Source organism: Opisthocomus hoazin, chromosome 27 (assembly GCF_030867145.1).
Source record: "Opisthocomus hoazin isolate bOpiHoa1 chromosome 27, bOpiHoa1.hap1, whole genome shotgun sequence".
NCBI classification, from domain to species: Eukaryota; Metazoa; Chordata; class Aves; order Opisthocomiformes; family Opisthocomidae; genus Opisthocomus; species Opisthocomus hoazin.
In genome coordinates, this window is record NC_134440.1 from 8903910 (window position 1) to 9029309 (window position 125400).

Sequence of the window (125400 nt, forward strand, 5' to 3'; positions counted from 1 at the left end):
CGTGCCCTGTTTGAGGAGGATGGAGCTGGCCAAGCCGGGCACCCCTTTAATATTTAACCCAGGTTTCTGGCTTTGCCTCTAGGAAGGGCTTGCAAGGAGCAGCCGGATAAACTCTTCCTCCGTTTTGCGCTGCCGTAGCATCAGTTCGGTCCCGCCGGTGCAGCCAGCACGGCAGAGCGGGGCGAGGAAGAGCCGCGCTGGGCTGCGTGCCCCATGGGACGCAGCTCCTGAGCAGCTCCTGTTACCTTTGGATCGTGAAATTGCTCCTTCCTGCGTCGAAGGGCAAATTTTGGAGCGTGGGTGTGAGGCTGGCGTCCGCAGGAGCCAGCGGCAGAGCCCTGCGGTGGCTCCCAGCCCTTGCCGCCGCGCTCATCCCAGTTTGCAAAGCTGGGGAAAGCTCATAGCAGGCACCAGAGTGGGTCGGGGAGGGCGAGGTGGGAGCTGCAGGCACCTCGCTCTGCACGGCCTCGCAGCAGCTGGCACGTGCTTAGAACGAGTTCACTTTTGACGGCTGCTGGTTCTGCCCTGCCCCGGTGACCGTCGCTTTCCCCACCACGTGCCCCCGGCCATAAACACACCTTCCAGTTGTTGTCCTAAACTGGGAGAAGCCTGGAAGAACCCTTCTCCACCCACATTCCTCCTCCACGCGTCCCGGCGGCTTCCCCGGCTCCGGGGAGTGGGGCAGCTCTGCATGGTCCCCAGCGCTGCCACTGCCCGGCCGGTCGTGCCGAGGGGTGGGTTTGGGCTCCTCCGGCTGCCCCAAGCCGGGAGCGAATCCCTGGGGCAACGCCAGGCAGCTGGGACGTTTCTTTGATCGCAGCAAGTGCTTGGAGGTGGCCTTCGGATGCTTTCAGCCCGGCTTGTGTGAAAGCCAGAGGGTTTCCCCCTGGGGAGGGGGGGTCTCGGCGGGTCTCCTGCCTCCCCAGCTCCGTCTGCCTGTCCCCCTCGCCCCCGATTCCCTTCCAACCCACCCGTTGCCATACTGGGACCTTTGCAGGGAGCAGGGTGGGCACCCACAGAGCTGCCAGCCCCCGGTGGCAGCCCGGGGCAAGCAGCTTTCCAGGTTTTTTGGCGGACGTGTCCGGAGAGGCCGGTGCCGTCGCCCGTCGGCTCCGCGGATGCGGTGATCGGAGGGGTCGGTGCTGCCGCGGAGCCGGGCTGTGGCACCCAGCGCAGCTGCTGCTCCCTTCTTCTGGCAGTTTTTTTTTACTTCTTGTCGTTCGTGATGCTGAACGCCCTGGTGACCGCCCCGCGCCGGGTCTGCAGCGTCGGCCGCGTTGGGGCTCTGCTCTGCGGCTGCTGGCGAGCGCCCGTCGCTGTGCCTGGCCGGGACCGACCCGCCCGAACGTCCTGAGCCGCCCCAGCCCCGGCCGAGTCCCCCCAACCTTCCGGGGCTCTCCCGTCTGGACTGGCAGCGCTGCCCTTCCTCAGGGAGGAGGAGGAGGAGTGCCGGGCGCGAGCCCTTTGCCGCGCAGCCAGCCGGGCGCTTGTTTGGCTGCGCCTGCCAGGAGTCGAGCTCTCCCCGCCGGCGTGCGGCTCCTCGGCGACGTTTGCGGCGGGCAGGGACGGCGTCGGGGCTCTGACGGAGCAGCCTCCGTCCCGGCGGGCTCCCGGCCTTGCTCCGGGCGCCCAGCAGAGCTCGGGGAGCGCGTGGGACGTGGGAGATGGGGTCACTCGCCCTCGTGTGCCGGGAGCGGACGGCGGCCAAGCTCACGTGGGTTTGATGAAGCGCGTGCGCTGGAGCGGGGGCAATCAGCAGGGCTGGGGATGCGGGGAGCGATGCTGCGCTCGCGGCCGGAGGCGGCTTGGCGAGAGCTGCGGCGACCGTTCCCGGGGGGGAGCAGGAGCCTTGTGCTGGAGCCCAGCTTGCGCGGGGCCGGGAAGGGGCAGGGGCTCGCCCCGGGGTTGTGCGAGGCGAGGGCAGAGCTGGTGGCAAAGCCCCAGTCTCCTGCGTCCCAGCCTGCTGGATCGCAGCCCTCGGGTCGGGGCAGCGGGTGTTTGGGGAGCGGGGAGAGCGGGTGCCCCGCGAGCACCCCTGCCCCGGCTGGCGAGGGCTCAGCCTCCCTGCCCTGGGGTCTCCTCTAACGGGATCCTGGGGTGCATTCAGAGGAGTGTGGCCAGCAGGTCAGGGAGGGTCTCCTGCCCCTCTGCTCTGCCCTGGGGAGGCCCCATCTGCAGTGCTGTGTCCAGTGCTGGGCTCCCCAGTTCCAGAAAGATGAGGAGCTACTGGAGAGAGTCCAGTGGAGGGCTACGAGGATGAAGAGGGGACTGGAGCATCTTTCCTACGAGGAGAGGCTGAGGGAGCTGGGCTTGTTCAGCCTGGAGAAGAGAAGGCTGAGAGAGGACCTTAGAAATACCTCTAAATATCTGCAGGGTGGGGGTCAGGAGGACGGGGCCAGACTCTGTTCAGTGGTGCCCAGCGACAGGACAAGGGGCAACGGGCACAAACTGGAGCAGAGGAAGCTCCAGCTGAACCCGAGGAAGAACTTCTTCCCTCTGAGGGTGACGGAGCCCTGGCCCAGGCTGCCCAGGGAGGCTGTGGAGTCTCCTTCTCTGGAGATATTCCAGCCCCGCCTGGCCGCGGTGCTGTGCAGCCTGCTCTGGGTGACCCTGCTTGGGCAGGGGGTTGGGCTGGGTGACCCCAGAGGTCCCTGTCGACCCCCAGCATTCTGTGATTCTGTGGGAGGCGGGGGGTGCCCGTGCCACCCAGCTCCCCTGTGACCCGGGGCCATCGCTGCCGTTGTTGGGGTGCAGCCGGGGCTGTTTCTCGGGTTTAGAGAATCACGAAGGTTGGAAAGGAGCTCTCGGACCAACAAGTCCCGCGTTGAGCTGCTGCCTGCGAGGTGTCGACAAACCTGCCGGGTCCAGACGCGCCTTTTCCTCCCCTTCCATCTCCAGTGTCCTTTTTTTTCCTTGCCACCTCCTTAAGCACCTTTCGTTTAAACCCGGCTTCCCTTCCCCTCGTCGCCCCGGAAGGTGCCCCCGTGGGTGCTCGCCCAGCCCCTCTGCCTTGTCCCAGCGCTGGGGAGCCGGGCTGCAGGCTGCGTCCCGCGGGTCCTCGCGCCGGCGCTGGGACCCTGACGTGTCTGCGACGAGCGGGTGCAGCCCCCCAGCACCCGACTGGGAGCCCCTGGCTGCCTCTGGGGCGGGAGGGACCCCTCTCCCCACGGGTCTTTGTGCTGCAGACGCGGAACCAAAGGGACCTGCTGGTTCCTGCTGGTTCCTGCTGCTTCCTGCTGGTTCCTGCTGGTCCTGTATCTCCCCGTGCTGGGTGGGCAGAGGGTCCCCGCGAGGTCTCAGCTCTGACGTGTCATTTTATTCCTCTTCTCCTCACTCTGCAGGTTGCAAAATCAAAGCCCTACGCGCCAAGACCAACACGTACATCAAGACGCCGGTCCGGGGCGAGGAGCCCGTTTTCATCGTGACCGGGAGGAAGGAGGACGTGGAGATGGCGAAAAGGGAGATCCTCTCAGCCGCTGAGCACTTCTCCATGATCCGGGCGACGCGCAACAAAGTGAACGGGCTGACGGGAGCGATGCAGGGACCCCCCAACCTGCCAGGACAGACCACCATCCAGGTGAGGGTCCCGTACCGGGTGGTGGGGCTGGTGGTGGGGCCCAAGGGAGCAACCATCAAGCGGATCCAGCAGCAGACGCACACCTACATCGTGACGCCCAGCCGGGACAAGGAGCCCGTCTTCGAGGTGACGGGCATGCCCGAGAACGTCGACCGGGCGAGGGAGGAGATCGAGGCGCACATCACCATGCGGACAGGCTCCTTCGTCGACGTCAACGCCGACAACGACTTCCACTCCAACGGCACCGACGTCTGCCTCGACCTGCAGGGCAGCACGACCGGCCTGTGGGCCAAGGCCCCCCACCCCGCCCGCCGCCCCTCTGCCGCCCTCCGCAACGACAGCCTCAGCTCCCTGGGCAGCGCCTCCACCGAGTCCTACTACAGCGGGCGGGTGGCGGACGCCAGCCCCACCAGTCCCTACAGCACCAGCAGCGGCTTCACCTTCAGCGAGCCCCCGGCCCCGCTGGGCTCGGAGGAGTGCGACTTCGGCTTCGACTTCTTGGCCCTCGACCTCACGACGCCCACCACCATCTGGTCGCCCTTCGAGCGCTCGGGCAACCCCTTGCAGGCCTTCAGCAGCTGCTCCTCCGTCAACGGCTCGCAGAGACGCAACAGCGGCGCGGCCACGCCGCGCCACTCGCCCACCCTCCCCGAGAGCGGCGGCGCGGTGCTGGACCACCCCTTGGCACGCCGCATCCAGAGCGACCCCGTCAGCACCTTGTCCTGGTTGCCCACCCAAGGCTCACTCTCCTCCTTTTCCAACAGCACCGGCTACTCCTCCTCCTCCTCCCTGCCCGGCAGCATCTCGGCCGCCTCGGGCTCGCCCACCGACTCCAGCAGCTCCGACGGGCACCGCAAGAGCTCCCGCGAGTGCATGGTGTGCTTCGAGAGCGAGGTGATCGCCGCCTTGGTGCCCTGCGGCCACAACCTCTTCTGCATGGAGTGCGCCATGCGCATCTGCGGCACAGCCGAGCCCGAGTGCCCCGCCTGCCACGCGCCCGCCACGCAAGCCATCCACATCTTCTCCTAGCCGGGTCCGGCTCACCGCGGCGGCCGGCCCTCCCCTCCCCCCCGACACAGCTTTTTAAGGACTTTAAACTGTTGATATCAATTTTTTTATTTAATAACGGATCCGATGGGCGCAGGGGGAGGGGGGGGGAAGGAGAGGCTGCTGCTTGCTGGCGGGGCGGGAGGGTGGCGGAGCGCCGGGGGGCGGGAGGGGTGGGGGAGAAGGGGCTGATGAAGATAAGGAAGGAAAGAGGGGCGTGAAAAACTGCAGAGCGGAGGAGACTCCGATGTTTACAGAATAGCTTTAACTCCTCGCCCGGCTGGGGCGGCGGGGGGGCAGCCCCGCTGCAGTCCTGCCCAAGTACCAGTATTCAGTTTGCAAAGTTAAATAAACAGAAAGAAAAGGTCCGGTTGCACTTTTCGTTTTAGGACACGCAAGGGTTGTCTTTTATTTTTTTAAAATCATTCTATTATTATTATTATAATTTTTTTTGTTGTCATTCTTTTTGTATGTAGTTGTTTTTTTGGATGATTCTTGACGGTTCTATAAATATATATATATATATATTTTTTTTTTGTAACGCAGGTCTATCTTCTATTTTGCCAATGTGAAAATTGCCCAAAAATGTGTGATGGGAGGTTGGGGGTCGTGGCTGGAGGGGCCAGGCCGGGTGGGAGAGCTTTGGGACGGCGGGGGCACGGTTAACAGGCCATGTCGCAAAAAACCGACAGATTTCGATCTCCTTTTTATTTTTGTGGTTGGTTGTTTTGGGTTTTTTTTTTTAGTTTTATTTTTTTATTTTTTACCTCTTTATGTATATGTAGGGAATTTATAGGAAAATATGTACTTTATTGAATAAATTTTAAAAACTAAAATATATTTTATTTTAAAAAGAAAATAACGGACCTTTAACCTTACATGGCTAAAGTACTGATTATATATTTGCTGAGCTGACTTGACGGTTATGAAAATTGTATCAAGAGTTTTATTTTTTGACTTCAAAGCCTTCTTAATAAAGACTTTTTACTATATATGAATGGATGTGCTCCCTACGGCGTCTCCCTGCCCGCAGCCTCCCGGCACCCGTTCCAGCATCCTCGCCACCGGCCCCCCCTGCTCTGGTTTCGGTCGCTTTTCGGCAGCGTTCACCCACCGCGTCCCCTGCGCCGGGGGCACGGACCCTCCGGGGACCCCCGCGGCCGAGCCGGGGTGGGGGGCGATGGGGGCCTTGCTGCTTCACCGGGTGCCGGGGCTGCGCCGGGGCTTTCGAGGCGGCTGTCGGACGGTGCCGGCGGGCTCTTCGGGGAGCGGTGCCCGCGGGCACCGGTTCGCTCCCCGGCCGGAAGCTCGGCTGTGAGTGGAGCTCCAGTCTGTGCCCACGGGCTGCGCGTGGCGCAAACCCACTGACGGGGTTCGTTAACGAGCCACCGGCCGCCAGCGGCCCTTGGGCAATTAGGGATTCATTATTTTTCCATCCGAAAATGTCTTCGTGTGTTCCCCGTTGCAGGATGTGCTGGCTTTTGTTGGGGGCGGGGGGGACGGCCAACGTTTTCGTCGCCCCGCTCGCCGCGTCGCGCCCGTCTGCTGGAGCGTGCCGGGTCGCCGGAGCTGGCACCTTCTGGGAGGGCTTCGGCACCCCGGGGCTGCGGAGCCAGCTTGGGTGCTGGGGGCAGGAGCAGGAACCCACGGGGACATCTCCCTCCCCCCATCGGGGGATTCGTCCCTGTCCAGGCTGGGTGACCCTGCTGTGGGTCTGGCCTGCTCGTCCCCACGGGTGCTCCGGCTCCCGGCAAGGCGATGCTGGGCATCCCCTTGTCACCCTGTCCCCAGCTGCGCCCACCAGCACCCACCTCCTCACGGCAGCCAGTCGCCCAGGCTGCGTGCTGGCTCTGCGGGGCTGGCCGGGCCACCACAGGCGTGCAGGGACAGCGGGGACCCACGGGCAGCAGCACCCATGGGTGGTGGGGACCCATGGGTGGTGGGGACCCATGGGCAGCCGGGATCGACGGACCCATGGAGGGTGGCACCTACAGACTGTGGGGACCCACGGACAGTGGCACCCGTGGGCAGCGAGGATGCAGAGACGATGGCACCCAAGGACAGCAGCACCCATGGGCAGTAGGGACCCCCAGAGAGGGGCACCCCCGGGGTCCCAGGGCAGCAGCACCCACAGACAGCTGTCGGCACACCGCCGGTGCCACCGGTTCCCATCGTTACCGTAACGAGGGGAGCGGGGCCCTGTGCCGTGGGGCTGTGGTCGCATGTGGGTGCTTGGGGGGCCGGGGATGGGGCACCTGGGTGCGCGTGAGCAGGGCCCCGGGGGGCCCCGGGGATCCGGGGTGAGGAACAGTTTTGGGGTGTCCTAGATGGAAGCCATCTTTGAGTGCCCTCGATGGGCTTTCGGGGTGTCCCAGGGTGGGGGGGGGAGGGATTTTGGGTGTGTGTGTCCCAAATGAGGCTTCTGTGGATGGGGTGCCCCTCATGGAGATTCTCGGGGTGTCCTGAATGGGGGGGCTCGAGGTGCCCTGCACAGGGAGCCCTTGGGGTGTCTGAGCTGGGAAGGATCTTGGGGTGCCGCAGCGGGGGGGGGAGACCCGTCCCAGCACCCCCCGGAGCTCCCCTGGCCCGGGGAGGGGCTGCGGGGCGGAACGGGGGGCGGAGTGGGGCGGGACCCCTTACCCCCCCCTCCCCCTCCCCCTCCAATTAGCGGCAATTAGCTGCCAGAAAGGGGCTGCGGGCAGCGGGGGAGGGAGCGTTGGCAGCAGCGGGGGGCACCATGGCCGCGGGGGACCCGTACGTGCAGGTGAGGGCGTTGGGGGGGTCCCACCCTTTGGGGGGGGTCACACCTCGGGGTGCTGCAGGGGGAGCTGGAGGGGTCTCTCCCCCCGCAGCTGGGGGCGGGGGGGAGCAAATATCGGCTGGGGGAGCCCTGCCCGCGGGTCTGGGGTCCTTGTTGTAGACTTGGGGGGGGTGGGGGGTGGTCTTGTGCCTCCCCCGGGGGCTCAGCACCCCGGGTGGCTGCGGGTGCTGTGGTCTGGGTGTCCCCCTGCGTCCCCTCCCCACTGACCCCCGACTTGGTGGCACCCCGTGGGGTGCAGGGTGCCTGGTGGGCATCAGCCGTGGGCTGCCCGCCCTGCGTGGGTGCTGCCGTGGGCTCCCCGGCAGGCAGGGACCCACGGCTGGGTGGGCGCAGCTCCTCGCGGTGAGAGCGAGGGTTTGGCCCTGCCTGGGCACCCCTGTGTCCTGCTGCTTGCCCGGCTGCCCTGGCTGCTTTCCTCCCCCGGCTCCTGGCCCGCATCCTTGTCCCTCTGCTTTGGTCCAGCTCTGCCTTGCGGTCCTGCAGTTTTATGTTGGTGCCCTTGCTTTGTAGTCGTGCCACCTGCTTCTACAGAGTTGAACTCTTGATTTATTACTAAAAACAAAGATCAGTATTATCTATTGTCTTACATAAGGAAAGGTCCAATAGAAGTCTTTAAGAGCAGCAGGTCAGGGAGGTTCTCCTGCCCCTCTGCTCTGCCCTGGGGAGGCCCCATCTGCAGCGCTGTGTCCAGTGCTGGGCTCCCCAGTTCAAGAAAGATGAGGAGCTACTGGAGAGAGTCCAGCGCAGGGCTGCGAGGATGAGGAGGGGACTGGAGCATCTCTCCTACGAGGAGAGGCTGAGGGAGCTGGGCTTGTTCAGCCTGGAGAAGAGAAGGCTGAGAGGGGACCTTCGAAATGTCTCTAAATATCTGCAGGGTGGGGGTCAGGAGGACGGGGCCAGACTCTTTCCAGTGGTGCCCAGCGACAGGACAAGGGGCAACAGGCACAAACTGGAGCAGAGGAAGCTCCAGCTGAACCAGAGGAAGAACTTCTTCCCTCTGAGGGTGACGGAGCCCTGGCCCAGGCTGCCCAGGGAGGCTGTGGAGTCTCCTTCTCTGGAGATATTCCAGCCCCGCCTGGCCGCGGTGCTGTGCAGCTGCTCTGGGTGACCCTGCTTGGGCAGGGGGTTGGGCTGGGTGACCCACAGAGGGCCCTGCCAGCCCCTGCCATGCTGGGATTCTCACTTCTGCTGCTGTGTATCAAAAACGATTTCTGCAGCTGTGGGGCAGGCCCTAAGCGTGGCCCTGTGGGGCTGGAGGGTGCTGACATTGCTGCAGAGGTCCAGAATCCCTCAGCACGGCGTGGCTGAGGTGCCAACCTGGGCAAAGCAAGGAGGGTTTCTGTGCCTGAGGCGTTGTGGGTTGTCCCGTCCCACGTCAGTGGCCAGGCTGGGACGGCAGCAGCTGCCCGACTGACTTAATCAAGGGAGCCCGGTGGTTAACTGCTGGCCATTGCAGCTTGTCCCTGCCCGAGTGCCAGCCTGGTGCTCCCTTGGAGAGCTGGGGAGCAGCTCCGGGGTGAGCTGGGTGTACTGGCAGGGATGTTCTTCTGTCCAGCTGTGATTTCAGACCAAAACCCACTGGTGCCTTGCCGGGAAGCTGTACATCGTGCAATTTTCGCTCCCCCCAGCGGCTACTGCTCAGAAAAGACGATGGCTTCCATGCCGCTCTCCATGTCGGCTGCAAAGTCCGATCGACGGTCAGTCTGCTGCTGGCTCCCCGGACGTGAACCCAAAGTTCGGCCCCTTCCTTCCCCCTCCCCAGACTTTCAGCCTATTCAGCGCTTGTTTGATCAACTTCAATGATGCGTGAACACGTGTGCTTTGCACGCTGCAGCGTTTGCCGCAAGCCAAGTTCCTTGGATTCGCAAAATCGGCGAAACCAGGGTGATTTTTTTTCAGGCTCTGGTTTCTAGCGAGGGGCTGGCCCCAGCCCACTGGGCGTGGGAGCGTGACGTCTTCGAGCCCCGTCGCTGCTCTGCGATAGCTCCCAGAGTTGGTGGAAACGGATACACGCTCCCCTCTCTGCCTGAGAGCGACGCTGCAGCCATTAGATTCCGACCTGTCTGTTTTAAGCTCCAGTGTGGCCTCATCTCTGCCTGCTCGGAGCAGCAGGAGGTACCGGCCTGCTGGAAGCAGCCCATGTTCCCTGTGGTCCAGCAGAAGCTGCCGGGATGGTGTGGGACAGCTCGGCGCAGAGTGGGGTCCCAGGCACTGTGCCGGCAGCCGGAGCTGCGGTTCCCTGGCCCAAGAGCACGGCTCGCCCTGTGCCAGCTTGGGGCCGGGCGTTCACCCTCTTGCCAGCTGACGGGGTGCCTGCAGCAGAGTTTTGAGGGTTTTTGGCCCGTTTTTTACCACTCTACCCCTCTGGTGTGCTGCTTAGCGCTTGCTGAGCGTGGGATCCCGTTCCCTGCGAGGTGGCTCCAAAGAGGTTTTTTCCAGGCGTGAGGAAGGTGATAACGCTCGGGTCTGGGTGCGGAGGGAAGTCGGGGCTCACCGTGCTGCAGAACTCCCGCTGCATCAGCCTCCGCTGTCTGCAGAGGGGAAACTGAGGCTGGCAGCAGCCTCCAGCGGGCAGGGAGCCGGGGGCAGGGAGCACCGGTCCCGTGGGTGCCGACTGGTCCCTTGCACAAGGCTCCCCGTGCAGCTGCCCTCAGGGAGCTGCAAATGGGGGGGGGGGAATGAGAAGGGTACGGGGTATTTTTTCTTCTCGCTGTCCCTGTGCTCTGGCCTGGGGCTGGGGCTGCGGAGCTGGCGATGGTGTCTGGCTCAGCAGTTGGCCGGGATCTGTACTGCCCGCATCTGCTTTCGAGCCTGGGGCCTCTGCCCAGCCGAACCACGCGGCGGCATCCCCAGCACGCCGGGGTTTCAGCAACACCCGTGCTCAGCATCTTCTGCGTTTGCAGAAAGCTTCCCCGCAGCAGCAGGCGCGACCGCGTCCTCGGCGCGGGGCAGAGACAGCCCCCTGTGCCGGGGGCAGGAGAGGTGCTGGCCTTCCTGGGGTGGGTGGTGGAGCTGGGGAGGAGCAGGGCTCCAGTAAAGGCACCTTCCCACACATCTGGAGAGCAGCTGGGTAGGAGCCAAGGGGCTGTGGGGCACCTCGCAGGGTGCTGGGTCCCATGGCTTGCCCCGCTATGGTGATGCTGAGCATGGAGCTGACTGTCCTCAGCGAGAACCATGGGGAGGAATGCGATGTTTGGCTTGGAGGCTGGTAGCCAGATGCTTTCCCTGTCTCTTGGCCATGGCTCTCTGCAGGGATCCCCTCCCTCCCCTGTCCCTGCAGGGTGCCCGGGTGTGGATCCCCGACTGTGTCGAAGTCTGGAGGGTGGCGGAAATAACCAGAGACTACACGGAAGGAGATGCCCATCTCCATCTCCGCCTGGAAGATGGCTCGGTAAGGCTGGAGCTGTGCGGCTCAGCAGGTCCCTGCGGTGCTTGCCACGTCGTGGGGCATCCCCAGATGGGAGATGCTTCACCTCTGCACCCCCAAAGCAGCCTGAGCTCCTCAGCAGAGTGTGGAGAGGCTCAGACCTTGCCTGGATGAGTCCCAGCTGGGGTCTGAGCAGGAGCCCAGACCACTGGGGCTGTGTGTGGCTCACCACGCCCTGTGTCCCCTGCCTGCCCGGTGGGGTGGTCCTTGCTGCCTGCTCCTGCCTGACTTCCCAAAAGGCCTCCGGCTCAGCTCGGCGTGCTGGCTGGGCTGCGATTCCTGGTGACTAACAGCCCACGCGTGGCCTGCAGACGGCATCCCTCCTGCTGTGCTGCTCCCCACAGACCCACCTGCCTTTGTGGGGCTGGCTGACCCCACTTGGCACTTGTCCTGCTCCATCTCCATCCCCGCAGGCACTGGCCTACCCCGTTGAGCTCCAGCTGCCGCCTCTCTGCAACCCCGACTGCCTCTCAGGTGCCGATGACCTGGTGGCCCTGAGCTACCTGCATGAGCCGGCCGTGCTACACTCGCTCCGCCGGCGCTTCGTGGAGGCCAAGGCCATCTACACCTACTGTGGTGAGCCCCATGTGCCCCCTCCTTCTCCCCATCCCGTGCCCCTTCTCCGCAGCTCCCTGGGACAGGAGCCCCTCCTGCCCCTGCCCGTTGCACAGCCCTCTTCCTCCAGGTATCATCCTCGTCGCTATCAACCCCTACGAGCCATTGCCCATCTATGAGGAAGAGGTGATTTACGCCTACAGCGGCCGCGAGATGGGGGACATGGATCCTCACATCTTTGCTTTGGCAGAGGAGGCGTACAAGCAGATGGTGAGGTGAGAGCATCCCATGGGAGCATCCCTGGGGCTGCAGTGGGGAAGGGCTGAAGCCCCTTCTGGACTGTGGCTTGTTGGTGGAGAGGGGTCCTGTTGGGCCACAGGCTGTCCCCAGCTGATGTCCTTCTCCGGCAGGTTTGGGAAGAACCAATCCCTCATCATCAGTGGTGAGTCGGGCGCGGGCAAGACTGTGTCGGCCAAGTATGCCATGAGATACTTCACCACGGTCGGGGGCTGCCTAGGTGACTCCAGCATGGAGGAGAAGGTGCTGGCCTCCAGCCCTGTCATGGAGGTGGGTCCGCCTGGGGCCTCAGGTTCTGCATGGGGGTAGCTGGGGTGTCCCTGCAGCCTCTCCCCATGGGCCATATCCCTGATGTGATGCCGTGTCTGTTCCCTGCTGTAAAATGGGTGGCAGTGACTGAACTTCTCCAGAGCACCTGGAGATCTGGGGCCAGCTAAAACCTCCTGCTGTTCTTCCCTGTCAGGCCTTTGGGAATGCAAAGACAACCAGGAATGACAACAGTAGCCGCTTTGGGAAGTACATCGAGATCGGCTTCAGCCAAGCACATGTCACAGGGGCCACCATCAAAACCTACCTGCTGGAGAAGTCCCGTGTCACCTTCCAGGTGGGTCTCTGGGGTGGCATGGGGACAGGGCTGAGCGGGAGCCCCAATCCTCAGGGCAGGAGGGTGCTCCTTTTGGCCATCCCCCGGGGAAGCAACCTCAGCGCTACTGAGTTGAGCTGGGAGAGGGGAAGGTGTCCCTTGTCCCCAAATCTGGGGCTGCAGGGGAGCAGGGTAGCCCAAGGTGACCAGGCTTCTTGGTGTTTTTCTTGCTCCTCCACAGGCGAAAGCGGAGAGGAACTATCACATCTTCTACCAGCTCTGTGCCTCAGCCACCCTGCCTGAGCTCCAGGGCCTGGGTCTCTGTGAGTGCCCCCACGAGCCCCGCGGCACAGCTCGCTGCCTGCCCGTCCCGCGCTGGGCAGCACCAGCCCTTCCCACCCTGCCCGGCCACCAGCTGGGTGCTGGAGGAGGCTCTGCTGCTGCTGGGCACCCCGGGAGGGGGTGAGGGGGGTCGGGAGGCCGGTGGGGCAGGTTGTGCTGGTTCACAGCCTGCTGCATCTCCCTCGCAGGTGGGGCAGAGTCCTTCCACTACACCTGCCAGGGCCAGCGCGCCGCTGCCCAGAGCCCCGACGACGCAGCCGACTTCGACAGCACGCGGCACGCCTTCTCGCTCCTCGGTACTGTCCTGGCTGGGCACGGGCTGGAGGGCGGGCAGGGCTAGTCCTCAGGGCTGGCTGTCCCACCGCCCTCACCCCGACGCTGGTGCAGGAGTGCTGGTGCCACACATCCCAGTGCTGGGGAGCCGGGCTATCTGCTGGCCGTTCCCATCCCTCCAGCGTGTGGGATGCAGGGGGTCAGAGCAGCACGGGGTGGGGGAGCCAGGAGACCCCCTCATGCCTGTGCTGTGCCCGCAGGCGTCCCCGAGGCCGACCAGCTGGAGCTGTTCAGCATCCTGGCTGCCATCCTGCACCTGGGCAACGTCGTGGTCAGAGGGAGGGACCGCCGTGGGGACGGCTGCTTCGTGGAGGTGGGCAAGAGCTTGCTGCCCGCGTCCCGCATCCCAGAGCGGCCCTTGAGCTGTGCTGGCTGCAGGAGCCGCGTCTCGCCAGCACCGCGATGACAGGGTCTGTCCCTTTGCAGCCTGCCGATGAGGCCCTGGGGCTGTTCTGCGCGCTGCTGGGTGTCGAGGCATCACAGGTGATGCGCTGGCTCTGCCACCGCAAGCTGGTCACTGCTGGTGAGACCTACCTGAAGCCCCTTTCCAGGCAGCAGGCACTTGACTCCCGGGATGCCCTGGCCAAACATATGTACGGGCAGGTCTTCAGGTGGATGGTGAGCAGGGTCAACCGTGCCCTGCGGTCGCTGGAGAGCCACCGTACCTCCATTGGCATCCTGGACATTTATGGGTAAGAGCAGCTCCCCTCTCCTGGGCTGCCTGGAAGAGCGTGGTCCTGCATCAGCTGTGGCTGGGGGTCTACAGCCACCATCTGCTCCAGCTGGGACACGGGGCAGTACCCATCCCTGTGCCTGGAGCTCGTGGCTGGGTTGGCTCTGCCTGACAGCTGCCTCAGGCAGGTCTCTGCTGCCCACAGGTTTGAGATGTTTGAGCTCAACAGCTTTGAGCAGTTCTGTATCAACTATGCCAATGAGAAGCTGCAGCAGCTCTTCAACCTGGTGGGTGTCACACAGATGTGTCTCCTTGCTGGGAGCTAGCGAGGGTGGGCCCCGCACATCTCCGCTGCGTGGTTGCTTTTGGTGCTCACCGCTTTGATTGCGGCTGGTGCTTCAGTCCCTCCAAACCTGGGGCTCTGGGAGGCTACTGGAGCTGGGCATGGGTTCCCTCCTTTCTCCCAAAGTGCTCCTGCTCCAGGAGAAGGGCTGCCCAGGCATTTTACAGCTACCAAGCCACTGCCTGCAGCCTGCCTGGTGGCTGGCCACTTTTGTCACCTCCTGGCTTAGGCCTGCTCTGCTCTCCTTGCCCTCCAGCACGTCTTCAAGCTGGAGCAGGAGGAGTATGTGACCGAGGATATCCCTTGGGTCTTCATTGACTTCTGTGACAACCAGCCATGCATTGAGCTCATCGAGGGCCGGCTTGGCATCCTGGACCTGCTGAATGAGGAGTGCAAGGTGGGCAAGAGGTGCCAGGAGCAGGCTGCTGTGGCTACCCGCTGCCCCTTCTGACCCATATGCCTTTCAGATGCCCCAAGGCAACGATGGGAGCTGGACCCAGAAGCTTTACCAGACTCATCTCAGCAGCTCCCACTTCCAGAAACCCAAGAGGCCCACGGATGCTTTTGTTGTGTGCCACTTTGCTGGCAAGGTAGGGAAAGCTGCGGCAGTACAGCCCTGGGCAGAGAGGGCTCAGCAGTGGCTCTGCCCCAGTGGGCACCCAGCCTGCCCTGTCTCGAGCTGGTGGCATCTCCTGGAGCCTCTCATTGTCCCGAGTTCCTGTGGCCGCTGTCTGCACGCTCCAAGGCTGGGAAGTTGATCCTGCTGGCTCTGCTGCTGCTTAGTGCTGGGCTGCAACTCTAACTGAGAGTAAAAATATGGAAACTCTGGCTGTGATGGTTCCCACCAGCAGCCTTGCAGCAGGGTGGGAGCTAGGTAGTGTGGCCACCAGCAGCTCTGACCCTGCGAGGCCTTCTTCCAAAAGCCTTGAGCTGTGTCCGAGCAGAGCCCCGCACCAAAGCGATCTGGGAAGCTGCGGGCTGATGCTGGTACTTGGTCTGTCTTCTGCCAGGTGGAATACCAGTGTGATGGGTTTGTGGAGAAGAACAGGGATGCTGTCCCTGAGGAGCTGGTGGGGCTGCTGCGAGCCAGCAAGGTGAGAGCCACCCCGAGCAGGGGCTGTGGAGGGCAGAGCTTGGGGCTGGGAAGGGCTGATGGTGTAGGAGGTATAAGCTGCGCAGGGTAAACCCCTGTCTGCCTGCTGGCACAGCCCCATGCAGTGCTGGCAGTGGTCAGGGTGCCCTGAGATGTGGATGGTCCCCACTCTGTTCCTCTGCCTTGGGCTTCCCCATTCTGGGGGACACCTTGGCCGTGTCCCTGCTGGGAGGGCTGGAGGGTCCTGCGGCTTCCAGGTCTGTAATGCTGTCACTTCTCCCTTCCACCCTGCCTGGCCCTAGAAGAAGGTAAGGAATGTCTTGGAGGGCTCTCGAGCACACGTGGGAAGGTGCCTGTGGCTTGCATGTAGTTTTTCCTGGGGGAAGCAGCAGGCGGGGGCACAGCTGCATCTGGCACATCTGGGCTGTAGCAGGACAGAGGACCATGCATGGGGCTGGCTTCTGTGGAGCCTGTGGTCTGTTGGGACTTTATCTCCTGGTGGCGATGGCTCTCTGGGTACTGGGTGAGGCTCGCTGCAAGGTCTGCCTGGCGCTCACAGCTCTACTCCGTGCAGTCTGCCCTGCTCGCTGAGCTCTTCCTGGAGGAAGGGGATGGCCCCATCTCCCTGCAGTCCCGCAGGTCCGGCGGGCCCAGGATGGCTGGTCACCCCAGCCGCCGATCGCTGCCCAGCAGCCAAAAGAGCAAGAAGTCCATCTCCAGCCAGGTATGGGGCTGGGGGAGAAGAACCACGTCCTGGCCTCGGACAAGCGGGGCTGGGGTACTCCACAAGCCCTAGGATGCTCCTGCTGGCCCTGACCACGCTTGCCTTGTCCTCTGCAGTTCAAAGCCTCCCTGAAGCGACTGATGGAGATGCTGGGCAGCACCACACCGCACTATGTCCGCTGCCTCAAACCCAACGATAGCAAGCAGCCCTTTGTGTGAGTGCCTGGCTAGGGAGTCTGGCGGGGATGGGGCTGGGGACATTGGGACCACTGCTGTCCCTCTGATCCGTGTCCCTCTTGCCCTGGCCCTGCATAGCTTGGATCTCGCCAAGCTGGCTGGGAGCCATTCTAGATCAGCCCCTCTTTGCCCCAGGTTTGACTCCCGGCGAGCAGTGGAGCAGCTACGAGCCTGCGGAGTCCTGGAGACCATCCGGATCAGCGCCGCAGGCTACCCCTCCAGGTACCCCCTGCTTCAGCAGCACCCTGGGTGCTCCTCCCCACCTCCGGCCACAGCACCTCTGACCCCCTCTGTCCCCCACAGGTGGACATACCAGGAGTTCTTAGAGAGGTACAGGGCTCTGGTGAGCAGAGAGGAGCTGAGGGGCACCAGTGAGAAGCAAATCTGCAGCCTTGCCCTTGAGAGGCTGCTCCAGGTAAGGGTCTTGCTTAGGACGTGCTGCTGTGGTATCAGAGTATCCTTTGCAGATGCTTCTCTCCATGTGTGGGTGCTAAGTGGGGTACAGAAATGGATGAAATGGGGAGGAACACGGCCTTCAGGGAGGTTGGATGGGGAGATCAGTGGCATGAGGAGCATTGCTCGTGGGGGAACCTGGCTGGGGTGTACTTAGTTCCTGGGACTGACTTCCCCCTTGCACTCAGGACCCCAACAAGTACCAGTGTGGGAAGAGCAAGGTGTTTTTCCGGGCTGGCCAAGTGGCTTACCTGGAGGAGCTGCGGTACCGGCGGCTGAGGGCAGCCTGCACCCTGCTGCAGAGGCACCTGCGGGGCTGGCTGGCACGGAGGCACTTCGGACGGGCACGAGCCGCAGCAATCTGCCTGCAGCGCTGGGCCCGCGGCATGCTGGCCCGGAGGTGAGCGAGGGATGGGGCTCGGAGGGGGCTGCGATGAGCCAAGCCTTGGGAGTTGTCCTGGTTCAGGGCTGGGCTTTGAGCTGGATGTCCCTGTGGTATGCGCTGGGCTGCAGGCTTTGCCTCTATGGGCTTTGCCCCCCAGCTCTCTGCCCTCCCTGGGGGCTCTGCCCCCCACCTGCCCAGCTCTCTGCCCTCCCTGCAGACTTGTCAGGATGCTGCGAAGGACCAGGGCTGCTGTGATGCTGCAGAAGACCCTGAGGATGGTTCTGGCCCAGCGCTCCTACCTACACACGCGCCAGGCTGTCATCACCATCCAAGCCTTTGCCCGGGGCATGTTTGCCCGGCGTCTTTACCGACAGGTAGGAGCCTGGCAGGGTGGTGGGTGTCCCAGTCCCACCCAGGAGGGGCTGTGCCACACATGGTGCCCCATCTCTCCCTCCGCAGATGGTGTGGCACCAGAAAGCCGTGGTGATCCAGGCTGCTGTCCGGGGCTGGTTGGCCCGGACCCACTACGCCCGCCTGCGTGGGACCGTCATCTACCTGCAGTGCTGCTACCGCCGGGTGCGGGCGTGCCGGGAGCTGCGGCGGCTGCGTGCCGAGGCGCGCTCCGTCGAGCACTACAAGCAGCTGCACAAAGGCATGGAGATCAAGGTGATACAGCTGCAGTGCAGGCTGGATGAGCAGGTGGGTGCTGGCTTCAGCCCTTTTTGGGGTTCCAGGGTGTGGGGGGCAGCTGCTTATTGCTGACCACTTCTTACTGGTCTCTGTGCAGCCAAAACCATACCTGCCCTTGTCTCCAGCCATCTCCTGGCCCTGGGGTGGGAGGTGACCCTGCCTGACGTGTCTCCAGGCAAGAGTCATGCATCTGGGTCTTATTCCTGGGTTTTCAATGCTTCCTATGGATGTGGGGCTGGTGGCCCTGGGGGAGGGCTGGGCACCCTTCTGGGTGCTTGGTTGAGTGCAGCCTTGTAGCACAGTGTTGTGGGCTGGGAACAGTTCTGACCTGGTGTGTTGTCCCACCACAGATCTGCCATTGCCATCTTGAGTGAGTGTGTCTGCTTCGGCTGCCACCACTCCATTTCTCGGGGTGCCTGTGGAGGTTGGGGAAAGTAGGGCTGGAAAATCGTGCTGTTGGGGCTGGCCAGGAGATGGGCAATGGGCTGTTAAGCCATGGCAAAGCTCATGTGTGGCTCAGTGTAGAATGGTGTGTCCTGGAGAGCTGCTCTCCTAGGCCAGAACACTGTTTGATGTGATACCAGAGGCTCAGGGCTCCAAACAAATGGGTGGGAAACGGGGTATCCAGGCTCACTGCAGAAGGGCAGCCTGAGGCGTGGGCTCTTGTTGATGGGAGATGTGTGGGGACATGCTCCCGGCCACCTGCCTGATGTGCTCTGCCCGCTGGCCCAAGGCCCAGGAGAAGCAGCAGCTGGTGGAGCAGCTCTCGGGGCTGAACGCTGCCCACACCGAGGAGATGCAACGCCTGCGGGCTGAGATGCAGCGGCTGCAGGAGGATGTGGCCCGTGATGCCCAGGTCCAGCAGCTGCAGGAGCGGCTGGCCGAGCTGGAGAGGCACAGCATGAAGAGCTGCCTGGGCCAGGAGGTCGAGGAGCTCAGGCAGGTCAGTCTGTCTATATGGGGGATGCTCTTGCTCTGCTGGGGCTCCACGGGGCTCTCCAGGGACCTGGCATCATGCTGTGGTCCTTGGAGGAGACCTCCAGCAGCCGGGGCTGGCCTAGGGCAGGGCTCTGGCTGTACCTGTCCCTCTTCCTGCAGCGCTTGGCAGAGGTGGAAGCCACGAAGCTGCAGCTGGAGGAGGAGAGGGATGCTCTGATCCAGCGCACGTTGGAGCAGTCACAGGATCTGGATGGTAAAAAGGATCCTCCCATCCCCTCATCCAATTCCCCTGGTCCTGCAGGCCTGGTGGGTTCCTGCCTGTCCCCTCGCAGTGGGGTCCTGGCTTTGCCTGTCCCCACTCCCTGCTGTGTCTGTCCCCCCAGAGCAGCACCAGCGTGCGGCGCGGGAGAGCCGGGGGCTGCTGCAGGAGCTGGAGGAGGAGCGGGCACGCTACCAGAGCCTGGTGCAGGAGTACGCCCGCCTGGAGCAGGTCTATGAGAACCTGCGGGATGAGGTGGCCTTCCACAGGGTGAGGGGCTGGCAGTGACACAGGGGGGCTCAGGGCAACCCCTCCCTCGGATCCTCGTGGGGAGCAGGCAGCGCTGGCTGGTCCAGGGCACCCTTCCTGGGGAAGCTCATGTTCTGGGGGATTCCCAAGCCAAGGTATCCTCCTGAAGCTATCGCTGCTCTGCCCCAGCTGATGTTCAGTGGGCACTTGGGGTGCGGGGCAACGACTTTGTCCTTCTCTCCCCACTCAGCAAAGCACCTTGAGATGGTCCCCTTCGTCAGAGAGCTTCTTGGGCTCTGAGAGCAGCTACCTGTCCTCCATGTCCACAGCTCCTTCACGAGATGGCTCCGACCAGCAGGCTGAGGCTAGTGGTGAAACTGGTGGGGACTGTGGGGTGGGGGTGACAAATGGCCTGTCCCTTCCGCTGGCTATGGGGACAGCTGTGCCTTGGGGCTCCTGCCAGGGAGCTGATCTCATCGGGAAGGGGGGTCTGCAGGTGTTCCAGCACTGGTGCCCAGCACCGGCTGCTGTACCAAACCCAGTCTGTGCACCCAGGGGCTGGAGGAGTGCTGGCAGCCGGTGCCAGAGGGGCTGCAGCCCCAGCCCAGCGGCGAGGTGCTGCAGAATGGCAGTGTGGGCCAGGATCCCTTTGAGAAGGCGTACCTCCTCCTCCTGGGGCAGCTCAACACCGTCAACGAGGAGCTGGCCCGGACCCGGGAGGAGCTGTGGAGGTCCAAGGCCCCTGTGGAGCCAGAGGACAGGAAACTTCTGGACTTCCTTAAGCGCAGGGTGAGCCCCTGCCCAGCTGCCAGGAGTGGGGCCAGAGCTGGGTTGGTGGGGCTGGCCTCACCCTGCTCTCCTCTCCCTGCAGAACACAGCTGAGATGCTGGGGCTGGGCAGGAGTCCGGAGAAGGCAGCAGCGGATGATGACTTGAAGCACGCGTATGATGCGTTGCAGGTTGAAAATAGGTGAGTGTGGTGCCAGGGAGATGGTCCCCAGCTGGGCCGGGCTTCCCCACAATGGGCTGCTGGATCCGTGCTGCTCCTGGGGCTTTGGCTGGTCTTTTAGCCAGCCATGGCTTGGGCTGCAGCTGCCTGGCCTCTGTAAGGCTGCGGTGCTGGGCAGCTGCATATCCTGAAGCAGCCATCTCCTTACGTGCAGCTGGGCTGGGAGAGCAAGGGCAGCCTTCCCTTCGCAGCCCAACTGGGTAGGGGGTACCCCTGCCTCTCCTTCCCTCTGCTCCAGAGCACCCAGCTGTGTCTTCCTGCGTGTCCGGAGCATCCCACCTTGCTCTGAGCAGTGGGTGTGCCTGTGCATGAGCAGACTGGATGTCCTGGGTTCAGCAGCAGCTTCCTAAGAGGGCAGGGCTGGTGCAGCCTGCTCCTGGGCTGTGCTGTGATGCTCGAGGCGCAGTGCAGCCCGAGGGGAGATGCTCTGTTAGCACAGCTGGGTCTGTACTCTCCCCAAGGTGCCTGGGCAGGGGGAGAGTTCCCAGCTCTGAGGATTCAGGGTAGAAGTACCTCCCCAGCAGCCTCTCCAGGGGATGCCATGTGGCAGCTGGAGGAGGTTGGTGCCTCAGTTTCCCCGGGTGCTTGTGTGCAGGCTGTTGGCGAGTCAGCTGCGGGAGGAGAAGCGGCAGCACGAGGAGGAGGTAGAAGGACTGCACCTCGACATCTGCTCCCTCAACCAGCTGAGCCAGCAGCAGGCAGCCCTCATCCAGGACCTGCAGCGGCACCAGGGGCAGGAGGGGCTGCAGCACCATGTCCTGCGGCTCAAGGAGGAGAACTGGGTAAGGGGCAGGAGGGAGGCGGGCAGGACCGGGCTTGGAACTGGCTTTCACCCCCTTGCCACGGGGTGAGCTGCAGCAGCCCCTTAGGGAGTAATGTGGGGGACCCTGCTGCATCCCCCCAGCTTTGCTCCACTCGGTGGGTGCTGGTGGGGTGTCCAGCTGAGGAAGGCTGGCTGAGCCCTACCAGAGCTGTCCCTGCCCAGGAGCTGGCCCAGAAGCTGGAGAAACAGGAGAGGACCACACTGAAGCTCCAGAAGAAGCTGAGAGCCTACGCGAAGCAGATCCAGGAGCTCACAGGCAAGTGCTTGCACGAGAGGGAGGCATGGGCCTGGCTGGAGGGTCACCAGCCTGGTTTGAGGCTGGAGCATCACTCAACCTCAACATGAGGTGCAGGGTTCCGTGCAAACAGAGGTGCTGGGGAGCATCTGCTTGGACTGAGCTGAGGGGATCTGGCCTGGGTCCCCAGCCTAGGACACAGCAGGATGTGACCTGTGTTCCTCTTCCCCAGTGAACAGAGAGGCTACCAGGCCAGCGCAGGAGTTGGCAGCGTCCTCTGAGGTCCTGTCCCAGTCCCTTATGGTCCCATCTGTGGCCAGGCTGTCCCAGGCCATGCTAGCGTGGCGGATGGAGGATGAAGGGCGCATTATCAAGGCCATCATCACAGGTAGGGTTTGGAGAGATGGAGACTACTTACTCTAGCTTGATCCCTTCTAGGGTTTCTTGCCAACCTCTGTGTGAGCTCATCCTTTCAGTGTTGCTGGGGCAGTATCCTGCCTGGCTCAGGACCAGCTTCCTATAGCTGCCTGGATCCCAACAGTCCTGCTTTCCCCTGCAGACTACAAACCACAGAGCAGCCCTGGGGCTCTCCCAGACCTGCCAGCCTACGTCCTCTTCCTGTGCATCCGGCATGCGGACCACTGCTGCGACGAGCCGCGGGCCCTCTCGCTGCTGGATGCAGCCATCAATGCCATCAAAAGGGTCATGAAGGTGCTGGGCTTCGGGGTGTGGGTTGGGCTGAGGAGCAGGAGCTCCACTGGCCAAGGCGAGGTGGCCCTGGGGCAGCAGCCTGGCTCCCAGGGCACAGCGTGTGCCTGATTGCAGCGTCCAGAGCACCTCCTGGGGTGAGGGGTGCCCCTGAGTGCTGCAGGGTCTAACAGCTCTGTGCCCCTCACCAGGCTGCAGCTAGCTCCGTGGGGCTCACGGGGTGACCGAGGGGCATGAGGGCTTGCTGCTGTCACCAACCAGAACTCTGCTGACCCCAGGGCTCTCTGTCCCCACCTGCAGAAACACAGTGATGACTTTGGTGTGGTGGCACTCTGGCTTGCCAACGCCTGCCGGCTCCTGAACTGCCTGCGCCAGTACAGCCAGGACAAGGTAGGGCTGGGCTGCAGGGGGGCTGCCCCCTCCCTGGGATGGGTGGGAGCTTGGTGGGGACAGGGTTTGTCCCCACCTGGGGCTGCATCCTCTCTGCCCCTAGCCCTAGCTAGGGATGTGCTGGGCAGACACCGCTTTGCGCTTGCTTGGGGACCCAGCTGCGTCCCCTGGTACTGCTGGCTCTGACCCAGCCTGTGCCCGCAGAGCTACTGGCAGTGGAACACGGCGCGGCAGAACGAGCATTGCCTGCAGAATGTGGACCTGCAGAGCTCCTGCCGCAACCTGGATGCCCTGGCTGTCCAGCTCTACCAGCAGCTCATCCGCACTGCTGAGAAGCACCTCAAACCCATGATTGGTATGGCCTGGGTGTGGGGGCTCGCAGGACGCTCACGGGGCACTGGTTCAGGGAGGGAACGCTGCTCTTGGCTGTGTGAGCTACCTGCTCTGTCACAGAGGCTGTACCCAGAGTGAGGAAGGTAGGCTCTGAACTGGGGGACCATCTGCTCCTTGAGCCTCCTGGCTTGGAGGAGGTGGCTGGGGAGCTAAAGTGAGCTCAGCACCATGGGGACCTTGGGCTGCATCCATGGGGAGCTCTATTCCCCCCTGCCCTGCTTTGCAGCCTCATAGGGCAGGGAGGGCCAGCCCCGGGGCTAGCCTGGGCCAGCTGTCCTGGCGGTGTCATTGGCCCCTGTGTCCCCAAATGGGATGCAGAGCAAAGGACCAGTGTGCCGGCTGCTTGAGGCACAACACCATGTCTCTGCGTTGTTATGACGAGCCTTTTCTACCCTTCAGTTCCTGCAATGCTGGAGAGCGAGCCCATACAGGGCTTGTCCTCCTCCTGCCCTCCTGGCCACCGCCGGTCCTCGGCAGCCCCTGCCCACACCCTGCCTGAGCTGCTGCAGCAGCTGGGCTCCTTCCGCGCAGTGCTGGACCACCACGGGCTGGTCCCCAGTGTGGGGCACCAGGCACTGCGCCAGCTCTTCTTCCTCATCAGCGGCACCACCCTCAACTACCTGCTGCTGAGAAAGGACACGTGCTCCTGGAGCCGTGGCATCCAGCTCAGGTCAGTCCCTGTGCAGGAGCGGTGCATCTGGGGGGCTGGGACATGGCCCCTGTGTCCTCTGACCTGGGCTCCCTGGCAGGTACAACATCAGCCAGCTGGAGCAGTGGCTGCGGGCAGAGGGGCTGCAGCAGAGTGGAGCCCGCGAGGTGCTGGAGCCCCTGGTCCAGGCTGCCCAGCTCTTGCAGGTGAAGAAGGTGACAGAGGAGGATGCTGGAGCTCTCTGCAGCCTGTGCACGGTGCTGTCACCCCAGCAGGTACTGGGGGGGTTGGAGCTCGCTGCCTGCTGGGCACTCACCCTGTCCTGGGTCTCCTTGGCCTCCCTGGGAGCACTAGGGATGACCTGACACTGGGGCGGGGGAGGACCAAGCCATGCCCAGAAGTGTAAGGGCTGGGCACATCCAGACCTGTTCATGGTCCCCATCACCATCTCCTTCAGGTTGTGAAGATCCTCCGGGCTTACACCCCAGCTGTCGGACTGGAGGAGCGCATCAGCCCCAGCTTCATCAGCAGCGTTGAGGTAAGCAGGACTAGGGATCCAGTGCTGGGGTGGGGGCTGCTGTTCCACATGGGCCCCCACACTAGGGCAGCGCTGGATGCGAACGCTGTGTCCCCACAGAAACAGTTGCAGGACCAGTTCGGAGGGGAACCCAGCCAGCTCCTGGTGGACACCAGCCACCTCTTCCCCGTGCACCTGCCCTTCACCGCCTCCCCCCTGCCCTTGGAGGAGCTCCGCATTCCCGATGCCCTCGGCCTGGCCTTCCTTACCCACCTCTGAGCCCAGGTCTGGCCCTGGGCCACTGCCAGTGCCCCATTGCGGGTGTTTGAACCTCCTGAGGTGTGGGAAGGCCACGAAGGCTGGGGGTGCAGCACTTCTTATGTGAGCTGTTCTTCTGGGAGGTTGTTTGTTTGTTTATTGGAACTCGGGTACTGTGTTTGTGGCACAGCCAGGGCCCATGACAGTCCTGCACAGGGGGTTTTGGCCACTTTTTAATCCTTTGAAGTTAATAAAAGTTTTTGCAGAAAACTTCAGTCTGAGGCTATCTGGGGTGGGTGCACTGTGTGCAGGGTGGTGTGAGGGAGACCGAGGATCATCCCTGGGCCACTCCTGGGGCTTTTCATGAAGTAAGGAATGTTTTGCGTTGCAGAGGACTTCAAAAGACCATTTAGTTCCAAGCCCCCGTGATGGGAAGGCACATCTTCTGCTAGATAATGTTGCTGAAAGCCCCATCCAACCTGACTTTGACTGCTTCCAACGGTGGAAGTCAACAAGTTCTCTGGGCAACCTGTTCCAAGGTTACATACATTGACTGTAAGACGTTTCTTCCTGAAGTCCAATCTAAACCTATGCTCTTTCAGTTTGCCCCAGGAAAGCAGCTGGGCCCATACAGGGCCTGGGACTCTTAGGAGGATCGCAGGGTTGGGCACGGGCTCTGACATAGCACTGATTAGATGGAGTTGGTGGTAGGAGTCCCACGCCTGGAGTGCTGGGGTGGACGGTCCAGGCTGGTGAGGAGGGCTGGGCTGGGCAGGCAAGGTGCAGGGGTTGCACAGGACGTAAGGCAGAGGTTGGATGGTGCAGCCTTTCCAGTCAGCCATGGTGTGGCTGAGAGCCTGTGGGCGAGGATCAGGGCTGTGGAGAAGACAGCAGGAGTTGTGGTGGGTGTCTGCTAGGCATGGCCCAGCCGCAATGCCAGCTCTGAGGAGTTCTTCTCTAGGTGACAAGGAGGAATCTCTGGCTGCGTGGCCCTTGTCCTCAGGGCAGATTTGCACTTGCCAGGCCCCAGCTGGGAATTCCATCCTGCTGTGAGGAGCAGGTCGGGGAAGGGGCTGGAGCTGGTGGGAGAGGAGTTGATGTGCCAAATACTGAGGGAGCCAGCTAGGAAAGATGCTCTCCTAGACTTGCTCATTGGGAATGGAGTAGGACTGGTGGGAGATGGCATGGTCTTGGCCACAGTGCTCATGAAATCATTGACTTTAGGACTGTCAGTGTTGTGTCTGCTGGCAAGAAGGGGTTTTTAAGCATGTTCATAGCAAGTGGAGGTCTAAAGCAAGCAGTGGAGCAACACTTGTTAACAATGGTGGTGACCTGACAAAGGGAAATGAAGAAAAAGTGAGGGGTTCAATGGTTTTCTTTTTTTGCCTGAGTCCTTAATAATACCGACAGAGCATGGGCTGCCCGCTGCCCTGAGTCAGAGGACCCTGGAGAGAGTCCAGCACAGGGCTACAAGGATGATGAGGGGACTGGAACATCTCTCCTATGAGGAGAGGCTGAGGGAGCTGGGCTTGTTCAGCCTGAAGAAGAGAAGGCTGAGAGGGGACCTAATAAATGCTTATAAATATCTGAAGGGTGGGGGTCAGGAGGATGGGGCCAAGCTCTTTTCAGTGGTGCCCAGCGACAGGACAAGGGGCAATGGGCACAAACTGAAGCAGAGGAAGCTCCAGCTGAACCCGAGGAAGAACTTCTTCCCTCTGAGGGTGACGGAGCCCTGGCCCAGGCTGCCCAGGGAGGCTGTGGAGTCTCCTTCTCTGGAGATATTCAAGACCCGCCTGGACAAGGTCCTGTGCAACCTGCTGTAGGTGACCCTGCTTCGGTAGGAGGGTTGGACTGGGTGACCCACAGAGGTCCCTTCCAACCCCTACTATTCTGTGATTCTGTGACCGTGATGTAGTTCTGCATTTCGTAAGGCTTTGGATACTGTCCCTCTCAGCATCCCTCTGCAGCAGTTGTCCCGCTGGGAGATGAGCAGGCTGACGGTGCGCAGGGAGACGCAGTGGCTGGACGGCCGGGCTCAAAGGGCTGTAGTGACCGGGGCTGCGTCCGGCTGGCGACCGGTCACTGGCGGTGTTCCTCAGGGCTCAGTCCAGGGGCCAGCGCTGTTCCATATCTTGATCCATGACCTGGATGCAGCAGCTGAATGCCCCATTAGCAAGCTTGCGGATGAGCCCCACCTGGGAGGAGCTGCTGAGGGACGAGAGGCCTTGCAGAGGGGTCTCCATAGACCGGAGCGTTGGGCAGTCATCAGCGGTGTGAAGCTGAACGGGTGCAAATGCGGGATTCTGCAGCTGGGGAGGAGTAACGGCTGGCACAAGTGTAAATGGGGAGCGGGGTGTCTGGAGAGCAGCCCTGCAGAAAGGGCAAATACAATAAAAATAACAAAATAAAACAGAAGTTTGTATGAGGTTTCTGTCCACATCCGTCATGAGCATCACCTCCAGGCACTCCTGCTTGAACGGGGAAGCTGCGCTGATCTTCTCATCTGCAATGAGCTGACTGCTGTCTTCTGGAGATGATTGTCCAAACCAGTAAAAATTCAACCTCTTGCCTCTGATTTCTTCTGTCAGAGGCTACTAAGTGAGAAATAAAGTCTCAAAAGGAGAAAAAAAAAAACCGCTTTGTTTGTATCATAGTGGTTGCAGCACTGAATGGCGAAGATCTGCGGTTTTTTCTAGCATAATCATGTAAGTCTGGTAAATTTTTTGCAGTAGTTGGTGTTTGTATGGAACATTGTCAATTAAAAAACACCATACTGGGAGATCTGAAAAAGCAGCTGTTTTTAGTAGGTCCCATAGAGCCTGGTGTCACACTACCGATCCGTGGTTCAGCTAGCAGTTTTGCCTAAGATTCAAAAATATTTTACAGTATAGGCAGTAAACAAAAGAAAACCTGGACACACAACCCCTAGGAGGTGATCTGAATTCGCAGGGCGATACGGCAATAGTCCGAGGCAGGTCAACACCCAGAGAAGTGTGTGTGGGATCCCAGAACTCAGAGGAGGCCGGGCAGGACAGAAACCCTCTTGGAAGGCAGTAAGGTGAAGGCTGTTTTAGATGCACGTGTCCTCTGTTGGGGGAGAAAGAGGGCAAATGTTCTGCTGAGATGCACGGGAGTAGGAGTAGCAGGTACGTGCCTGGCAGTGATCTGCTGTTCCTGTAAGATGGCGAGCAATCGGTGAAGGTAACTATATTCCACAATTTTGTATTTATTCACTGAGACCTTCCTGGAGATTGCCCCATCCTGCGAGAAATCTGGCTTTGGCGAATCCGCTCTTTCGGCAGTTGAAGCAGGTGGTTCTGTTCGTGTCGTTGGCTTAGTCGCCAGAGTTTCGCGTTCATCGGTGTCTTTAGGGGCAGCACTTCTCAATGGGTGATGTGCCTTTCACTCAGGAACGTTCCTTCTTCCCTTTTCCTGTGCCATCTCCGGAGTGAGGTGTTTTATTTCTCATTATCCTACTCTGATTTGATTGGTGATAAATTAAACTTTTTGCTCCCCAAGTTCAGTCTGTTCTGCCCCTGCTGGTAACCGGTGAGTGATCTCTCCCTGCCCGTATTTCGACCCTGAGGCTTTCACAATCTTTCCTCTCCCCTGTCTGGGTGAGGAGGGAGAGTGATGAAGTAGCTTCGGTGGGCACCGGGCATTTACCCAGGCTAAACCAAGCCCGTGTGCATACAGGTATTGAAATGAATTTTTAGAGCAGTTTCAGGGCAGGTGCTCGGGCACGGAACGAGCAGATTCCTCGTATGGAGCGTTCGGAGACCAATGGAGGTCAAAGAAGAGGTTCCAGGGAAAAGACAAGGGGGAAGCGCGCCCGCCAGCCCTGGAGCGGGAGCGGGGCGGGGGCCGAGGGCCGTCTGTGCCACCCGGGGCAGATTCCCCGCCGGGAGCTCCGTCCGTGTTTCCCGTTGGCACCGGCCCCTTTCCCCTCGCACCGGGTAAGGAAGCCGGGCTTCCGCTGAGGCCCGCCGGGGGCCCCAGCAGCCGCCTGTCCGCCCACCGCCCCTCCGCGCCCGGCAGGCCGGGCTTCCCCCGCTGCCGGCCCCCTGGCCCGGGGTGCCCGTGCCCGCCCTGCCGAGCGGGGAGGGGCGGGGCCGAGCGGGGAGGGGCGGGGCCGAGCGGGGAGGGGCGGGGCCGAGCGGGGAGGGGCGGGGCCGAGCGGGGAGGGGCGGGGCCGAGCGGGGAGGGGCGGGGCCCGGCCCCGGGGAGCAGAGCGGCGCGGAGCAGCGCCCAGGCCGCCCCGCCCCGCGGCCGCCACCTCCTCCTGGCGGGGTCTGGGGCGCGCAGAGGCCGGCGGCGGAGCGGGGGGCTCGGCGGAGAGCGGGTGGGCGCCCGTGGGGCTGGCGGGGGGCCGGGGCCCGCCGGAGCGGGGGAGCAGGCGGGGCGCGGGGGCTGGTGGCGCCGGGACCGGGAGCTCTGCCGAGGGGCGCGGGGCGAGGGGGTTCGGGGCCCGGCGGAGCCGCCTCGGGCGGGCAGAGCTGCGAGCGGCCGGTTCCCGCCTGGCGAGGGGCAGGGCCCGGCGGCGCCCCCGGGGCCGCGGCAGCCGGGAGGAGCGGGGGGGGGGCGGCTCGGCGGGGTTTCCGCGGGCCTGCTCCGGCGCAGGCGGCTCGGGGGAGCTGGGGGGGGCGGAGCGGGGCTCCCCGAGCCGGGGGGGTCCGCGGGGCTCTGGGGCTCGGCCGGGAGGGGGCTGGAGCCGAGGGCAGGGTTTCTGCTGGCGATGAGAGCGGTTCCCAGGGGAAGGGGCGGCCAGGCTGGCCCCAGGGCTGGAGGAGTGCGTCTGTGGGGGTGGGTCTCGTCGAGAAGATTTGTGTCATGGTGAAAATTCCAGCAGGACAAGGACAGAAAAACCCCCTCCCCTTAGGTTAAAGTTGCCAAAAAACCCCAAGCCGGATGCTGGATGGTGAACCTGGAATCACTGGGAGCCCGACGCTGAGGTGCGGGAAGCCCTGGCCGTGGAGCCAGGCTGAAGTCGGGTGGGAGAGCGCGAGGTGAGCGCTGCTGGGGCGGGCGGTGCTGCCGGGCGGCGAGTCAGGCGTCGGGATTTTAGCCGGCCGGGTTTGAGAACGCTCGCTTATTGATCCGCATCATCTCTCGGCATCTGAAGGCCACTCCGTGGTTTGCAAGTGCGATGTGAAGCTTTCTGCGAGGGGGTTTTGCCGGAGCCGGGTGGGAGGTGTGGAGAGGACGGACGCGGGGAGGTTCGTCCTCCGAAGGAGCCGAGCTCTGCTGTGGCCGCAGGGACAACCGGTTGTGGGGTGCGAGGCCGAGCTGGTGACGGATGGAGCTGCGAGCTCGGGTTTCTCAAGATAGTCGGGAGACTTAGGGAGAGTTGAAAAGGAAGAGGAGCTTCCCCCCCCCCCCTTTTTTTCCCCCCTCCTAAAAAAAAGAAGGAAGCGGCTGCTGTGTGCTGGGAGCTCCCGGGCTCTGTGCGGTGGATGTGTTCAAGAGCAGTAAAGAAGCTGGCAGAGCTGAAAAGTGCATCTGACGTTAAGCCAAAAGTGCTTTTTACCTGCTGTAGGAGGAATACCTGTTAGCTGTTACAAGCTGGTGAAATTGCTATAAAATATTCATTTTCTTAGTCTAATTGCCTACTCAGAGTAAGGAGATGAGGCAGAAAGCAGAGGTTCCTCAGCTTGGTAGCAGCTTCCAGGCAGGGAGGAGAGCAAATACACCCGGTGAAGAGTGATCATTACGCTGTCCTTCTGGTATGCTCCACCTCAGTCTGCAGAAACTGGGTTTATTTTTGCAGGCTGTCACACAGGTAATTCAGAGAGACTCGTCCTCTCTGTTCACTTGTGGCAAGGATTAGATTCCTGCTGCCAAGTCTACCGGCTCAGCTTGAGGAGCTAATGCTGTGTTTCAGCTCTAATGAAAATAGAAATGTCTCTGAGCTGGTGGCTGGTGCCCTTTTCCCGTGTTCTTTGGCAGTGATTGGGGAGACCCTGCACGACCAAGACAGAGAGAGGAATGGTGGTGCTTGGGGATGTCTCGGCTCCCTGCTCTTCCCTTCCAAGCCCGCCTGGGGACACTGACCTGGCTGAACTCAGAAGCCCTGGAGCTGTGTACATGTGCAGACATAATGCCAGTCTTAAAAGCTACATTTTCTAGCATGCGCTTTTTTGGACAGAAACAGATCTGCTGAAGGCTGCTTGTTAACACTTCTCCACTTGATGGAGTTCCTTTTTTCCACTCGATGAGGTCACCAGCTTGATGGAGAGCATTTTTATGGTGGTTTTTGGAAGGCTCCTGAGGGTTTTCTGACATGCTTTGGAGTGCAGAACTGAAGTAGGGTCTGGGCTGAAGGAGAGCACAAGCTCTGAAGAGTCACTGTCGCAGCAAGAGCCAGTCTTTTCTAGAGTAAACACAAACCCAGCCATATCAGTCATTCCTGCAATGTGAATTTTTCTGTACAGCAGCCGATGGGGATCTTTGTTTCTGTTACTGAGCCCAAGAGGGCTCAAGAAGCAAAAAGGTGTGAGGGAAGTCTGATTGCTTTCTGTCCTTTGAGATCGATATCAAGAAAGTGAATACTGTTTTTCTAGGTTTTTATTCTGTGTTATAACACCAGCTTCTATAATATTCTGAAGTCTTTCTTGCAGAGGTTTTGGTGACAAAAAATTGCTTTCCATTTTGTAGATTTAGCCAAATATTTCTTTTCTGGCATGTTTACTGCAGCAAACAATCCTTGATAGGCTGGGGAAGGAACTGAAAACCTCTGTAGATCATTTGTTGTAGCATTCTGTGATTCTCGGGAGCAGCATATATGGGCTTGATGCACAAAAAACTGACTGCAAACCAGTGATTTCTACTTGTGAACAGTGGTGATGGTAAATGAGTGTTTCGTCACTACGGCTGCAGGGGGTGAGGCTGCAGCCACCCAGGCGTACTTCTGAGCTCTGCCGCGTTGTCTTCCAAGGTGGTTGCCAGCCGTGGGACTTCTCTTTCTGGAGAGCACTGCCCGCAGAGCTGGTGTGGAAGAGTTTGGTCTGTGAGCATGGCTTGCAGCAGGTGGAGTGATCGACCCTCTGGGTTGCCGCGTGGCCAGGCTGTGATGGTTTGTCAAGGCTTTGGAAGCAGTGGTTTTAAGGAAGGATGTCTCGGGGAATCTTGAGATCTGAATTGATAGCCCCTTTCAAGAGAGTAAACCACAGCTCGAATGTTCTCATACACTACTTTTTCAGGTCTAAGGTGGGAAGGGGCAAGCTTTATAAGCTGCCTGCTCACCCCTGAGAGAGCTGTGGGAGGAACACAGGCACAGTGTGTGATGTGATGCTGAGGGTCCCTGCGAGTTAGTTGCATGTGTACACTCAGAATGTGCTTGGGGCTGTGCATATACAATATTTAGTCTTACTTTTGTGTTTGTTTTTTTTTTTTTCCCAGGTTCCTTTTGCAGAGGCCAGCGAGGACTTGCTGACATGAGTCCAGATCTTTCCAGGTATGGACATGTCCTTTCCAGTGTGACATTTAGAGCTCAGTGGAAGTGTTTTCTGCAGCAGTACAGTTTGGTCAGCTTGAGCTGTATTTGCATAGTGAGAAGAAGGAACACCTTTGCCTGCCCCAAGGCACTTGTGCTGTTCTCTCGTGCCTTACATTGAGCCTGCACAAATGATTCTGAAGCCAGGCAGTGAATTGCACTGAGGAACCAATGTGGGGTAAAAAGAACCCCGAATAAAAGAAAAAAGGTTTAGTTTTAACCCAAATGTTTTTCTCAGCCTGGTTCTCTGTGAAGCCTCACAAGTTCTTGCACTGAGTATGGGGAGGCGGTGGCAGTGAAGTGGGAGTGCTGGTCAGGAACGGGTGGAGGCCAGGGTCTGGTCTTTGATGCCAGTGTTGGTTTACGCTGGCTCTGGGTTCTAAGGAACCTGTCTCAGCAGGGGAATGTCTCAGGCTGGCAAGAGCAGCAGTTCCATTTTAAGGATCGTAGTGGATCTCTCCTCCCATTGATATGATCCTCAAGGCAACCTGTCCGTTTCTTCCCTCGCTGTGGTCGCCTGTGTTCCAGTCTTTGCCTTTGTTCAGGTGAAAGCAAACTTCCAAGAAATGAGGTTATAGAATCTCAAAGGGCTAACACCCACAAGTCAAAACAAATAGTCTGTCTGGATTTTCTGTACTGTGGGCTGTAACTAATGTTCTCTGAAATGCTGAAAATTGAATCTGTATCTCACAGTACTCTCTGGAAGATCACTTTTTATAAAATTTGGACTCTTTGGCTGCATCCAGACATTGCTATGACATAACAAGTAGACACTAAAATCCCATGTAAAGAGGGGAGTCAGTTTTGAACTGACTGTACTTCAGCTGTGAATGTAGAGCCTGTTGATAAGAACAAAAGTGTAGTAAGATTTCCGGGGTCAGGATGGTTTATGTGTTTTATCTCCTGGCTGTATCTGAAATCTCTGTTAACTTCCCTGTAGGAGAAAAGCCCTGCTTTCACATAAAGGGAAAGGGGGAGCCGAGAGTCTGTATCTGATACAAGAACTTACTTAGAAATCGATTGCTTTTCAGAAAGCCAAAATCTTGGAATTGTTTCCTGCTAGTAAACTGAGTTACCCTCGTTCTAGTCAATATTAATAGCGTACCTGGACACTTCAGTGGGCTATGTCACAGGCTAAGAATTTATGTCACCGTTTTCATTGCAGTGCAAGGCACTGCAGGTTATGTTGTAAAAGGTCCAGCTGACCCCGTTGTTAGACCTGGAACACGTCTGATGAGGAGGTGGGTAGGAAGCTCTGCCAGGCGCTGGGGCACTGCATCCTTGCCCAGCAGGGTGTAAAGCCCCAGCGTACACGATGCAGGTCAGTTCCTGGAGCCGTTCCCCAGCCCAGACTGGTGTCTGGGGCAAAGCTACCATGAAGGGCTGAGGCTGCAAAGTGTTGATCTCCCCTGGTTGTGTCCTTGGCCGTCACAGGAATGAGACAGAGCTGCTCTGCTTGGCCCTGCTGAGTCCTCATGATGGGAATTGGTGGTGGTCCTGGGCTCGCACACTGACCTGCTAGCTGGGGGCTGTTTTCCACACATCGCTGAAATACACTGCGAGTCCTTGTTCTGTGTCCTTGATGGCCCTCCTCTTTCAAATAAAGGCTTTCATTTTATTGTGGGTCTCTGTTGGATACATGTATTAACCTTTAGTATTTCTGTGTTGAAGGTTTAGTACTTAATTCTGCTAGCATTCCATGACAGGTTCTTCTTAAAGGAAGAGAAATCCAATGTCATCATTTTCCCAGTTTTGAAAATCTCCTGAAGGCGGTTTGTTCTGTTGGGGGTAATTTTTATGGTGTATTTGTGTTTACTGAGGAGTACACCTCAGCATGTTTATCCGTAATTACACAGCAGTGTCAAGGACCCAGTGTGTGTTCCCCTCTCCTTTTGCTAATGTCCTTTAGTTTTAATTAATTCAAGAGCAGCTTTCCTTCGAAAAAAATCAGAAATATGCTCAGAGAGGACCAACTGCAGTAATTCCATTAACTTAAGATTGACTCAGCTTTTACCAAAGTTGGTTTTGGTAAGAACTAAGTTTCTTTGTTTTAAAAGTCAGTTCCAAAAATCAAGAAATTCTTCAAATGTTTTGCTTTGTGGGGTTGTTGCACAGGTGGCCACAGGCAGGGGTATGGCATGTGCCTTCCAGCCCGACAAACGCCAAGGCAAAAAAAAAAAAAAACATCTTGAAAGAGGTAAACTACAGGCTGTGTTCAGGTTATTTTTTTGTAGCAAGCAGTGTTATTTTTACCCCTGGGGTGCTATCAGAGCTTTTTGGGCAACTGCTTCCTTACTGTTCATCCTATCTTTCTTCATATGGATATGAAAGAGATTCTCCTTCCGGAGGGCTTGAAACGTGTTCTGTCAGAGTTTGCGTTTAATGTTTTCAAAGAAAAGATCAGAGGAATTTTTCTGTTTAGAGATGATGCTGAAGTGAAAGCAGGACGGCAGAATTCCTGAAATAACAACTTCTATGTGATTTTTCTTGTAAAGTTCTTTCTGGTGAGCTGAAGCAAGGAGAAAGTGACCCTTAGTATCTGTGTTTTAAAAATAAACCCTGAGCTCAGCCAGCGTCCGTCAGGGCCCTGCTGCGAGCGCCGGAGGTGCTGACTTGGTGCGGGGGGGTCCGAATGGCTGTGGCTGTCACTCTGCCTGTGCGCGGGGCTGGCTTCGTCCCCTCGGCCGCTGGCCGAGGCAGGATCATCTCGACTCAGGCAGGGCAGAGAGAGGGGCTGCAGTGAAGGGGAATTCAGCTCCATGTTGTAGAGAGATTGGCCCAGCGTGGAATAAACGTGGTGGTTGAGTTCTCTGCCGCAGCCTCCTCGTGCCTGCAGCGTGGCGCAGGGACTCCTCGTGAGCAGAGCCGGAGGTGGAATCCGCAGCGTCGGGAGTGACGGGGTGAGTAAGGGGAGGACCGAGAAGACCACCGAGGCTGCGCAGTCCGACACAAGCGCTCTGCCTGCGCTTGGCAGGGTCGCTCGTTAAAATGGTCCCAGCGTACGTCAGATTCAGAAACCATCCCGTAACGCCAAAACTGCTGGATAAATAACGTGGTGTAGCTGCAGCCTTCAGTATCAGGACGAATAATATACTGTCCCGTAGTGATCTGTTGGTGCAGCAGGTAAGGCTCGGCTGGAGATAGACACTGTTGCAGCAAAGAACAGGGAAGGACGGTGCCTGTTGAAAGAGCTCGAGTTTTGCATTCTGCTTTATAAGCTGTCCGTATTACAGGGCTTTTAAGTTATCTGTGCTAATCAAGAATAATTCATATTCAAATTTTTTTAAATAACCATTATTATATGAGAGCTTGCATTACTCATGAGGCAGTAATGATTGTGAAAAGTGAGTCACAATTCTTTTAATCTTGGCGAAAGGGAAATCTTTCTGTTGCTGTTTCTCAATGTTTTGAATGTGTTTTGCGGTCATGTTGGGAATGTAGATGTAATTCTCAGATAAGGTTTTGTGTTTTGAAATGAAAAATATTGAAAATAACGTACTCATTTTAGAGGTATAAGAGTATCGTTTTCAACACTCTTTAGACTAATTACATTTCTTTTTTTTTTCCCTGAGCTGTGGAACAGCCTGGGGAGTTTGTGGGAACAAATAGCTGGGAAACTGATGGAACTGTTGATAGCCAAATTCAAAGCCAGCTCATACAAAGTAACGAAAGCCTGTGTGTTTCCTACACCAGGGAGGAGAACGAGGACGGTGTGCCGAATCACGCTTTGCATCTTGTAGGTGTACTAGGTTGTAATATAGGATGCCTCTCAACTTCATGCAAACAAATTCATCCTGGCTGTTGGATAAGCACTTTTCTACTCTGTGTTGGCATTCAAGATGATGCAGTTCCACTCCGATGTTGTATCTCCACTAGATCTCTGGCAGAGAAGTCATGCACATCTGTCCTTTTGTCTTCCTTCTTTATCACAACTGATTCTATTATTTTGACCGAAGACTAGCAGCTCAGGACCTCAGTGCTTCGCTTAGCCCAATGCTCGCGGTTGATGGTGTGAGGAATTAGAAAACATGTCTTTGGGGAAATGGCCGTTTGTGGGAGAGAGAGAAGGACAGCCAAGAGCTGGACTCACTGCAGGGGCTGACTGTACAAATAAGGAGCAATGGTGACGCTTTGGACTGTGGGGAAGTAGGAACTCTAGATGAAATGAGGGTCTAGAGAACAAGTCTGCTGAGGAGCAGCTGAGGGAACTGGGATTGTTCAGTCTGGAGGAGAGGAGGCTGAGGGGGGACCTTATCACTCTCTACAACTGCCAGAAAGGAGGTTGTAATGAGGCGTGGGTTGGTCTCTTCTCCCCAGTAACCAGCGACAGGATGAGAGGCAATGGCCTCAAGCTGTGTCAGGGGAGGTTTAGATTGGATATTAGGAAAAATTAGTGAAGGAGTGGTCAGCCATTGGACCAGGCTGCCCAGGGCAGTGGTGGAGTCCCCATCCCTGGAGGGGTTCAAAAAACACGTAGATGTGGCCCTTGAGGACGTGGTTTAGCAGGCATGGTGGTGTTGGCTTGACTTTTGGACTTGATGATCTTAGAGGTCTTTTTCAACCTTAAAGATTCTGTGATGAGCTGCTGAGGGCTATTACAAACTGCAGGATGGAGCACAGGGCAGAAGGGGAAGAGCTCTCCTGAAAGGGAGCAGAAAGCTTTGCCAAGGGTCATTCTAAGAGGATGTTACTTTAGGAGAGGGCCGTCAGACCGGAACCCTATGACTGTTTAGGAATAGTTACGCTTTGAAAGGGCTGAAGAATCGGGTAATGCACTGGACAAGCATTGCACTGTCCTGTAAGCTTATATGAAAAAGGCTTTATGGAGAGCTGTGCCGTCTTTTAATGTGACTTGAGTATGGTTTGGAAACTTGAACCTGCTACCTCCTTTTTATTTTTCCCAGTTTTCAAATTAGAATTAAACTTTTTGAGGCCTGATACGTGATTTTTGAGTAACAGGGGTAATGATAATCAGTTGAAGAGTTTCAGCTGACAGTAGGAGAGATGTCTGGGGTATGCATCATGTCAAAAAATCTAGGCAAATATGTTGTTTCTCCTGCATCTGAACCTCCATGCACAGGGCCTGGGTTGTAAGGCCAGAACGTAATTTTGGAAGAGTTCTGAAGATCTCACAAAGTTATTGCAGCTCATGCTTAAAGTTTTGAGCCTTACTCGTTGTGCTTTCTCAAGGTGTGTGATTCTCTTTTGTCGCTTTCTTCTTCCAAAATCTGTGAAAATACTTCTACTGGTGTACAAATTACGTGTTGGTACAGTCTTCGGGGATAAGGTATGTCATCTTCGATGACATAGACAGCGGGATCAAGTGCACCCTCAGCAAGACTGCAGATTACAGCAAGCTGAGTGACACAGTTGACACGCCAGAAGGATGGAATGGCATCCAGAGGGACCTGGACAGGCTGCAGAGGTGGGCCCATGCGAACTTCATGAAGTTCAGCAAGGCCAAGTGCAAGGCCCTGCCCATGGGTCGGGGCAATGCCAAGCACAAACCCAGACTGGGTGGAGAATGGATTGAGGGCAGCCCTGAGGAGAAGGACTTGGGGCTGTTGGTTGACGAGAAGCTCAACATGACCTGGTGGTGTGTCCTCACAGCCTGAAAACCAAGCATCCCCTGGGCTGCATCCCCAGCAGCGTGGGCAGCAGGCGAGGGAGGGGATTGTGCCCCTCTGCCCCGCTCTGCTGAGACCCCCCGGGAGTCCTGCGTCCAGCTCTGGAGCCCTCAGCACAGGACAGAGCTGGAGCTGCTGGAGCGGGGCCAGAGGAGGCCCCAGCAATGATGCGAGGGCTGGAACCCCTCTGCTGGGAGGAGAGGCTGGGAGAGCTGGGGCTGCTCAGCCTGGGGAAGAGAAGGCTGCGGGGAGAGCTTAGAGCAGCTGCCAGGGCCTGGAGGGGCTGCGAGAGAGCTGGGGAGGGGCTTTGTGCAAGGGCCTGGGGGGACAGGACAAGGGGCGAGGGCTTTAGACTGGAAGAGGGGAGATGTAGATGAGATGGAAGGAAGGAATTCTTTCCGGTGAGGGTGGTGAGGCCCTGGCCCAGGCTGCACAGGGAGGTGGGAGATGCCCCAGCCCTGGAAACGTTCAAGGCCAGGTTGGACGGGGCTGGGAGCAACCTGCTCGAGTTTAAGATGTGTCTGCTCACTGCAGGAGGTTGGACTGGATGGCCTTGAAAGGTCTCTTCCAACCCAAATTATTCTATGATTCTATAAATAATGTTTTTGCTTAGAGGGCTGTTTGGCAGGTTTTACTGTCTCTTAGCTCGGTCTGAAGGGGAAGGTATCACTAAGACTGCCTGACTCTTGCTGTGTTTGGTACTCGTGAATTCAGAGAACGGAGAGATGCGTGGTTCAGGTGGAAGTAAGCTCCCTCTTGATTTTTTGATTTCTCAAGAAATGCATCTAGATCTGGGAATACATGTCTTGATGTATTTTGTGGAGATGTTCTAGCTGGTACTTTGCATGCCTCAGTTGCCTTGGTCACTAGGCCTATCTGATCTTCTCACCAAGACATGGTATGGTCTGTAGTTTTTTTTACACAGTGATGGTAGAACCTGGTGGTTTTGGGCCTTACCGAAACAATCAGCATGTGGTCTCCAGTAGTTTTTTTGTTGAAAATTTTTTTGTTTGTAGGGTTAGCATTCAGTAACAGAATATGGATTATTCCCAGGTGTCAGGGCGAGGTTTATGTTACCTTACCCTGCCCTGGAAGTAGTAAAGGGATGTTATTTCGTTTAATAATACAGCCATGGGGCAAGTGCCAGGCAGAGCCTGCAAAGGTCTTCAGCTTTTGTCTCTGCTGCATTTTACTCTGGTAACTTAACACAGCACTTTATTTTTGAAACTAGTTTCACAGCGGGTGCTGCAGTTCAGCCGTAGTAGGGAAGCGTCTCCAGGTTCCTGGCAGAAGAACACAGCAGAAACAGCCGTTGTGTTTCGAAATGTGCGTGAGAGTACTTGGGCTTTCCTCAGATTTGAGGAGGGTAGGTTTTGGCTTGTTCAGGGCTGGGCTTGGCAGGATCTCGTGGGAGACTCGTGGAAGGCTGAGAAAAATTGTCCCGCTGCTCTGGGTACCTCCTGACCAAAGAAGTGGTGAAGCCGGAGGTACTGGCTGCCTTTTCTGGCCTTGTTTTTAACTGGTTCAACCAGTATTTGTTTTTCCTGGGCAAAATGAAGGCGTTGTGCTCATCCCCCTCAGTGGGGGATGATGGAGTAAGAGGAGCTGTCTGCTTTGCATTCTGACGTGGGTGAGTGACGTCTGCCTGCCAGCCGTGCTGTGGGTGCTGCTGGCAGTCTGCTGGGGAGCCGGACGCGGGGCGGGCAGAGCAGCCGAGCGCTGACGGAGCTGGCGCGCGGAGCACGAGGTATGGAAGTTAGTAAGTGATTTGTGCTGGCTACGGAAGAAGAGAGTATTGCTCCCTGGAGATCTAGGTAAGCAAGTTTGTCTGCTTGCTGGACTTCTATTTGCAGCTTCTAGCATTAGCTTGGGCATTTTGTGCTATTTCTGGGCAGAGGTCTCCTCCCGGAACAGGGTAGAGTATGGAAATTGCTGCCTTTGAACAGAGCAGCACGTGACCAGAGTGCCCCAAAGTGGGAGGTAGGGTTCGTGGTTGTCAGTGCTAGAGAAACAAGGCTGCACAAACAATTTTGGATTTTCAGGTGGCTTCCAGAGAAGAGGGTGTGGAGAACAAGGTCTGGAGCAGGAGAGTGAGCCTGGAGAACAGTGTTGATGATCACAAAGGGAAGGAGATTGTGGTTCTGTTTCTTTAGCTACTAGTCAGAGTTGTAAACCAGTCTTAATTCATGCAAACCCAAAGGGGTGGCTCTGCCAGAAGTTGCGGTTGTTGGGCAAAGACCAGGGCATTCAGAATCGCAAGATTCATCCCAGAATCTGTCCATGTGGTTGAAGATTCTGCAGGAGTTATGGCCAGAGCAAACAGGCTTATAACAATCTCCAGAAGAAGTTGAAAGAAATGGAGGAATAGAGGGTGGTGGGTTTTGTAGGGAAGTTACTTTGAGAAAGTGAGTGAGGAGAAGGCACGCCAAGAGAGTCAATAGGTGGTTCATGGACTGGAACTGTAAGGAAATATTTAGGGGTGTTTTGTTTTGTTTTTTCCCGTGGAGGACGTTGTTAGAGAGGCGTTTTTCTTAGCTGATATGTTTCAGCTGAGTCCCTTGGACACTGTCCATCTGTGGTTCAATTCACTTGATGAGAAGAAAAGCCTTAAAATTGGTAAGAAGCAGCAGAGGGCGAGGGAAAGAGAGGGATCTCGGGCAAAGGAAATGCTGTTATGGGTCACAGAATCACAGAATGTTGGGGGTTGGCAGGGCCCTCTGGAGATCCCCCACCCAACCCCCTGCCCAAGCAGGGTCACCCAGAGCAGCTGCACAGCACCGCGGCCAGGCGGGGCTGGAATATCTCCAGAGAAGGAGACTCCACAGCCTCCCTGGGCAGCCTGGGCCAGGGCTCCGGCACCCTCAGAGGGAAGAAGTTCTTCCTCGGGTTCAGCTGGAGCTTCCTCTGCTCCAGTTTGTGCCCGTTGCCCCTTGTCCTGTCGCTGGGCACCACTGAACAGAGTCTGGGTCAGGCGAGATCAGAAAGCGGGTGGGACGCCAGGACAGCTAACAGGGATGAGGAAATGGAAATGAACACATCAAAGCGGAGGGGAAATGTGAAAAGGGTACCGTATTCCCTCAGGCTAATCTCTGTCTCAGCAGGCTGGAAATAATGGTACGTGTCATTAAGAATTCTGCAGCAAAGTTCTTTTTCTGTCTATAAATTCTACGAAATCTTTAGCGACAACACTTGCTGGGTGTTAGAAAAAATGTGTGAAAAATGTTAGAAAAAATACATGAAGAAAAAATTATCCCAGTTTTGTGATCTTCAGTGTGAGGTGTTTGCCAAAAAAAAAAAAAGAGAAAAAAACCTTCTGGAGACTAAGAGATTAAGTATAATATGGGTGTTGAAAAGATAGTCTGTGTCACATTAATCTGAACTTTCTATGTTAAAATTGTTTATATCTGCCTAAGAGAGGTGCAGTAAACTTCATGTCTGACCTTGTGACTGCTCTTGTGTAGCTGTAGCGGGTCGTTTTAGTTCAAGCAGAAGACGTCAGCTCGGTAAGACACTGCCTGGAAGAGCTGTCAGGAGAAACTTTGTCCATGGAATGCCTGAAGAATGGATTTCTTGGCAAAGTTAGGGAAAGGTTCACATGCATACCGTGCAGTGGTAACCCAAACTGGGGAAGCATGGCCCAGAGCAGGGCTAGATCCAGTGGCTCTTCCAATTGGAAATAACAGGGAACCTTTATAAAGAAGCAGAGGACTCTGTTTCTTGACCCAGCTGCTTCTCAGAAGGATAGACCAAGCTGCTCCGTTGTGGTCTGCAGCACAGCAAGATCGAAGAGGCTTTTTTGGTTTTCATTATTTCAGCCATGGCCCCATGGGGGGAGGAGGGTGGGAGGTGAGTTGACTGGAGAAGCGCTGTAACTGCATCCTTATCACAAAATCACAGAATGTTACGAGTTGGCAGGGACCTCTGTGGATCCCCCAGCCCAACCCCCTGCCCAAGCAGGGTCACCCAGAGCAGCTGCACAGCACCGCGGCCAGGCGGGGCTGGAATATCTCCAGAGAAGGAGACTCCACAGCCTCCCTGGGCAGCCTGGGCCAGGGCTCCGTCACCCTCAGAGGGAAGAAGTTCTTCCTCGGGTTCAGCTGGAGCTTCCTCTGCTCCAGTTTGTGCCCGTTGCCCCTTGTCCTGTCGCTGGGCACCACTGAACAGAGTCTGGCCCCATCCTCCTGCCCCCCCCCCCCCCCCCGGTATTTAGAGGCATTTCGAAGGTCCCCTCTCAGCCTTCTCTTCTCCAGGCTGAACAAGCCCAGCTCCCTCAGCCTCTCCTCGTAGGAGAGATGCTCCAGTCCCCTCCTCATCCTCGTAGCCCTGCGCTGGACTCTCTCCAGTAGCTCCTCATCTTTCTGGAACTGGGGAGCCCAGCACTGGACACAGCGCTGCAGATGGGGCCTCACTAGGGCAGAGTAGAGGGGGAGGAGAACCTCCCTCAACCTGCTGGCCACACTCCTCCAAATGCACCCCACGATCCCCGTGAACGGAGAATTTCCTGGTGGCAGACTGTGCTGCTGGTGGGTAGTGGAGTCCTGGGAAAACTGGCTTTGGCAGGAAGGCTCCTGCAGGGATTCCTGTGCTGGTCCTGGCAGCAGTGTTGTTAGCCTCATGCTGCATGTAAGCTAACGAGACTCTGCAGACCTAAAGGGCTTGGCCCAGAGCCCTGTGGGGGTTGTGCCTGGGGCACTGCCCACCCCCAAAGCTGTAGAACCCTCCTGCAGCTGGTGGATGTTTGTCCAGACACTGCACTGGAGGGACTGGAGAACAGCCTGGAAGTGGGAGCCAAACCGCGGTTTCCAGACTCCCAGCAGCTACACCAGGAAGAAAATGTTGTGATTATTGTCCTGCTGAAAGCTGGCAGAAGACTTGGGCGTTGGTGAGGGTGCTGGTGAGGTTGAATGTTAACCTGACTGCCACTCTTCTGGTTGCAGTTCTGCAGTCTGTCAGGCTTCTGATTTTCAGGAGGTATTTTTGCGTCGTGGGTTTTGGTGTCAAAAGCTGAGATTGGGAAATGCAAGGAGGAAGACAAGAATGCATTTTTAGTAAGATATTTTTACTTGCTCTTTGGGGAAAAGGGGAGAGTGTTTTCCCACTTGGTGTATCTTAAAGCATCAGAAAGTTTGCATCCACTTGCTCTCAATGAGACCTCTGTTTGCAGTCAGCTTTGTCGTCCTGCTGGGTTGGCTGTGCATGCTCCAGGAGAGGTGAGAGTCCAGTCTGCAGAAACAGGGCCCTGTTCCTCCCTTCTGTCGTCAGGCCAAAAGACGCATGGAGATGAACAATAAAGTCCAAATCAAGAGAAGAGGTTATGATTCAGGCGTGTCCCTCAGGCTCTGGGAAGTTCTGGAATAAAGCAGATCTTCGGTTTAACTACCAGAGAAACTGCTTCTGAATTAAAGATATCTTCAAAATGAAGTGTGTGATCCATTTTCAGTCTGTCAGGCGGTTCTGGCAGATAATGGGCCAAGGTTTAGGCCTCCACTGGGTGAGATGCTTCCTGATGCTCAGGTCAGGCACAAACTGTATGCTTCTTCCCTTGGGTCTGCAAGGCGGCGTTTCCCGCGGGCTGCTCAGAGCATCTCGGTGGCCGTCTCGTTCCCGTGCTGCCCCTTCGCTGCTTCCGTGCCTGCACAGAGTCTGTCTGGCTGCTGGGCAGCGCTTGCCTGTGGGATGTTTGCTGGTACCGGCTAGAATGAGCAGCCTGCCTTGGAGGGCAGAGCAGCTGATACTCGTGTCTGAGGTGGAATTGTCTAGCAGCAGTATTTTTGTGTTGAACCCTTTGTTACACCCATTCCGCTGTCTTCTGTGCTATGAAATTCTCTGATCATGGATGTAAATCCCACCTTCAGGCGTGGTGTTTAATATTACATGAAGAATCCAGCTTATCACTTAGCACAAGAAGTCTTGCCTGGAGGTACTTTCCTTCATGGTTTAAAGCAGAAGGAAGATCTTTTTTCTTTATTTTTTTTTAAGGTGAAGTCTCAGAATAATATTAATTGTAATGCATACATATGCACACATGCAGACAGTGGAATTGCAGGGTGTAAATAGAAACAAGTAGATCCGAAAGATCAAAGACTGAAAAAATAAGGATATGTACATACAAGAGGACGGCTGGTAGCCAGCCCTGGAGCAGACGTGCTTCATCCTCCTGATACCAAGCTGCCAGTCCTGTAGAAGGGAACCTGGGAACCTGAGGAGCTGCGGTATTAAAACTTTCCGATACATCTTGCTGAGAATGACATCGCTGTTCTGTTGAATTCCGTGGCATTTATCTCTATTTTAGCCCTTTCTTGGTTGTGTGCCAGGAGTCTACAGTCGCTGCGCACCTGATGAAAAGTCTGTGAGCAGGTTATCAGCTCCTTGGGCACCGGTGCGTTCCCCACGTCTTCTGTCCTGGCAGCCAGATGCCAGCTCAGCAAGGGTGTGATCCTGCCTCTGCTTCCCTCGCCTGTGCTGGCAGGTTTGCTGGGTGCGAGGGTGTCCTCGGCTGATTCCGATCTCTCTCCCTTCCAGGATGGCACGCTCGCTGGGCGCGTGGCTGTGGCGGCACGAGTTCTGGCTGCCCCCTGGAATCACCTGGGAGGACATGCAAAGCTCGGATGATGTCCACTACCCTCAGCCTCGGGATCTCCTGCTCAGTATCCCCTTTGCTTTCGTCTTGGTTGCTGTTCGATGTGCCTTTGAGAGGTAAGTTATTTAGTCCTGGGTGTGGTTTTTTAGGGATAATGCTGGAAGTTTGGGTCCAAATGCTGGCTTTCATATCTGTGCCGATGTGCGACTGGAGGGGTGCACAGGAACTCCAGGTCATAAAGTCTGCTGTAGTACATTTTTCAGCTCTTTCTTTCCGGCCCAGCAGACTGGCTAAAGAAGTGTGTGAATATAGAACACAAACCCTCCCCTTAAGGTCTAATTCTCAGCAATGGGACTTCATCCACTTAAACCAGGTAGGTCCTAGATGAGGTTTACGCTTGTGTTTTCCAAGGCAGACCCGCTGTTTGGTGTTCTGTTGCACATCAGTTGCTGCGTCTGGGTCAAGGGCAGCAGAAATTGTGTTTAGACTCCCCAAATACAGTGAAGTCTCCTTTATCCTGGGCAGTGGGGCTGCGGAGTATCACACCTGACAGACTGGGCTGGTGAATTAGATTGGGCTGAGTCGTCCGACCTCGGAATCAGCCCCTCGGAGCCACACATCCGTGGGCATTTCACTGTCCCTGGCTCTGGGTTCAGGAGTGTCATTTCCTTGGCAACGCCATGTAGAGACATTTGTACCTGCTGCTTTCTGGCCAGAGCCATCTGAGTGTTCTTCATGTTACTCTTCAGCATGGAAAATTTGTGGCTTATGGCAAAGGAATAGCTAGAAATCCTGCAGGGTTCATTGACTCTTGAGTTTCGTAAAGGTCCTGAGCTGGTCCCGTTGCTTTTCGCAGTTTAGTGAATGGCTAGCGTGGTCTGCAGTACGACAGGATTTGCTTGTGGGTAACTGAGGTTGGCCATCGCGTCAGCCGTTGTCGAGACTGCAGAATAAGTCCCCGTTTGTGATTTTGAATGCTCTGCAAAGTGGGCTTCACTGGATTGAAAAACCCCTGTTCCTGGTTGCTGATTGAAGGGCTAATACTTTGACATAGGTTAGTCAAATCCACAGTGGTTTTAAGCTTAGAAAGAGGGGAAAAAAAACAACTAAAATGTTTTTGTCGTTTTTAAAAAAGTGCCTGCACAAGAAAATGGAAGCAGACCTCTGTAGGCTAGAAAGATGTTTCTTCTCCAGATTCCCTGTGATGCAGGGACAGCTTGGATAAGTTTATAGAAGTTGAAATTATTCAGAGCTCTGCTATGAGAATGTTTTTAATTTAAAAAAAAAGTATAGACGATATTTTTATGTAAACACAAATGTGTGAGTGATTCTTTAAATAATTGTTTTATGATAATACAAAATTGGAACCCAGATCTCTTCATTGTAAACACTACGTGTAGTGTGCGGTCCATAAACTCCATGGGTTTTATCCTGCGCTTTCCTGAGGGCGTAGGTGTCTCGGGTACCTCCACTGATGCCAGACCCAAGGTGCTGTGGGTAACCATTAAAAAACAAGCGACTCACCTTTCTTCCTTGCGGATCTGCGAGACGTGGCTGGATACAGCACTCCTTCAGGGAGGCCCTGTCAGGCAGTGACTCGGACACGTTTGTGGTGTGGAGCTGCAGATCAGCCCAGTATCCTGCACTGGCTGAGACTCTCCAGTTCTTGGCTCCCCAGTACAAGCTGTGGGCAGGAAGAAGAAGGATCCAAACTCCTCTCTGTGGAGCCTAGAGACAGGACAAGAGGCGATGGGCACAGGTGGAGATGGGGGACACTCCATCTGAACATAAGAAATCACTTCTTTGAGGGGTGTCAAGCACTGGAACACATTCCCCAGCCGGGAAGGGGAGTCTCCATCCATGGAGATGCTGGAAACCGGCTGGACCCAGCCCTCCATAGCCCACTGCCGCCGAGCCTGCCGGAGCAGCAGAGGTGGGCTGGGTGATCTCTGGGGGTCCCTTTCAGCATCAATTCTGTGCTTCTGTGACTCACTCCCTTTATTCCCCTTCCTCTTGCCACACCACTCCTAGTCAATCTAAAGATCTTTTCCATCTGCTTTAAATGCCAATGGCCAGGCAGAAAGATTTTTTTCCTTCCCCATCCAAGCACTGCCTCAGCTGGGAGAGTTTCCACAAGTCTGGTCCTACTCATAAATTTTAAAGCTGTTTTGATTCACAGACTTCATTAAATAAAAGCTTCTTGTCACACCCTTAAAAAAAGATAATATCAGAAACTCATTTTACAGATCCAGGGAACCTATAATTGTACCACTGTCTTACCTGTGTAAATTAGAAGCCAGCGTTCTGAGCTGTATTCCTGTTTGTCCTAACTCTCTGCAGTCATTTATTTCAGCGTGATGTTTTCTCATTCTCAGTCGTTGCTGTTTCACGTTGAGTTGATCATGGAGAAGAAAGCTTCCCTTAGTGAACGGGCGGTACGAATCAAGTCCTGTGTTGCTCCGTTACCTTGTCCGTCCCGTGGTACTGGCCCTGTTTAAAATTCTTTGCACAAAGTTTGAGAATTGCAGACCAAAGGATGCGTGTGTTATTGCTCATTTTCCATGTAGATGGCCTTCACTTTGCAGCTTTGTACATCTGGCCTGTGGTCAAAATGAGCGTATGTAACTAGTATCCAGGCTTGGTTTTGGTGGCTTTAGCTTGGCCTCTGACACTTTATTCTGCCCTCAGCTATTGCAACTGTGCATCAGATGCAAAGCGGTTTTTTCTCTAGATCCACTGTGTGGTGGTGCCTGCTCTGGGATTTTGGAAATGCTGTAATGTGTTCATGTCATTTATCTGTGTCAGGGCTCCAGGAAAATAGTAAGGGGCAGGGGATGCCCAGAGGATTTTCTGCAGTCCCTCATTCAGCAAATCTGTCAGCCATGGTGCTTGGCTGATGGTTCCATCTTCTTGGTTTGGAGATTAAACCCCGGAAAGACCCCACTTCCTCGAACATGGATTTTCCTCTGCTTCGCACCTTCTGGGTGAAGTGGGAAGAACGGAGATGGCGGCATCCTTTGAACACCCTGTTACTCTGTGGATTAGGTGGTGGCTGTGGGAAGAGGACGAGCAGCAGCTGGGTGGGGCTGGGAGGGCTGAGGAGGTTGTGGGTGCAGACCTGGGGGAGAAGAAACAGCTCATGCTTGGGTGAAGCAACTCTTCTGTGAGGCAGTTGGCTCTGGGGCAGGTGAGAAAATGGGGATTCGGTGCGGGAGAGTGGAAAGCATGTTGCTGCTGCAGTGCTCCTCGTCTTCGGCACAGTACTGAAGTGCTGATGTCCTAGAAAAAGAGAGGACCTAGAAGTTGGGAACCTCTCCCCTTCCTTTGATGTTTCCAGGTTGTGCATGTGAGTAGGAGATATGTCCCGCACCCGTAACTTGGAGCCTGATTTTAAGCACCTGGATACCTTAGCAGAACTTTTCCCTGGACGTGCACCTGCAGGCAGCGATGTCGGCTTCTCTTCTAGTTCTGTAATGTTTGAGACCCTTTTCTGTAAAAAGTCAGATTCTTGGAGTGCTGTGATCATGAAGGCATTGCAGCTTCTATTGCAAAGTATTTCTTGCCTGTATGGTTCGGAAAATGTAGAGCCTGAAGTGCTTTGAGGGATAGTCAAGCAGAAAGTTGAAAAACAGAATTTACATCCAATTTTCATCTGATTTTGGACTTAACCAGTGATTTTCAGATGCTGGGGAACTAAAAGCTGTTGTCAGTGAATTTGAATCCAAATAGTTCCTAAATTGCACTAGAGCAGGATTTTAGTCAGAAGGATTAGGTCTCTTAGGAGGGTTGCGACAGTACGTGAGCCCTGTGTTGTACGTTAAAAGAAAGGGGTAAGGTTCATCTGCAGGAAACAGACACTTGAACTCAGAACCAGAAGGAAGATAGAAGAGGACCCCCTTTTCCAGTATTTTATTTTGAAACGTATCTTTCTGAAATGCATTTTTCACAGACTTTTGTTGCTGGTCACTGATCAGGAGGTGTCTGCAGCCAGCTTCCCGTTGGGCCCCGTCAGAGGGTTTGTTCTGCAGAGGTGTGGGACGCGTTGTAGTCTTTAACTGAAAACTGGGAGCTGACTGGGCTCGGTCTGGACAGTGGCACAGCGGTGACTTGAGCTCTTGTGTCAGATGGAGCAGTCAGTTGAACTGATGTGAAGGGTTCTCCTGTAAGCAAGAGAAGGTAGAGACTATTGCAGGAGCACAGGGACAGCCAAAAGCAGCAGGAGGCTGAAAGAGGTTGTGCAGTTTGAAGAACAGAATTCTGGTTGCTGCTGCCACTGGTTCTGCATTTCTTAGTACTAGAAGATGTTTGCAGAGTGGAACCCTTAGAAATTCAAAAACATTTGTGGGAGAAAAGAACCCCAAACCCTCCCAAAGTTCAGTTACACCTTGTATCTCGTGCTAACTCAGAAAGCCTCTGCAAAAGGTGTGTAGCCCACTTTTGCAAAGTGGGGGAGTATCGATTCATGCCCCTTCGTGATTAACCCATTTAGTTTCATCTTCAGGAGATTTTGCATGGGACAGTTTGTTCTTTGGTGATTACTAAATAAAATGCTTTAGTGTGAACTTTCTTGTGTAAACTGTGAAGTAAGAGAAGCTCACTGATGAAGACGTAGGCTCGAGATGAGAGTAATCTCACTGCCTGTGTCTTGCCGTACCTCACTGGGGAGAGGGGTACAGTTTAGTCCGCAGACTTTCTCCTCCTGCCTTCCAGAGAGCTGATAAACTGCCATGGTGAGACCATCCCTGCAACTGAGATGATGCATCTGTGATGTTGAAATCAGTGCCAGCATCATCCCCTTAGGGTTGTGCTTGGAACAAGATTCCACTGCAAACTGAGTCAGAGTGTACATCCAACACGTGCAAACATCCCTCAGGAAGAATCTCAGGCCTTGATTTCCCAATGATGTTCATAAAAGTAGGATTGGTCCCATAATTTATGGTTAAACTCAAAACCTCAACAGCAAAGTAAGTGTAACTTTGGCTAGTTGACTTCATCAACTGCAGCTGGCTTGTTTCTCTTGTAGAAGGATTCTATGCCATGACCGTACAAACCAACAAGAAAGAGAGAGGACAGGGATTACACAAAATTAAGAAATCAGTCAGGATAATTTAAATAGTTTTTCAATAAAAAACTTGTTGGCTAGCTGCCCTGACACCTGGCAGAAATGTTCCCTTTCTTTTTAATGTGCCTGGAAAATTTCAGACCTTTCAGTTCCCACTGTGGACTGCTAAGAAGATCCAGGAAGGTTCTTTTCCAACAACAGCACTTGATTACATCTTCTTCTTCAGAGGGGTTTGTATCAAATGACTTGCCTTTGAAAAAGAAACATCAGGCCTACTTCAAGGAACCACTTAACGTCAGAGCCAAGACCTAGTGCAGAGCTTAAATGTTTTCTAAATTTCAATATCGTTGTGGATATCATTGAAATACTGCGTCGTTGTTCTTAGCACAGGACCTGCTGATCCAGTGTCACTGTTAACCCTTTGACAGTCAACAAATCCTAAGATGTAACTGAAACATTTCTTAAGAGCAATCAGAGCTAAAACACCAGCATTCCCAATGCTGGCTGTATTCCTCTGCCATCGGGCAGCCTGCCGGCTGCAGCAGTGCCAGGGTGCTGCTGAATTTTGTGGAAACTTAAAGCTTGCACGTAGCTTTTGTGATGAGTCTGTGTCTTGTTGGAAAGCAGCTAGCAAGCACGCTTACCCCTGGCTCTTCTCTCGTGGTAGAATCACTGAATCACAGAATAGTAGGGGTTGGCAGGGCCCTCTGGGGTCCCCCAGCCCAGCCCCCTGCCCAAGCAGGGTCACCCAGAGCAGCTGCACAGCACCGCGGCCAGGCGGGGCTGGAATATCTCCAGAGAAGGAGACTCCACAACCTCCCTGGGCAGCCTGGGCCAGGGCTCCGGCACCCTCAGAGGGAAGAAGTTCTTCCTCGGGTTCAGCTGGAGCTTCCTCTGCTCCAGTTTGTGCCCGTTGCCCCTTGTCCTGTCGCTGGGCACCACTGAACAGAGTCTGGCCCCGTCCTCCTGACCCCCCCCCCTGCAGATATTTAGAGGCATTTCGAAGGTCCCCTCTCAGCCTTCTCTTCTCCAGGCTGAACAAGCCCAGCTCCCTCAGCCTCTCCTCGGAGGAGAGATGCTCCAGTCCCCTCCTCATCCTCGTAGCCCTCTGCTGGACTCTCTCCAGTAGCTCCTCATCTTTCTGGAACTGGGGAGCCCAGCACTGGACACAGCACTGCAGATGGGGCCTCACCAGGGCAGTGTAGAGGGGGAGGAGAACCTCCCTCAACCTGCTGGCCACACTCCTCTGAATGCACCCTGGGAGACCATTGGCCTTCTGGGCAACAAGAAACTGATCTTTTTCGTTGCTCTGTGTACATCTTTGAATGTTCCTTTAGTTGGTGACGGCAAAAAAATTTCCCAGAGATGATGAAAAACAACTGACATACAGGCTGGTGGGCTGGCTGTGCCAAAGAGAGGTGGAAATCGGCTGTTACGTGAGTGAGCAAAATGTGTAACCGTTCTGTGATTTCTGCCTTGATGGAGTAGCAGTTACAGCATTCCTTAGGTAGGTGGTCTGTCTGTAAAATTGCTTTTGATACTTGTTAATTAAATTAAGAAATGGGTGTTTGAAAAGAGACCTTCCGAACGACTCTTCATGAAGGATGCATGCTCTGGAGTGGTCCCTAAGCAGATGCGCACGTGGAGTGTAGGCTGTGCCGCTAGAAGAGACCGCAGGCGACCACCCCGTAGAATCACAGTCAGAAATATACCCCATACTGTCTTGAAGTAAAACATCTTTAAACACCTACGTAGTGAAGTAGCTTCCACAGCTTTTTTGCTGCAAAGTAAAAATTAAAAAAAACAAAGAAAAAGAGCACTCTTGTTTGGTGTCTGGGTCGTTGGGGATACCTGGTCAGAGGAGCTGCCTGAGCAGGGAGCGGGCAGAGCAGCCTTGGCTCTCAGCAGCCGCTCCCTCTGCGTGGTGTTGGTCAGGTCGTAACCGCCCTCAGCACCGATTTACAGCCGATAACCCAAGAACTGTTCAGGGAAGCTGTTAGTACCATTTTTTTACTCCAAAATGAGGAGTTTCGGGAGGGTTTGCGTGTTGGGTGTGGAGCAGCAGTGCTGAGGAGTGCTCCTGGACAGACAGCCTGCTCTTGTTTCTCCCGAGACTAGCCGGATGCCAGTGGCAGGGTGTAAGAGGTAGTGATTAATGAGGAGCGACTCTTTCTCCCAAAATAGAAGGAGAGTGCAGTTAATTTGGGCCTTTATTTCAAACGCGGATTTGCCAGGTGTGCAGTGTCCGTGCAGGACCTCACTTCGCCCCAGTGAGGAGGCTGTTCCCGACTGCCGAGGCAGAGGAGTGTTTGTAGTCGGGGAGCTGGGTTGTTGAGCACAGCAATTCTATGCCCAGTCTCGTTACCTCTTGGTAGCTTTTTTCTATTGATGCAGATTTCTTTTTCTTTGCATTGTTTCACTGTGAAAGACTGAAGACGCACAGGCAGCGTAAGCATCCATTCCTTGTGGCTAGGTTTCTGGCTGCTGTGTCCTAATTTCACAACCGATGTGTGCCTTGCCTTAGGAGAAACAGAGAGAAGTTACTGCAGTGAAGACCAAGTGGCCTCCCCTTTCAGCAGGACCTTTCTCCTGCGCTGGACCACACATCTGAGAGGCTCCCTCTCGATGCTGAGCCCTTAGTTCAGGTGGATGCCCTGGGCGTTCAGCATTCTAGATCGAGCAGCGAACAACATTTAGGCTTTATCGTCAGTGTGGTACTTTGCGTACGCTGCGAGCAAACCAGAGAGCAGTGATAGGTGTCGTGGCTGGCTGCAAGCCGGGCCTTCGTGCCGTGATCCCGGGCGCCCAAGCGCGGTGGATCCAGAAGTTGACAAAGCAGCACATAGCGTTTCCCAGGCTCCTGGCATTTTGGATCTCACAGCACAGACCTCAGGACAGCAGAGTACAAGTCCCGCTATTTCTGCTGTAAGTTTGGGGTTTTTTCTTCTCAGGTTCTTTGTCCGTCTTATCTGTTTGACGTGGTGCTTGTGTTTAGATTCAGCATGTGGTATGCAGCTGTTACGTACTACGTCATGTTTTAGCAGCGTTGCAATATCAGAAATCACTGTTCTACTTTTGGCTGAGCCTTTTTCTTTTCTCTTGCAGAGCCATAGCCCTGCCCCTCAGCAGCAAACTGGGTGTGAGAGACAAGCAGAGACCAAAAGCTCAGCCCAACCCCATGCTGGAAACATTCTACAGTACGTGCTGCAAGAACCCTGCAGAGGTGAGTCCTTTCTTCCTTTGCTTTCCCCTGGATGCAGGCCTTGTGTCTTTAGCCAAATAAAATCACATTTGGAGTCCTGAAATTTGGTAATGCCACTCCTACTTGAAAGCTCAGCACAGCAGCAGGAACCACTAGAGCCCTGGCCACCTGAGACCAACCTGCCTGAGGGCTCGTTCTGCAAACGCCCTCAGCTATCAGTTCTGCTTCTGAACCTGTGGGCGTAGCAGCTTTCTATAGGTAGCATTCAAAAAATTTAAATCCCAATCTTCTGTGGACAGGAGACTCTTCTCCCAAAGGAAGTAATGATACTTGCTGTTCCCGCTTGTGTTTGCCTTCTGCAAGGCACAGACGGAGACACGGGAGGCTCTGTCTGCACGTCAGGGAACCCTTTCTTGCTGTGGGGGTGAGCAGGCCCTGGAGCAGGGTGCCCAGAGAGGTGGTGGAGTCTCTGTCCTTGGAGATACTCAGAAGCCATCTGGGCATGGTCCTGGGCAACCAACTCTGGGTGGCTGTACTTGAGCAGGGAGTTGGACCGGGTGGCCTCCCTCCATCCCTGCCATTCTGGGGTTCTGTGATGGCTTCTTTTCCTCTGGTAGCAACTTCCTGTCACATCAGCTGCCTTGGACTGACTCTCATGTTGCCGGTCCTTGCAGCTCGGCAGGCGTGGATCGCATGAGGTTCCTAGTTCTGGGGTGGGTCATTCTGTTGCTGTGCAGTCCCCGAGCCTGAGATCGCCCTTTCCGGAAGCCAACTAAAGTCTTGGCCGTCATCACAGAGATTGTGAGGAGCGTCAGAAGACTGCAGAGGCAAATGGTGGGTAGTTTTCCCACGAGAGAGGAAAAGAGTGAGCTTGAAGAACCTGGCAGGATAAACCAGAGCTGGAACGGCTGCTGCTGAGGGAAAAAGCATTGGCAGGATTGTGAATTGTCAGGCAGTATTAGGATTTAACCTCATCCGTGAAGTCGCAGGATGTGATGCCTGTGGTAGGAAGAGGAATCAGATTTTCTTCCAGCTCCTTTTTGCAGGATTTCTTGGCCTTGAAGCAATAGCTATCAACCCTTACCAAGGACGTATGAGCAGGGGACTGGGGTTCCAGTCCCAAGGGGTAGTCCTAGCGCGAACACGTTGCTGCCTTGACGAGGCTCTTGCGTCATGGTTCGTACTGCAGTGGGGCGTGTGGTGCCCCAGGACATTCAGTACCAGGTTAAAAGTAGAAGGATGGAGGCTAAAATGAAAATGCAGAGATTTGTCTGGGTTGTGCAGCCAGCCTTTCTCCCCAGCAGTGGGAAGGAGTGTTCTCAGGAACACTTGCCGATATGGTGGTCCCTGAGCTTCCTCTTGCCTGTCTGTCTGTGAAATCCGCTCATTTCTCAGGAAGACTACTCCTGTTGCAGAGACCTAACTCCAGGCGTAGCTTTGCACACGGGTTTTCCCCATGGCTTTGCCTTCACCCCCATTGCACTGAAGCTGGCACTTTTATCCCAGAGATCTGTGGTATCGGAGCGTATCCTGCCCGCGAGACTCCTGGCAGCAGTGCGATGTGGAGCAAGAACAGCGCAGCGGGCTGCTGCCTCGCTCTGTTCCGTTCACCGGTTACATCCCAGCCAGCCTTGTGGTTTGCTCCCTCTCCCCTGAGCTCTCAGACGCCTGCTTCTGAGTCAGCTTTTGCTCGTCCAATACGAGATGAGATTTTGCTGTTCTCAGCAGCCTTCTCCTTGGGCGGAATTCCACATTATGGAGCAGTTGCAGAATGTAAATCAGTGTCTCCGTTTGTCTCCACCACAAGAACACAAATCACTAAGTAAGAGTGGAAAGAACCACATCTGAAAGTTGGTAATGAACATACTGTTGTACAACATGTTTAGACTATGTAAGTCACTCTCACATGATAGCATTGAGGTAAATGCACTCCATGAAAAACTCGCTTTGCTTAAAAAATAAGGCTATCTGTGGTGACGCTTCCAGAGAGAGTATAAAACGTGACAAACTTATTTCTCCAGAGTTTGGCATGTGACATGAGCCTAAGGACAAGAAGGAGGGTAGTGGCAGGATTTCTGTGGGTAATCTATTGAAAAATTACCCTAACAGGTTTACAAAACAGGAGAATATCAGGTAGGAAAATGGTGCTGCCTCTGCTCAGGACACCAGTCAGGTTATTAGATGGTACAGCATCAGAATGTTGAAAGCCATGACAAGATTTGGTGCAGAGCTTTGAAAATTATTTAAGCTGCAGTGAATCTTTCTTGGAGTGACAGATTTAAGGGACTCGGTCTCTTAAGACAGGGTGAGAACATGATTTGACAACAAAGTCTTGTGAGGAGACGATACCAGAGTTTCAAAGTTGAAACAGGAGAAGCACATAAAGAATATGATGTTTCAACATTTAGCATTAGTAACCAGTTGCTTACAAGGGGGATGGAAAGATTTTCTACTCTCGGAAGTCTTTACCCTAAGAAAGGACAGCTTTCTGAAAGCTGCCTTAGCCTGAACGGATTTCGGCTTGCCAGGAGCGTCCAGGTGGGCTCTGTGGTGGGTCAGACGCAATGCCGGTGTTGCCTACTCGGACCTTCAGACCTGGATCTGATCACTGCTGCCTTGCCTGTTTTCCAGGGTGCTCTGATCAGTTTGGCCAAACGGTGTGACCTGCCGGTGAGGAAGGTGGAGAGGTGGTTCCGCTGCCGCAGGAACGCAGACCGACCCAGCCTGTCGAAGAAGTTTTGCGAGGCCTGGTGAGCGGGAGCACAAGCTATGAGCAGCAGGGGCCTTTCACTGGAGCTGAGCTCCGCGGGCAGATCACTGACGCCCTGCCTGCCCTCCATCCCTACGCAGGAGCATCCCCGCTCCACTGCCTGCCCTCCATCCCTACGCAGGAGCATCCCCACTCCACTGCCTGCCCTCCATCCCTACGCAGGAGCATCCCCACTCCTCTGCCTGCCCTCCATCCCCACGCAGGAGCATCCCCACTCCACTGCCTGCCCTCCATCCCTACGCAGGAGCATCCCCGCTCCTCTGCCTGCCCTCCATCCCTACGCAGGAGCATCCCCACTCCTCTGCCTGCCCTCCATCCCCACGCAGGAGCATCCCCACTCCACTGCCTGCCCTCCATCCCTACGCAGGAGCATCCCCGCTCCACTGCCTGCCCTCCATCCCTACGCAGGAGCATCCCCACTCCACTGCCTGCCCTCCATCCCTACGCAGGAGCATCCCCACTCCTCTGCCTGCCCTCCATCCCCACGCAGGAGCATCCCCACTCCTCTGCCTGCCCTCCATCCCCACGCAGGAGCATCCCCACTCCACTGCCTGCCCTCCATCCCTACGCAGGAGCATCCCCACTCCACTGCCTGCCCTCCATCCCTACGCAGGAGCATCCCCACTCCACTGCCTGCCCTCCATCCCTACGCAGGAGCATCCCCACTCCACTGCCTGCCCTCCATCCCTACGCAGGAGCATCCCCACTCCTCTGCCTGCCCTCCATCCCCACGCAGGAGCATCCCCACTCCTCTGCCTGCCCTCCATCCCTACGCAGGAGCATCCCCACTCCACTGCCTGCCCTCCATCCCCACGCAGGAGCATCCCCGCTCCACTGCCTGCCCTCCATCCCCACGCAGGAGCATCCCCACTCCTCTGCCTGCCCTCCATCCCTACGCAGGAGCATCCCCACTCCACTGCCTGCCCTCCATCCCCACGCAGGAGCATCCCCACTCCTCTGCCTGCCCTCCATCCCCACGCAGGAGCATCCCCACTCCTCTGCCTGCCCTCCATCCCCACGCAGGAGCATCCCCACTCCTCTGCCTGCCCTCCATCCCTACGCAGAGAGCATCCCCACTCCTCTGCCTGCCCTCCATCCCCACGCAGGAGCATCCCCACTCCTCTGCCTGCCCTCCATCCCTACGCAGGAGCATCCCCGCTCCTCTGCCTGCCCTCCATCCCTACGCAGGAGCATCCCCACTCCACTGCCTGCCCTCCATCCCCACGCAGGAGCATCCCCACTCCTCTGCCTGCCCTCCATCCCCACGCAGGAGCATCCCCACTCCTCTGCCTGCCCTCCATCCCCACGCAGGAGCATCCCCACTCCTCTGCCTGCCCTCCATCCCTACGCAGAGAGCATCCCCACTCCTCTGCCTGCCCTCCATCCCCACGCAGGAGCATCCCCACTCCTCTGCCTGCCCTCCATCCCTACGCAGGAGCATCCCGGCTCCACTGCCTGCCCTCCATCCCCACGCAGGAGCATCCCCACTCCTCTGCCTGCCCTCCATCCCTACGCAGGAGCATCCCCACTCCTCTGCCTGCCCTCCATCCCCACGCAGGAGCATCCCCACTCCACTGCCTGCCCTCCATCCCTACGCAGGAGCATCCCCACTCCACTGCCTGCCCTCCATCCCTACGCAGAGAGCATCCCCACTCCTCTGCCTGCCCTCCATCCCTACGCAAGAGCATCCTGGGTCTTCCCTGCCCCACCTGGTTCTTCTGCAACTCTCTGCTGCTTCTCTGTTACTGAAACATTCCTTGCTTTTCACTTTTATTTTCACTCCCAAGTCTCCTTTTACTCCTGTCTCACTTTTATTCCTTATAGGGCCTCTGTTTCTGACTTTGTACGACTGGCATTCTGCTTTGAAACATATTTGCGGTTGAAAAACTCCCTTCTGTTTTGCATCTTACTGCTTGTTGCCTCTTTGCTGCTGTTTTGGTGCCTCCAGAATAGTCAGCCTTTCTGTTGCCTTGCCCATGACTTCCCTTTGCCTCGCTGCTGCCGATTCCTTCTGCTGCGTCTCTTCTGCGCCTGTTCTGCACGCTGTTGCTTTCAAAAGTCACGGGCAGCGGGCTAGATTGTAATCTGCTGTCAGTTGACTTCGGCATTCTGAAAAGTTGAAAACCCAGCACCCTTTTATAGTGGCAGAAAAGGGTCCTATGTGAAAGCTTGTGTTCTCCAAAGAGCGAAACTCTCCCTGGAAACAGCTGTGTGCAAATCCTCCTTCTTACGTGGTGGCACAACATAAATCTCACATCAGCCAGTTGTGTGAATGTTAGTGCTGGCTAAGCTTTCCACAGAGAAGAAGGATTCTCTCGAGCTTGGTTGAAATGCCTTACTTATGAGTGGCTGCTCTGCTCTTCGAGTAAGCAAGTAGATTTTCTCAGGAGAGCCACAGAGATGAATGAAATTATTAAATACCTGCCGTGCTGTTCATCTGCTAGGAGCGGGTATCTGTAAGGTAGCCATCAACTTAGAGCTAATTGCTTCATGGTCCATTTAGCACTCAACCTCTCATTCAAAACCCCTGCCTAAAAACCCTAACTGAAAAAGGAAAAAAAAAAAAGGATGTGTATTATTTATTTATAATATTCCAGATAGTGGCAGTTAGAAATATTAACAAAACCTGTGGACAAAGAGTTGTAAAGCAGCTGTGCTCAGTCTGCTCCCATCAAGATGAAACGTAAGCTCTCCCTGTGCTCAGCTGACTTGCAGTAACTACTAAGCAGTAAATGCTGTTCTGCCTCAGCTCACGGAGGATGGTGTCCTTCCACCTCCCCCCCCACCACTGGCAGTCGGCAGAAGGAATGTCTTTCCATGTGACGTGGTAGCTTTGTACAGTCTTGGAGCTCCCGGGGGTTTCAATGACAGGTGGAGTCTCTCTCTCTCAATGTAGTTACTTCTGATTTGTTATGGAGATATTTGGAAATTAAAGGGCTGGTTTAGGGAGTTTACTCCTTTGAGGATTTCCTGTGTTCAGTTTATTAACAACTTGTTTATTCTGTTGGAGTGAAATTCCCCGCATTCCTTACTATGTGTGAATGTTCAGTGTGACCTGCCTCTGTCCGCTGAACTTGGCAAACAGTTCGTATGTCGTTCTGTGTGGGTTTGAGGTGGGTAAATCGTTCCCAGCTCCTGACTGAGACCAAATATGAGAGTAATTAATTACTTTTACATGATAATTTAGCATGCCTAATCTCCAAAAGCCTAGGAGAGAGATTGGCATGGTTTGACTTTTCCAAATGCATCTGGTAGTGCTGGGAAGGTTTGGGATGATGATCCAGGTGATTGTAGTAGGCAGGACTCTCATGTTTTCTGCTATCTCTAAAGCAGCAGAATTGCTCCTTGTGAAGTCTGCTGAAGGTGCCGGTGGCATGCAAAGAGCCACTTCTGTTACGGTCTGGGCCAACCTTGACCATATTCATGTGTGTCTTTGCCTGAAGGGTGTCATTCTTGGAACGAGGGTGATTGACACACAGAATTGCAGCTTGGTGCTTCATGAATGGCATTCTAATGTACTTTGTGTTGTTTGTTTGTAGCTGGAGGTTTACATTTTACGTCATTGCTTTCTTCACTGGACTTGCTGTCCTGTATGATGTGAGTACACAAGCAGTGCCCCCGGCTCTTCTACCTAGCCAGTGCCTGCGAGAATGGCAGATTTTGTTGTCAAGCGTGTCCTTTCAGAGCTGCTTCTAGAGGTTTTCCCACCAGGTCAGTGTATATCCTCTGCACAGCACACTTAGGAGACCACAAACATATCGGACCGTGCTTATTTTAAAAACTCCAGCTCAAAACCAAGAGGTTTCCTCTTCTTCTGGCAAAGCAGAAGACAGCTGAGTTTGTGTAAAGATACCTTTCTGTGGGGTAGGAGGTGGAACACTTCCCCGAGATGGAAGCTGCAGGGCCTGTTTGAATGTTGTATCCTGTAGCTGTTTAAGGTAAAAAACCTCAGGCTTCCTTTGGAGCATGGACTGCAATTTAATATTTTTATTTATTAATTGTCTTTTCCTTACCCAAGGTGCGAGAGGTTCAGGCTCGTGCCTTTGCCTTTTCTCTTATTTGATAAATAATGAGTTCTCTTGTTACAAGGGGAACTGCCTGCCCAGGCAGAAGAGGTAGTAGAAGCCATGTGTACGCTGTAGTCGCTGAGCTGTGGTCTAGGGGCACCAGTCATCCTCTGGCTGTGCTTTAAAGCTTCCCCTGGCCCTGCTGAATCCAATTCCCCAGGTAAGCTTTGCAAAAGTCCTCTCCACTGGCACCTCCTGAGGGGTTAAGTAGTGGAAAGCCTGCAGATCCCAAGACAGCAGGCACAAACTGTGCTTGTGAGCTCTTGTAACAAGTGAAGAACTTTTGAACTTAAACTCTGACTGGAAAGTCAGTGTAAGGTACCCTAGGAGTATGAGGATTATAGGATGAGCTAGCAGAGGAGTGAAGTATCGAAATCCCAAGCGCAGTGTTTCGTGGGTCTGTACATCAAAACAGAAGGCTGTTCTCTGAGGTCAGCTGGGAAAGTTCGGTCGGGATGACCTGCTTAGCGTAGTGCAAGAGACCTGTGCCACAGAAGGGGCAAAGTCCTGTTCTGCATGCTATCTGGCCATTCTAGGAACAAAAGATCACCTTCACTTTTCGTGAAAGTCTTAATCTGGTACACTTTTTCCACTTCTCACAAAAAAAAGGAGGCGTCTGTCCTACAGACAGCACCTCTAGATCCCGAAGCAAATACCGCGTTACTCTGTTATCGAAAGTTGTACCAAAATGACTACGTTAAAAAGAAGGACAAAGAATGAATGTCACGGGATGTATTTGCATGTGATCTTTCCTGACTTTTGCATGCTTACTCCATAATCCGAGTAGTACTTTAACATGCATTTGTTTTTGTGAAACACCCCTCTTTCTTTAGAAAAAAACAAGTGTTTAAATTCTATATTAGTAGCTTTAGACTGGTGGCAAGAACGTCTGCCTCACGAGCCAGTGAAACAGCAGGTAGCAATAGAAAGTTATCTCGCAGTAAGCCACCAGAAAACAGCTTGATTTGCTCAGAGTAGAGGGATGATGAAGCGCAGCGATCCGGGGTTCCTTTCTAGTTTAGGTAACATGCTGTGCCATCGTTGTTTCAGAGTTTTTGCTTTGTCCTCTCTGATTCTGTATCACACATCTCTCCTGGTTCTGTACCTGTATTTGCTGAAAATCCTACGCCCAGCCCCGCTCCCAGGCGGCAGGAGGCTGTGTCTGCTCCTCATTACCACTGCTTGTAAAAATCACTGCTTCTTGCTTCCCTCCCACAGTGCTCATGCACCAGTGGGTGCTCAGTGAGAGAACAAGGTGCTTTCTAGCTGTTAGCTCTGATATCTGGAGCCTTGTAGAACTGTGATGGAAAATTATCCTTACAGATGTGGCATAGAGTGTGTTCCGTCACTGTGTGCTCTAGGACGTGCTTGCTCTGATCAGATCTGGGCACAGCGAAGGGTCAGAGCAGGCTCCGTGCAGGAAGAACTTTTGGGGACTTTAGTTGCCGTGTTTCTGTGAAAGTTTCTAAGCTGCCAAGCTCTAAACTATCAATTTTATATGAAGTGTGAACAAAGTAGGATCTTTTCAGAGGTTTCTTACTTAACAAACTGCAGCATGATCCTCACCATTAGAGGAAAACTGATGTCCCTGATACACAAGTTTTCAGCCTTCTTAACATGTTCAAGTGGTGTTGTCCAAACCACAGAGATTCTTAATGAAATAGTTGTAAGGATATTTATATATATCCAAAACATAACCACCACCACCTCAGACTTGTAGAAGGCTGCAGCAAGTTGGTAGAAATCTCTCCTGAGCTATTTTATTTGGAACAGCATGTGACATTTAGCACAATAGCCACAAATTGACAATGTCGCAAGCAACTGCAAGATCTTGTAGTGGAAGTCTCTTGGCAACTGAATTCCAGACAGTGTGCCCGGCTCTGCCCAGCATAAAACACAGCAAAGGCTGTAGTAGTAACAAGCTAAAGGAGTTAGACGGTTGATAAGAGATGAGTTCCTCTGGCATTCTCACGTTCATGTTGCATTTTCTTTCCAGAAGCCTTGGCTTTGGGACCACAGAGAGTGCTGGACAGGATATCCACAACAGGTGAGTTGTGCAAGAGGGAAAATTGCTGTTATAAATCATGTGTTGTCTTTCGATATCTTTTGAAAGTCAGGTTAGATATGAGTGGCAAAAGAGAGGGCACTGAATTAAATTCAGACTCACAAGCCCTAAGAATTCAAAGCCAGATCCTCATCAAGGGAGAACATCTTTGTACCTGGTGTAATCTAAACACAACAGAGGATGGGCCAGGAAAGCAGGAGGAGACTGCAGAAGTAAAGGGAAAGGGGGAGTTCTGACCAGGTGAGCCAAGAAACTGAAAAATAAGAATGCTCCAAGGTTGTTTAGTTTGTAGAAGAGACTGGAGCCAGAGAAGGAAATGTTTCCAGAAGAGAAGTAAAGACTTCAGTGGAGAGCAGGCAGAGCAGAGGACATGCTCTGAGGGCTATATACTTTCAGCTATACTGAAGAATCATGTCCACAGTGCTTCCCAATGAGTTTGCTTCCCAGAGGAATGGGCAGTATGGCCAGTAGCAATATGGCATCATTCCCATTAAGTTCAGAGGATGCTCTCTTACAGTTTTACAGTGTATACTCTGAGTTTTTTCACGGCAGCAGCGCAAGAAGCTGTGTGTTTCCAGTGGGTTGGAAAGTGTACATCTCTTACCAGCGCAGCCCAGAATAAGCTCAGTGCCAGCGAGGCACAAAGTCTGCTCCTTGTTCATCAACCCAAGGAACAAAGATAGCAACCAAAAGCCAGGTACTTTTTTGCCCAGCTGCTTCCCTTGCTGTTCCTACTCCTGTAACTTGAGAAGCTGGGAGAGTTAGACAGGGGCTTCACCCACTGAGCACAGGAGCTATTGCCTGCTCTGCCTTTCCCCTTGTGTTTTTATGTGCTCTGAATTCTCTAGAGAAGACAACTGTTGCCTGTTCTATAGCAGGAGCCTTCCTATCTCACACTGCTGTGGATGCCAGAGCAGACATAGTAAAAAGAGAGCTAAATTCTATTAAAGTGAAAAATCTGATTCCAACTTTGGAAGAGGTTCCTCTATCCTGTGAGAGCAGCTGATAAGTGTTTCTAGCAGGATAGTAATCTCCTGTATTGTCATGTGGGGAGCTACCATGCACAGGATTTTACAGTACTAGAATTTTCTGGGTAGGAAATAAAATCTTGAATTGAAGAGGAGGCTGAAGGAAACTTGATCCCACTGCTAAGACTGCCTGTGTTCCAGGGCTTTTTGGTCTGGCAGTCAGAGTGAGACCCCATGACTGGTACCTCAAGGTTGCAGACCCATCAAGGGAAATGTAATTTTGACAGTGTGAGCCTCAGGAAAGAGAACAAATGAGTAAAGAATGAGGTAGTATCGTTCAAGCTGAGTCTCCAAGCAGCCTGCTGTCACTCAAAAGCAGGAATTTGAGGGGCAAGTCTATAGTTGAGTGGAAAGGTCAAACCACGCAACCGGCTGGTGCTTGAGTAGGAATGTAAGACTGAAAGGAGCACTCGGGTCCCTGCATCCTGCTCCGTACGTGTGCAGTACGTGTCTTTACAGCAACAATCCAAGCCATGCTAACAGCACACTGTGGTGGGCTGACCCTGGCTGGCCGCCACGTGCCCGCCAAGCTGCTTGATCTCCCCCTCCTCAGCTGAGCAGAGGGGAGAGAATAGGATGAAAGGTTGGTGGGTCGAGCTAAGGACAGGGAGATCACTTACGAGTTACAATCACAGGCAAAAGAGACTTGTCTTGGGGAAATTAATTTATTGCAAATCAAATCAGCATAGGCTAGTGAGAAAGAAGAACAAATCTTAAAACACCTTCCTCCCATCCCTCTCTTCTTCACGGGCTCAGTTTCACTCCCGACTTGTCTACCTCCTCCCGAGCAGTGCAGGGGGACGGGGAATGGGGGCTGTAGCCAGTTCATCATGTGTTGTTGCTGATGCTCCTTCCTCCTCACGCTCTGCCCCTGCTCCAGCGTGGGGTCCCCTGCACAGGAGACAATTCTCCATGAACCTGTCCACCATGGGTCCTTTCCATGGGGTGCAGTCCTTCAAGAACGGACTGCTCCAGCGTGGGTCCTGCCAGAAGACCTGCTCCTGCGTGGGCAGCTCTCCACAGGGCCACAGATCCTGCCAGGAGCCTGCTCCGGCGCAGGCTCTCCATGGGGTGACAGCTTCCTTCGGGGCACATCCGCCTGCTCCAGTGTGGGATCCTCCATGGCTGCAGGGGACAACCTGCATCGCCATGGTCTGCACCCTGGGCTGCAGGGGAAAGTCTGCTCTGGCACCTGGAGCACCTCCTCCCCTCCTTCTGCACTCACTTCGGTGTCTGCAGAGTTGTTTCTCTCGCATATTCTCACTCCTCTCTCCCATCCACTGTTGCCCAGCAGTTTTTGCCCCTTCTTGAATACATGATCACAGGGACACTCACTAACACCGTTGCTGGTGGGCTCAGCTGTGGGCAGCAGCAGGTCCGTCTTGGAGCTGTCTCGAATTCGCTCTGTCGGGTGTGGGGTAGCTTCTGGCATCTTCTCACAGAAACCACCCCTGTAACCTCCCCATTGTCAAAACCTTGCTACATAAACCCAATGCACACGCTTTCCAGCATCTCTAGCAAACAGAAAAGAACAAAACCAGAGCTAGTAATGTCCCAGTGGCAAAGAGCAAGAAAGGCCAAGCACAAACTTGTGTGTTAGCAGGAACAAAGAATGTGTTAAATACAATTTCTACTAAACAGCCCATGCCCTGTGATACAGACAATGACAAAAGAAGTGCCAATTCTCCCAAATAATCTTAACTTTGGGGAAAAAAAGAATCCCTTCCGATCCAGAGCTGCTGTCTGGATAACCTCCAGAGTGTGAGCAGCGCGTGCCAGCCTGGGAGATGTTAATATCCCCCCCGGTAGCATCCGTGCATCCAGCTGTGTGTCCTGTTGTGGACAGTCACTGGTGCTACAAAGGAAAACAAACTTAAGATCTACGAAGGCCATAAATCAACATTTTGGAGAGAGAAAGCCCAAATAAATTGGGATTTGGGAGCACCATAGTGCCTGATGCTTTGGAAATGGTAGTTGCAAAGCCTCTTTAGTCATGGTATTTTTCTTTTATCAAATAGGTTCAGGTTTAAGGAGGCCATATAGTGCCACAACAGTGAAAAATTACTTGTTAAATAGCACATGTCTTGCTGAGTGGGTCGAAGCTTTTAGTATTCCAGCTGTAAAACCCCAGAAAAATTACTTGGAAGATTGCAGATTACTGTTCATACTGGGATTGCTCTTCCCCCCATTAGTTTGATTAAACTGAAAAGTCTGTCATAGAGTACAAGGCATCTGAAGCATCTCCTTGAATCCTAAAAGGGGAATGATTTCTTCAGCTACTGCTTACCTATTTCACCATAGTGAGATGGTTTACACTGTTTTTAAAGCTCGATACTGACTGCTCAGGAGTCTGCACAGTGCTGAAGAAATCCTAAAAGTATCCAGGATTTTCCCAGTGGTTCCCTACATGTTCCACATTGTGCAGCAAAGTGGAATTTCCCTTGCTGTTTACTTTCACCTCGGTACAGATGATATTTTGTAAGTAACAATGTTGTTCAGTTGAAGTATTTCCCCCTGAAGCTACAAGAACCAGTTTGTTTGGTTGTCTGAGTTTCTTTTGCCTAGGAAGGAGTCTTCACTTCCAGCCGTTGTTCTGCTTTGTCTGATGGGTATTTCTCTGTCTCTCCCTCTCTCACAGCCTCTCCAGCCCTCCCTGTTCTGGTACTACCTGCTGGAGCTCTCCTTCTACTGGTCGCTGGTCTTCACCCTGCCCTTTGATGTGAAGAGGAAGGTGAGTGGCAGCCTCGGGGAAGAATCAAGCACAAACAGGACCCAAGCTGGAGGCTCATCTCCAGGAGCACGTGTAGTGCTAGGCTGAGCCTTTGGGAGATTCTGTCCTTGCTCATTCCCAGGAATTTCTGTTCCCAGTCACTGGCTTCCCTCCCCTCTGGGAAGTGGAGGACAGAAACCCTGACGTAGAAAGGTGCAAACTACTGCAGAGTTCTCAGTCGACTCTTAAAATCCAAACTTAAAAATTGCTCTTGTGGGACTCTTCGAGGCTGCACTGATCATAGAGGCAGGAAAAGAGATGATTCTTTGCCGGTTAAGCTGCGCGTGTTGTAGGTGCCATCGCCCCAGCAGACAGGGCACTGCGTGACTGCATTGGCACACGCGTGTGTTGAGGCTCCGAGTACACCCTGCGAAGTAAGGGGTGGTCGTGAGTTGCCATCAGCGAGCCCAGGGACGCGAGATGGTTGTGCAAACAGGTAGGCGTGCCCAGGGACACGGAGCGGAGGTGGCTGTGGGCGCTGCTTCGTGACAGACAGGAAGCTCGCTTGAAGTGGAATTTGTACTGAATCGTTGGCCTTTGTTCTTCCCTCTTCTGATTTGCACCATCATCGGACCATTACTGGTGGAGAGAGAGAGTGTTTTTTGTTGTGAGATCCTCAGTTTACACCATAAACTCCTAGTTGCTGGGTCTCTTGGTTGCCTACATTTCCAGAATGTGTTTGCTGGAAGAGTTATATGGGTAAGACCGTAAAGCAGGAGGCTTCTCAAGTCACTGAGTAGGGAGATTTCATTGCTACCTGCAGGACGCTTGCTTTAACCAGGGTAGAAGGTGCAGGATGTATTTTATTCTCTGCTGTCCCCTTTCACATCAGGACTTCAAGGAGCAGATAGTCCATCACGCTGCAACCATCTTCCTCATCAGTTTCTCATACTGCGCCAATTACATCCGCATTGGGACGCTGGTGCTGGTGATTCATGATGCTTCTGATTGCTTCCTAGAGGTGAGCTCCACAGCTTCCATGCCAGGCAAAGCCTAGTTAGCAACGGTGCTCTCCAGCCAAAGGGTGTCTTTTGATCTGGCACAGTATGGGCCAAGCATGATGGTATTTCACAGATAACTCAGTACGGATCTCCTGACCCAGCCTAGGTGCCCTGCAGAGAGTCGGGAAGCTGCAGGATGACCTGCACCGCATGCAGGTTCTGTCGTATCTGGTTCATGAGCCTCCTGGAGCATGTGCAGACGCACTGTCTTGGCCTGCTGTTTTATTGTTCTTTCTTCTTCCAGCCAACTAAGATACTCAATTACATGAAGTGGAAAAAAACTTGTGACAGCCTCTTTATGATCTTCTCAGCCGTGTTCCTCATCAGCCGCCTGGTCATTTTCCCCTACACGTGAGTCTGCTGCAGTCAAGGGCAGTGGAACAGCTGCCTTCTGAGGGACGGGATAATTCAGCTGGGTGCCAGATCTTTTGTTGCAGCCTTTTCCCTTCAGTGCTGGAGGATATGTCCCTGCCCTTTGCATGGGCTGCAGTGCCACGTGGCTGTTGCACCTGTCTTGGGGTAAGTCGGGTGGTCTGCCTGGAGGTTCCTAGAGTAGTCTTCAAGTCCTGAAGTATACTGTGGAGGAGGAGGCCTCGGCCTAAGGCTCTAGCCTGCTTATTTCTGGCGGGGATCCGAGATTTGGCTCACGTGTTATAAATTAGACAAAGGAGGTGACTGACCTGAAACTTCCTCTGTGACCAGAGCTTTCTGGAGCTTAATTACAGCCCTACTAACAACATGCTTTCCCTCTACTGCAATTCCCTCTCTCTTGCAGAGTGCTCTATAACACCTACTATTACTCCATGGAGATATTCCAACCCTTCTTTGGATACTACTTCATGAATGCTCTCCTGATAATTCTGCAGCTGCTCCATGTCTTCTGGTCCTGCCTAATTATTCACATGGTCTACAAGTTCATCCTCCAGGGCACGGTATGGATCAGTTTGTGGTCCCCTGGACATCACATGGGGAGGGAGGGTCCGCCTAGACTGCTTGGGAGCACAGGGGTTCATCTGGGATGGATTCCGACGTGCCCTAGTGAAATTATACATGTACATTCCTGAGGTGAGGTGAAAAGAACACTCATTAGGGAAAGTTGACCAAAAAAAAAGTAAAATTTTTATGAGTCACTACAATATTGGGTCCACTGCTGATGCTTGTATTCAAGAAAAATGTGGATTGGATTCCAGGGGAGGTTTCAGCGAGCAAAGCCAGTGACAGCTGAGTAAGGATCCCAGCACTTGGTCCGGTATGATTTGCGTTTGTAACAAAACTAAGAAATCAAGGCAGGGAAACATGTCGTGACTGGTGAGGCCAGTGCAAATGTGCCTCTCTTATAGTACAGGATTTTCAATTACAGTGTTGATGAGATCATGGAGTCACAGAATGGCTGAGGTTGGGAGGTACCTCTGGAACTTTCGTCCATATTCCCTGGCTCAAGCAAGGTCATCTAGAGTAGGTTGCCTAGGACCATCTCCAGAAAGCTTTTGGATATCTCCAAGGACGGAGACTCCACAGCCTCTCTGGGCACCCTGTGCCAGTGCTCGGTCACCCTCTCAGTAAAAAAGTGTTTCCTTGTGCTCAGAGGAATCCCCGGTGTTGCGGCTTGTGCCTGTTGCCCCTTGTCCTGTCACTGGGCACTACTGAGAAGAGCCTGGCTCCGTCTTCTTTACCTCTTCCCTTCAGGTCTTAGTATACATTGATAATGTTCCCCTGAGCCTTCCCTTTTCCATGCTGGACAGTCCCAGCTCTCTCAGCCTTTGCTAATGTGTGAGGTGCTCCAATGCCTTCATCATCTTTGCAGTCCTGTGCTGGACCTTCCAGTGTGTCCATGTCTGTCTTGTACCAAGGAGCCCAGAGCTGGACACAGCCCTCCAGCTGTCGCCTCACCAGCGCTGAGCAGCAGGGAAGGATCCCCTCCCTCGACCTGCTGGCAACGCTCCTCTGATGCAGGCCAGGAAGGGCAAGGGGACATTGCTGGCTCTTGTTCAGCTTGGTGTCTGCCAGGCCCTCCAGGTTCTTCTTGGAAAAGCTGGTCAGCCCCCAGCACGTACCAGTGCCTGGGGTTGTTCCCCCACAGGTGCAGGACTTGACGCTTCACCTTATTGAACTTCATGAGGTTCCTGCCAGCCCAATTCTCCAGCCTGCTGGGGTCCCTCGGGACGGCAGCGTGATGCTCTGGAATATCAGCCGCTCCTCCCTGGTTTGTGTCTTCAGCAAACTTGCTTAGGGTACTCTGCCCCATCGTCCAGATAATGAATACACGTTTCTATGGATTGCCTGACAGTGCTGTAGATGTCTACAGAGTAGGTATTTCTGTCTGAACTGTTGGGACTCTTCGTAGCAGTAAACAGACGTGCCCAAAGCGTAATCCCTTCAAGACTGCACCCAGGTAGTGCCGTTCATCTGTGTCAGTCACAGAGCAACCCTGGCTGAACGTCTGAGATGCAGCTGTATAAACTGCAGTGAAATGCTTCCCGCTCCTTCTGACCGTATCCTGCTGTGAGACCAAACCGCTGCTCAGCATGAAATTCTTCCCAAAATGAGAGGCCTGGCCTAATGGCATGAGGTCGGTCACATGCTGAGGACACAGTCCAGGAGTAACACGTCAGTGCCCTGTGGGAGCTGGCCTCATAGCCCACGTTGTTTTATTAGTATCCCGCTGGGGAGTTCTGTCGTATGGGAACTGAGAACAAGCGTTAAAGGCTCATCTTCATCTGTCCCCATTTTCTTTATCTGCCTTCCCTTAAGGCAGCAAAGAGCAAATTGCTTGCAAATTAGGAAGCAGAATCTTCACGGGGCAGAAAATGAAGACACAACTGGAGACGCCCTTTTATTGTTTTCCTAATTCCAGTGTGGGCTGAATTACCGTGGCAGTTATTACCGTGTAAGATGATGAGGTAATAAATAGCCTTATTAGAAAGAAATGAAGCATCAGGGAGAAAAATACTGAAGCATATCCAGAATTTTTCCTATTGTATCTAAAAATCATTTGCCACATTTGATGCAAAAAAGACATTTGAGAGCTTTCCGTATTGAGCAGTGAATAGCAAATAAAAATCGTCCTACACACATCTGTTTCAATGAGGATATTTTGTACCCCAAAGCAGTGTCAGCAAGAATGCAGGGCATCCTCCCCTTTTTGAGAGCTGTGGAATTCTCACTCCAGTCAGAAGCTCACGTTCTTCTCATGGGCCTCTCTGATCTCCATGATTTTCCTCTCTGGCTACAGGATTATCTGCACCGTCTTCTCCCATGATGTCCCCTAATCCCCAGTAATCAGGACTCAGCCTAGATCCTGAAGTACGAGTTTCATTCCCTCGTACAGGCAACCTGAGACACATTGCTGGAATTCATGCAGCTGTTCCTTTGTGAATCTTGCTAGGTTTAAGGCCCCAGCTGCATTCAGTGGCCAGGAATGGATAAACTTACCAATACTGATTGCTGTTTGCCCTTATGCTGCAGGCCAGGCCTCCTGCATAGCTCCTGATCTGCCCATTCCAGAATGACACGAGGTCCAGGTTGTTCACAGAAGATAACTTTTCCTACCCATATTGTTCTTGGAGGCAGTTTGAATTCGGTCCAAGTTTAGATTCGTACAAATCCTGTCTGCGTTTGGGTGTAGGGATCTCTAGAAGACCATCAGACCAAATATCTTAATACGATCCCAGAGATTTTCCCAGCAGGACAGACAGAGTAAGTAGAGACTGCAGGTGTCCGTGCAGCTCCTGGCACACCCTGGAGTAGTTTCCAAGGCTCAGGTCACAGGAGGGCTTTGCTGCTTTCCCGCAGAGCAGTCTTTCCAAGGAGGAGTGTGACAGCATGAATGTGTCCCCAGTTTTGGCATCTTGTATTGCAAAGCAGAAACAGCCTGGGAAGCCAGCAAGAACAAGGCTGCTTTTTCTAAACTCATTTTGTCGTGTTGTTTCTTCCTTTTAAGGCAATGAATTAAATATTTACAAAAGTGGATTACAGATCTCTCAGTCAAGCAGCAAGAGGAAAAACCTGAAGATAAAACTGAATGTGATCAGAGTTGAGTGGCTTTGTGCTGAGCTCTTGGTTGGTTTGGAAGCATCTGCTTCCAGACAGGCCAAAGCAGCGTGCTCAGCCTGCAGCCACCCAGGCCAGGTCTGGTCAGCACCTATCTCCTTGCCCCTTTGGAAAATGTAAAATAGCTTGATTCACTGCCTCCCCCATCCTTCTTCCACATGCTGATGCCCAAAGCAGCCGTGTGGATCTCCTTAGTCTTTACGTGGTTGTCCTCAGTCCTGGGCATCTGTGGTTTGGTACAGCTTCTCAGCTTGCGCAGTAATTCCTTGATGTTTATCAGGATCCCAGCTAGGGTTCCACTGAGACCGACATCAGAGAGATGGGGAGAATCTGTTTCCAAAGGTGATGTAAAAGCTGAAAGGACCTGGTAGAACTGTTTGCCAAAGGCAAGTGGCTGAAGTAGCAGATGGATGTTTAGCCTGTGGCTCAGCTAGCACTGCTGCTTCTGCAGGTTGCTGTGTTTGTATTGCTTCTCATTTACATTTTTCTGTAGATGGAAAAGGATATGAGAAGTGACACGGAAGAAAGTGACAAGGATGAAGAAAGAGAAAAGATTTGGGAGAAGGAGAAAAACGGGATCACGTGTTTCAGCAACGTCACGAGCAACAATTATATCCAGAGGAATGGGTCTGAGTCACTGAACAACCGAGCCCATCTCGCCAATGGCCATGTCAAGGAAAGATAGCTGCTGTCCACGTGCTCCTGACCTGGTCTTGGATGAATCCAGTCCACCGTCTGTAGAAACAATTTTGCTCATTGTGTAGATAAAATGGAGTGCGATTGCATTATCGTAGCTGAATTCCTGCTTCCCCTAAATGGAAGTGTTTGTAATTAGTGATATTGGAAGGAAGTTTTTGGTCTTTCTTCAAGAAAAGCTTAATATAGGTTGTAGTCTTGAAGCAGGTAGAAAGGGATCAAAGTGGTTTGACGTGTATTAGACTATACCATAGCTGTTAAATGTGTTAATCTTGAAAAATAAAAAACAAAGAAGTGGATGAAATCTGGCAATGTCAAGTCTTAACCACCTAATGCTGTATGGTGGGGGTCTGTTGAGCCTTGATCAGCCTCTGGAGGCCCTGCCCCATTGCTATTAGTGATTACCGCTAACAAGCAAGTGTGAGACCCTCAGTCTCAATTCGAGGACACCTCTTTTGAGGAGAGAGGTGCCCCATACACACTCAGAAAATCAAAGCTGAGCAGAGTGGAATGAAAGCTTTGGAAAGACGTCAGAGAACACATTTTCTTCTCAAAGGAAATGCTGCCATGTGCCTGATGACCAGTTCTGCAGTGGTACGGATGTCAGTCCCTTCTGTTGTGAGCGTTATTGTCCCACAAGTGGGAACTCCAAAGCCTGGACTGGAGAGAGTACCCACTCAAATCCTAGTTGGAAGAGCTGGAAAATCCAGGCAGCTGTGTCTCACCTGTCAGGTGATCCTTGACACCTGTCTTGGAAGGAAATGCAGTCAGAAGAAGGGAGAGATTAGATAATCTGGAAGGTGACACTGATTAAGTGCTCATGATTTCACCCAGTGTGATCGGCACAGTGGGATATGTTTACAGAGTCAGCTTGTGGCAAGAAGGGAGCACATTTCCCCTGTCGTCAGAGAAAAAAGGATCTAGAGAAGATCTGCTGAACCTTATGGGACCATGCTTTAACGTGGCCTTCTAACTCTGGGGCCTTTGCCTAGATATGTCAGGAATAGCAAGTTTAAAGCAGTAGTCCATGAAGTCATGATGCAGTTCTGATTCAGTTTGTTTAGATCTAGTCCTATATCTTACATCCTCTGTAGTCTTAGACTTCGGATTCGCTAATCCCTTGTAAGAGTTAAATTAGTATGACACGAATATCTGTTTTATAGATCTATGAAACCAAAGTACTAACAGATTCACTGTAATGAGCGCAGGGACTGAAGACTGCCAAGGCCATGGAGACACTTCCCAATAAGGGCCAGTGCGAACTGGGGGAGACATGGACCAAGGGAGTGCCTGATTTGCGGAGGTGGTGCTCAGGTTTAAAATTAAAAGGCAAGTGACAGCATAGAAGGACAAGAGGGTTTTCAGCAATCCACTCAGTTCACCTGAGATGTGACTGAGAGCGCTCGGATCTGAGCTTGTATGTGCTCGTCTTAGGTTTCAGTCAAAATACATTGGATTATTTCAGAGGGGAAGAAGTGGTTCCAGCACTGGTGATTCCAGGGCAGTAACGTGCTCTGGGAGGAGAGCATCTGTTCCTACATTGTCACTTAAATTCGTATTTGCTGAAGATAGTTTGTCTCTAAAGGCTTCAGCTAATTTCAAGTTTGAAGTACGTGTTCTGTATACTGTCATGTTCCTTTAAGCTGAGTCTGCAACCTCGCCGCTCCTCTGCAGGTGATGTGTTCGGGAGGGATGGTTATCTGTCATTTTGTACTACTGAATTAAAAGTTCTTTATAAATTACTCTTGGAAAGTTTGATTGTCTGGGCTCTTTTCTACTTCTTTAACTAGCAGGAGGTAACCTGGCTACTGCGCTTTATAGCTGGGCGTGGGATGAGGGATACGCATGGGTGCCGCTGCCAAGGGCGGTAAACATGGAGCACACAGGGAGAGGATGTCGCATACCCAGGACACGCACCCATACTGGGCCGTGCCGGTAAAGAACTGCAGCTGCCCGATTTGTCTCCTGCCAGGTAAAGCTGCCTTTCGCCGTGGAACAAGGGACGCGTTGGGGCACCCCTACACTAGACCAAGGGGCAGCTGAGGTTGCTTGGTACTGCCAGGGCAGTGGCAAGTGCGAGGCTGCGGCACTGGGGAGATGCTTTGGACTTGAGAGGACAGGATGAGAGAACAGGATGTCTGTTCTTCTTTTTCATGAGGTTTTAGAAGGCTGGGAAAGATCCCTGTTGTAAAGTCGCAACACCTCTCCCCTGAGGAGCAGAATGCTTCCCAGAGACTGCACAGTGCACTGTGGAGCCAGCGCAGACTTGTGCTGATGCCTGCTGAATTTTATCCTCAGGGCTTTGCTGTCCCCCTGAAGATGAGAGAAGTTCATTAGGAGGCAAAGCTGGTTCTTGTGAAAGGATACATCAAGGCTTTGGGAGAGCTATTGGACTTGATTAAGAACTACTGAGTGCTGCTGTTCGCTGAGGAGCTGGGCACGATGGTGATGAGGCACTGGGGCAGATCAACTGCCAGATTTGTTTTCTTGCCATCAACTTGCTAAGGCTCAGAGAATCATAGAATCAGAGGTTGGAAAACACCTCTAAGATCATGAGGTCCAACTGTCAATTCAACACCACCATGCCTGCTAAACCACATGTTTTAAATACCTCCAAGGATGGTGATTCCACCACTTCCCTGGGCAGCCTCTTCCAATGCTGGATAACCCTTTCTGTGAAGAAATTTTCCCTGATATCCAATCTAAACCTCCCCTGGCGCAGCTTGAGGCCATTGCCTCTTGTCCTGTCACTTGGTGCTTGGGAAAAGAGACCGATACCCACCTCACTACAGCCTCCCTTCAGGTCTCCCCTCAGCCTCCTCCAGCCTGAGCAGCCCCAGCTCCCTCAGCCGCTCCCCATCAGACTGGTTCTCCAGCCCCCTCCCCAGCCTCGCTGCCCTTCTCTGGACACGCTCCAGCCCCTCCATGTCCTGCTTGTGGTGAGGGGCCCAAAGCTGAGCACAGGACCCGAGGTGCGAGCGCTCAGACCCGAAGCCCGGCGAGGACCCAACCCGGCTCTTCAGGGCGGGTCGCTCTCGCTGCCCCCCCCGCGCCTCACCAGTGTCCAGCACAGGGGCACGATCCCTGCCCTGGTCCTGCTGGCCACCCCATCCCTGATCCAAGCCAGGATCTTCTTGGCCACCCGGGCACACTGCTGGCTCATGGGCAGCCGGCTCTCAACCAGCACCCCCAGGTGCTTTTCCACAGGGCAGAACCAGTCTGATGGGGAGCGGCTGAGGGAGCTGGGGCTGCTCAGTCTGGAGAAGAGAAGGATTGACAGACTAGACCCAAGGAGTGGGAGCCAGCCTGGATCGAGAGGGCTCCACATCCAGAGGCCTGGACAGAGTAGCTTCTGCCATCTGACATAGCTCTCACAGTGGTAGGGTTGCTTTTAACCAACACCTCTCAGTTTTTAAGGCCTCTCCCACTCTCCAGAGATGCTGATTATTCAGCTCAGGGACTCTCTTCAGCACATTTTCCTTTCAATGTTACTCCGTCACATCAAAGAACAGACTCTGCTAACATAGGTGATGGTAACAGAATCACAGAATGTTGGGGGCTGGCAGGGCCCTCTGTGGGTCCCCCAGCCCAGCCCCCTGCCCAAGCAGGGTCACCCAGAGCAGCTGCACAGCACCGTGGCCAGGCGGGGCTGGAATATCTCCAGAGAAGGAGACTCCACAGCCTCCCTGGGCAGCCTGGGCCAGGGCTCCGTCACCCTCAGAGGGAAGAAGTTCTTCCTCGGGTTCAGCTGGAGCTTCCTCTGCTTCAGTTTGTGCCCGTTGCCCCTTGTCCTGTCACTGGGCACCTCTGAAAAGAGTTTGGACCCATCCTCCTGACCCCCACCCTGCAGATATTTGTAAGCATTTATTATGTCCCCTCCCAGCCTTCTCTTCTTCAGGCTGTAGTGCAACGTCCCCGGTCAGTGCTGGTTCACTCTCCCCTTCTCGCCCAGTCAAGCAGACTCGTGTGGCAGCCATTCCCTCAGCTGCTCCATCCTTGGAGGCCTGAGTGCCCTCGGAGATCTGTCCCCTACTGCTGTGCCAAGTCCATAGTCCTGCCCATCAAACCCTCTTCCTCATGCGCTCTTTAATGAAGGCTACGTGCAGGTCCCTGCCCCTTGCACCCTGATTTCAGTGCTCTGGGATGGGGAATTTTATTCTGGGTCTGTAGAGCAATGAACCCAAAGGGGAGTAAGGAGACTGAAGCAAGAGTCTTATGTGCCCCAGTTTGCAAATGGTGATCGTCACATACCTGAATGCATAAATCCAGAATAGCCTCCCTCCTTCTGGGGTGCTCTCCAGCCTGGAATAAAGGTAATTTTAACCATAATTACATAATCTGGGAAACTTGCTTATTTCTGGCTAAAATCATACTGACAGTGGGTATCGCTTAACTGCAGTGGTCATTTGGTTTGGGGGTTTTGTGGTTTGGTTTCTGTTTTTTGCTCTGTCCCTCAACACTAAGAGCTCGTAAATCCTGCTGAAGATTCCCTTGACACGCGTTTGATTTACTGTTTTACTCCTACAATATTTTCTAACGCTGATGCAGTGACTTTGCTGTCTCTCCCAGCTGTTCAAAGGACAGAGAGCCACAGGGGTTGAAGGTCAGAGCAGCCCTTTATTTAGCATCAACCGTGAGGAGTTTATGTACCAGAACAACGCTGACCAGTTTCCAGTAATGACCTGCAACCTTTGTGTAGACACCGAGGTTTCACTGGCTTTTGCTTGAAGTTCATTTGCCAGGTAGAAAAAAAGACAAAGTTACAAAGGAACAGATCTGGTTTCAGTTTCATAAATTTCACAGACCAAACTTGACGCAATCGAACCCCCACCAGCTGTAAAGCCCACGACTTTTTGGCTGTGCTGGACCTGGCATCGCTCACGCCCGTGTATCGAATCTTCGCACAGAAACACACCCATGAATAGGAAGTGGGCAAGGGAGTTTGTAATCTACGACCTCGCACATATCAACGTAGGGATCAAAGAGGACTACGACGGGGAGGGCACTGTTGCCCTTCCTCTGTCCAAGGAGATAAATTCGTCCATTCACAGTGCTGCATCCCATGAAGAACTTCTGGGTCAAGCATTCCTCATCCACCTGGGACCATTCGTCTGTCTCCACGTCAAATCGCAGAGCTCCCCCTCCTATGGTGTACAGAGCACCATTCAGTGACGTGATGCAGAGGTCATACCTGGAAGGGAAGAAACCCTTGATTAAAATCAACAGAAAGATCTGGCCCTTGAAATACTCACTGTGACCCTGGTCCTCATATCAAGTCCCGTTTAAACAGAGAATCACAGAAGTGTTGGTGGGACAGAACTTCTGGATTTCTCTAGTCCAACCTCTTCTCGGAGCAGGCCCAACACTAGAACCTTTCTTCTCTTGCCAAGTCCCAGAAGATTACTTCTTACCTGGGAAGTGGGGAGAAGGAGATGACATCCCAGCTGTCCGTCTCCGTGTTCAGCCTTTGCACTCCATCATATACATGTCCATTTTCATCCAGGCCACAGACCACATAGATCCTGGTTCCCATGCTGACCGCATCTCCTCTCTCCACAGGCTGAGCCATAGGACTCATGCTTTCCCATTCCGACTCCACCAAAGACATGCGCTCCACTGCTGGGATTATCCCTTCATCCGTGCTCCCTCCAAGCACATAAAGGTAGAGCCCTGCTCCTACCGCACAATGGCTGTTGCGGGACTTCTTCATGGCAGGCCCTTCCAGCCAGCTATTGTCCAAGCAATTATAGATGAGCACCCAATCCACGCTGTACCACACAAACTCATCCCGGAAGTATCCTCCTGTCACAAAAAGGAAGCTCCCTGGAATGACAGCAGAGAGAAGTATCAGTTACACGAAGGCTGAACATTGCTCCTGAGAGCTACGGTTCCCGTCTCTCCCTGGGCTGTACCGATGAGGCGCAAGATGAGCAGAGAAAATCCCTGCTCTTTGTAGGAGTCTGCCGTACTTGATTGCTCATCTGCAGACACGCTGGGCCTATGGGATACAACGAGTCCTTCCAAGTCTGCTCCCACTCTCAAACAGAACCGTGGAAACACTGGTTGGAAAGAGCCTCTGGGGATCTCACGTCCAAACTCCCATCTGAAATGGGACCACCACCAACATCAAATAGAGGAAGCCACGGTATTGACCCATCTTGAAAGTCTCCAAGCATGAAGATTTCACAACATCCATGGTTAGGTTTAACCTAACAGCAACTATAAATCAGAAGTCACCATCTGTCAAAACCACCACGAAAGCGAAGGCCAAAAAACGTGCTGCTTGAAGTGAAATCATGAGACTCACTCCAGATAAAGCTGATGCAAGGAGTTCAGTAGTTTCTGCCATATTAAAAGAAATATTCAGCCTTGCCTAACATTCTCCCAAGACTAAGGAAAACAAAACCATTCTTTAAACAGATATGAACACAAAGATGAAGGAGGTTTTAGCAACGCAGCGTTACAGGAGAAGCAGCTGAACTCCCTGCGTTTGGGTCTCTAAGCCTCAACTTCTGTCTGCACTTGCTCGGTCCCACTTGTCTGGAAGTTACCTACTGCTGCCACTGCATACTGGGTGAGGTTCCTGCGCTGCAGTGGAGAACAAGCCTGCCAGGTCCCTGTTTTAGGTTGAAAGAGAAATAATTCTTGCTGTTTCTTGTCGTGCTTTCCTCCCAGGACATATAAGGTGTCATAGCTCCGACCAGCGTAAGGACACAGTTCCGTATTTTGCCAGCTGGGAGGAGGACAGCTGTCTAACTTCTTTATTAGTCTGGAGAAGGTATCGGTCTCTGCAGGGCGCTTGCTGCGTTTCACCAAGATGTCAAGGAAGGACAAACTCAGAAAAGCGACCCTGACTTCGCCCACCAAATCCAAAAAGTCGTCTTCTCTCGTTGCTGGGTCCTCCATTATCCACCTCATAATGCTGTCAAACACCACATCTTCTCGCGAAACAAAGAGGTCGTCACTTTTCAGGAGCTGCATCAGCATTTCTTTGGGTAGTGCCTTAAATTCTTCCTGGCAAATCACATCCCCCCAGTGAGTGAGAGCCACGTTCATAGCAGACGCATACAGCTCTCTAAAGCCAAACTGCTGCGAGTAGGTCATCAGGCCCAGGCAGTTGGAAACATGCAGCTCCCTCTCCAGAAATTTCTCACACAACAGCTTCACCCTGTCAAACTGGAAGAAATCAGCTGTTTCCAGTAAGCTGGTCACGTTTTCTTGACCTATAAGCACTTGGGCTGTGCGTGTGAACTCGAGGAGCGCCTGGAAAGGGACTGCATCGATCCCTCTGATCACTATGTGGCTTTCCGAGCTCTCTCTTGCTCCCCCAAAAAACATGGCTTCAAAATAACGACTGTGTACGGAAAGCACCCTACGGCTGACCTGAAAGAGTCTCTCTCCAACCTCAAGAACTGTGTCTGCAATCACTTCTGTCTGAGCTCCCAGCTCCTCTGGTTCCTCTGCAGGCTCCATGCTTGTTGACTGTCGAGCGGTTAAAATTAACTCAGCCCTTCTGCAGCCTTTACTCGTGTGAGGTCTCTGGAAACATTATGCCCCTAGCTAGGATAAATACAAGATAAGCCAATCTTGTCCTAAAAATAGAATATGTTTACTACCCTCCTGCTTTGCTCTTCAGTCTCTCCTGCTGCTTTCAGAGCAGCAGTAGCAGGAGAGCCGTATAGCCCAAGAAGCACAGATTTAATTGGCATCTGCCTTAGCCAGGTAAGACCACAGCGAATTAGGGGAGCTGTTAGCCAAAGAGCCTCGACTACGAGGAGGAAAGAAGCGAAACAACCCAAACCTTCCTAAGCACTGACTAAACATCAGTCAGTTGTAGAAAAACATTGAACCCATTTGAAAAAAAAGCACCCATTACAATACTTTTCACTTCTGCAAATCAAAAGCACAGGAAAGCTTGAGACTTCCTGGGAAAAAAACACTGATTTCCCCAAAGCCACATCCTTCATCAGTTCAAGTTTAAAATCAAATTCCAGATTGCTTGCAGTACTTAGTAAACACTTAACTTTTTATACTTTAGTAAGAGATGGGGGAAGGAATGAGCCCCCATTCCAACCCGGATGGCCGTCACATATTCGGTCATCCTTGATCTCAGTGCACTCAGCAAGTGTAGCCATACTACAAGCAACAGCTCATGATTCCACACAGCGAATATTTCCAAAGGGTTTAGACCAAGCTACCAAGCGGAGGGATTTGCATAGTGACCTTGAACTACTGTCCCTTATCCCAAAGAGCCCATCCCAGCAAGACTCAGTCCCATTTCTGGGTGGAGTTCAGAAGCACAGCAGTGCTACCTGCACCAAGAGCATCTTTCTTGCCTGGAGGTTCCCTCCTGCACCTCTGCAAGAGGCTTCTGCAAAACTGCTGGTACAAACGGGCTGCTAAGAAGAGTCGCATCTAGAATTAATCCAATAGCAAGGCATACACACGTTTAAAATTCAGCTTATTTTCAGGTACTGGACTCCCAAAGACAACCCAGCAGTCTGCCCTGCGCAGAAGGACAGCCGCCTATCTCGCGATGAGGACTGAGCAACCTATTAACTGAGCCGGAAACGCTGGAAACGTGCCCCTCTCACGAGTTTACGCACTTGACACAACTTCAGGCAGATCTCTCTGTACCCGCTGAATCTAGAGTCTGGAACCCACTCAAGAGAGCTTCAGCCGGTCTGGCTTTGACCCTACACTCAGAAAACAAGAGTGTGCAGAGATGGTGCGGCAGGTTATTGGCATCAACCACCTCTCCCCCACCTAAGGGGCAGTTCAAGACTCTACTCAGGCTGATGGCAAGCAAATTCTGCTCCAAACACTCTAAATAAGGAGTCTCTTTTGAATTGTGCAATTGCATGAAGAACAAGTTTCATTGTGTTTGAAAAAAGGTTATGCTGGAAGGAGCATGACTCTACAGACAGCTCTGTGAAGCACTCAAAAAATGAACCCCGAGGAGATTAAAATCCAGAAGCGCTCAAGTTTACACAGGTGAAATGACACGTAAGACAACTAGTCCTTAGTATCATAGCCTGGAAAAGTCAGATAGACTTAAGTGGAATTTACTTCAAGTTCCCATTCGTTTCAGAGCTGACCCAGGAAAGGCTACGAACGGGAGCACAGTGCTGTTGCCACAATGAACAACCAACACAACCTGCCCTCGGCATGTTTTCCTGACAGCCACTAACAACAAGACTGCTGCTGCCACCAACACAATTTACTCTGCCACAGCCTCCTCGTAAAGGGTTCTCAGGAAAAGCAGGTGGCAGAAGCAAGTTACACACAGCCTAAGGGGACACAGCCTCTACTAGACAGTCTTTAAAATGCCGAACAGAAATGCACAAGTCGGAAAATGGCCTAGGTGCTCTCAGCCATTTCTCATCAATTTCCCATCTTAGAGTGGACCACCAATGGTCTCCCGGAGTGCATTCAGAGGAGTGTGGGCAGCAGGTCAGGGAGGGTCTCCTCCCCCTCTACTCTGCCCTAGTGAGGCCCCATCTGCAGTGCTGTGTCCAGTGCTGGGCTCCCCAGTTCCAGAAAGATGAGAAGCTACTGGAGAGAGTCCAGCACAGGGCTGCGAGGATGAGGAGGGGACTGGAGCATCTCTCCTAGGAGGAGAGGCTGAGGGAGCTGGGCTTGTTCAGCCTGGAGAAGAGAAGGCTCAGAGGGGACCTTAGAAATGCCTCTAAATATCTGCAGGGTGGGGGTCAGGAGGACGGGGCCAGACTCTTTCCAGTGGTGCCCAGCGACAGGACAAGGGGCAACGGGCACAAACTGGAGCAGAGGAAGCTCCAGCTGAACCCGAGGAAGAACTTCTTCCCTCTGAGGGTGACAGAGCCCTGGCCCAGGCTGCCCAGGGAGGCTGTGGAGTCTCCTTCTCTGGAGATATTCCAGCCCCGCCTGGACAAGGTCCTGTGCAGCCTGCTCTGGGTGACCCTGCTTGGGCAGGGGGTTGGACTGGGGAATCCCTAGAGGGCCATGCTGGGATTCTGATCTGGTCCCTCCCGCTTTGCTGTGTTTGAACAAACTTCCTTTAGCTTTACAACTGTAGAGCACCTTCTCAGACTGAAAACCAGACATTTAGGAACAAGTTAGTTTGTATTTATTCACTCAAAACTCCTCATATCTTGCCATTTCTGCAGTATAAAAGAAATAAAAATGTTGACTTACAAATCAAGTTATAACAAACAGAACCACAAGTGGACAGCTACAATATAAAAATATGCAGTATTTCCAGACACTGCCTACAACTGAACATCAGGATCTTAAATATTCTTCCCCTAAAATTCCAAGTAGCAAACAGATACGGTTCGTGTCATGCAGCCAAGAATTATCCTAGAAGTCAGTCCAGTCCTTCTGTAGAAATGTGGGAGCCTTCTGATACACAGATCACAGCCCACAAGACCTGGAAGAAGTGCTAGAAAGGACCTTCTTGGCTACACAGCTCGTAAAGGTGATGACAAGGTACCATACAAGGAAAATAATTTTCCTGCACGTCCTGGAGCAAGTGGGCAAAAGAGACTGAGTTCAACAGCAGGAAGACTACAACACAATGCTTCCCCGCCGAGTACTGACATCTAAGAGGAAGAACATATTCTAATGTATTTAGGCTTTAGATTAAATACATTTTAATGTATTTAAAGATGTAACCAATATTCAGGGCATTCTTTACTAATTTTATGTGGTTGTTTCAAAACTCACAAGATCAAGAGGGTCTCAGACAATTCCGTAACAGTACATTCTCTCCTGTAAGCTCTAAACAATGTAGTTACACATTTATTTGGGGGCAGGGGGAATTGGAACTTAATTCTTACACACCATGCCAAATCCTCTCATCATTTATGGAAAGCCACAAAAATAAAAGTTGAATGTTCTTTCACACTAACAAATACACATTCAAACTCCTCCCCCAAAACAGGAAGCTTCTCACACACTGACAGTTTTCTCCAATGATTTGCACCCTTGAAGTCTTCAGAGACAATCCAAAGAAAGCACTACCCATCTTGCTGCTGGATGAAAGGGTTTGGAATAGCTTCCATTCCGTCCTGCGGACAAATAAGAACCACAGAAGTCCCTCTGCAGACCACAAGTCCCAGCTGACGTGTGTCTTCTGTTAATTTGTATTGATCATCTGGATCTGAAAAGCAGAAATCCAGTTACAGCGGCAACATAAGGAAAAGAAACCAAATTCCATCAACTTCAAAAGGCACAGACATACGGGTTTTTTCCAGGCGTCTCTGCATTGTTTTATTGAACATATGGACTGTGAAAGTGATGCAGCAGTAATACCCGATGTCTTCAAAACATTACTGATATACTAATTTTCAAAGCAGCACATGCCACAGTGAGCAATAAGAACTGTACTTTGTATGCAAAGCAGAACGCATATCTTAAAGAATCCACAAGTCCTTTTATTCATCGAACTAAAACCATACACACAAGTGATTAAAAAAGCTCCCGATCCCATTTCAAATGCCATTATAGACAAATGTTTTGGGATCAATGCAAAACAGAAAGAGATCCTGACTTCAGAATTCACCAAGTACAGAACACACGGGTCCATCCCCAGACCAAGCCAAACAAGGTTTGGGGACAGACAGGCAAACTCTTCACACAGCAACAGCCAATTCTACCCTCCTTGAGATGTAAATATATTCAATAAGAATGTACTACACCCATCTTTTAAAGCTCCATTCTAAGCGCAAAATTAAAGCTTCAGGTGCTTCCTTGCAAGCAGGCAAGAGAATGCTCTTCAAAAACACTGTCCTATCATATGATAAATCTTGTTTCAGAGAGGAGAAAGGGGAGTGTTTATCCTTGGATGGGAAAAAGAAACAAATAAGAAAAAAAATCTTACAGCTCTGTAAGCTCTAACGTGCTGTAAAAGGTGTTAATTCCACAGAAATGCAAAGACTGCATTTACAGTAGAGTTTAAGACAGTAAGATACTAGTTCTCACTGAGATGTTTTTCCTGCTTTGAGCAAACCAGCAACCCTGCAGCAGTACAGACAAAGGCAACTGCCTCATCTGAAGGGAGACACACTGCTTCATTCAAGCTGTAGAGGACAAGAGCGCTAAATGAATCATCAAATGGTTTGGGTTGGAAGGGACCTTAAAGATCATCCCATTACCACCCCCCTGCCATGGGCAGGGCCCCCTTCCACCAGCCCAGGGTGCTCCCAGCCCCGTCCAACCTGGCCTTGAGCACTGCCAGGGAGGGGGCAGCCACAGCTCCTCTGGGCAGCCTGGGCCAGGGCCTCACCACCCTCACCGGAAAGAATTCCTTCCTTCCATCTCATCTACTTCTCCCCTCTTCCAGTCTAAAGCCCTCACCCCTTGTCCTGTCACCCCAGGCCCTTGCACAAAGCCCCTCCCCAGCTCTCGCAGCCCCTCCAGGCCCTGGCAGCTGCTCTAAGCTCTCCCCGCAGCCTTCTCTTCCCCAGGCTGAGCAGCCCCAGCTCTCCCAGCCTCTCCTCCCAGCAGAGGGGTTCCAGCCCTCGCATCATTGCTGGGGCCTCCTCTGGCCCCGCTCCAGCAGCTCCAGCTCTGTCCTGTGCTGAGGGCTCCAGAGCTGGACGCAGGACTCCCGGGGGGTCTCAGCAGAGCGGGGCAGAGGGGCACAATCCCCTCCCTCGCCCGCTGCCCACGCTGCTGGGGATGCAGCCCAGGGGACGCTCAGCTTTCTGGGCTGCCAGCGCACATTGCCGGGTCGTGTTGAGCTTCTTGTCAACCAACAGCCCCAGGTCCTTCTCCTCAGGGCTGCTCTCAATCCACTCTCCACCCAGCCTGGATTGGTCTTGGGATTGGCCGAGCCAGAGAAGCTCAAGCAAGGACTACCAAGAACGTTCCACCACAGGGAATGTGCTTAATCTAACTTCCGTTATCTCATCCCTTTCTTTACACCTTAGTTATCACAAACACGTCTCGGTTCAGATGATGTCAACCTACAGTTTCCAGTTACTTAGAGCTATAAGATTTTTGTCAAGAAAATTATTCTTGGGGAACAACAACAAAAAAAAGCACTTTACACAGACAGCATGTTACTTACCTCGCATATATTCAATGGTACCATCAAGCACAAGGTTCAGAAGAGGGTCAAATCCTTTCAAGACACCACTTGCTGTGGAAAACCACATACAAAACAATGATTAGAGACCAAAACCAGGTATACAGCAACACAAGAACGTGTGAAGGACACATTCGGTTCTCCAGCTCTGTGCCCTCCTGCAAGAAAGGCTGACAAGCAAACGAGACCAGAGATATTGAAGTGTCCTCTTCAAAGTCCAAATGCATGAGAACCCGGTTTCTGTTATGCCAACAGAAACTCACAGGTTTTTCAACCAATTCTTCAAAATGCTCTTCAAGACAGTAATATTTTTGTTTCCAGCCAGTTTCAGGGTAATTTTAAGAATACTTCAGCATAACAAATCAATACAAGTCATACCACAAAAAAACAAACCCAAACAACCCCAAAACCGAATAAATACCCTTAGTGAAGAGGTATGACAAAAAAAAATAAAAATGCAGCAAGCCTAATATTTTGATGTGTTTTCCTCAGAAAAGCCATCTTCCATTTGCTCTCCTGGAACACAATCTGTTTGGCATAAGCACTGCCTTCAGAGGAATGCACTGCAGACAGTGCAGACAGACAAGCACTTTGTCCTAAACCAGAAGATGATTCCCCAAGACAGGTCACCAAATAAAGCGCAAGACTACACAGAATGATCTCCCAGTGTGAGAGATACTTGTTGATTACCAGCATTACTGTCATTGCTAACAGCTCAAATCAAAGCAGAGACTCTTACAACCCCAGGTGTTGTAGAAAATGACAAAGGAACTTGGTGGGAATTTTTTGAGAAAAAAATCTAACCCAACAGATTCTATGAAACTGTCAACTGCCCAGAAACTACAACACCCACACACACACTTATCCATAAAGAGTTCAAGTAACTTCCAAACCTCATAAACACCAGGTCCCAGTGGAGTCTTAAAAGAGCTATTTAAAAGCAAACCAAGTTTGCTTTCCAAAAGCTTCTCTCAAGCATCTCCCACGCAGCACGCCGTTAACTTTCAGACAAACAACCGCTCTGCAGGCAGCACCATCAGCTGCACTGGGCTGGACAGCTGCAGGTATGGCAAGGGAGAGGGTGAGGGGGGAAACAGCAAAGTGAGAGCCTCGGAAGCGACAAAAAGCCATGGTGAAATATATTGAAACTATCTTTGAACTCCAGACACATTTAGTACATTGAGAGATGACAGGTGTGTTAATCGTAACGTGTGTGTTTCTTCACTGCTTTCAGTGCACCCTCGCAATGTGAAGAAGCAGGCAAAAGAAACAAGACAGCTGAAGACAACTAATAAAAGGTGCACATAAAGATAAAATCGCAGCCAGGGGATTAACGTTAAAGATCAGCTTCGCACCAGCACCACCAAGCAGTAACAAACAGGAGCACCCACTACCCATCACCTCTCTGTGAAAGAGAGCAGCGTGCCCACGCAGGAGATGAAAGCCGGCAAGCAAAGAGCGAGGAAATACACCAAAACGGGGCGCAGGCCCCATCCCCGGCCCGAGCTCACCTTCTCTCCCACCCTGGAACTTCACCCGGATGGTTTTGTCGATGTACTTGGAGAGGTCCAAGATACTCTCCTTCTTCTTCTTCTCCTTATCCTAAGGGAGAGGAGCAACGGCAGTCTGCATTACAAAAAGCCCTCCCCGGCTACGCGTACGCTCCGTAACGCTGGTTTTCACACCGCTGCGCATAACAGGGCTGCAGAAGCGCCCCGAGGCCGAGCAGAGCCCCCCCAGAAAGGCCGGGCCGGTCCCCCCCGCCAGACCAAGCCAAGCCCACGCCCCCCCCCCCCCCTCGAGACCGAGCCGAGCTCTCCCTCCCCCCCCCTCGAGACCGAGCCGAGCTCTCCCTCCCCCCCCCCCCGAGACCGAGCCGAGCTCTCCCTCCCCCCCCCACGAGACCGAGCCGAGCTCTTCCTCCCCCCCCCCGAGACCGAGCCGAGCCGAGCCGAGCTCTCCCTCCCCCCACCCCGAGACCGAGCCGAGCTCCCCCCCCCCCCCCCCCGAGACCGAGCCGAGCTCTCCCCCCCCCCCCCCCCCCGAGACCGAGCCGAGCTCTCCCTCCCCCCCCTCCCCGAGACCGAGCCGAGCCGAGCTCTTCCCCCCCCGGAGACCGAGCCGAGCCCCACACGGAGGGGGAGCGGGAGGACGGGGCCGCGCAGCCACAGCACTCACGACCGCCAAACACCCGGGGCCGGGGCCGGGGCCGGGGCCGGGGCCGGGGCCGGGGCCGGGGCCGGGGCCGGGGCCGGGGCCGGGGCCGGGGCCGGGGCCGGGGCCGGGGCCGGGGCCCACTCCTCACCACCATCTTGCTGGCGCCGCCACCACCGCCGCCGCCGCTCGCCATTTCATTCGCCGCCGCCAGAAGTGACGTTCTACCTCGGCGAATCCCATTGGCGGCTCACTGAGGCGGGGGGGTGGGACTTCCGGGGAGGGTTGCTGGGTTAACCGGTGCGGAAGGGCCTCGACCCGGCCCGGTCGGGAACAAAGCGGGCGGCGGCGCGGTGGGCCCGACATGGCGGGGCGGCGGGCCCGGCTCCGCGTCTGGCTGCTCCTGCACTTCCTGCCGCAGGTGAGGGGCTGCGCCGGCCCTGGGGGCTTCTGGGGACGGGGAGGCGATGGCGGGCAAAGCCGGGTGCCGGGCCGCCGCTGGGGCCGGGCGCTGGCGGGGCTGCGGTGCCGGTGGGCTCGCTCCCGGGCGGTGTTTCTCGGTCCCGGGGCCGCCTCGGGGAGCAGTGAGGGGTCGGGGCCGAGCGTGGGCTGCCCGAAGGGTGTCACGGCCCGGGCCGCGGCCGCTTGGCCTGGAGGAAGGAAGGCGGCGTGGCCCAGGCTGCGGCCCGGCGGCCGTGCGGCCTGCCCGGCGCGGTTCGGCGGCGTTTGTATGTAAATGTGTGGCTTTGTCGCGAGTTTTTTTCTTCTTTCATAGAATCATTGAGGTTGGAAAAGACCTCCAAGATCACCCAGTCCAACCGTCACCCCAACACCCCCAGGCCTGCTAAACCATGTCCCCAGGTGCCACATCCACACGGTTTTTGAACCCCTCCAGGGATGGGGACTCCCCCACTGCCCTGGGCAGCCTAGGCCAATGCCTGACCACTCTCTCAGTAAAGAAATTTTTCCTGATATCCAATCTAAACCTCCCCTGATGCAACTTGAGGCCATTGCCCCTCGTCCTGTCGCCGGTTACCTGGGAGAAGAGCCCAACCCCCCCTCACTCCCCCCTCCTGTCAGGGAGCTGCAGAGAGCAAGAAGGTCTCCCCTCAGCCTCCTCTTCTCCAGCCTGAGCAGCCCCAGCTCCCTCAGCCGCTCCCTCAGCCGCTCCCCATCAGACTGGTTCTCCAGCCCCCTCCCCAGCCTCGCTGCCCTTCTCTGGACACACTCCAGCCCCTCCATGTCCTGCTTGTGGTGAGGGGCCCAAAGCTGAGCACAGCAGTCGAGGTGCGGCCTCACCAGTGCCGAACAGAGAGGCACGATCCCTGCCCTGGTCCTGCTGGCCACACCATTCCTGATCCAAGCTTTGTTAACTTTCCATAGTTAACAGCATGTTTCTCATAGTTCTTAAAACCTCGGGTCCCCGGTGAGCCAGCAGCCTTCTCCAGGCAGCCCTTCAGGAAGGGTGCGTGGGCTGGCCCGGGGCTGGGATCCTGGCAGCAGGGCTGGCTCTTGGCTATGGGTTCACCTGAACTGACAGACTTGCTCTGAGAAAGCAGCTAACAGAAACGAAGGGGGAACCTGACGCCATGGCCAATCTTGAGTCTTGCATTCTCATTACTTGCAGTACTAATAAGTTTTATGGGATAAATTTTGAAGGGTGTGACAAACTGGGTATGTAATCCTGATACAGGAGAGAGTGGACTTTTAGCTATTCTATTGCATGGTGCATAGCTTTTGTATTTCAAGTTCAGGTGTTTTGTGTTCTGAAAATGATGAAGTGTCATTTAAAGTTCTTAACTGTTTATCAGGTAATTTGGAGGGTGCTGTGCCCTCTAGAGTATTCTTGGTATAACATCTTCACACGACAGTGTGATTTTTCCCTATTCTGTACCTGTCTCCTTACCGATTCCTTGCCAGTGATCTGGAGTTACAGAATGGTCGGGTTGCTATTTGACAACGTATTTTTTATTTCTGCATCATCCCCTTTTTTCTTTTCCTCTATCATCTTTTCCTTCATCGTTTCCTTATTCCACACATGCCATGTGCATTTTGGCATCTCTGTTAATGCGTCAGGTGGATGAGTAGTGCCAGCATAGGCCCCACAAATTGATAAGGTATAAGAATGGGTCAAGGACTGGCATGGAGTCAGTTTGATCCAGCAGTGTGGAAGAGGTAAGCACATCACAGTGTGGAAGGACAGCAGGTGAGATAGTCCACCGGTGGATACTTGGAGATCTTGGCGTCAGCTCTGTGCATTGCAGCACGCTTCCTTTCTGTAAGCAAGTAATTCAGTGTGTTTCCGCAGTGGAATAGTGTTAGCGTGCTTGAGCAGCCTGTGAACTGGCTGGCCTGAGTGCTGAAACAGTCCTGCTGCAGCAGCAAAAAGCAGATTTACTGTATCCTGCTAATATGCTTCTGTTAGCCAAGCTGGCTCATTTAAAAATTGTTTGAATACCTTGTATTTCGCAGTACTTCTACATCTCTTGTACTTGCACTTTTTGGTGTGGTTTTAGGTAGGACATCGTCCTCAGCTTGAGGCAGAGAGGCATGCTCTGATGCACTCGTATGACCATGATACACCAGTGACTGATGGATAGGGTTGTTCTGGGGAACAAAGCTGGCAGCTCGCACAGTGAGCTGTTGTGTGCATGTGCTGTGCACCAGCTGTGCTCGTTGTCAGTAGCTTACTCTTGTCTTGATGCTGTTGGGCATGTTTGGAATATATCTGTCTTCCTCCTTGAGGTAGGATAATAGAGTTTGGGGTTTTTTTTCCCCTGGGGCAGGGGGAGATAGTGTCCACATTTGCTTCTAAACTCTGATGTATACAGGGAGAAGGAAAAGCTTGGCTAGTGAAGCGTGGCGCTCCCAAATCTGGGTCCTCATCTGGGAACCCCTAAAGAGGGGTGTGATCTTCTAGATCCAAGTACAGTGGTGCTTTGGTATCCAAGTCCTCACTTTTCATTTAACTTTCGTCTCATTCTAACCATTCCTTCATGGGATCGCTACCTCTCCATTGTCCTGTGCCAACTGCAGATATACACGAGCCTTTGACTGATGAAGAATATAATAACATGGTCTTCAGTGGGCGTGTTGGATCTAGCTGGCCTTCACTACACTAACTTTCAGCAGAATACTGAATGGAGGTGATGGCTTTTGTCTTTAAAATCAGAGCACTCTACGATGTAGGTCCGGAGAGTTGAAAAGACCGTCTGAAATTCTGGATTAAGGTGATGGTTGACAATTTAGTCTCATAGAATTGTTGCATTCTGAATATAAAACTCTCTCCACTGCACAGTGCTTGCTGAAGGAGTGTTTTCTCTGTGTGCAAATTTGCTGTCTGCTGTTGATGGTCTCCAAACGCATGGGTGCAGTTGATGGGAAGGAATGCACCCCAGCTCTTGGGAACTCCGCTGCTGTCTTGCATGATACGTACTGTGAGAGCAGGCAGAGCTCATTCATTCCTTCTTCAAGGAACACACCTCCTAGTGTCTGCTAAATCTGTCTGAGATTCAGGTGACCAAATCAGCTGATAAAGCTAATGAAAGTGGGAAAAGTGCGTGGGGCATCCCGCTGAGTCTGGGAATGGAGGCAGGGAGGGACAAACAAAAATGAGCCACTGGGTTGGCTCAGTCACGCGTGCTGCGGTTTCTTGAAACGCGGGTGAGCTGAATTCCTCCCCTCCACCATAACGATGAAGTGAAATGATGGAAACACCACTGAACTTGCACACCCCAGTGCTTGTCTCCGAGCTGCATTAGTTCACCAACATGACCAAAAAATAACCTCACTCAGCAAAAAACTGTGGAGTGTTCTGCTCTCTTAATGCCTCAAATAAACTGTGAAAGGGTCTGATGAGGTTCAGAGCAAACAAGTGTGCTCTTCTCATGCCACAAACAATTAGATTGGCTCAGTTGCCTGTTAAGTTGCACCCTTAGACTTTTCTGTTGTGTGAAAACCTTTTCCCTGTTTTGCAGCTTTACATAAAACACTTTGTGCTAATTATAAAACAATTTTCATAAAGCTGTGATTCTAGCAGATTTCCAGCTTTGCAGAGGTCTTGCTATTGTTGAATATGGATGCCTGACTGGTAACAATGTTTGAATACAATACTTTCTCCTTATTCGTATAGGGAAAATAGATAATTCCCTACTTGGCAGAAGTGACTTCTCTCAGTTATTTGAGGCTAGGAAGCTCATTCCTGCTGAAGCTTGTTGCAGTGCTTTCTAAATCATGTGTGCTGTAAGAAGCCAGTATCCTAAAACACCTTATAGTCACAGCAGCTGTTGTTTTTCTGTCAGTGTTTGGAAAAGGCTGGGCTTGATGTGCAAACCCTTGGAAGAGCCCTTGGGGGCTGTAGGAGCGTTGTGCGGGATCGGCACAGGAGATCACTTTTTCTCATGGGTGAATCTAGGATATGGAGTGATCTCTAGGAACTAAGAACCGTCATAAATGTTGCCACTGTCCCAGTGCATCCGCTGCACTGCTTTGAGCTGGTTTTTGTTGTCTGATACCTAGTGACATAAATAAAAACAAAACGGGAGGCGTCAAAGCCCTGCGCTGCTGAAATAAGAAACTGATGCCTGTGGCTCTGCTCTAGCTGGGAGGATAAGAACAAACTTGCAGTGGCTGTAACAGGCTTCAGAACTATGCTTTGATGCTAAGTGATAATCGCTTTGTAAAAATGTCTGTTAATGCACCTTCTCCATGGACTCCATTCTCCACGGACTTTCTAAAACTCTGCACAGCCTCTGCTGCTTTTAGCCCTGCCCATATTCCTATTAATTCCTCTCATCCTTCATTTTTACTTGGTTTTTGGCACACAAAACTTCAGAGCTCCTGAAATGTTTTGACCACTTCGCATTACAAACCTTTTACTGCGTTAATACTTCTTTAAAAACCATCCATTAAGTTGCTCAGAAAGCATCATCGTGTATTACAGTCTTCAGTGTGCCTTTGGGGGGTTATGACTGAGTTCCAGTAATGGTTATCTAAACGGAAATGTAGCAGCATACCCTATACTTATTCTCTTGTTTTAAAGATGTGAAACTTATGTCTTATAAATGTAAAACTTTTAACTGTGCAGGCTGATTGTTTCTCAGATGCATAAAGCTGCTCAGTTACAGGTGGCTCACTCCTGCAAAACTGCCGGAAGATTTTGGAGGCAGCTGTACACAGAAGATTAAAAACGGAGCTAGTCGATGTTTTGGGGGGTTTCTAAGCCCAGTCAGACCCTGTAACAATAAGCAGGAAACACACTTGTTCTGCTCTTTTGTCTGTGCCTGTATTTGGATCTCTGTGGCTTGTTACTCTTGGAAGTAAAATTCAAGATGATAATAACGGATTATTTTTCAGTACTTCTTTGTTTTGTTGAAAGGGCTTTGGGCGCTATGGTTGGATAGCTGAGATAGGAGTTAAAAAGTCCCAACATGGCAAATGTTGGACTCAGTGACTTTTTTGCCTAAATCTTCGGCGGCAAGTGCTCCAGCCACACCGCGCAAGTTGCAGAAGGCAAAGGCAGGGACTGGGAGAATGAAGAACCTCCCACTGCAGGAGAAGATCAGGTTTGGGACCACCTAAGGAAGCTGAAGGTGCCCAAGTCCCTGGGACCTGATGAAGTGCATCCACGGGTCCTGAGGGAACTGGCAGATGAAGTTGCCAAGCCACTGTGCATCCTATTGGAGAAGCTGTGGCAGTCTGGTGAAGTTCCCATGGACTGGGAAAGGGGCAATGTGACCTCAGTTTTTAAAAAGGGAAAAAAGGAAGACCCAGGGAGCTACAGGCCAGCCAGTCTCACCTCTCTATGATTCTATGATTCTGTGCCTGGCAAGATCCTGGAGCAGATCCTCCTGGAAACTATGCTAAGGCCTGTGGAAAATGAGGAGGTGATTGGTGACAGCCAGCATGGCTTCACTAAGGGCAAATCGTGCCTGACAAATTTGGTGGCCTTCTACAATGGGGTTACAATGTTGGTGGACAAGGGGAGAGTAACTGATGTCATCTACCTGGACTTGCACAAAGCCTTTGACATTGTCCCACGCGACAGCCTTGTCTCTGGAGAGAGACGGATTTGATGGATGGACCAGTCCAACTGGAGTGGGGCCAGAGGAGGGCCACAAAAATTATCCGAGGGCTGGAACCCCCCTCCTATGGCCTCAAGTTGCATCAGGGGATGTTTAGATTGGATGTTAGAAAAATTGTTTTTACTGAGAAATTTTTTACTGGAAGAGTTCTAAAGCATTGGAACAGGCTGCCTAGGGCAATGGTGGAGTCCCCATCCCTGGAAATATTAAAAAAACGTGTAGACATGGCACTTTGGGACATGGTTTAGCAGGCGTAGTGGTGATGGGTTGGCGGTTGGACTTAATGATCTTAGAGGACTTCTCCAACCTTAATGATTCTGTAATTCTATGGAAGGCTCCGGGAGCTGGGGCTGCTCAGCCTGGGGAAGAGAAAGCTGCGGGGAGAGCTTAGAGCAGCTGCCAGGGCCTGGAGGGGCTGCGAGAGAGCTGGAAAGGGGCTTTGTGCAAGGGCCTGGGGGGACAGGACAAGGGGTGAGGGCTTTAGATTGGAAGAGGGGAGATGTAGATGAGATGGAAGGAAGGAATTCTTTCCGGTGAGGGTGGTGAGGCCCTGGCCCAGGCTGCCCAGAGGAGCTGTGGCTGCCCCCTCCCTGGCAGTGCTCAAGGCCAGGTTGGACGGGGCTGGGAGCACCCTAGGCTGGTGGAAGGGGATCCTGCCCATGGCAGGGGGGCTGGAATGGGATGATCTTTAAGGTCCCTTCCAAGCCCAAACCGTTCTATGACTCTGTGAAATAGGAGTTTTTTGCTAAACACATTTTTTCCTCACTGCATATGCACAATAGTGTCTCCCTTGCTCCACCAACGGCTGTACTTTGTGAACTTGCACTTTGCTGAAGTGGCTTTCATCTGTACTGAGATAAACAGTGTAACCTGCCACGCCAGCACACCTCAGGACAAATCTAATAATTTTAGAGCACTTAATGAACACTAATGTTAAAAAGAAAAAAAAAAAAGGAAAACATTGCTTCGTAAGTTATCAAAGACCAATTATACAGAAGAGCTAATTATAAAAGTCTCTGCCTCCTGTATATTTTTAGGATGATGTCTCTTTACTGCTTTGTTGACATCTTTCAATAGAATGGCATCATTTATCCTCCAGGCAGTGTGGAGATCATTTATGTTTAAAGGATGATTCTTCGAAGTGTTCCAAAAAGCATGTTTTTACCCTGAGTGTCTCCTAGGGGGGCAGGGTAACTTCTGTGTAGTGGGGTTTGAAATAAAGAGGGAGAAATGAGAGCGATGGATTTTTGAACAAACATGATAAGATACAACTTTGCTTCTGCCTCCGTCATCTTTAGCATCTTGTTTCTCAGCTGCTACCTGGAGAAACAAATGTGTGAGATGTATTTGTAAGAGTGGAACTCTATAATTATCAAATCATTAGTCTGTTTAGCTTGTAAATGTTAAACTAGGTGTTGACAGATTAGTCTGTCACAAATTTCTGTCTAATTCAGTAGCAGCGATGGTTAGGAATACTACGTTGTGTTTCTCTCCAGCAGGAGGTTTCATCAGTTCTGGTAGGCACAGTGGTTTGATTGGGGAAAACTAAATCTGAGCAACAGAGCAATTAAACATGTCCTCAGGCAATGACTTCAGGGTTGTTTAGGAGTGCTAGACTGGAGAAAGGCAAGGAAGAATGGGAATGGAGGAGTTGGGTCTGTGAGTAGAGGACAGTAGCACATGAAGGGACCTAGCAGAAAGATCAGATAGTTAAATAGGGTGTGTTTCTTTTGTTGGGGTGGGTGGGGGTTTTTTTTCTGAACCTGCTGGTGGTGGTGAACTGATGGTCTCCACTAATCCTGTGTCCTGGGGTCACTAATGAATGGGCAGTGTTCCACCAGAAACAAAATATGTGACTAGGTAAGGTAAGGGCCAGGTGAGTTATTGCATGTGTTTCACACATATATATATATTGTTTTTTTTAAAAAAACAATTTCAAAGTGCTAAGTGCTAGTAAGGATTATTGAAAGTTCTCAATTAAAATGCCAATAAAATGGAGAAACTTCTCCTTGCAGTAGGAATCGGATGGTCTTGGAACACAGAAATGATAATAGAAAGAATCCAGTTACATTAACAGTATTTGGTATTCCATAAGCACTGGATTCCCCAATCGCTGGGCTAAAATAGTATTTTGAGAACACTGTATTTAATATGTGGTCAATGTTTTCCTGACTAATAGCTCATACAAACCTAAAGTACAGATATAATTTGCATTTGCTCTCAGCATCATCTTTTTATAGTCTTATGACCAGACAGCACTACTTAAAACATTGAAGTTGCTCCATAAGAGGACTGTGAGGCACTGGAGCAGGAATTAAAGATCAGCAAGACTCTCCTTCTTCAAAAAGAAACATTAATCTGGATTTGTATTTTTTAATTTAAAAAGAAAAGAAAAAACCTCTAAAGCTAGTTTTTGTCCTGCTTTCTGAGCGTTTCTTTTGTATCTGAACATTTTGATCTTAATCTTAAATTGAATTCTTGATGTGGTGGTGTTCAAACCTGACCAGATGGGTCACAGAATGCATGTGAGCAGGCTGGGTACCAAGGAGCCGATGTGGAGTATTGGGTTGGGATAAAAATTGTTTAATAAGCAAAGGAGAAGTAGATGAAGAAAGCAAGAAAGAAAGAAAACAAAACAAGTGATGCAAGGGCAATCACTCGCCACCTCCAACAGGCAGACCGAGGCGCAGCCAGTTCCTGAGCCAAAGATGGCTCCTTCAGAAACCCCTCTTGGCACTTTTCCTTGCTGAGCGTGACGTATGGCATGGAATATCTCTTTATTGAGGCATCTGCCTGGTTGTGTCCCTTCCTAACCTCTTGTGCACTCCCGATCTGTTCACTGCGGGGACAGAGTGAGGAGCAGAGAAGGTCTTGACACTGTGCAGACACTGTTCAGCAATAGCTGTAACAGTATTTTATCAGCGTTGGTTTGGTCACAAATCTAAAACACAGCACCATACCAGCTGCTCTGAAGCAAACTAACTCCATCCCAGCCAAACCCAGTACAGGCTGTAACTACAGCACTTAGATATGTCATCTTCACTACGTGTAGCAAATCTGGTTGGAGTTTTGGCAGCAGTGACTGCTGGGCACTGAAGCAGTGAGAAGTGGAGTGTGCAGTATGTCGTCTTGAGAATCTACGTGTGCTACTGCCACCGAAAATCCGGGAATAAAACCTCGTAACACCAATGTAGTGTTAAAAGGCATTGCATTCTTTATTGCAGCGCCGGATGCACGGGGGATAATTCCACCGAACGTGCATCCCTCATACCGTTTCCTTACAGTTTGTATAGATCAAAAATATACGTATTCATTAGGTTACATAACTTATCCCTTTCATATTAAAATCAGTTCCAAGAAGTCATTTCCATATACTCCTCCCAGCTGCGCTTGCGCAGTGCCTCCTAGTGGTGGTCGTCGGGGGTCCAAGATGAAGGCTCATCCTCTTCATCACAGTTTCTGCACAAACTCAGTTCTCTTCTGGCTCCCATCCACACAGTAGGGTTGTCTTGACCGGTTCTAGGCGACTTCTAGCCTCTATCAAAAACTAACCCCTTTGTATGGAGATGCAAGACTCTCTGCTTCAGTTAGTTTACACAATAGATGGGTACTATAATGCTATTTCTATTAAAAATCCCCTTCACCACTATTGTTTAACATTAATGGTTACCTAGAGACGAGACCCTCTGTTCCCAGACCTAATGCCCAGGTGGGTCAGGCTGTACCAGGAGCATAGCAGCACTGTTCATGTTTATGGTCAACTGATTTTATCACCCTGGTTACACTACCTGGGAGATAAAAAGAGAGCCAGCGATGCTGTGGGGTCTTGCCAGACCTGCAGCAAAGGTGTCCAAGGGATGTGAATCTGGAGCTGATCACTACCTCAGGCTGTCCTGTCAGGAGCTGGTGGGGGCCAGGGTGTTTATTCTGATTCCCTTATCGGTTCTGCAGTAGTCCAGCTTCTTTCTGTTGCTCTGGTTATATGTGTATATGCACCATTCTAGCTGTGGTGTTTGGGGTTGTTTCTGTAGTTTGGGTTTTTTGTTTGTTTGGGTGGTTTTTTTTAAACACATCCAGCAACATTCAGTGAGGTTTCAGCTGATTCTTTGACCAGTGGCTGTGTAAGAGGGAATCTGTCTAATGTATCTGAAGTCTTTGTTTGAAATACGGTGGGAATACTAACAAATTCCACTCTGTTCCCTGCACAGAGACTGAATCTCTTGTTTTTCTTTAAAATTCAAAGTAGGCTAATCAACAGCAAGTTATGCCTATCGCTTCTGCTGTTTCATGTGAGCTAAAATTCTTGTAGTGAAATTTTTGTTACATTTCCAGGTGTACTGTGAGTATGGGATGGTACATGTCCTTTCAGAGAAGGGGAGCAGCAAAGGAAAAGACTACTGTATCCTCTTCAACTCTCAGTGGGCCCATCTGCCGCATGATCTGGGTAAAGCTGTAAGTACCTAGCCAAGCAGTGACAGAATAATGTATTCAAAAATGCCTTTGTTACAGGGAAGGAAACTTCTAATTTCTAACTTGGATTAGCAGAATTTGAAGCAAGTACGTTGTTTGCTTTACTTGGAAAATACTTTTATCTATTAAGATCACCCTAGCCAGTTCTGTGATGGCAAAATTCTTTTCGAAGCAGCATGCAGAAGTAATGACTATTTCTGGTTCAAAACAAAAATCTTTGTTTTGAACAACGTGATCAGTTAAATGAAAATGGCACTTACCTGTGGTTGGAAAGGGGCTTTCGTATGTCCGTATGATACAAAAAGATACCACATGGCCTTGCTAATACACTGAACTATGAGCTTTAATGCTTTCTCAGTGGCTCATAGTTGTGTCAAGTATAAGAGTAAGTAGTCAGAAACTCTGTCAAGCTTTTGCTGCGTTATCCAAAGCCGTATGAGCTGACAGTCGAGTGAATTCTTCACTCTGTTCCATGAGAAAAGGTTACTGTCACTGAATGATGAAATCAGCAATACACTTTGAATGAGCTACTAATTGGGGAAGATGTAGAGCAATTGACTGATACTCTGGTCATTTTATTCATTGTATTCCTTAATCTACCAGTTCAGTGCAACACAGTATTATTAATGTGCCTTATCAATGTATAATCAAGTCTTAATTACCCGTGCTGGGTTTATCCTGACTGCAGATTCTTCCCTAGACACATAGATAGCTCAGATGCTTTGGCTGCCTTTGCCTTGTGTAGACCCAGCTAATAAACTCTTGCGTTTGACCTGACTCTGTGTCTGCTACGTACGCACTCTGTCCCTTAGCTGCAGCAGCAGAATTGGGAGCATGGAAGTGCACGAAGCTGGTTTGAGAGGCTGAGGGTCTCGTTCGGCTGGATCCAGGCAGGCTTCCCACGGCATCTCTAGCATTCTAGACTAGACCAGAGTCTAGCTCTCCCTCTGCTTTTCCTTTCTTTCACATTCTCCCTCCTGCTCCTTCCCTCCAGTACTTCAGCAGTACCATTTATTAACTGAGGCGATGCGGTGCACCAGCCTGAGCTCACCCTGCATTTGTGTTGGGCTCTGATAGAGCTGCTAAGCTTTCCTGAAACCTGGACACCCAGGAAGTGTGCATAGAGACATTTTACTGTCTCTAAAGTAGGAGCCAGGTCGGAGACAGCAGTTTTCTGAAAAAGCTTGGAGGCGCTGACAGCTTGACCTTTGTCTTTCCCTCCTAGAACAGTAGAGTCCGTTATGCAGGTATTTGGTGTTGTATCATGTACCTGTGGATTTCCAATACAAAGTGTAACGTGTGTCTGCTTTTCAGGTTAAAAACTTTACCCTGACACTGCTCAAACTTAACAGCTCAACTCCTAGCAAGAGTGGGGCTGTGACGTGCTGCTGTTAGCACAGCTCACACCAAGAGTCGGTTATTTGGTAGGTAATTGCTTTTTTCAGGTGACTTTCAAATAGAGCTAGGCAAAGATGCTCATTGTTGTTTAGGTTTTGCAAGGAGCAGTTTGTGCTGGTGTTATTTCTAAAGTGTCTTTGGGCTGTTCGTGTGTAAACATACCAGAGTAGATCTCGTTGGGCCTGAGGAGGACCAAAACGAAGGAATTTGGGCAGGCCTGCAACGTCTCTGAATCACAAGCAGTGAGAGAAGCACCTTAGAATCCAGCATCCAGGTGCTTAGGATCCAAAATCTCAGCTAACAGGGTATGGTTGGTTTCAAAATTGAAGTTTATTTTTGTTGCCTGTGCTTTTGTACTTTACCCCAGGCTGTGTTTGTGTTCTAGCTGTTCATACCCTACATCATCTCAGGCTGCCACTCTGCCACCCTAGCAATTACAGCACTTTGCTGTACTCCTCCGGCGTCCTGGATGCGTGCATCAGAACAGCAACACTGCCGAAGAACACAAATGCAAGTGCAGATCATAATCCAGATTTTATTACCAGCAGAATTCTGTAGAATAAGGTGAAGCAAGGCAGGACCCTGCGTAACAGAGGGCAGCGATGTTTCAGCTTTCACGTTTCGCTGAGAGTACTCTATCACTCCCTTACTTGAAAGTTCTGAATTACCCTTTAGAAACTCTGTGGTTTCTGCTCTTGACTTCTTTGCAAGTTTTATTTTACATATATAGATTTAACTAATTTCTTTCTTTTCAGTCACTCTTGCAACTGCAGGATCAGACAGCATCTGTGTTGTGTTCTCCTGCTGATGTACCTGATGGGGGATTTAATAATCAAATCCCCATGGTGATGCGGGGGAATTGCACCTTCTATGAGAAAGTGAGGCTTGCTCAGATAAATGGAGCTCGGGGACTGCTGATTGTTAGTAGGGAGAGGCTGGTAAGTCTCTTTCTGTCTTTCTATATTGCTGATATTCCTCTGATGTTAGGTATTGTCTTGTCTTTGGTGCTCATTGCTGGTATTTGATGCTCCTCTTGAAAATATATATATATATGTGTGTGTGTTTATGCATGTTTGTACATCGCATAGCTCTGTGTGGAAATAATACATCTGAAGGAAGGATTAATGAAGCCAGAGGAGGTACTCACTTAAATAGGAAGAGTCCTGCGTAGAGCCCATGTACCATGCAAGTCAGGGGCTCAGAATTATCCTCATGTCATGTGAAATACTGGAATCAAAGAAGGGAGTTGGTTTCTTGACTCATACTGCTGCCTGCAGTGAGATCTAGAGCACAGCGAATCGGGTGATTTAGATTCAGCTGGAGCCTCACCAGTGCATGTTTTGTGAAATTAGTAGTTCTGACTACTCTAGTCAGTACTAGAGGCACATATCAGTCGTAAAACCATGACCCTGATGTGGAAAAGATACTGCTTGAACTTTGGTTGCTGCGTTTTGCTGTTAGTCTTTTCATGATTTATGTTTTACTGGAAACAGGCATATATTTTGACTTTCAGTTTTTGCTGTCATTACATTCCTTTCCAGAATATTTTCTAAAGTAGCAGAAACAGAACTTGCAACTTTAACTCTTTTCAAGTAGTAGAAGTATTTGCAGAAATGAATATATTCTGACCTGGTCTGAACTGTCTTTCAGGTTCCTCCTGGGGGTAACAGGAGTCAATATGAAGAGATTGATATTCCTGTGGCTCTGCTCAGCTATACCGATATGTTAGATATTGGCAAGGTAAACTTGATACTAAATGCTCTGATTTATATTATCTCATTTAAATGAGGCGCTGCTTAACAGTATTTGAAGTCTGTCTTAGGAGCTTTGAATATGTGGAGAGTTGTAGTCATGAAGATTGCATTATTATGTTTTGGAAAAAAAACCCACACGAATCTCTTGGGAGGTTATTTCTCATTTTAAAAAATCATAATCAAAATCAAATCATAAAATCAAAATGTAGCCTGGTGCTGGAAATAAATATCACTAATAGTAGAGCCAGTAGATTGCTCTTAAGTATTATAATAAAGCTTGATTCTGAGGCTGCTTAGTGGAAGCTAAATAACTGAACTTTTGCTAAAGTAGCTTTTAGGAAGTTCTTCATCACCTGTACTTCCTCCACAGAGTTTTGGCAGCGCAGTGAAAGGGGCGATGTATGCACCGAATGAGCCTGTGCTGGACTATAACATGGTGATTATATTCGTCATGGCTGTGGGGACCGTTGCGATTGGAGGCTACTGGGCAGGAAGCAGAGATGTGAAAAAGTGAGTAACTGGAATGTACTATGTCAGTTTTCTTGTGTTTTCCACAGAAAAAAACAATACATGGTGTTTATCTAAAGATCACCTGCTAGCTCTGCTAATGAGGTTTGGAGACTGTCTGCATAACCAGAATGGGAAAATGCTGGCGTGACATTTGAAAGACCCTGAGCCTTATATTGCCTTTGTCACTGTATGAAATTATTAGAGTATAATTTGCATGTAGAGTGTTTTAGTATTTTGCCTGGTCAAAAAGCCAAACATTTGAACAGCTCAGAAGGAAAACTGGATAGTACTAGGCTTCCTATTTGGGCTTTTGCAAAAATTCACCATAAAAATCTTTTGTGAAAAAAAAAAAAAGTAAAAATCGTTTTTACTAGTATAGTGCAAACCCAACTGGTTAGATGGCTAACATATACTATGTTTATTATGAATCATTTACTGAAATTTTATGGCTACTTTTTACCAGTAAGTGGAGTTGGGGGGGGGAGGTCGTCTATGCCACACTCATTTCTAACATTTTTTTTTTTTATATGCACAACCTGATTTTTAGAATTTCTTCTGAAGTTAGTAAATTATTCTGCAGTAATTTTGAGGGTTGTATTGAGTTCTTAGGGAATGAAAAAATAGTACCCGTGATAAACTAATGCAGCGATTACTATTTTATGCATTGTGTTATATCTGATGTTCATATATCCATGTAAAATGTGGATTTCTGCTGGCCTGAGTGAAAATCAATGCAAGCGTTGGCATCGTGTCATGTTTTCCAACCCCATTAGTTCTCGCTGAAGATTCAGTACTCTTAAGTTTTGTTGCAGAAGGAATGGACTGATTGCAGCCATGTTACTCTTTCAGGCGGTACATGAAGCACAAGCGTGATGATGGGGCAGAGAAACACGATGATGAAACAGTTGATGTGACTCCCATAATGATCTGTGTGTTTGTAGTGATGTGCTGCTCAATGCTGGTCCTCCTTTATTTCTTCTATGACCACTTAGGTACTCTTTAAGTTGTATTTTTATTGATACATCTTGGATATCACAAGACTGCCATCATTTAAAGAACATGTTTATTGTGAAAGGAATTATGAAACGGCTGTCTTCTGACATGTTTCTGCATCCCAATATGACTTAAAACCCTGTAAAAAACCCCACTGAGTAGATTTCTATATCTACTTTTAGTGAGGCTGGATTAGGTGATCATAGAGCTTCTTTCAAACATTAAAGCCTATTAAGTAGATACAGACTTAATGTCTTCCACCTTTTATTTTTATCAAAGGTGTTCTCAACCAATACTTGTCTTTCTATTGTTGTTCAGTTTGAAGTTATGGGATCCAGGATCAATTTTTTTTATAAAGATGGTAAGTTTCTACTGATCACTCATGAAACTGACTGACAAAAGAACATGAGAGCCGAGCGCACTGAAACTGCCATCCTCATATTTCTGAGGAAAGATGCATCCCATCTGTATTAATTTATTTTGCTACTGAGTGATTTTAAGAATTCCCTTATAATGCTCACTTAGACTCATAATAAGATAAACACTTCACCATAAATTGCCTTTTAGGCTTATGATTTAATGACTCACTTTAAGAATATTAGCACAGAGGTTTTGGTTTGTTGAAGTAGCTATTGTGTAAAGTCAACCTGAGTAAAATGAGCTAGAATTCGATACTTAAAAAGCATAAATCTAATCAATAATCATTTGAAGTCTGTGAATTTCCCTTTCAGTGGTGAAATGTAAGCCTTAGATATCATTCAGGCTTTTTGATTGTCTGTTCTTTATTCAGCCGGGGTGTGAAAAACAGCATCTCTTACCTTATCCTGCTTGGACTAACCACTTTTCCTTTCTCAGTCTCTGTTATCATAGGAATATTCTGCCTGGCTGCCTCGATTGGTCTTTACAGTTGTCTGTCTCCCTTTGTGAGAAGATTCCCCTTGGGAAAGTGTAGGTGTGTAGCAACTTCTGAATTCTTAATAGGCAAAATTAACTTTGTATAATGCTGAGTAGGTGTGAGATTTACAAGGTGATTTTGTATGTCAGAATGTTTGTAAAGGAAGAAGGTAACTACACAGACAACTGTAGCTTTGGTGTGTTTCATTTTCAGAATCCCAGACAACAACTTGCCTTATTTTCACAAGCGTCCACAGATCCGGATGTTGCTGTTGGCGGTATTTTGTGTCTCTGTCAGTGTAGTCTGGGGAATCTTCAGAAACGAAGATCAGTAAGTGTCTGTTTTTGTTTCTGTACTAGAAATTGCAATATGCTGTGTAGTATAAATAACTAACATCCGTAGAAGCCCAAACTTCTCCAGAATTTAAGAGTGACAGGAAAGAAACTAGAGACTTGGATAGAAATTCTGAGTTGTTCCTTATGTACTTCATCTTTGTCTTGTTTAAGTCACAGAAAACTGTCTCTTGTTAAGCTTGAATTTCTCTGAGTGCCAGTCCGTATTCTGATCTCTTTGGCTTAAGACAGCTTTTCAGAAGTGCTATGGAAAGTTGGACACAAGTTGTCTGACTTATTTCTTCAGGTGATGGTCTGCATGTGCATTTGCTCAGAGAGAATAAGAGCCATGAAGACTGTCAGATCTTTAGTTTCTCTCAACTGTCTGGTATGAGCAAATAATTCTCTATGTCCAGTATTGTTGCGGTACTGAATTATAGCATGTTCTTACCACTTTTGTTAGAGTTTTCTGTTGTGTTTTTTTTCTTTTTTCTGTTACCCTTTACCTCACTCCCAGATGCTCCAGTTTTCCCATATATATGTGATGTGTTCATCTTCTTGGTCCTTCTGTCAGGGATTCTGTGTGGGAACTGAAATGCTGGCTTTTATTTCTGCTGATGGTACCAAAGATGTCTTGCTTGTGCCTTGAATGCCTGTTATTGCCTTTGTGGGGTCCATTTTCTATGTTAAGGCTATGGATCGTTGACTGACACAACTCATAAATCCGGGAGGCATCAACTCTGAAACACCTTTTAGAGAAGTAAGTGTCAGACTGAGGAGTACGGAAGTACTGCAGAGCTATTCCAGCCCTGGGGTATTTAGGACTAGGAAATCCACTTTCCGCCTCAAAGCTGGAGTAGACCTGGGTGTCTCCTGCACAGAGCTCCCTCAGCAGGTGCTCGGGTATTGATCACAACAGCATAATCTCTCCTCTGCATCTAGACCTTAGCTATTTTAGGGAAACCTTAGTGTTTTGTATCTCAAACCCTACTTCTCTTTCATCCAAGCAATCAAGAGTAAAGCAAAGAGCCTTGGTACTTTTATACCTAACCTGCAAAACACAATCAAGAAACAGCCCCAACTGGAGGCTTCCCTCAGCACGCAAGAGTGTACACGCATACACAGGCCACAGGACCCGAGCGTTTCCTATTTTGGTACCCACTGACCTCGTTCAGCCAGTTTTCAGTCCAGCTCGCTGTCTGCTCCTCCAGCCTATACTTCATCAGTTTCTCGATGAGGATCTTACGGAGATTCTCAGTGGAAAGCCTTACTGAAGTCTAGGTAGATAATATCCCCGCTGCTCTTCCCTCATCCACCAAACTAGTCACCTCATTGTAGAAGGTGATCAGGTTGATCAAGCACAACTTGATTTCAAGCAAGTACTTTTAATAAAGTTTTTTGTCCCAAGCAGGTCCTTAGTGAGGACAAGGCTTGGCCTGGCTTTCCCACAGTTTCCTGCAAAAATGTTACTCTCCTCTTTCTTTAGGTGGGCCTGGGTTCTGCAAGATGCTTTAGGAATTGCTTTCTGTCTTTACATGTTGAAAACAATTCGCCTGCCTACATTTAAGGTATGCAAGTTAACCAGATGTAAGAAGGGATGTGTGCCTGTGTACAGCTGAACAGAGGAGTTGCTTGTAATGGAGTACACTGGCTTGGAAATGCACTTCCATTCATATGTAGCTTGGAAAAGAGTGATGTAATGGGTGTAATGTAGACCCCTTAGTGGCATGTGATTGTTATGCATGGTGTTTGGCAACTTAAAGATCTGTAGAGTGTTGGCTACTAGTAAATCACACACAACACACGAACTTGTAGGGTAGTTTTGAGGTTTTGGTTTTGATTTTTTTTTTTCAAATATGACGCACATTGATGCATCTTTCTGTTTTTTTGTCAAATCTTCCAGAACTACCTCGGTATCCTAAGAGGAAAATCAGTATTAGTCATTTAGTTGCCCCTTCGGCAGCTGTTCGAACTCTGTTTCAAGTGATCTGCACCTTAAAATTTGTTTCCCTGTACAGGTTGGCCAAAGTAATGTGGATACTGTTTCAAGTTATGCCTGGCATCCTCCAGAGAAAATGCAGAACTTCTTAATATTTTCTAAAAAATTGAAACGTCACCATTTCCAGATCTGTCATGATAAAGAATTTTAGGGACTAAGATGTAATTTTGTGTCTAAGAATTACTTTCTTTTTTGTGGTGCATGCAAGACACAATTCCTACATCTAAAATATTTAGGAATTAAGAAAAATACATGGGTGGCTTGTGTTAGTTCATGTTAGCTTTTGCCTAGAATAGTCTTATGTTGCTAACTATTAATTCATTGCTGTTTGTTAATGGATAGTATGTAAATACCAAGTATCTTGTCTCTTCATTCAGGGTTGTACCTTGCTCCTCCTGGTTCTTTTTGTGTATGATGTATTCTTTGTATTTATCACACCTTTTCTAACAAAGGTAAGTGAAGTGCTTCCCTAGTGCCTGCTGCTCCCAGAGCAAAGTGTAATGACCTGTTTCTGTGTTCCTAAACGATCCCAGACCTGCGGAGTGAAGTGCTGATTTACAATTTTCCCCTTTTTTCTTTAGAGTGGGGAGAGTATAATGGTGGAGGTGGCTGCAGGCCCATCTGATTCTGCCACTCATGAAAAGGTACTGTATGCAGTCTGGAAATACGGCATTCGCTTCCAGCTATTACACTTTCAATTTCTCTAAAATTCAAAGACCGCAAAGCTGAAATGGAGGTGCCAGTTGGAAAAGAATTTAATGTGGAAATAAGCAATCCTGAGCTCTCTGGAAATCCACACCAAGCACAGGGGGCAAAGCAGACTTTTAGTGGTTCGTTACAACAACTTTGGTCTTCCTTTATCTTGCTTTAAAAGGGTTTCAGTGTAAGGAAGCTGGGTAGCTCAGTTTCACAGAAACATAGGACCACTTTTGTAAATATAACTTATTGCTAATGACACATATCCATTCTTACCTAAAGAGATAAAATTTATATGATCAGTCTGTCTCTTCCCCCTCCTCCCCTGTTTTGATAATTGCGCTGTGAAAAGCGGAGTTTATAGGCAAAGGAGGGAAGCACAAATTGGAGACCGAAAGAAAACCAAAGTCAGTATTCAGTGACTCTGTACTGTTCGACAGCAGCCAGCCGTGTGCCCAGAGCCATGTGACAGGATGTGGCTGACTTGGGAGGAGAGTACAGGAGAGGTAGGGGAGAGGTACAGTGTTCAAAACAAGAAGCAAATCTGTAGGAAAACTGGTTTTGTGAGTTGAAGGGTGTTGGGTCTCTCGTCAGCAATGAATGTAATACCGTCGCGTGGGAAAATAGTAAAAAAAAAAAATAGTTGTCTGCAGGATGAACTTAGGAGTGGATCAGTCTGTACAACCCATACTAATTTCTTTGTCTTCTTACACTCTTGTCTTTTGTACCTCTTTAGTATCCCTTAGGTTTCAGTTTTATGCACAGAATGAATTGTATAAAACAATAATGATAGCAGAAGTAGATAAAATTATTCTGGCACTAACAAAAGAAAATAAAAAAAAAAGTTTCTTTAATGCATTGCGTGAAAGAGGATAGGTGTTTGTCTTGGGCCTTGCCATCCTGTGTCTCAACATTGCAAATTATGTAATAAATAGGAACAGTTGGGGGGAAAAACATCTTCAAAGTCATTTGAAGAATCACTTTTTTAATTTATTGAAGCCTTTACTCTTTTGAGACTTCTGTTGCAACCAGTAAAATGAAATATAAATGGTTATTTCTAAAGCAGGTGGCAGCTTACCTGAATTTGTTGCATTCCTGCAGTTAAAGCAGCATGGATACCCTATTGCATGTGAGGACACGGAAATTAATGTAGTGTTTTGAGATGTCTGTCATGCGGAGTTGTCTTGGCTGTTTTTAGAAAGTACTTAATCACTCCTATATTAAATACCTTTTGTTAGTTGTCAGTAATATTAATAAAAGATTTTAAATAGGTCTTTGATGTGAAAAAGAAGATCCATTTGCTGTGTTTAAAGTCTACAGCTTCAGTACAACAGGAATAAGTTCTGGTAGATGGTGTCAGTGTGTAGAGAAAGCAGCTTTTCACCAGGCATCTGTCTCTCATTCCAAGCTCCCAATGGTCCTGAAGGTTCCGCGACTGAACTCCTCACCCTTGGCTCTGTGTGACAGGCCTTTTTCTCTCCTAGGATTTGGAGACATTTTAGTTCCAGGTATTTCTTGTTTAGCATCTTAAGAATTTTACTTCTTGCACTGTCATGTTTATTCCTCTTGCATGCTTATTCCTCCAGCATGTTGCACTGTCACTGTTTATTCCTCTTGTACTTCCACTTCAAGTGGGAAGTTTGATTTGATTTCTGTAAACCTAGTAAATTTGTAAGTAGACCTTTTATGTTCTGTTTTTCTGCACTATTCACTTTTTCCAGAAGAAATTAAATGCACATTAGTCTTATGGTTCAGTTTCTCATGCAGTGATGTCAAGAAATCTAGACAAATCTCAAGAGTTGATTTAGCAGCTAGTTTTATAGTAGTAAACATCTTTAATAGTGTGGTGATAGAGGAAATTATTTGTCCATTTGCACATGGTTTGAGTACACGCATAACTGACTACTCAAAGCTTTGTAATTTTATTAGTCACACAGTGCCCAGTGTTTCTGCCACAACTTCTCTCAAATTTGACTTTTTGGTGGTATGTAGAAGTATGCCCGGCACCACTGCAGGTGAAAAGAAGTTTGCATCTTCTGTCTTTCAGATTTCTTCTAAGAAATCACTTGTTTATTTTCTTGTATGTTGGGAAATATGAACTATGTCATCGCCGTCCATGTCCCCTCCTCCCCCGGACCTATAATAGGCATAGTCATTAACCATAAATTTCTACTGTCCTTGCCAGGAGCTGGAAGGGATGAACTTACCCGTGTTCTTCTTGTGAACACTGTATTTTTACAACTGTTTATTAGGGAAGGGATGACATCTTGTCTCTATGATCTGTGTATTTGTAGCTGTTAATTTTATTATTAGAGTGCTTCTGCTGTACTGGGCTTGTGTTACCATATAACTGGTTTGTAAGCTGTGCAGCCTTCTGAATGGTGCTGTCATAGTACTTAAACACTGGGTTGCCGTAGGAAGTGTTGAGGAAAAAAAAAAATCTTAGAAGTTCCTATATAATTTGATGGGTTTGTGTATCTTACTGTGTGAATGGCTTGAAAACCAGTGTAATTGTTCTTTCCTTTCCTAGGCTTGCTGGTAGCCTATTGCCATAGATTTGATATTCAGGTGCAGTCGTCCAGAGTCTATTTTGTAGCCTGCACAATAGGTATGTATCACAGTGACACCTCGACACTACCTACAGGAGTTGCTCTCTTTAAAAGCATACCATCGATCTCATATGACGTAGTTTGGGGTTTTTTTTATTTTTCTCCTCCTTTTAAAACAGCAATATTTTAGCAAAGTACTTTGGAGGCTTCCGTCACCAAGTTATCTGCTGTCATTTTCCTGAGCTGTTATGTCTGCCATGTGTAAGGGGAGCTTCTTGTTACCATGGTTTGTCTCGCTTTAACCCTTACATCTACGCTGTCTTTATACATGCTGAGCTGCTCATTCTGGTTTCTTGATTCGTGAATCTTGGAGTTTATTGCATATAAGAATTCAGGTTCAGGGATATCTTCTTCCTTTGACTTTGTTCTTAACTTTTTTTGTATTCTAAAAGTCTGTGACCTATGATGCAATGAATTTTATTATGATTAGAACACCTCTAAATTAGTTTTCTTCTTTAGTTTGTAAAATCCACAGAGTTACATGCCGTGAACTAAAAGAAGACTGATGAATAGTATCTCACAGATTTCTGCTAGCTTTGTTACAAAGTCTTTATGCTAGCAAAGACTTAAGATACTTGCAGTTAATGTATGAAAAATTTTAATTAAAAACTGCTTTAGAAATTCTTTTGAAAAAAATAGCTAGGTTCTTGGAGACCTAGAGCAGGGTTTGAGAGATGCTTTGATTTCTGTCTACCAAATCTTGTATATTTTCCTCTCATATATCCTTAGACAAAACCGTTGTCTTACCTGGTACTTTCAAAACGCATTTACAGAGACTGATAGGAAGATGTTGTGTCGATGAAGAGTCAGCAGTGTACTGTTGCAGCAGTGAAACCTAACCACAGACAGGGCTGTGTCAGCAAGATTGAGTCAGTAGTAGGAGAGCAGTGATTTTTTCCCCTCAGTTTGGCAGTGAAGACTGAGTCTTAACCTGGGTCCGTGGTGCAAGACAGACATTGACATACTGGAGTAAATCCAGTGGAAGCTGTCAAGATGACTGAGGGCTGGAGCATGCGATTTTAAAAGAAGAGAAAGCAGAAGAAATTCCATTGCTGTCCACAGCTACCTCATGTGAGGATGCAGAGAAGACAGAGAGAGACTTTTTGCAAGTGTGCAGGGATAAGATGTGAGGCAATGGACTTAAGTCACAAGAAGATATATTTCAACTAGATAGAAGGAGCTCTCGGTAATAACATAATGTGCCCTGAAAAAAAACATTTTTGAAGAACTGTAAAAGATTGAGTATTCTAATCATAAAATCATTTTGGTTGGAAAAGACCCTTCAGATCATCGAGTCCAACTGTGAACCTCACACTACCAAGTCCACCACTAAATCATGTCCCCAAGTGCCACATCCACATGTTTTTTGAACTCCTCCAGGGATGGGGACTTCCCCACTGCCCTGGGCAGCCTGGGCCAATGCCTGACCACTCTTTCAGGAAAGAAATTTTCACTGATATCCAATCTAAACCTCCCCTGATGCAACTTGAGGCCATTGCCTCTCGTCCTGTCGCTGGTTACTTGGGAGAAGAGACCAACCCCTGTGTCACTACACCCTCCTGTCAGGGAGCTGTAGAGAGCAAGAAGGTCTCCCCTCAGCCTCTTTTTCTCCACTCCAGACTAAACAACCCCAGTTCCCTCAGCACTCCTCATAACATCTTGTTCTCCAGACCCCTCACCAGCTTCATTGCTCTTCTTTGGACATGCTCCAGCCCCTCAATATCTTTCTTCATCTGCTTCCTGATTAAAAATCAGTTGGATTTAACTTCATTTTTCTGAAAATGTAGTTGAAAATAATGACAATGCAAGATCCCAACTGCTTCTCTTCTACTTTTGCAGAATAGATGCAGAAATTAAGTAGAAAGTAGTAACAGATTATATTATTTTTTAGCTGGCTATTTTTTTTTTAGTGGTGGCAGCATAGTTAGAAACAGCCAAAGCCAAGCCAAACAAGAAGCACATGTTATAATGGTCAAAATAATTGTTGGTACCTGTTGAATTCATAAACACAATATAAGGCACAATATTTCGTTTGTTTAATTTGCCTTTCTCAAACTGCTGAAGGTAGTGATTTAATTGCACAGTATGGACTAGGCTGATCGCACTACTTTCACAACGTGTATTTCTCATCAGTAGAAAGACTGGAGGATCTCTGTTAAGTAAAGCAGTGTTCCAGGTTTACATTGTGTATGTAATGCTTCTGTCTAGAGCGGCCTGAAAAAGTTCTGGAGATGTTGGCTTACATATTACTTGAAAAAAGTTCTTGGTAGAGTGCTCATCTAGCTAATTATTTAGTTGCTCTTGAGCAGAGCTATATCTGAATAACTGTGTTTTGCTGGTTTTGTTTCCTTCCAGCGTATGGCATAGGCCTGCTTGTGACCTTTGTTGCCTTGGCACTGATGCAGATGGGCCAGCCGGCTCTCCTCTACTTGGTGCCCTGCACTCTTCTCACCAGCTTTGCTGTGGCTCTTTGGAGAAAGGAGCTCACAATGTTCTGGACGGGCAGCGGCTTTGCGGTGAATACCAGTTTGATATGAGTGTCTTCAAGAAATACTAATATTATAAAAACCTAACTAGAATTAAAGTTGAGTAAAATATTGCAGTATTATCAAACAAAACCAAAGATTTTTGTTTTGCCTGATTGTTTGCTTCTTTATATACTTTTTTGTCTCAGTAAGGTTTTCTTCTTTTAATGTTTATGACCACTTAAACTGTCTGGTGAGAAGTAAAGCAGGCCTTGTCTATCCTTGATTCTGCCATAATTTTACTGGTTTGATCTCTGTTGAAAGTAGTAGTAGTAAAATATTATATAAAATATAATATTTTATAACATTATATAATATATATTCTTAAAATATTTTTCTTCAGATTTTTTTGTAGCCTACTACTAATGAAGGTAGAAATCTAGTTCAATATAGTAAATTATCACTTTGTTTCACTGTGGTACAAGTGAAATTAATTTGATTCCAAAAGGAATTATTTCTATTGCGATGCATGATTATAGATTTTGAATAATTACTTGAAGGGCAAATCTGTCGAGCTAGAGGTTCCCCCCAGTGAGTTACATTTTGTTGTTCAACTGTTTGTGATAACCTTCACGACTTTCCTCTAGAGAACTGAATTTAATTGTTGGAAAAATATTTGAGATCATCTGCAGTGTGATGGAAAAGTTGCCAGTTGTTGTGCACTGCTAGTAAAGGTGGGCAAAACCAGAGAATGGCAGAGTGCCAAAGTGCTGTTTGCCTGTTCCTGCGTAGTCAGCAGTGCGCATCTGAAGTCATCCAGGAATGTTCAGGCAGAAAGGAATTAAACAGATTTCTGGAAAAAAAATCCCCATGTATACTATAAAAAGCGAAGACAGTATGCACATGTCCACTACTGGAGAATGATAATGGAGATGATGGCCCATTAATCTTCATCATGTAAGACCATCACTCCTGATAACTGGACACAGAAATTCTTGGTTTCCATCATTCTGACTGTCATCTTCTGTTTACAGAAAGACCTACCTCAGCCTCCCTTGGTGATAGCTTCCGTCAACTGCTCGGAGCTTCCCAAAGACAGCAACGTACCAGCCTCTCAACAGGACACGGAGCAAATGACCAATCCCACCCTCCACGTGAAGGAGCTGCGTGGCCCCACCTCGGCTGCTGAGGAGCTGGCTGATACCAACACAAAGACGGACCAGTCAGAAATTTCTATTGCACAGAGCGAGGAACCAGCTGGTCAGAATAAGGACAACCTTGAATGCAAAAGCCTAAATGCAGAGCAAAAACAGCTGGAATAAACAATGCGATAAGAACTCCTTATTTTCCCTCACAAACATATCCATGTAAAACCAGTATGTATTTAGGACTGGTTTAGTAGTGTTTGCATTCATTGAGGAACCTCTCTGGGAGTCTGATCATCAAATCCAACAACGAACGTTCTGCCTCCAGCTTCGGTACAGCTGTACACTTCAAATATCTTTCTGAAATATGGTGCTCTACAAGGGTTCTGATGTATGGATTTCAACGATCATTTTATTAGTGAATGCCTTTGACCGTTCCATTTTCGTTATACCGGGGTAGTATTAAGAGTCGTTATTTACAAGGTACTCTGTGCTTGTGTGGCTATTTTGCTGCTTCAGCATAGTGTAGGTGATCATGGAGGAAAAGCATTGGACAACTCTGCTACAATGCTTAGCTGAGAGAAACCTGATAGGTTTTTTTAGCACTTTCCCTATTGTCACCTTTTACTTTACTTTTCCCTACTTGTCAAAGCCATTGATACAAGGGAATGCCTGAGTATAAACTGATGTTCAGGAAATGCAGAGAATGGTTCAATTGCCAGCCTCTGAAAGGGTTTTACTACCGTGGTGCATTCAATGCATCTCTTAACTTTTTTTTGTCTGTGTTTTTACTTCCAGGTACCTGGGTTGGCTACTAGTCTAGTTTGAAAGGCAGGATGAATGGAGCTACAGGAAGCTTGCTAAGCACTCGTGTGAACTCCTAGGGCTGTCTGAAAACAGGCAGTGTTTGTCAGAGAACACTGTCTGGAAGCAAAAGCATGTACAGGATGTTTAATGTTTTAGAAACAAGATACAAGCAAAATAGGTAAGAAAATAGGCAGTGGCACTATACTAAGCTAATAGGCAGTATTTTCATTGGGAAAATGTTAAAGTAAAGCAGGGAAAATGTTAAAGCAGTATGAGTTCATATGTTTGGGGTTTCAAGCTTCTGCTTGTTACTCCTTTAAGGAATGTAATTGCAATTTCTAATTCTGAAGAACATAACCTGGTGTTTTCATTCCCAAGGGAGCACATGTGGTGCTGTAGTCAGTTGTGATTTGAAGCTACTTGCTGCTCAGTAACTAACGAACTGCCTCAGTCAGTTTTGTCGCTGTCCCCGGAGCAGCCGAAGCATGGCCTGCTAGGTAGGGTCTGGAAGGAGGCTGTGATCGAACCGATTACTTTGCGCCTCTTGCTACATGATGTTGTGAAGGACTAAGTTGGTGAATTTCACACTTGCTGGGGTGCTGCTGGTCTTACTTTATAGTCCTGAAATTGTGCATTTTCCTGCATATGATGGAGTCTTTTATGCATTAACTTTTGTACACATAGAGGGATGATGTGATTTGCATATTATTTATATTCCATCTAAGAACATTTGGCTTTATGAAAGATGTCTGTTCTACACTTAAATTGCAATCCCAGAAAGCTTCAAACACTTCACGTTAACACTCAAGTAGAAAATTGAAGTGTTCTAGGATCATAGAATATGATTCCAAATTGCATGGAAGGAATACTCTTCAGAGGATTTGAGAGCCTGAAATGGGATTTGCAAATTATCGTCATAGTGGCACGATCCGAGGCAATCGGAGTCTCCAGTTGGCATGTGGAGCTGGAGTCTGAAGGGCTCGCTTTTAACACCTGTCGGTTAAATTTCAGCTATTGGCTTTTTGCCTAGGTCTTTCCAAAGTTTGCCCTGTGCTTTTTGGATGATAACTTCTGGTTTTGTCTGTCCCACGTTGGGTGGATGGAATTCTTTCTCTAGAGTGTGAAAGGCTTTCTGTAAAACCACGCTGTGGCTTCAGAGTTTTACCAGCTTCATAGAGCCTCAAGCCCTGTCTGATAAGTTGATTTAATGGCGAGTTTCTTGAAAGGCTTCCTGAGTCCAAAGGCCTGCACTACATATAATTTACAAATCGCCCTAAGGGAACATAGCAGTACTAAGGAGATCTGGGTTTCGGTCTCCTCTGGAATGGACTATGTTACTTTTGCCAGCAGTATTCTGAACCAATTATGACTAATAAAAAGCAACAGAGACATTTCACTGAAAACTTCAGCCAGCTGGATTATGCCTTAATTTAAGCCATTGTAGAAGTATGTATATTAAATTAAGAAAACAATCTTGTGTTTAAATAATGAACTTGACAAATAGCAAGAAAAAAGTTTGGAGACTGACTCAAAGTTCTATGTTCTTTTTGCCTCGATTGTCTTTCAGTCATAATGTTATTTGGAATAGCTTTTTATATACTTAAAAGCCAGTAGTTTTCTGATGATGAAGCATTAAGTTTTATCATTTACTTGAAAGTGTATTTTAACATTTGTTCTCGTATGTTGTGGGTTAGGAAACAGTTTATTTCTCAAATTGTTTATAACTCAATTAAAATGGAAGAATTCATAACGCTTACTTGTAGGCATTTAGCAGGTGCTTTGTTCACATTATGTTCTAGATAGGTCTGCTTGGAGCATGTGCTTCACCTTGTGTTTCTGGGGGGGTTTCCATCTATTTTGAAGTGTGTGGGGGGGGTTAATTTTATTTTTTCTTCAAACTACAAAGATCAATGCAGAAAAATCCAATAGCTACTCAGTGCAATATCTCACAGAACCACAGGATGGTAGGGGCTGGAAGGGGCCTCTGGAGGGCATCTCGTCCAACCCCCCTGCTGAAGCAGGGTCACCCAGAGCAGGTGATCTCCAGTTAAAGTATGTAAACTGGCAAGGAGTTGCATGCTTTGACTATTCCAGTACTGTACAAACCCTGGTGCACCAGTTTGGCAGCGACTGTTCGGACTCTGATCCTGGGCACTTCAATCCCTTCCAGCAAAAACCAAGGCTGTGCTTTTTTGTGTTTCGAAACCTCCCCGACCAGCTTAATGTAAAACTTAATGTTGTGTAGCAAAATGTGAAGATATGTTCAGTGTAGCTGACTCTGATTTTATTTGATGATTGCAGCTATATATCCCACACAAACTTGAGTTCAGGTGCTGGAAGTAATGAAAATGATGTTGATGTTGAAAGTAATGTTGATGTGCGTCTTGTTTACATCTTTCACATACTAAGCCTTTAGGTAACTATCTAAAAGTTCAATAATAAGGATTCTGTTTCTGAAAAAATGTGCATGTCTTCAGGGGAAGCACTTGGTTTAGTAGTAAAAAAATAATCCACCTGAAAAAACTCACAACCACCAACCCACTAAAAAACACATTACAAAAAAAAAAAAAAAAAAAAAAAAACCAAAAAACCACCAAATCAGCCAAACAAATTTAAAAACCCCAAACGAAAAACAGCCCGAAAACCTCTCTGGATCACAGCAGTGAGGATCAGGTTCTTTCCTGGGTCTGAAATTACTAAGTATCAGTGCATTGGACCAAGTGTTTGGTAATGCAGCTGAAGGTAGAATGCAGCCTGAAAGACTACTAAGGGTGACTAGTGAGGGAGAAGTATCCCAAGCCCTCTTTTGGGAATTTTTTTCTTGTCACAAATTAAGAGCATTTTAAATGAAATACATTTTAAAAAAATGTATTCAAAAAATATATGCTGTTTTTACCAGTGGCAGGAGAAAAGAACATGTCCACATATGTAAGAATTATACTTGTGAAATTATTTAATGTTTTCTCTAAATTTGGGTAAATGCCAGAAGGCAGAAAATGTGCAGCACAGCGTATTTTCCAATAGATTTATTAATGTGTCTAATACAGCGCTTCATTTAGAAAACTGTTAATTTCACTTTTTCCTCCTTCTTGTGTATTAACCATACCAAATTTCTTGACCTTTTTACATGATGTCTTGATCTCGGCTAACCAGTCAGGCTGCTCCTTTCCTGCAGGAGCCCTCCATACGCCTTGTGTTAGGAATGCCTTGCAAGTCTCTTACAGCATTTTTCAGACACGCACATTTCTGTGTTTCAGATTTGGTGTTTGCATCCATGATGAGTTTCTCAGCCTGAGAACCTGTCGTGACTATCGTGGTAGTGCCTGTAGGCTTCTCAGTGTGCTGGGCGATAGCACTGACTGTGGAGCCAGAAAGAAGCTAGCTGCTAAACTGTGCTGAAATAGTATGATCTGGAGCTTGAAGAACGTGGCTGCATTCATTGCTGAATTAATACGCCGTTTGGGAGGTGCCGTGTGTTTACTTGCAGCTCTTACTTTATTGTCTGGTGTCCGATGGGCAACAGGATGCTTAGAGAACTTAAAGGTAGTTTTCTACTTAACCACAGACTTGTGTTCTCCTGTAGGTTCTGGCTTTGAGAGCTCTTTCAGAACGCAGTACTTGGGTCTGCATATATGCTCAGTGTCTGCAGGATATCTCACCCCACAGTTGTTAGATCTTTTCCTGGTCAGCCAATTAAAAAAAAAAAAAAAAAAAAAGAGCCTATATTGGGTGTTTGGTAGCAACGTTGCCTTGAAGTAAATGCTTACATGCAGCTATCTTAGTGCAAGATCCTGCAGCTTTGTTCTTGCCTGTCTGCTCAGTAGCCCCACGGTTGAGTAGCGCGTGTGTTTCTGGTTTCTTGCACTACACTGGCTGTTGAGGTTGTAAAGCCCTGTCGTACTTCTTTTTAATGGCACCTTTGTTGATTATCAATTAACAAAACAGAGTATTGCATATAAGCTTTCATCGTTTGGCCTGTTGCTTGTAGTACATTTGTGAGTAAGTAAGCTAACCAAGCAGTAATGTGCAGCTAGTGCCTGTTCACACTTGATGCGCATCACATCGACACAGGAAGTGTTTGAAATATCGACACACCAGCAGATCCAAATATTTGTCCGCAGCCTGCAGAGGTGGTGCCTTTTTCCATGACAGATATAATCTCTGAGGCTTTAAAATAAAATCTGTGTAAGGGCTGCATCCTCAGGAAAATGAGGACATTATTATTACAGAGTCCAGAAGAGAGCAGGAACTATGATCAGAGGTCTGGAAAACAGAAAGATGAATCTTTAGGTGTTTTATCTAGAGTGGTTTCTCAGCTGGCCAGCGGGACATGAAGCACGGAGTCACACTGACAAGCTCTTTGGCTTTTCAGTTGAGGCTCCATGCCAGTGCTGCTAGGCAGGGTGGAGAGGGAAAGGGAAAGAAAAAAGTGAAGGTGGCTGAGAAGGCATGAGATGGTGAAAAAGAAGGCAGTGGAAGAGTTTACTCCAGAGAGGTCCAAACTACTACTCCAAAGAGAAGACCTAAGGGCATGTATGATAAATATCCCAAAATCTGAAATGCTACTGCAAATTGGAAAAACAAACAAACTTTTTTGTTTTTTTTCAAGTAGGGATGGTGTTAGAATTAATAAACTTAAATTACAGCAAGGGTATTGTGGGGCTGGCGATAGAAAAATCTGTAAGAATGGCAACCATCTTAACTGGTTAGCCATGGGAAGCAGGTGACACCTCAGTGGGGTAGGGCTGTTTCCAGGGCATGCTGTTGCTGAGCTCATCTTGTCCTGAGAGTGAAGGAATTGAACCCCGTAGACAAGAGCTGTGGCATGGCACTTGCGTTAGGGGCCAGCGAAGAAGCCTCGGCGCACTTCAGTCCAGGAGCAGTCTGAGGGTCGGGCTTTCCATCGTTCAGTGCCATCACAGCGCGAACTTCGTCACGTAGCAGTTGGTTGATACCTTAGGAGTGCTCTAACGGAGTTTTGCAGGCGTTGTGACTGATGATTCACATCTTGTATCACAAAGACTCTTGGTTTTGTTTTGCTAATTTAAAGATGATAAATCCTCTGGAAAGAAACCACATCAAAGCACGTGTCAAAATAGATGCAGACAGATACAGAGTAGGTATCTCTACTGAGATAAGAATTTTTTTTTAAATGTGTGTTTAATGCGTTGAATTGCATTGAATGTTTCTGGCACTCTGGAATGTTTTTGGAACAGGACAGGCTTGTGTGCTACCAGAAGCACTGGCACAAGAGAATTGTCTCTTCACTGATCCTCTGTATCTTCTGCATTTCTCAATTGTGTGCTCTTCTGTGAGCGTTTCACCTTTGCCTTTTCCTGTTTTACAGGTAAATATTCAAATTCTGTGGAGTAAAGATGAGGTTTTGCTGTCTGTTGATTCGTGATAGATGATAAATAATGTGTTTCAATTATTTTTTTCTTGAATTGGGAACTGGTATATTGTGCAGAGTGATCTGTAATTTCAGGAACTAGTGGAGGACTTAACTTTGTGTGATGCAGTGACTCCGTTTTGGTGCTGTTTCCCCAGCAGCTGTTGGGAATATTGCAGCTCTTGGTCCTGTTGTTGATCTGCTGGTAGCCGAGGGTTACAAGTGCGTATGCTCCTTGGGATCATTTGGAGCCATCTTCCTTAGGTGAAGGCGGCATTACAGTTTACCAAGTTTCTCACAGTGTTTTCCTGCACATTAGCATGCGAGGTGGAAAACTTCATCCAGGTGTTTATCTCCGAGAAAGCTTTGAGATGAGCTGTAGGCTAGAAATTGTTGGTTGAGGAGTGCTTACTGCTGACACACGTGCTGCGTGTTGTGAACTTTCTCTGGGTGTTTAATGTCAGCGTTGGTTAGCTGAAGATATGCAGAGACGTGGTCTCAAAGTAAACAAGCTCATCATAGCTCCTAAAAAAAAAATAGTGATTTGAGCTGGTAGGGTGCCCTGCAGTAGCAGGTAAGCAACACCTGATAGCCAAGTGCTGAACCTTCTCCTTAAGCCAGAAGTTTCTAAAGGACAGAAATAACTCTGTCCATCGTAAAGGTATAGCTGTAGTCAGGAAAATGCTGTAAACCCATGGCTGACCTGCCAGCCTCCATTGTGGGTCCAAGCTTGGAGTGGCTGGGGTGGTAGGGAGCTGCCGATGCTGGGGAGGAGCACAATCGCTGACGTGCGTTTTCCTCAGCAAGAAACCAGTAGGTTGGGTTTTTTATTTACTCTGCTCGGACTGAAGTTGTGCCAATTCACGTTGAACAAAAACTGCAGAACTGTGGCTCGGGTTTAGTTTGATGAAAAAATCCGCAGGGGTGCAGTTCAGTGTGGTTTGGGTCAGAATCCATTTTTTTCGTAGTTGACGGGGAGACTTCAAAACAAAAAAGAGCGTGTCACGGATGTTACCGCAGACGCTAACGTGGCAGCAAGTTGGGGCCGGGGTGGGGGGTGGGTAGCCTTTTTTTTTTAATTGCCAGTTAATGGCAATGGTCTGCGTGCACGGGCGTGAACATCTGCTGCCTGTTTGTCTTCGACTCGTGCTTTGTCACTTGTCCTCTCCAGCAACATTTTTAGCCATATTCCTTCAGTTCCTCCATCCAGCCCAGTGCTGGAGGACCTGGGGCTCGAGTAACATCCTAGCAACGCCCAAGTCCTGTTTGAACGATGCTAGTGTTGCTTTACTAAAGCTGAACTAATGGTGCTTTGTACGTGGCTCCGGTGGGAGGCTGGAGGTGCAAATGTAGAGCAGCATAAAGAGGATTTGTGAGCTGAGAGTAAGACACCTCTTTGCTTAATGCTGGTTTCGTGGATGCTTGGTCGTAGCTGCTTTTAGTGAGAAAGCTTGTTCTTGGGAGGTAATATTGTAAGTAGAACAGTTTTAAATGTCTGATGCCTTTGTGGAAGGGCTTTGTAATAATGTTCAAATAATAGCATGTAGGCTAGTATTGCGAAGAGTGCAAACTCTAAAGGTTGTTAATTTTAGCGCTTGCAAATGCATACATGTAACTGCCTACGTACGCATGAGGAATAAATTTTTTAAGCTCGTTTCATAAGGTGCTGAAGGAAGGATTTTCTTGTGATCCAAAACCTATGATATATTTTTGCTATCTAAAGATCTTCTATGCAGTTTGGCCCCTTAAGTTAACAAAAAAACCCCCCCACACACACACACAACAAAAAAACCCGAAAAAACCCACCCACCCTCAAAAAAACCCAACTGAGAGTTGTCTAGTGTAAGAAAACTGTTGTGGAAACTCAGTTCAAATATTTAAATATTTTTCCTGCACGGGGGCAGCTCTTGCCAAACGAACTGAAGCTGTGGAAGCGAAGTGCAGGTGGTATGGGAAGAATGAGGGAGTTGGTTCTCTGTAAGGATGGTGTCAGTCATCAACAGCTGTGTCAGGGGCACTGAGAAAATTCATATCCTTCTCTGATGCCCTGATTTTTGTCTTGCACGTCGTTTACCTTGTTAGCTGGTCAGTTAGTCACAAAAGCTGTGTGTTTTAGTTTTTTAGTTCGTTGGGTTGCTGAATGGCCGAGCCGCTCGTGCAAAGAGAGGAACTCTTTCCACACAGACTGTCGAAGCTGTGGTGTTTGCCAGGTGAGGACTTGCAGAACTGGTGCATGGTATCTGCAAGGCTAGATGAATCAGTGATTTTGTGACTTTTATCTGTGAGAGAAGTATCTTATATCTATGGTACAACGAAGATGAATTTTTTAGTTGTTGCTGTTTGCAAGTAATAACAAAGAGCTGAACACGTCACCTTACGAATACCGTCCTGTGCTGACAATAGGATAGAGCCATTGCGAAGACCAAGAAAAAAAGCAATGTCATTTCCAGGTAGGAAAAGGTGTTTTTGGTAAACATTTTTCCAACCTGTGGTCTTACCGCAGTACGTGCATCAGATGTTCAGTTCGGCCTGGGTGGGTTCTTTCCACCCTCTGTCTGTACAGCTCGTCATGGTTTTGATATCAGCCCTCCCTCTGACTGAATTGCAGCCTTGTACCCAGTTGCACAGCATAGCATCATATATATATTTTTATATATGTAAATACATTGTAATACATGGTATTTCCAGTGCGAATGTAGGTTTGCTTCTTCCTTTTGTGATGTAACATGGGAAGAATCCTATTTCAAAATCAACAGTGGAGGGAACAGAATCTTAGGACGAGAGATGAGAAATATCCCAAGGGTTTCCGCAGAGTGACTTTTCCATGGAGCAATGCAGCCTGTTTCAGGCACACATAGATGTGGTGGAAGAAGGCAAACTCGAAAGTGACTGGTCAGCTGAAGTTGCAGTGGTTTGGTTTTTTCTGTTTTGCTTTTAAAAAACACTGGAATTTACTTTCCTTTAGCCTGCGTTAGTTTAAAACTGTAAAAATTTTCTAAAACTGTAAAATAAAGATACTTAATTTTTGAACTGAATTTTGCTGTTTTGTATCACCTTTATATTTGAAATCCGGTTGTTTACTTCTTTTTATTATTTGCACCAGAATGTGGTAAAATGTCTGTTGTGATTTAAAAGATCACTGCACGGATTCTGTCTTGAGCTGGATTCCACGCAAAATCCTGGACACTTGCCTGTGGCTTTTTCAGGTTTGCGGTTAACGTGCAAGGCGCGATCCCAGGAACAGGGTTTCACATCCCCGAGCAGCCCACGCCAGCCGTCTCTTCCCTGCTTTCATAACCCCAGCGTGGTCGCTGTGCCGGTACGGTCAGGCTGGATCTCTTGCATGTTGGAGCGCTGTTGCTTGGGAAGGAGGGTGGTTACTAACAGGCCCTCTTTTAGAAAAATAGTGAATTTCTGCTGAATTACAAAGTGAATCACGATGTATCTGAGGATGGTACAAACTGGAAGCAGGTGCATTTCCACTCTGGTTTTGTGCCCGTGGTATCAGTATGTCCTGCATTTCACTTTTAGAGATGCAGTACAGCCGGGAAGACAAAAATTGAGAAATACCTTGTTACCTGGCTTAAAAAAAAAAAAGTTGCAGCAAGACAGCCTTTCTGTTCCGGCTGTTGCTGGGGAATCAAGAGACAGTTACTTCCATTCAGACAGAGGGTTCAAAACCAGACAGACTGGTTTTGTGTTAAATAAAGGATAGTGAAGATACTGTCTGGCCACAGAGCTCATCCTAAGGTATTCTAAACCCCCTCCTGTATTAGCTGAGACAGGAACTGGTATTCTAGATTTAAACGTACACCTGTACACTGTAACAAAATTAGCGCAATGAACAAGTTGCGTGCCGTTTATATTCCTGTGTCTGTTGCATAGACATGGCAGACCAGTTGGGTGTTTTGAAAAAAAAGAAACCCAAACCAAAATGACTGGTCTGGGCACAGAGTAATGCTCTAAAAGGGAATTAAATCATTCAGACCAGAGGATGTCTCCGGGGCGAGACCCTGAACTGCTGCTCTGCTGAGTTCTTGCAGTGGAGCTGGCCCTTGGCCCTACCAGCAGTAGGGCCTGTGTGGTCTATCACTGTTGATTATCTTAATTACAGTCAAAGCACCTCCCAGCCACCTTACATATTCACTGAAGGTCTGTCCTACGTGACCATTTCTGCATCTGCAGGAACAGTTTGTGTTGACTGTTTTCGAGCATCTTATCTCTGTACAACTTGCTGAGCTGTGCAGCAGGAGCCCTGGGGGGAGACTGAAGGGAAGGCTGGATTCTCCCCCTCCCCGGGGCAAGGGCTCATTCAAGCCCAGGAATTGGGTTGTCTTCAGGGCATGCTGAAATTCCCACCTGGCCAGGTTCTGCAGTGGCTCTTGAATACTTTCTTGTGAAGATGCTCAGTCAATCCAGTACTTTGTTGTGCAGACCCTCGGTCAATCACCCGGTTTCAGGTCAGTTCGCTGTCTCGGATCGTTCATTGTCTCGCCTATGCAGCCCACCAAGCGGGGAGTTCCTCGCCTGGATGACTTGGCTGCGCTGGCTGCAGGGACAACGTTGATCCCCAGCTACAACAACTAAAAGATCCACTTGAATTTTATACTCACAGCTCGCTTGTAACAAGTTCATATCTCTTGCCACGTATCCCAAATGATTTTAATTTTTTTTCCTGTTTTGGAACGGAATGAAGATCGGGTAACATACACCGCAAAGAAGAGGGAGCTTTTCACTCACCGTAGTGAGCCGCAGCAGCCCAGACTTCCAGCACTCACAGGCCCAGTGCTGTTGTGTAGTAGAATTTGAAGAAAGTTACTTGAAGAGAATAATACTGATGATGAGTGAAAATACAAAGCTCTGAACTTCTTTAGCCTTTAAGCATAACATTAGGTAGGAATCTGTGGTATCTTTCTTTTTTTTGTGGGAACTGTATTCAGGCAAGTACAGTATTTTGAATTTTGATCTCTCTTTTATGTTGTTGTTTAAATACAGTTCTCGTATTCGTGGTTTGTCAGTCTCCACATCTCTTCAGTATCGCCTCCAAGACAGATCTGGCTCTCTACATCACCCCTGCATACTACTTTCAGTAGAACAGTTCCTTGGGAAGAGGTGCAGTTTTGGGAAGAGGTGTGCTGTGGGTCACCAGTGGGAGAACAGTGGGTCTCCCTAGGAATCACCCTGGTTCCCCACAGGTGCTCCTGAGCAAGTCCAATCGACCCCTGGCTCTAGCCCAGGGAAATCCTCCAGTCTTACTGGGTACTTTTAAAACACTGCTTTTTTTCACTTCTGCCTCGCTGGTGAACAGCAGTGGAGCAGAAGCAGTAATCTACTGTTATATCCTATTTTTGGGTTGATGTCTCAGATCAGGACAGCTGTCATTAATTCTTGCCTAAGAGGTTTCCATAAAAAGTCTAGCTGCTTTAGGGGAAAAAAAGTTACGAGGGCAAATGGCCTTCCATTGTTCCTTCCCAGGCATCCATCAAAATGTTCTTATGGTCTTTATCCTTGTCATGGTCAAATATCTACACGTCCTCTGCTAGTGCATGGCCAGATATTCCAGCCGTTCAAATGTTCCTTGTTTTCCTCTGCGTGGAGCAGGGGAAATCCTCTTTTCCCAGGAGGATAAAAGGAAACACCGCCCGAGCAGCAAGCCTTGGCCTGGTGCCTCTTCCTGGAGCTGTTCTCCAGCCCCTTGCTGGGCAGCAGAAGACAGGCAGAGGGTCTGGACGCTCTGCGTGGGCTTAGTCCATACTAGAGGCAGAATTTTTCAGTCTTGTTGAACTTCGGGAGGTTTCTTTTGCCGTGCCTACTGCACGCTGTTGCCTTAGTACTCACCCGTTAGCCATGGGCAATAGCTCTTTGAAACTGGCAAAAAGATCCACAGTGCCTACTGCAGCGATTATGGTGACACTCCAATTTCAAGTGAGAAGTTGGTTTAGAGACCTCCAGAAGTCCATATCAAGAGCATCTTTATTTTGTGCCTTACCTAGGATGGAGGTTAGCAAAGGGATGCAACGCTGTGGCTGTTACAAAGCAGTGTTTTGGCTCCCATACAGTGAAAACTATTCCATCAAAGTTCAAATAACTGTCATTAACAAGGAGTTAACAAGTCAGTATTTCTGTAATATTTCTGTGGAAAAAAATAGTGGGAAACACCTAGCGGGGAACAAGCCATATAACCATCAGTTTTCTATATTTATAAAAATCACTAGTGCAGAATTGGATTTTAGGGGAAAAAAAAGTTTTTCTTCTCCAATTTCCTTGTAAAGTTACGTATGAGTATTATGTCTTCTTTTATTCCTACACCCTTTTATATTTGGATTGGTTTATCTCTCTGAAATCAAGGTTTAAAATGGAGTTAAATCAACAACTACTTCTGTTGTTCCCTTCAGGTCTGAGAAAGGTCTCTTCTCAGTGCAGACAAAGAAAATGAAAAAAGGAAATCTGCACTGAAAATGTGGCTTGGGGATGGTGCTGCAGAGCGTGTGACGCCCAACCTTGATGTATCAAGATGGAGTTCTGGTGATAAAATAACACTTAATTTCTGATTAGGTGCTATAAGCTGTTATTTTCCGTCCCCACTCTGTTTCTTAGCTGTTGGCTCTCAGGAACAGAACCAGCAGACACAACCATTCAGCCTCCCCGTCATTTTTTCCATGCCCTCAGTAAACAGGCGGTCCCAGCACGCAGCCTGAATCCAACGGTCTTTGAAATCCTCTGGTGTAAAGCCCTCCTTCCTGTGTGTTTTACACCTAGAAATTTTCTTGGCCATTGAAATAGTTGTGTATCCTGTGCAAAGTGTTTTCCAGCACTGCAACACTTAACGTGGCACGCCAGCTACATACAGCTAAAGGCGTTTCAGAGAATCACAAAACCATAGACTCATAGAACGGTTTGGGTTGGAAGGGACCTTAAAGATCAACCAGTTCCAGCCCCCCTGCCCTGAGCAGGGCCCCCTTCCACCAGCCCAGGGTGCTCCCAGCCCCGTCCAACCTGGCCTTGAGCACTGCCAGGGAGGGGGCAGCCACAGCTCCTCTGGGCAGCCTGGGCCAGGGCCTCACCACCCTCACCGGAAAGAATTCCTTCCTTCCATCTCATCTACACCTCCCCTCTTCCAGTCTAAAGCCCTCACCCCTTGTCCTGTCCTCCCAGGCCCTTGCACAAAGCCCCTCCCCAGCTCTCTCGCAGCCCCTCCAGGCACTGGAAGGCTCAAACCCTTCTGGTGCATCACAATGTTTTCCTGATTGTTCTGTTGAATTTAGAGCATTCTATTGCTTTGTGCAGTGCTTATTTTATCTGTACTCTGTAATACCACGTGCAGCAAACCTGCAATGCGCAGAGTGGCCCCGGCTGCCCCTGCTGAGTCTGGGGGGTTTGGTTGCCCATGATCACATTCATGGTCACTCTCTTCTTGCTTAATTTCTGCGTGTTTGCTCCCAGCCCCATCAGTGGGAGTGCAGGGACTGCTGCCTCTGCTCCTCGTCACTAATCTATTCTACCAGTAACGCACCCACTAGATTCTGCTGGTTTCTTCTCTTATTGCAGCCATATCTCACCTCCTCCCTTTATTGCTTTTAGGGTTTGGTCAAGCAGTTTTGTCTTCTCCAAACCCACAAAGATATCTGCAGGTTCTGCTTCATCTCCTGAACTTTTAGGAGGATGTCAGTCTTCTCAGCTCTTCCACAGGGGTGTAGGTATGGCACACGCAGTCTGTAAGGACAGGAGCTGCTTGTGGCATTCACCGGCTCACAGATAAATGTGTTTCTGTTCAGAGATTGTGGCATTTTCCTGGTTCATTGAGCCTGCAGGAGGAATTTTAACCAGCCAGGTCTTCATTACTGGTGCTCAGGAGGAAACCTAAAACAGGTTTCAGTGGTTGCTGCCCAGTCTGGAGAGATCCATGGGACAGCAGAAGTTAGGAATGAAAGAATATGCTCTTATCGAAACCAACTTCAGAGAAGTCTCTATGATAATTCATGATTTAAAAATCTTATGTTCTTTCCTTGCTTTGCTCTTTAAACACACCAAATGCTGAAAGTTTGCTGTTGATGCTGAAGCTGCTTAGGATCAGAAGTGGCAGTTAGGTGAGAGCTGACTGTGTCAAGCAGCAGGCAAAAATCCAGATTAAAGCAAAACCAGTTTTTCTTCTGTTTCTTGTCTTTTGAAGATGGCAGAAGGGTCATCTGTGGGCTCAAGCGTCAGCTTCAGCACA

At 50.5% G+C, this 125400-nt stretch overlaps 6 protein-coding genes across 10 annotated transcripts in view; 4 read left to right on the forward strand and 2 right to left on the reverse strand.

The window, feature by feature from the left end:
* The window catches only part of MEX3D (mex-3 RNA binding family member D), an 11085-nt gene extending 6408 nt beyond the window's left edge, over nt 1-4677 (forward strand). The window contains 1 exon segment of the mRNA XM_075444090.1: nt 3342-4677. Within this exon segment, the coding sequence (XP_075300205.1) occupies nt 3342-4606 (1265 nt within the window). The 3' untranslated portion in view covers nt 4607-4677.
* Nucleotides 4678-10576: 5899 nt separating this feature from the next.
* On the forward strand, nt 10577-24028 carry LOC104330532 (unconventional myosin-Vb-like). The gene is made up of 39 exons (XM_075444110.1): nt 10577-10653; nt 10698-10836; nt 11286-11448; nt 11558-11702; nt 11838-11994; nt 12188-12328; nt 12549-12630; nt 12838-12945; nt 13183-13295; nt 13409-13674; nt 13861-13942; nt 14255-14395; nt 14466-14588; nt 15009-15092; nt 15394-15399; nt 15666-15815; nt 15932-16029; nt 16187-16273; nt 16355-16466; nt 16693-16904; nt 17107-17263; nt 17349-17588; nt 18313-18522; nt 18582-18771; nt 18902-19047; nt 19277-19420; nt 19582-19815; nt 19985-19995; nt 20118-20234; nt 20630-20816; nt 20939-21113; nt 21325-21480; nt 21652-21803; nt 22101-22190; nt 22395-22545; nt 22983-23253; nt 23333-23507; nt 23690-23770; nt 23870-24028. The coding sequence occupies exons 1-39, from the start codon at nt 10577-10579 to the stop codon at nt 24026-24028; spliced, it is 5532 nt and encodes a 1843-aa protein (XP_075300225.1).
* Nucleotides 24029-28233: 4205 nt separating this feature from the next.
* LOC104330526 (ceramide synthase 4) lies at nt 28234-72159 on the forward strand. 3 transcript variants are annotated; one of them, XM_075444196.1, is made up of 13 exons: nt 28234-28349; nt 28887-29013; nt 31406-31460; nt 43649-43822; nt 51874-51991; nt 54602-54720; nt 58280-58337; nt 60804-60854; nt 64539-64631; nt 65503-65631; nt 65916-66022; nt 66447-66603; nt 70215-72159. In XM_075444196.1, exons 3-13 carry the CDS (start codon nt 31441-31443, stop codon nt 70404-70406), a joined length of 1218 nt encoding a protein of 405 aa, XP_075300311.1. In that variant the 5' UTR covers nt 28234-28349; nt 28887-29013; nt 31406-31440; the 3' UTR covers nt 70407-72159. The 3 variants fall into 3 exon arrangements, with proteins under 3 accessions (XP_075300311.1, XP_009934056.2, XP_075300312.1); XM_009935754.2 differs by lacking the exons at nt 28234-28349; nt 28887-29013; nt 31406-31460 and adding an exon at nt 34186-34399; XM_075444197.1 differs by lacking the exons at nt 28234-28349; nt 28887-29013; nt 31406-31460 and adding an exon at nt 34533-34622.
* A 2877-nt stretch (nt 72160-75036) lies between these two features.
* On the reverse strand, nt 75037-79943 carry LOC104330525 (kelch-like protein 23). Its single transcript, XM_009935753.2, has 3 exons — nt 76969-79943; nt 75829-76240; nt 75037-75608 (listed from the first exon to the last, which is right to left on the reverse strand). The coding sequence occupies exons 1-3, from the start codon at nt 77888-77890 to the stop codon at nt 75296-75298; spliced, it is 1647 nt and encodes a 548-aa protein (XP_009934055.1). The 5' UTR covers nt 77891-79943; the 3' UTR covers nt 75037-75295.
* Nucleotides 79944-80499: 556 nt separating this feature from the next.
* LSM7 (LSM7 homolog, U6 small nuclear RNA and mRNA degradation associated) lies at nt 80500-85855 on the reverse strand. Of its 2 annotated transcripts, none has more exons than XM_075444091.1 (4): nt 85792-85855; nt 84998-85088; nt 83469-83540; nt 80500-81557 (listed from the first exon to the last, which is right to left on the reverse strand). In XM_075444091.1, the coding sequence occupies exons 1-4, from the start codon at nt 85834-85836 to the stop codon at nt 81415-81417; spliced, it is 351 nt and encodes a 116-aa protein (XP_075300206.1). In that variant the 5' UTR covers nt 85837-85855; the 3' UTR covers nt 80500-81414. The 2 variants fall into 2 exon arrangements, with proteins under 2 accessions (XP_075300206.1, XP_075300207.1); XM_075444092.1 differs by having other exon boundaries at nt 85795-85842.
* A 74-nt stretch (nt 85856-85929) lies between these two features.
* SPPL2B (signal peptide peptidase like 2B) lies at nt 85930-120220 on the forward strand. 2 transcript variants are annotated; one of them, XM_075443964.1, is made up of 15 exons: nt 85930-86061; nt 96056-96175; nt 98347-98529; nt 99242-99331; nt 99716-99855; nt 100705-100847; nt 101704-101800; nt 101957-102073; nt 103562-103643; nt 104452-104526; nt 104656-104718; nt 106179-106278; nt 107301-107378; nt 109735-109895; nt 110879-120220. In XM_075443964.1, the coding sequence occupies exons 1-15, from the start codon at nt 86005-86007 to the stop codon at nt 111164-111166; spliced, it is 1794 nt and encodes a 597-aa protein (XP_075300079.1). In that variant the 5' UTR covers nt 85930-86004; the 3' UTR covers nt 111167-120220. The 2 variants fall into 2 exon arrangements, with proteins under 2 accessions (XP_075300079.1, XP_075300080.1); XM_075443965.1 differs by having other exon boundaries at nt 109735-109963; nt 110879-110969.
* Nucleotides 120221-125400: the final 5180 nt, after the last annotated feature.

Excerpts from the sequence above, each read along its gene's own strand:
- LOC104330532 (XM_075444110.1), top strand. The coding sequence starts at position 10,577 with ATGGTGATGCTGAGCATGGAGCTGACTGTCCTCAGCGAGAACCATGGG. Across the intron at positions 17,264-17,348 it reads CCCGGCGTCTTTACCGACAG|ATGGTGTGGCACCAGAAAGC; the intron begins GTAGGAGCCTGG and ends CTCCCTCCGCAG. Across the intron at positions 20,817-20,938 it reads GGCTCAAGGAGGAGAACTGG|CTTTGCTCCACTCGGTGGGT; the intron begins GTAAGGGGCAGG and ends GCATCCCCCCAG.
- LOC104330526 (XM_075444196.1), top strand. The coding sequence starts at position 31,441 with ATGAGTCCAGATCTTTCCAG. Across the intron at positions 51,992-54,601 it reads GCTGCAAGAACCCTGCAGAG|GGTGCTCTGATCAGTTTGGC; the intron begins GTGAGTCCTTTC and ends CCTGTTTTCCAG. Across the intron at positions 54,721-58,279 it reads AAGAAGTTTTGCGAGGCCTG|CTGGAGGTTTACATTTTACG; the intron begins GTGAGCGGGAGC and ends GTTTGTTTGTAG.
- LOC104330525 (XM_009935753.2), bottom strand. The coding sequence starts at position 77,890 with ATGGAGCCTGCAGAGGAACCAGAGGAGCTGGGAGCTCAGACAGAAGTG. Across the intron at positions 76,241-76,968 it reads GTATGCAGTGGCAGCAGTAG|GGAGCTTCCTTTTTGTGACA; the intron begins GTAACTTCCAGA and ends CTGTCATTCCAG. Across the intron at positions 75,609-75,828 it reads TCCTTCTCCCCACTTCCCAG|GTATGACCTCTGCATCACGT; the intron begins GTAAGAAGTAAT and ends CTTCCCTTCCAG.
- LSM7 (XM_075444091.1), bottom strand. The coding sequence starts at position 85,836 with ATGGCGAGCGGCGGCGGCGGTGGTGGCGGCGCCAGCAAGATGGTG. Across the intron at positions 85,089-85,791 it reads GCGGCGCCAGCAAGATGGTG|GATAAGGAGAAGAAGAAGAA; the intron begins GTGAGGAGTGGG and ends CCTCTCCCTTAG. Across the intron at positions 81,558-83,468 it reads TACCATTGAATATATGCGAG|ATCCAGATGATCAATACAAA; the intron begins GTAAGTAACATG and ends TCTGCTTTTCAG.
- SPPL2B (XM_075443964.1), top strand. The coding sequence starts at position 86,005 with ATGGCGGGGCGGCGGGCCCGGCTCCGCGTCTGGCTGCTCCTGCACTTC. Across the intron at positions 96,176-98,346 it reads CGCATGATCTGGGTAAAGCT|TCACTCTTGCAACTGCAGGA; the intron begins GTAAGTACCTAG and ends CTTTCTTTTCAG. Across the intron at positions 103,644-104,451 it reads TTCGCCTGCCTACATTTAAG|GGTTGTACCTTGCTCCTCCT; the intron begins GTATGCAAGTTA and ends CTCTTCATTCAG.